Source organism: Panthera leo, chromosome A1, assembly GCF_018350215.1.
Source record: "Panthera leo isolate Ple1 chromosome A1, P.leo_Ple1_pat1.1, whole genome shotgun sequence".
In the NCBI taxonomy this organism is placed as follows: Eukaryota; Metazoa; Chordata; class Mammalia; order Carnivora; family Felidae; genus Panthera; species Panthera leo.
In genome coordinates this window covers 131620698-131764876 of record NC_056679.1, presented here as the reverse complement: position 1 = coordinate 131764876, position 144179 = coordinate 131620698, and the positions used below count along the sequence as shown (strand labels likewise).

The window sequence follows — 144179 nt, the reverse complement described above, 5'->3', positions numbered from 1 at the left end:
GCTAAGGTTTAGATCAATCTATAAGCAATCCGACCAATCAGAACCCAGCACACCTTGATCCTCTGTAACCTTCATACGTGCATCTAGTTATGTTACCAGAATTTGGTGGCTCGACTGTAATAGTATCTATTGTGGAACCAGGCAATGCTCAGAAGGTGAGAATAGTAAATGTTTATGGTTGGTGAGTCATTACAAAATTAAAACATGAAATATGCTGAAGATACGGAGGGAGTAGAAATTCTGAATTGAGTTAGGGAAGGGAAAAAATGCCAAAGAAAGTGACGGGCAAAATGCAGTTCAGTGTGTGTGCCCTGGGTCTGGTTCTCTCTAGTGGCTACTTGAGTCACGGCCAGACCTGGGCTCTAGCACAGTAAGTTCTTCTGTGAGGTACTGGGCATTGTGGTTGATGCTCTTACTATGTAATCTATGTAGTAGATGCCCCTCCCCCCTTATCAGGATGGTGCACCCCTCCCCCAGCCGCTTTCCACGTTAGCTGGTACCTGCTCACAGGTGCACCCTTCTGAGAACTGCCCTCTGCCAACAAGAGCCACTGTGTCTGGAAGTGCTTAGCCTTCCATTTCAAATGGAAGCCTGAACTCCCATTTCAAATTAGGGTAACTCTGTGGTGTTATTCTTGCTCCAGAGTTCCCTGAGAGAACAGGTTAGGGCTAGATTTTGCCTGAACCCCATAGTGCCTGGCTTTTTTCCCTGGCCCCATCCAAGTTTCCTCATTCCCCTACATGTTTCCCTGAGGGCATTCTCTCAATAAAACACCCCCATGGTAATCTCCCTCTCTGTTCTATTTCTAGACAATCCACCTTTATGCCCTCATCTAACCTTTCATCTGACTAAGCAAAGGTGGTCTTCCATTTTGCTACTGTCTGTAGATTTGCTGGCACCTCAGTGGAGGGATAACTATCCTGACTGATCCATTCATAGTCCATTACAGTTTTCCTCTGTGAGGATTCCTCTCCATCACCTCATACCTTTTTACAATTTAGCACCCGGTGCCTGAGTCCTCTTAATGTCTTTGTTTAAGAAAATGCCTTGGTGAGCTGTTTGAGTGTGAAAGGAGAGACCTGGAGGGCATGCATTCAAAGAGGGTGATGAAACAAAAAGATGAATTGATCTGCATAAGAATAAACAAAGATTTTTATGCTGGGGTGAATCTGAAAGGGTAGAGGATCCAGAGGGGATCAGGAGGGAGAGACTTGGCAGTAAAACAGGGGAAGGAAGAAAATTCCCAGTAGTGGAAAAGCCAAGACATTCAAGACCAAGGACATCTAATATTCAGTTATAAGTTGTTTTGCTGTGAACTTCCTAGAACTCTAAATCTTTGGGATAAATGTAATTTGCCAGAACAACCTTGTAGGCTGGCGATGGGGGGGGGGGGGAAATAAAAAATCAGGGCAATGAAAATCCAGTCCTGTAGTCTCATCTTTCCTGACACCTACAGTGTGGGGGCACCATCTTTTCAAAGGGGCGATAGGCCACATGTGTTGGCAACAACTAGCAGGAGAGTGAATGATGGCCTGTGGGGACACTAACAGGCAGACAGAACCAGCTGTGGCATGGTCCTGACTCAGGACAGGTACAAGACAAGACTTCCTTTCCCCCAAATAAACCAGAAGTGACTTAGAAGCAGGGAGAGAAAGGCTAGCATCTGGATTATACACACACACACACACACACACACACACACACACACACACACATATCAATACCTAAGTATTGTAAACTCAGTCTTTAATGAAATTCTGGAAAAGTGAAACACAAAGCATTTGTAACATGGTTACATAACCTTTGTTTGGCTATCTTTCTCTCTCTCTCTCTCTCTCTCTTTTTTTTTTTTCTACCAGAATAGACAATATCAGAGCCTATTAGTGCTGTCCTTGGGAAGATTGAGTGCTTTTAAAAAGAGTACCCTGGAATAAACAAAAGACAAGCACAATCTGGTGACTAAAAATGGTTTCCTAAGAGGATAGCTGTGTACCGTTTCTTTCGTCCTTCCTGCAAGTCCTACTGATTTTTTCACTTTCCATCTCAAATTCCCACCTTCATAAAGTGTCTCCTGACCTGCTCCCAATCAGTTCCGTCCCTCCTTTGAGCCCTCTGTACCTTAGAGTTTGAAGACTTCTTAAGTTTTATTAAATTTTACTATGTTTCAGAGTGTTATATCAAATCTGGGCTCATCTTAGGAGATAAAAATTAAGACAGAGACATTGAACTGTCAACATTTCAAGAGTTTTACTGGCCACGTGGAATTCTTCACATGAAGAAAAACAGTCCATGTGCCAGGCCAAGTCTAACTCAGACAAAGGATTTCATAATGACTTCATAAGCTCCCCAGAATACAAGAACAACAGTGAATGCTTTTCATGTTGACTCATTTCATTTCCATTATGATCCTATGAGATAAGTACTATTCCTATCCTCATTTTACAGATAAGTTAACGGAAGCGCAGAGATGTTCAATAGCTTATCTAAGGGAGTAGCAAGATCAAGATTGAATCCAAGTAGTCTGCCCTTAACTAGTAAGACTCCCTGTCATATAATTTTAAAAATCTTGGTCTATATTCAATTCTTCTCCCAACAAACCAACGTTATGGCTCAGGAGACAAAGCTGAGGAGGGTAGGCAAAAGGTAATAGGATCAGGAAAATGTATTTCTTTCCCTGTACCCTCGGAAGCCTCTGACTTTATAAACTCTCTGCTTTTTAACAAAAAATTATGCATTCACAAATAATAAAGGAGTTTGGGCTTTACATCTTGTTGCTCCACATCAACCTCCTAAGGTCTTCAGTGCATTTCAGATAGGTGCTGGAATGAGTCCCAGATCCAGGAACTGTTTATTAAGGTACTTGTCCTAACTTAATTATGGCAAAGGATAAGGCAGATGTATAGACCCACCCAGTATATAGATATATACCCACTCTCCCGTGATATATACCCAGCTTCTTTAGCAACCAAGTGGGAAAAGAGAAAATTTGGAAGTTGTGTGCCTTCTCCGAGTTTGCCCATCATTCTCTTTTAATATTTTACATCTGCGAGGAATCAAATTGATCCGTATGTTGAATGTATGATTATTTTTATGTCTCCTTGTATACCCCTCCCTAAAGGGCAAGAACGAATCTTTGTATCTCCTGCATTACTTTTGTACAATGCCTTGTACTCTAAAGATTCACTGAATTGGATTGACCAGTACTTTGGGTACATGTTGCATCTGTCAAGGTTGAGCTGGAAATAGGAGAGAAATCAAGCAGAAGAATCAAAAGAGAAATGGAAGAAATATAAAGACAGAAGTATTTGCCAAGGTGCGAGGAAGGTGGTGAACATACAGGGGCTAAAAACAGCAGGAATCTGGCACCTCCCCTGGGTCTGAAGGGACAAGGAGAGGGAGGGGTTGCTGGAATCTGGCCAGAGCTGAAGTTGTAGAAAAAAGGCTGCCTAGCAAGAACTGTGGACTTGGGTGGGGGGAACATGGCCACTGCCATCCTGGGACCTGGCAGAGAGAAAAAGAGAGGGAAAGAGCTGATGGAGCAAATACCTGTCCCTCTTTCTCTCCCATCACCAGATCTCCTAGAAGGGCCTCCCACTGTCTGAGTTAACTGGAAGTCAACAGAGTGGATAAAGTTGGAGAGTGATCTAGGAGGGCACAGGGAGAATATGCAGCAGACACATGGATCAAGGTTCATTCATTCACTCAATTCCCACTGACTACTTTGGTGTGCGAAAAGCACTGCACTCAGTAATGTGAGAGAGACATGTATGAAAACGGCACAATCCCTGTGGGAAGTGGTTATTTACATTTTGGAGATGATCCATCATAGATTGCAGCAAAAAGGCTTTTACTCTTTTAAATGTTCCCACTAGTATATGTGCATGGTTAAAATGGATTTGTCATTCTACGAAAGTGACAGTTGGCTTCTATCTTCCTCACCATCACTCCTTCCTCTTGAAGAAACTTCTTTAATTCTGGTGATAATCTCCATATCTTTAAAAATACACTTCCACTGGACTTTTTGTTGATCCCTTTTACACACTGTGAACTTACTCCAGGAAAACAGCCTCAGAGAAAAGCCCTCTGCTTAACATGAGGCACAGACCCCAAGCCACCCTGGTTACTTCTCCACCTAGTTGCCCAGAGTGAAGGTCCCCAGCCAAGAATTTCCACCCAGGTCTGTAGCACCTCCAGTCAGCTCCACAGCATCTCACACACACTTGAGTTACAACTTCATTTTAATTTTTCCCCCAATGTAATACATGAGTGGGTTTAAAAATCAATGGAGAGTACCAAGCTTGTAGTGAAACAAATAGTCCTTGTCCTATCCTCTTCCATCTCTGTTGTCCTCTCCGCGGAGGCACTATTTCCACCTCCTTTAGCTGTTTCTTCTGCCATTTACTGCTATATTTCTAAATATAAATGGTGTCATTTTGACTTCCATATACAACAAAATTATTCAAAGTGGTTCTCTAGTTCTATTTTGCTTACAAAATCTTTAACCTTTCTTTTTTTTTTTTGTCTTTATTTCATTTGCTTTTTAACTGCAATTTCTCCATACTTCTGAGTGATGTTCCCAAATGAAAATTTAATACCCCAAATATTAACCAAGTGTAATAGAATGTAAAGAATGCATCTTAATGCCCAGAAGCAAATAGGTATACATATTTTTTTATTTGAGTATAGTTGACACAAAACATTACATTAGTTTCAGGTGTATGGTGTAGTGGTTTGACGAGTCTGTGCATTATGGTACCTTCACCACAAGAATAGACACTACTTGTCCCCTTAGCTTCCTATTACAATATCATTGATTGTATTCCTTATGCTCTTTTATTCCCATGACTTACCCATCCCGTTACTGGAGGCCTGTACCTACTACCTCTCCCCTTCTCCCAGTTCACCCGTCCCCCGCCCCCTCCCCTCTGGCAGCCATCAATTAGTTCTCTGTATTTATAGTAATAGATCTATTCTTGAGATATGCATCAACTACATTGACAAATTGATTTTAAGTTTATTTAGGGAGACTTTAATAGACTTAATGCTTAAAGAAAGATCTGTGTATGAGCCCTCTGTCAAAAATTATTTTGTTTTCTGACCATGATTTCCCATTCTGCACCAAGATCATATTCACCCTAAAAATATCCTCATACTCCCATTATGACCTATTAAGACACGAAGATAATTATTTTCTCTGTTTTCTTGTCTTTCATTTTGTGAGGTTTTTCCCTCTTAAGTGAATTACTCAATCTCTGTCTCTATTATCTCATTTGGATCCTGCATTTGTTTCTCCCTGACCCCGAAATATCTATACTAGATCTGTATGCTTTGTTCAACAAATTTGTAAGAAGAATATCATGTTCCGAAGTTGTTTTTCAAAGAACTAATTCAGTTCCATTTTTGAATGCTATCTTTCCCCATCATTATAAAAATCTTTCTGAAAGCATTCTTTCTACTAAATGACTTGGTATGGTGTCTATTTTGAGCATATGAGCAAGCAAAATTATTTCTAAATCAGAGCAGAGTGTTTAAGTTGCAGTTGAAAGTTCCATTCAATTCCATAAGCCCTTATTAGAGCGTGTGCGGATGTCCTCATCACGCAATGAGGTTCTGACTATCCGAGACACAACATCTCCATTCAAGAGGTTTATGATGTTTAGAATGACACATGCATGAAATAAGGAAGATATGAGTTGTATGGAGTTTGAGAGCCCAAATGAGTGACACAGGCAAGCAGTGCTTATAGGTGTCCAAAAAATGGGGATATCAGTGGAGGCTGAGCTAGCTGATGGAAGATGTCATGCAGTTGTTGCAATCAGAGAGCCATGAAAAAGGCAGGAGGTGGAGGGAGACCACGAAGACCACCAGCTTCACCAGTGCTTGTGTTGAGCTGAGCAAAGAGAGCTAGAATCGAGACCCAGAGCTTTCCTTCCACACTGTGGAATATGACATTGGGATGCTTTTGATTGTAAGGATGTCTTACTACAGATGCTCCCAGGGACACATAAGTCTCAACTTATGCAAAATAGATCTTAGGAAAATTGTTGGATACCATCCACCAACGAAGTTTAGCCACGGGAAAGAATTCTGTGTGGTGTGGAGCTACACAGTGGTTTGAGCTGGGGAAGATTATCTCAAAGTGAGCCCAAGGCACGCAAGCTCCAGCAGAGAAAGCGTGGTGCTGTTTCTATGGATTTTCACAGAGGCAGTGCAGTTAGCTTCAGGGTTTTTTTTGTATCATGCCACCTTCCCTTCCTTGTCCCCCACCCTGTTTCCTTCCTTTCCTCTTTTGCATTCTGATTATGCCTGGAAGGATTCTGGAAAGGCACTGTATTTGGAGAGCCACTCGCACCAGTTTTGTGACTAGTCACGCATGCTTCATTAGATTTCATGTTTATGCCAAAATGGTGAAGCTGCAGGTGCTGATATGGAAGCAATATAAATGTCTCAAAGCGTTTACAACTAGCACAAACTTTGAGCTGCTAAGGCAATATGAGTAAAAATAAAATCGTGAGAGTGGGGATACTCTTCATTTCCTTACCAGTAGGCTGAAACAGATCAATTCACTGAACAGCAACTTATCAAACGATAATTTTGCTAAAAATTATTTGCTCTGTACCAGTTTGCCACATTGTGATTTCTGGACTAGGAATTAGTTGATTGAGTAATTCATCAAAAGAGCTATTTGCTGAATTATCAATACACTAAAAGCTTCACTGTATTAACGCCTGCAAGAGAATGGCATATTTACTCATTCTATTCACAAAAGTGCAAAGAAAATGTTATTCATCAACAGTTAATCCAATCTTTCTTATGAGTACTTTTCCCCCTTCCTCATACTCTACTGGGTGGTATGGGCCAGGGGAACTTAAATTAAGCATTTATCATTATATTCTGATTTCAACTGATTGCTTTTCAGTAAATGTTTATTCTTTCACAGTTCTCCCCCTTTCACCCTGTCTCTGACACAGATGGCTTCTGGGGTCATGGTCTTACTGCGTTCTCATGTCATTGGCAGGGGGAGCGGAGGGGGCTCTGATCTGTGAGTGGACCCTTGTGCTTCTGTGGAAGGAATGTTCCCTGATGTTCTTGTCCCTGATCTCCCTTGCTGGCTCCTGTGGCTGAGGTCTGCTAACGTTGCTGGAGAACCTGTGGTCTAATTTCTTGGAATAGTCTACTGTGTTGACTCAGACCCACCTCAGCTGCTGGTGATCCTGTGTATTCTTCCTAAGATCTGGCTGTGAATCCTGTTTGGTCCTTTCACAGGGTTGTGGTCCTGGAGACGTGGCTGTCAGTGTAGAATGACCCCAGCAAGCTTACCAGGGAGCAGAGCCAACTCCTATGTGTTCCAATACATGCCACAGGGGAGCTCCTGGCTAGTTTCCATACACCAGGAGCTGTGAGAGACTCGGCAGTCCCGCAAGATCAGGTAGACCCCTAACCCCTCCAGCTTTACTGAAAAGCAGCTGCCTAGAGTTGCTAAAGAGCCGCTCATGTGGGCGCCTGGGTCGGTTAAGTGTTGACTCTTGATTTGGACTCAGGTCATGATCTCATGGTTCGTGAGTTCCATCCCCATGTTGGTTCTGCGCTGCCAGCACAGAGCCTATTTGGGACTCTTTCCCTCTCTTTCTGCCCCTGTCCTGCTCTCTCTCTCAAAATAAAGAAATAAACTTAAAAACAAAAAAAGCCACTGACATAATTGTGGCCTCTGGCATCGTATGACACATGGGTCTTGAGGTATCTCTGTGAGGTCTGCAGGTTTCTTCTCAGCCTGTCTTCTCTTGTAATAGCCACCCAGAAATCCAAAGCCACACAGCAAACATCTCGAATCTTGCTTTCTCTACTTCTGTCCTCTTCTTAATCTGGAGGCCGACAGGCACCAGATGGCCACTTATTACAACTTCCTTGACATCACATCCTTCTTCCTTAGGGAGCTCTCTCACTCTCTTCCTCCTTTCTTTGGGGTTATAGTGACAGAATGGCTTCCTGCCTGGTAACTTCATTTACTAGGGAGAAGCAAGAAAACTTCCAGTCCTGAGAGACTGACTTTGTTTTTCTGTTCTCAGTGACATGTTAATCTTCACATATCTGTAGTTTCAAGGGTGTGGAAAGATTGGCCATTTGGGTATCACTCACTCAACACTGAGGAAGTGCTTTAGTATCCAGTTTTGCTTTATGTTGTCTAAGTAGAGAGTCTAGTGGAGGAAAGTCTCTCCCACTCATGATATCTTTCCAGTCCTCTACTTGGCTGCACCCTCAAGAAGCTGCCTCAGTACAGAATATTTGGACTAAGCTGAGATTAGATGGGACCAGAGTTGGAAATGATGCCAAAAGGGCTGAGCTGATGAACTGGAGCCAACAAGAGTAACTCCAACGATCATGTCCTACCTAGGAAACAGCAGAAAATATTTCTCCCCCCAACCAAACACAGTGCTGAATTAAACCATCCTAAAGATTCATTGACCACTTTTAAGTACAAGGCAGTGTACTGGGCACCACTTGGCAGAGCTTTCAGAAAACTGTTGGACACGCATCAGTTAACGGGCACACAAGATGATTCAGGGTGCTCATCGCCAACTGTCCTGGTTTGCTTGGGAGTGAGGGCACTCCCAAGAGGTGAGACTTAGTGCTTAGACTGGTGAAGTCCCAGGCAAATCAGGAGGAGCTGGTCACCCTCCTTATCAAACGACCTCATCTCCAAATTCTACAGCTTTAACCCTAAGTTTCTGCTGGATCATAATAACCCCTGCTATTTAAAGTAAATTATGGGAACACTTGGGTGGCTCAATTGGTTATGCAACTGACTTGATTTTGGCTTGGGTTATGATCTTGGTCATGAGATCGAGCCCTGTGTTGGGCTCATGTGCTGAGCGTGAAGCCTGCTTGGGATTCTTTCTCTCCCTTCCTCTCTGCCTCTCTCTCTCTCAAAATAAATAAATAAGTAAACATTAAAAAAATAAATTATGGACCGGTCAAATATACAAGTTTGTATATTGTACAAAATATTTGCTTTTTGCTAAGCAGGGGTGTGCAGGTAAGAGTCCTGGTGTTTAGAAAACTGGTTCTGCTGCTCTGGTAGCTGAGTGACCTTGAATTAGGCATAATTAATCTTTGAAACTCATGATGTGAAATTAAAATAATAATCATACAGGTTTGTTGTGAGGGTTAAGTGAAATCACGTATGTGATTGTGTTTTGCGTATTTCAAAGTACTTTGCACAGTGTGATGTTATTTATTTTCACACATGTTCCTGTAGCAGTAATGGAATAGCAGAAAACAAAAATTTCATGTTTTTCCAGTCTCTCATGATGTTTTCCCCTCAACATGTTTTATAATTTAGCAGAATTAAAAATAGTTGAAGGCACAGCGGAACACAAAGTATAATTGTACTGCCATCTTTGGGACATATTTTGAACTACATTTGTGTAGTTGATGTGAACTGTTTTACAAAAGACATATACTTGTGTTTTAAATGTATGAGCAACAGGGAGTATTGTCACCGGTGTAGAGCTTGAAGGCTTTTTAGATCAATCATAAGGAATTGAGTCCACAATGATGAACACCTGTCACACAGCTCTGACTATGGATGAGGCTGGTGCTCTGGAATGATCAGCTGTTCAAGCTGGAAGGGACATTAGAAGTCAGTCCTTGCAGATGGTTTCCTGTCTGCTGCCCCGAGATTAATTTGGGATTCAGCAACAGGAAGAGTAGTAGATTTCAGCTCTGGACGGTGCCCAGGAAGAGGAGCTAGGCAATCTCTGGCATAAAGGAGAGACAACAGACGTCCGGGTGCTACATGTGTATGTATCATCTGTTTATCTGTATGTGAACAAAAGAAGGAATGAACAAATGAATGAATGAATGAAATTCTTGTGTCAGGCCCTATCCCTTTCTGACCTTGGCTTCTCTGGGTTGAGGGTGGAAATCAGAGAGTTAGCCTTGGAGCCTCTCATCCTGGGAATATGAGTGTTGGCAAGAGGGGAATTTTGTGGGGTGATGGGAATACTATTATGTCTTGATCTAGTAGTGATCACATATGGGTATATAAAATATGCAAAATTATCAGGCAGTATGCATAAGGTTTATACATTTTTACTTCATGTAAATTGTGCCTCAATAAGGTACTGTTCAAATCTCCTTTCCTCACCCTTAACTTTCCACCAATCAGAATTCCATTTGGTTTTACTAGCTCTTCTTTTATAATGTTCCAGTGGGCTGATGGTAGGGGTTAGGTCAGCCTGGCGTGTATTAATTTTAGGAAGCAGGATGGAGATAGCAAATTTCCCAAGACAACTCGCTTCCACTTTGTAACTTGAATCAGGAGTCAAGTGATGGCAGCCAACTGCTTCTGATGTCACAAAAGAATATCTCCACCTACTCCCTGCCTGTACCCAGATGGATGTTGCTAGAGGAGAAATACAGCTGTGCTAACTTAGTGTCACATTATATTTATCACCACAAATCTCAAGTGGACTCTCTGCAAATCCTTGCAATCCTATTATATTTTTTTGAGTAGATTTGCTTTCCTAGTTCCTAAAATTATTTCACATCTTAACCCTCTCTCCAATCCAACGACACTCTCTCAGCTCAGACCTTGTTGTATATATCATTAAGAAAATAGAAGCAATCAAAGAATTGCCTCATCTTTCAACCACCAAAGTTGATTAAATTAGCTGCGTTTGTACTCAATCTGTCTTTGCTGTTTCGGTGCTTCAGTGGTTACCAACAGGGGTTATATGTAGAATTTTTAAATCCCAATGCTGAGATTCTGGATTATTTGATCTGCTGTGGGACATCTTTTTTTCCTTAATTCTCGAGGGATTCTAACATGCACTGGAATTTAGAACCAAGAATTTAGAATGTCGAAAGTCCTATGAGTGGTCCTGTGCTTACAGAGTGGATCTTTCATCTCCTAAAGGCCTTTTTCCTTCCTCCATCTCCCCTCTTTCCTACATGATCAATTTTTCTTTCTGTGTTAGATGAGTCCCATCAGCATCCAAACATGCTCTATTATCTTCTGTCTTATTAACAGCCCCTCTTTGACTCCACCTTTTCCTCTGGCTTCTGCCCTTCAGCAAAATTTCTTCAAATAGTTTGTTGACACTGGCTGTCTCCATTCTATAACCTTCAGTTTTCTCATTAATGTACTTTTGTTTCTATAACTTACGGTTGAAGTCAACATCTTCCATGTCAGCAAGCTCAATGATTTACTCTTCAGGTTTGTCTTATTCCACTTTTCAGCAACATTTAGCATAACTGATTTTTCTTTTTCTTTTTAAAGCTTATTTATTTAGCGAATATGAGTGGGGGAAGGTCAGAGAGAGAGAGAGAGAGAGAATCCCAAGCTCGCAGAGCCTGACTCCACTACGAGATCATGACCTGAGCCAAAATCAAGAGTTGGATGCCTAACTGACTGAGCCACCCAGGTTCTCCCTCAATTGATTTTTCTTGAACACCCTTTTTCCTAGGTGATTTAGCTCTCAGTCTTACATGAGTCCTTGAATACCCATCACTGTAGTCTTCTTCTTTTTTTTTTTTTTTTTTTTTACTGGTGGCTTTTCTTCTTTGCTAGCTCTGCCTCATTTTCCCAAGACTTAAACCTCAGCCAATGCTCTTGGCTCTGTCCCTAACCTTCTCCAGCCACACTGTTCTTCAGGGTAATCTTATCCAGTCAATGTGAGGGTGGCTCACACATATGGCTCTTGAACTCTCATGACTTTCCTAACAGCCAGGTTCATACTCAATTGCTTCCTCAACGTTTCAGTTTGGGCATCGAGTAGACTCACAGATTCTTATTTCTCCACAGCCATCCCCACCTGCAAAAACGTGCAAAAAGCCCATCTTCTACACCTCAGTAAATGACAACAGAGTTACCGAAAACATTTTCCACAGCATCCTCTATTCCTTTTTCCCATACTCCATATCCAATTCATAAACGAATTTAGATGTTTTCTGAGTATTACCACTTCTCCCCAGCTCTCAGTGTCACCAACCTGATGCATGCCACCACTATCCCTTAGCTCAGCTATTTTAATACTCTTGTAACTTGTGTCTCTGCCACTCTTGCTGTATGTACAGTCTGCTCTTGCACAGCAGCCAAAGAAAGAGTCTTTATGGATTTATATCCATGGGCTTATCTCCACATGGATTTATATCTATCCCTCAAAAGGTCATTCTTGTTTCTGCCTGAGAATCATTTCTCCTATTTGTCTCTCTGCCTGGAAATTTCTTCCTACAGACTCTTTGCACATCTGTTTTTTTATGTTGTCCTGAATTCTGTCTCAGTGTCATCTCTTCAAGGAAGCCTTCCCTAATCAACCATCTGAGGATAAAGGGAGAGGATTGATTCATGTTGTTCACCTTAAGCCTGGCAAAGTTGTCTCTTAGTGAATATTTGTTGGGAGGAGTGAATGTTTTATGCTGCCTTTAGTATGAGAGGCTCAGTGTGCCTGTATCAACTGTAGGATATAAGGCACAAGGAGACTATATAGTAGTGGGAAACAGATGGCTGGTTGGAGGAGAGTTTAATAAAAGGATTTGTCAAGTGTGAACAGGGTATAGAAAAACCACAAGAGATAGTGTGGGACCCCAGGGCTAGTAACAGTTGGGATACTATTACAACCCCTGTGGAGCAGAACCTGGAGAGAGACCTGTATGGGAAAGTCCCTCTGTCAGGATTGGAGACATTCAGTCAAGGCACTCAGCCAGGCCATTGGGATTATGAAGGGACAGAGTCAAGGTGATCCATATTCTGATTTTATTCTTTTTCCCTTCTTCCCCACTCCTGCCAGGGCTCCCCTTTGACAACACACATTTGGAAGCCAAAGGCCAAGGGAGCCCATTGATGGAATTCCATGGGTCATCCTCCTGGGGCACAGAGTGGGGAGTGAAAAATGGAGATAGATTTGGAGGGATAAAAAGAGAATATCCAACACTCATGCTTCGAGTTACAAAACAGCTCCCCTCCCCCACCCCAGTAGGCAGGTTGCATCCAACTATTTAAATGCTTGCTTATGGTTGACAGCGTGTTATTCTTCTCAGGGCTTGTCTGCCTCTTGCATGGTGGAAACAGGCAGTGCTCAGTTAGGGGAGCTGTGGACAGAGTATGCGGTGAAGTTATCAAAATGTCCTGTAGAATGGTAACACTTTCCCAAGCTGCTTGATCAAGTTCTCCTATAAGTGGTCTGCTAAAGTTGCATAGAAATTTACACGTTACAGACATTTTATAATAGTACTAGAGATCAGCAGGACAGATGTTATTGTCTCTACAGGGCTGATGGGTGATGGACAGAGGTCAGTGACTTGTCAGAGCTGTGCAGCAGGTGGAACTGAGCTTGAAACCCCCAACTCTTTTTTTTAATTCTTTTTAATGTTTTACTATATATATATATATATATATATATATATAGAGAGAGAGAGAGAGAGAGAGAGAGAGAGAGAGAAAGGGCAGAGAGAGAGAGAGGGAGACAGAATCAGAAGCAGGCTCAAGGCTCTGAGCTGTCAGCACAGAGCCCGTCTCGGGGCTTGAACCCATGAACTATGAGATCATGACCTGAGCCGAAGTTGGACGCTTAACCAACTGAGCCGCCCAGGTGCCCCTGAAACCCAGAACTTTTGACTTACAGTCCCGCGCTCTTTGCTATCACATGCTCCCTCCGTTAGGGGTCATTTTTGTGGCTTACAACAATTTATTTTCAATATTCTATTTTAAAAAACTAATTTAGTGAACGACTGACTGCATGTTAGCCTATTGCCACTTTGTCAATGATACAAGGAAGTGAAAAGGAAAAGTCTCTTAAGGACTTAGAAGTAAAATTGCCCCCTGAGAATTAAACTATGGTATTAGCTCATCAATAAATTATAGCACAGACATCCATTGTCACCTTAAAGAGGCAAAATTGTTCCCAGGTCTGCCAAATTCAATTATGACTCAATTGAAGGTATTACCATTTATGAGGGAGGAGGCATCAGTCACAAGTGAGGTTAATCATCCTTTCACGCTTAGGAAAACAAGAGTCATAGAAGCCATGTGTTAGCAGAGCCCAGCCATGCCTGTCTTGGGGAAAAGATGTCTACACCTCTCAAAAGAAACCTCATACCCATTAGCAGTCACTCCCCATTTCCCTTCCAACCCCCTCACCCGAGGCAACCAGAAAGCTATTCTTTGTCTCTCTAGATTAGCCTGTTCGGGACTTTTCACATAAATGGAGCCATACAATATATAGTCTGTTGTGACTGGGTTCTTTCACTTAGCATGTTTTCAAGGTTTATCTATGTTGTAACATGTGTCAGTACTTCATTCCTTCTGATTGCCACATAGTATTTCATTGTGGATATGCTAAATTGTATTTATCCCTTAAGCAGATGATTGACAGTTTTGTCCTACTTTTTGGCTGTTAGGAATAATGCTGCAATGAATGTTTATATACAGATTTTTGTGTGTGTGGAGGCGTGTTTTCATTTCTTTTGGGCATATAACTGGGAGTGAAATTGTTGGGTCATATGATAACTCTGTGTTTAACCTTTCAAACAACTGCCATACTATTTTCTAAAGCAGCTTGCACCATTTTACATTCCCACCATGTATTAGGGTTCCAGTTTCGTCACATTCTAGCTGACATTTGTTATTTTCTGTTTTGTATTGTTACTTCAGTACACTTTGAATAGGAATGGTGAGAGTATACGTCCTTACCTGTTTCTCTTCTTAGGAGGAGAGCATGTAGTCTTTCACCACTTAGTATAATGTTAGCTGTGGGTTTTTGTAGATGTCCCTTCTGTGGAAGTCTTGTTTAATTCCCAGTTTGCTGAGAGTTAAAAAAATGTCATGAGTAAGTGTTGAATTTTACCACATGCTTCTGCCCCCTGCCCTTCAATTATTGAGATCTTCACATGGTTTTCCTTCTTTGGTTTCTTGATATGGGAAATAACATTGATTGACTGAACCAGTCATATATTCCTAGGACAATCTCCACTTGGTCTAGCTGTATTATCTCTTTTATAGATTGTATTTGATTTGCTAGTGTTGTGTTCAATAACACTTGTGAATTTTTATTTCAGCAGTTGATTGGGATTATTAGCTCTTTTGTCATTGTTCCTTTTTTCCAAATATTCTATGTTTGTTTGATAGAGCTGGAATATCTTTTAGAATTTATTGGAGTATACTAGCCAAATTATGGAAAGAGCCCAAATGTCCATCGACTGATGAATGGATAAAGAAGATGTGGTTTATATATAAAATGGAATGCTACTTGGCAATGGGAAAGAATGCAATCTTGCCATTTGCAACAATGCGGATGGAACTGGAGGGTATTATGCTAAGTGAAATAAGTCAGTCAGAGAAAGACAGATATCATATGTTTCCACTCATATGTGGAACTTGAGAAACTTAACAGAAGACCATGGGGAAAGGGAAGGGGAAGAAGTAGTGTCAAACAGAGAGGGAGGCAAACCATAAGAGACTCTTAAATACAGAGAACAAACTGAGGGTTGATAGGGAGTCCAGGGGAGAGGGGAAAATGGGTGATGGGCATTGAGGAGGGCTCTTCTTGGGACAAGTACTGGGTGTTGTATGTAAGCAATGAATCACGGGAATCTACTCCCAAAGCCAAGAGTGCACTGTATATACTGTATGTTAGCTAACTTAACAATTATATTTAAAAAAAGAACTATCTGTGTTTTCTCCATTGTCAGTGTTTTTGATTTGTTTGTTTGATGACAGTCCTTCTCTTTCAAGTTATAGACTATTCTCAATGTCCAGTGAACCTTGTTTCTCTGTTTGTGGTTAGAATGAGTAGTTAAAGTTGACTGTGGGTGGTAATTGTTGACCATTGGCTTCATTTTAGGGTAAATGTATAAGGAGCACACCACAGGTTGTAGCATTAGAATCTTTTGGCAGGATAGGTTTTGAACAACTCACCTGGTTGCCCTTTATTATCATTATGCCACTTTTTCGTAGAACTGTTCACTTCCATAACTACACTGTCATATATCTATGAAGCAAAGCTACTGTATATTCAGTAAGCATACATTCTTTCTTTGGCTCACCTTTGATATTTTCTAAGCCTTTTAACTTGGATTTGAAGGTGGTTCCCTGCTCTATAATAAGTCATATAACCTTCTCAGCTCAGTGCCAGACTCACCATAGCAATATGTAGCGAAAGTAAAATTTCTATTTGATCAGAATTTGAAGTATGTAATTGTACCAGTGTTCTAGAAACTCATGGGTATATAGAAATCCATTTCAAATCTGTGAGGTAATAAAACACAGAAGTGGCCACTTATTTGAGGGAGGGAAAGCAGAAAAGCTTTAAGTACAGTGGGCTGCTGAAGGACATGGAAGGAGCAGGCCTGGATCAGGTGCCACAGCTGGGGTTCTGAACATTCGGGGCCACATGAATACTGGCCCCACTCTACCCTCACTTGGGGTTTCTACGTATGAATGATGAGTTCTGATATGAATAAGGGGCCATATGAAACCTTCAGAGATAGAAAATGTACTGTTTTAGAAGGTAAAGTTTAGGAGACTCAAGGGGATTTTCAAAAATGGAATTGGATTGGAACAAATTCAACATGGCAAAGTTTTCCTGCACGATGTGGTGAAGTTTGTTTTTTGTCTCTTTCCTCTTAGATACCTAGAGCAATAGATGGTTGTCATGGCTTTTCCTTAGGCATAGTATTCCCCTGTACAGATAGGGTAACTGAGTAACCCAGGATCACATAGAATGAGGAGTAAGTATGCTTCTGTAGTCATGCAAGAGCTGGAATGAAAACCCATATAAAACGCAGGGCCCTCTCTTCCATGCTATAGTTTCCTCAATTGAGTAATATAATGGAGGCTTTAACCTTGTGAAGTTTTGTGGAAGAGTTTCTTCATACAGAAGTTTCTTTGGCAGAGTCAAAAGTAACAGCTGAGACCCAAGCCCTGTAAAATTCTAACTCCATAATGGTATTTTTTGACATCGATATTAATTGATCACTTTCGAATTATTTTCTCCCATTGTGTATTGGTGAGGAGACAGCTTAAAGAACTTCGAAGAAAACGTAGTGAATTCTTTTAGGCAGTGTAAACCTCACTGTTGGTGGAAGGATGTTAGTTGCCAGTTAGTGAGTGAAATATTCTGAGGAAAGCCCAGGGTAGAGATATGATTGTTTTGTTGAGTGAAAAGATACCATGTGTTTGACATATTAGGCAATACAGTTCATGCTGCAGACCCTTTCTCCCCTGCCCCTGACAGCTTAGATTTTACCTGAGACATCCTTGCTCAGCTCTTTCCTCTTTCCTATCCTGCTTCCTTCTTTCCTCACAGATTTTTGTCAAAGAGCATTCCTTCAAAACAAACAAACAAATGAAAACAAAAACAAATGCACACAAATCCTTATCTTAGAGTCTGCTTCTGTGAAACATATCCTAAGACACTGGGTACTAAAGTGGTCTTAGGTAGTTGACTTTAAGGGTAGTAGTATTCAACAGACAGAGGGCAATGAGGTCTCCAGCCCTGACGAGAAGTGGATCACTGAGCCCTGGCACTGAGCAGTGCCATTGCTACAACATTCACCTCTAGTGATTTTGGAGGGGATGTAGGTAGGAGGGGATGTACTGGCTCACATCTGACATCTCTGCATGGGAGAACTAGCAGTTAGGGGGCTGTGGAATTGAGTGGTTATTGATGAGAGAAAATGACAGGCTATTTTTGCAAAATACTTCGCAATTTTAAGCAAAGTATGAGAGTGAGTGGGCCTTTTGGGAAGAATTTAAAGAGGCTGTCATCTCCTGTAGCTGGAGGACAGACATCCCTGAAAACCAGACCCTAGACTTAATTGTAAGAGTGGCAGAATTTCAGAGCAGGCTGAATTCTCCATATCAGAGTTAAGGTCCTGATAGAGATGGAGATCTGGAAAGGGAACTCCCGATTATTTTCAGGTGAGCATCTTAAATCCCCAGATTGTCCCGAGGCCTCTGGGCCTGAAGACATGGCCCACTCTACCTTGTGGAAGATAGAGTCCTTGTTCTTCTTCTTCACCTTCCTCCCCCTCCTCCTCTTCCTCCTCTTCCTCCTCTTCCTCTTCTTCCTCTTTCTTCTTCTTCTTCTTCTTCTTCTTCTTCTTCTTCTTCTTCTTCTTCTTCCTTTAAGACAATGCAGACCCTTCAAATGAGACACGGGCTTTAGGAGACAATGCTAGTTTTCCTCAAGATCTGCCTTCATTTCCTTTCTGGCTGAAAAATCAATAATGAGGATGAGATGTACAGTAGGCAAGTGCTGGGTTTAGGAAGGGAGATGATGGATTACACATCAAAGGTGCTGACTCACAGGTACCAGGAGAAACAAGTAAAGCATGCCCAGGAGTGGGTCTAGAGGGTGCTGGATCAGGCGTGACAGAATACAAAGGATGAATACAAAGACCCTCTTTCATGAGATAGGATTTAACACTTTGGTAAGGGCTCTGGAAGGTGGCTTAAATGTGCTGCTGTTAAGGTACTTGGAAGCTTGAAAAAATGATGAGCCTCATTAAATAAAGTTGAGATAGCAAAACTCTCACGGCACAGTATAGAGGAAGGAGTTTGCTGAGATAGATCCCCTATGAGCCTGGAAAATTCAGCAGCCGACTCTGTTCTTTGGGCGGACCCAGGGACACTATATTTTCCAAGGCAGTAAGGAATGTGCTAATTAGGGGAATAGCAGCATCAATAAGGAGCTCAGTGGTGTCCATCTTTTGTAGGCCTGGCTGATAGTTAGATGCTGTTATTGAACAGGGCTTCTAGTAGCAATGGGGATGATAGAATCCTGGATTGGAAAAGGCTAGGTGAGACCACATAACCATGAGAAGCAAGGTGGGAATAATTGCTGTCATGGGCAGCAAGATCTGAATGGCACAGGAGAGGCTGACCTGCAGGGATCTTTGGAGATGGCTGATAATGGTGATCATGGTATTCCTAGGGGTAAGACAAGTGGGCAGGGTATTATTTAATATATGTATAATTTGAGGAGATCAAGGATAGATGAGCAGAAGACTGACATCCCTTCCCCAAAGGAAAGTGACCATTCTTGCTCAGTTTCCACAGCTGAGACAGCTAAACTCAAACCTGTCTACCAAAGGAGAAGCTGCATCGATATTAAGACAGATCCTGTGAAACTTGCCAGGTTTGTACAGTAGTGATTCCTCCAGGCCTTCCCCAAAGGGTCCTGTAGCCATCACCCAGGTAACCAAACAATGGGAAGAGGAAACATTTAGATCTTTCAAGGCCTTCAGACATAGGTCCTGAGCTGACGTTGCTTCCCAGGGATCTGACATCTGTCAGGGGAAAAACCAATGGAGGTAAGGTCATAAACAGATTCATGATCCCTCTCTGCCTCACCGTGGGTCGGCTGTGCCCATGGACCCATCCGGCAACCTTTTCTCTAATTTCCCAACATATAATATTATGGACATACTTAATAGTTGGCCAATACCATTACACCCAATTTCTTGATACAGAGGAAAAGCTATTGTAAATAGGAAACACTAAGTGCAAGTTCCTGAAAACTTTTTCCATCCTCAGCAAGACAATCAAAAAAAACAAAAAACAAAAAACAAAAAAACATTATCACAAATCCAAGGTGATGGAAAAGATTCAGCAGTGGTGGTTCTTATCACACCCCCCATTTTAATCATCACTTCAGCTTCTTCAAACACTGGATGGGTTATGGCAGATGAACACTGTTATGCCCAGAATTTGTGATCCCCAAAGAACACCAGGGAGCCGAGTCCGATGCAAAAGCAAAAGAAACTTTATTCGAGCTAGCTCGAGCTCAATCCCCTACCTGCACCGCCGCAGCAGTGAGATACAGGAGAGAGAGCGAGTTTCAAAAGCACAAAGGTTTTATAGGGGTCTAGGGCCAGTTGGTGAGGTAATGGCTGCGGCCTCAGCCGATTGGCTGGGGAAGGGTCGTGGCCTCGGCCGATTGGCTGGGGAAAGGTCGGAGTCCTGTTACACAGGTAGCCGGGCGTGTTTTGATCGGGGAAGTTTGAACCGGTGAGCAGAAGGTTACTCTAGGAGAGGAGCCCTGGTCTGAGGTTTCTGCGATTTTCCCGGAAAGGGGGCATGTCGGGGACATAGTCACTCAAGGTGGAGGACACAGAACAAGATGGAGTCGGCCGGCGTAGGTCTGCCCTTTCAAACACCACTGCTGCAAGCTTATCCAAGAAGCCCCAGTAATAGCTGTTGTGCCGAATGTGGTATCTTTACTAGAATAGATTATATGGCTTCAAGAATAATCATGAGACTTTAACCGAGTTCCAAAGATCTCTATTGACTGCACTTTATAGATAGAAAAAGTTATATGAAATCTGAAGAGGATCCAGATAAGAATTTTGAAGAGAATCAAGAATCTCGAGATGCTCTGGGTCCCCCCAAAGAGTTGCTACTTTTATCTTCCCTGCAACAAATGAACTATCCTAAAGTATTCCCAGCAGAGGTTTTACCGGGAGCAGGTGGAGATGAAGTCCCTAAAAGCCCTGGCTGAGTTTTATCAACCAGCAAATGCATACACACTATTAGAAATTATGCCAAATTGTTATGGGCTTTTATCTAACAATGAGAACACAGAAAATGGAGCTCTGTGTACTCATTGTATAATATTATTACTTAGCAGCTGTGTATGTGAGTATAACCCAACTCCATGTTCTCAGATGACCTTTTGGAACCAGTCCTCTCCACCTCTAGTGGATCTCACATGCCTTTTAGCATCCTATGTCCTCACTGCATAATATTTGTTTTCCTCATTCGTGGTTTGGTACCGAGGGTTGAGCATCAGTCTGTGTTCTCAGATGATCTTTGGGAACCAGACTTGTGTATCCCTAGATGACCTCACCAAGGCTCACAACAGTCCGATCCTGTTGATCGGAATATTCTCTTTAGAGAACCTCACATTTGCACACCAAGTCGATGGCATGTTGTTCTCTGGACACAGCAAGTGTGAAATGGCGAGTCCTCTGAATGCCTTGGTAAGCAAGACACACAAACTCCAGAGAATGGGAGATAAACCTTACAGAGATTAAGGGGTCTGCTACATCAGTGAAGCTTTTAGGAGTCAAGGGATCTGAGAGGTGCTGGGGCGTCTCCAAAACAAAAACAAGTTTATGTCCCTTGCATTTCCAACCATGAAGCTAGAAACTTGAAGCTTGAGCAGCCTCCATAGGTTTGGAAGGCAGCGTATCTCACATGTAAGGTAGAGCTCTAGTTTTAATTTGGTCCCAGAGCAAGAAGGGGGTCTTCAGCATGTTTAGGCTTTACCATCAATAGCCCTGTCATTTGTGCCATATCGTCTGGCAGAGGCCACGGTACTAGAGGAATCTGGGTATAAAAGGATGCTGTGGACACTCTGGCAAACTCCAATAAAAGAGTCATAGCACAGACCCTTGGAGTTCAAGAGCAAGGCCATGCTATCTGCAGCAGAGAAAGATAGACCATTCAAAAAGCAGCTCTTGGTAGAGATGGAAACTGTAAATGGGTCCAACAGCACTGGTCTTGCAGCAGACAGAATAATAGTCCCCCAGAGATGTTCACTTCCTAATCCCTGGAACCTATAAATGTGTTACTTGGCAAAAAGGAATTTGCAGCTCTGATTGCATTAAGGATCTTCAAATGGGACAATTATCCTGGATTATGTGGGCAAGCCCAACAAACCAGCACGTTTCCCTCTAAGATGAGGCAGAAGAGTCAGAATAGGAAGGATACCTGAAGATGAAAAAAGGAGTCACATACACACAGAATTGAGGCTATGCTACGTTTTTGCTGATTGGAAGATAGAAAAAGGAGCCACAAGCCAAGGAATGCAGGAAGCCTCCAGAAGCTGGGAAAGAAAAGGAGATAGATCCTCCCCTACAGGCTCCAGAAGGAACACAGATTTGTTGACCTCATGACTTTAAGGCGGTAAAACTGATTTTTGACCTCCAGAAATGTGAATGATAAATGTGGGTTATTTTAAGCCACGAAGTTTGTGGCAGTTTGTTATAGGGGCAGCAATAAGAAACGAATACAAGCTTTTTTCAGCAAAATTTATTTACAGCTTCCTTTCAATGTCCAGCCTCTTGGTAACAGAGATTGACACTGTGCCCTCGATCTAATACCATTCCTTCTGGAGAACAGACTGCCAGCTGGAGACAAATTGAGACTACATCCACCCTGACTGGGATTTACCTGCTTTCTGGATAGTAGTTTGCCAATGTTGTCTGCAGGGCTTCAGCCAGCAACAATATCCACTGACTGACAAAGTGTCTGACCTACCAATGCAGGATCTTACATAACATTGCCTAAGACCAAGGGCCTCACTTCTTAGCAAAGCAGGTGCATCAGTGAAAACACGACTGTGGGATCCACCAAGCAGAAGCTGCCATCGCACTGGAGTGGTGGTTTGGCCTCTTTAAAGAGAGGATGCCTTGTATTATTGGGGTGATGCAACCTATGGGATGCATTATACTCCTTACACCAACCAATGGTCATTAGATGGTTCTAAATTCATGAGTCCAAAAATAAAGGGGTGAGAGTAGGAGTGGCTTCAGGAATCCACTGAGGACTTTGTGCTCTCTCTTTGGGGGTCTAGAATCTCTGTCTCTAGAGGTCCTAGGTCATAGAGTGAAGAAAATAAGAATCCCACTAAGCTTTAAGCTACCACTGCTAAGTGATCAACTTAGGGTCCTACAGGCAGAAAACTAGCAGGCAAGTAAGAGTTACCATACTGACAGAGGTTATCGGCTCTGATCGTCATGAGCAGGGAGAGTTACTGCAGTATGAGGGGTATGTTCATACAGAGGAGTATGTTCGGCATTCACATGACCACTGGGTCACCTCTGGTATGCCCAGGTTTAACTGTAAATGGGCAAGTATAGCAACTAAAGTGTACTAAGGGCAGGGTAACCAGGGTCTCAGATCACTTGGGGGTAAGGGTCTGGGTCATTTTACCAGGAAGCTCAGAAGTGCCTAAGATGGGGGAATTTAGCATGGATTAAGTGAAAGCTGTGGTTTGTCCCACTGTCCCTCTTTTGTATAGTCAACGGTAATAACAGAATCCAGAAGAAGCTATAGCTGGGTGGAGTAGGTCCATGTGAGAAGCAAGGGGATCTGGGCAGTGCCAGGCATGAACTGTAGGAGGCGCTGTGGTACCTGCCGAGGTGTGCGTTACTGAGCCACAGCATCCATCTCTCAGCTGCTGTGAATGTTGGTTGCTAAGGGCAGTATGCACTTGATTTTTTTTTTTTTTTTTAAACACCCAGTTACATAGCCACATCCCAAACCATAGTAAACGGGGTCTTAAATTTAGGTGGCCAGTGTCTTGCTGAAATTTGGGGTCTCTGTTTCTAAAGGGAAAAAGGAGAGAATGGATATCGGAACTGCTAGCCACTGTTGCGCATTGCTTGCGCCCATCGGAGAGTCAGACGATAGCCTGTGTAGTTCAGGCTGTACTTGCACAGCCCTTGATAACCAGCTGGACCTCAAAAGTTTGCCTCTTGAAAAACTTCTTGGGATACACTCCTGGAAGAACTGAATTCCTAGATGTCTCTCCAGACACGTATATGATTCCTTTTATTGGAAAATAAACCTATATGGGGTGCCTGGGTGGCTCAGCCAGTTAAATGTCTGATTTTGGCTCAGGTCATGATCTCACAGCTCATGGGTTCGAGCTCCGCATCGGGCTCTGTGCTGACAGCTTGAAGCCTGGAGCCTGCTTTGGGTTCTGTGTCTCCTGCTCTCTCTGCTCCAACCCCACTCACACTCTGTCTCTGTCTCTCTCTTTCTCAAAAATAAATAAACATTAAAAAAATTTAAGAAAATAAACCTATTCAACTGATTTTTTTTTTTTTTTTTTTTTTTTTTTGGTCATAGTTATCAGGAAAACAGAGTTAAAGAGACTTACTGCTATTGTCAGGGAAAATATTTCCAAAGCCTGCTTTAATCCTTCCTCTATTGACTTCACTTTCACTTAATTCTTTCTTTCCTTCCTTCCTCCATCCCTCCCTCCCTTCCACCCTCTCTCTTTCCTTCCCATCCACCTTTGTCTGGCTCTCTATTTTATCTTCCAAAGTTATGGTGTCCTGGTGTTTCCTTTCCATAACCCCACTGCCCACACTTTGATGACAGGGAATAAGTCCAGGGGGTGGCAGGGAGGGTGAGAGGAAGTGATGAGTCACAAATTCTCACTTTTCATTTTTTTTAAAACTTTTATTATTAGTTTTTATTACACAAGGAATACATATTCATTGTAGAAAAATTAGAAAACACAGAAAAGCAAAAAGAAAAAATAATCACCCATAATCCCACTACCCATAAATAACTACTATTAACATTTTAGTGTATGTCTTTCTAGCTTCTTATGCATATATATACATACATAGATATTTTTATATATAATTTTCTTTTTTACAAATATTGTGTCATACTATACATACTGTTTTATAACATGTGGTTTTCATTTAATATATATTGTGAACATTGTTGTTTATTCCCTGAAAAAATTATACAGATACTACATGCTCATTGTGGAAAAATCAGAAATTACCGATACGCAAAAAGAAAATATAATTGCTCCAAATCTCACCTCCCAGAGATAGATGCTGTTAACCTTTTAGCAAATATCCTTTCAGACACTGTAATGCACACATGTGTATGTATACTCTTAAAATGGGAACACACTGTATTCTTCTATAACTTTCTCTTTTCATTTAACAATATAGCTGTTTATTTCAGTAAATATACATCTAGTGCTTATTCTTAATTGGTGCACAGTAGTATTTCCTTGAAAGGATATACCATATTTAACCAACCCTATATTGTGGGCTTATTTATATTTTTTTCATTCCTCCAATTTTTTCCATGCTCCTATAAGCATCCTTTGTTGCATGTATTTTTTGAATAATGAATGAATGTATCTTGAGTTCATTTTTTCTTAACCTTTTTAAAAGGAGAACTCCCTAAAGTGGAAGTATTTGACATACACAAAAAAATATGTTGCCAAAATATTTTCCAGAAAGATCGGGTCAGTTTACACTCTTGTTTACTCTGTAAGAGAATGTCCGCTTCCATACTTCCTTACTGACCCTAGGAACTATAATTCTTTATATCTTTTGTCTTTCTGATACATAAAAAAAGGAGTGTATTGTAATATTTGCATTTTTGATTACTAGTGTATTTAAATATGTTCATATTTATTATTAGTTCATTACTTTAGTTTATGGTACATTGCCAGTTTGTGTCCTTGGCTCAATTTTCTACTGCAAAGTTTGATTCTTTTTGATCATAAAATGTTATCTATTCATGCATTCATTATTCACTCACACAATAAATATGTTTTCAGTAGTTGCTTTGTGTCTAGCACTGTGTTAAGTATTGAGGATATAAGAGGAAGCAAAACAGACACAGTGGCTGCTTTCTTGAACTTCCAGTTTAGTGGAAATAAACAGACAAACAAGCAATAATTTAAAAAGTGCAGTGAGGAAAGAATGAAATAGGAACATTCTGTTGGGAAGGTTGTAGATCACAGAAACCTCCCATCAGTAATGGGGTTTAAGCTCTTGATATACATTAGAGATCTATACTCTTTGTTGCATATATTTCAAATTTTCTTTTCTCTTAATTTGGTTTATTTTTTACTGTATAGGAGTTCTGCATTTTTAATTGGTCAAATCCATCTATCTTTTTCTTTTTGGTTTCTTCCTTTGGTATCATGCTTAGAAAGGCTTTTCTCCATAGTAAAATTACAGAAATATTTATCAATATTGCCATACTCCTTGTATATGTTTATGTGCTTTAACATGTAAATCTTTACTTCACCTAGAATTTATTTTGATGGAAGTTATGAGGTATAGATCTAGGATTTTCCCCAAAAAATGGCCAACCAGTCATCCCAAATTATTTAGTAATCCCACCTTTTCTCACAGATTTGAAAGGTCATCTCTTTATAATGCACTCAATTATTTTATGTTCTTGGGTTTATTTCTGATCTTTATATTTTATTATAATGATTTATTATGGGCCAATAGCATCACTGCTTTTTCTCATCCTATCTACCGTTACCTGAAACCTGAGCATTTTGCATTTGGTGACGTTCGAGAACACAAAGAAATGATAGGCAATTTTTAGGTACATGTAGGTGGCGTGGGAAGTTAGTCTGGATGATATCCTTAATCCTTTCAGCTCTGAAACTTCCAGAATCTGAATTCCATATGGAATATTGTTAACCTGGTCCATTGTTTGCTGTCTAAAATGAATGAGATGCTTTTATATTCTGCACATTTGTTTTCCCCTCTTACCCTAAAGCTCAGAATTCAGTAGGTGGCAGTATTGCCATACAGTAAGCATCCAACTGTTAGAAGAGCACCCAGGAACAAAATGATCCGGCAGGATTTTAGAATTTCCCTAAAAGCTTTCATTAGAGGAGGCATCCAGGCTGTGCTACTTCTAAAGTCTTCTTTGTACCCTTCAACAGTGGCACAACCAGAAGTTTGCAATCTGTTTCTAGAAGCATGCAAAACATCAGCGGACAGATATTTTAAAGTGATACCTTGGCCGTGTGGGCGTTTGTTCACCTATCTTATCCACAAGTGTCTTTGAACCTAGCCACTGACGATTTAAAGCCTAGAAATGTGGTTTTAAACAATATGATTATGGCGGGATTCAGGTGATTTTTATTTTCTTTATACTCGGTGGTAGGTTTCAGATTGCCCATAAAGAATATATATTGCCTCTGTAATCTGAACACACACACACACACACACGCGTGCGCACACACACACAACAAAAAAAAACAACAACGATGAATCAACACAGGATATTGAAATTATGGTGGTAAAATGGGTGAGGGTGTGCCAGAAAAAGTTGACATCCTTTTCTGTTTTCAGCATGTGAGTACCCATGCAACAGAATGGGTTCAGGGTTCTCTCCTTACCCCTAGAGATCAGCTCAGTGTTATTGCTAATCTGAAAGCGAATTACTAGCAGAAGCCGAGACAGTAGACCTCTATCTCATGGACTACACCTGAGAAAGTCCTTTGGTAGGTGAGAGGAGAGTGGGGTCAGCTCCTAAAGAGGCGCATTGGCATATCTAATGGGAGATGGTGAGCTGTCTATTGCCACTGTGAGCCAGGGTAGGTCATCACGACTTGGAGCACTACATTTAATTTTAGGACCTGCTAGTGAAAGATCTATAAATCTTGGAGTGTGTCCACAGGAACTATAAAACCAATCAAAGTCTGGGAAACAGGCACTATGAATAAAAGATAAGGTGGCTGAATTTATTTACCTTAGATATGGGAAGCCTACCTAGGGAATTAGACAAATTCCCTTCTCCATGAATAGCTACTATAGCCCTCCCAGACCTGGAGGTGAGACCTGAATTTATTAACAGTCTTCAGTTGTACAAAGGACAATGGCATGGAAGGTAAGTGTTCCTTTCATACCGAGACTAAGGCGAGAGTGAGCACAAATTAACCAAGCAGAAGTGATTTAGGTCAAGCATTTAGAGGAACGTGCTGAACACCAAGGTAGGTTTATCAGTTGATAACTTTGCATGAATTAGTAGGAACTAGATTGAAGCAAAGGGTTCAATATAGTGGAAAGGTGGGCGAGGGCTGAGACGGGAGCTGAGAGCATGCCCAGTTGGGCTGTATTATAATTTCTAAAACAATGGACCTTAAGTGAATTAACCACGGGGGATGGAAATGAACCATATTCAAAAACCATAGTAAGCTTTAGTCAAACCTGATTTATGAAATCAGGCTTTACAGACCAGATAAATCTGGGAGTAGTTCCCTGCTTTCCAAGGGGGTATTCATTCTAAGGGTCTTTAAGTAGCATATTCCAATAACTGTTTTACAAATATTTGATTTAGAAAGTTGTGGTTTTCTCATATAAGTTTCAGAGATACCTCTTTATATGGAGTCAGGCATACTTACAACCGTGCATTCATTACCAGGTCATTGGAACACAACTCTGGATTCCAAGATTAAGGCCCCAAGTGAGCTGGTATGATCTAAAGAGACACCTGTGTAGCCTTTTGAGATCTCTTCCAACCTTTTAATCTGTTCGCTTTCAATCACAAATGCTAGAAGACAATTCCAAGTATAATTTTCACAACATCAGATATTTGGTTGAACCATATGAAAATGCTATTTTTATAGGTCAAAACAGTCCAATGCCAGCAATTTCATATGGTTCAACCTAATACGATAATTATTCCACTATTTCATATATACCTATCTTCATCTTCAGTAAAGCTAACAGCTTTAATAAATTTAGTTGTTAGGTCAAAATATTGGTGGACCTATAAATGCCTGTGCACTTAAGTACTGAGAAAGTATAGGGTTGGGATTAAAAATGCATCTTGAATAAACTAATTATAGGCATCTAGCCCATCCTTTTATTGTACTGGACACTGGTTGCTTCTTGTCCTTCTTTAGGGTCATTTAGATTTTGGAAAGCAAGAAAAAAAAGTCCAAAGGTCTGATCTCTCAACCCATGGGAAATACTGTTTGGGAAACGGGCCAAGGAAGAACAGGGGACAATATAACAAAATTTGTACCATGTTACAGGTTTAGTGAGGAAGATCATAACAAAACTGTGAGCAGAAAATCGAAGCGTGTGGCTTCCTCCTTTCTAAAATATAGTATTGCTTAATGTGTCCTGCTTTCAAGATTCTAAGCATAAGACAAGACACCAAGTACACATCGGAAAAGTCATATCTGCATAGTCATCTAATATGAGACAAGCTTAGCTTAACTAAAAAGATTTTATTAACAGAAAATGTTAAATATTTTTACGATCTGAGCTAATTCCGGCATGCCCTATAAGATTTAACACTATGCTGCTGTGCAGACATCATGCTTCAGATTTCAATTAGAACAAAATGTGATAATACTCAATTTTACATTTGAGGGTAATTGTATATGTTACTACACCATTTTCTAACTGGATTACTTCATTCTCCAAGAAGCTGAAAAAGACACCATTGGATCAAAAGGAAATTAGTTGCCCATATGCATTGTACGAAGGTGTTAGGATAATTGTGTATTTACAAAATTTAAATACTTTCCATATATGGTTTTTGTTGCATTATAAATTAAGATGTTTTTATGTAGAAGCTCTTGGATTCCGACAGAATGGAAGACTAGATGTGAATGAGCACAAAGCAATAGGTGAGGTGGTATATGTTTGATTATAATATTATCTCTAATAATATTGATAGATTGGATTTTTGAACACAGTTTTGCAGTTTTAGAGAGATTTCTATGTTTAAAGACTTTCATATATGATAAATTGTTAACATGAGATCAGCAAGAGCTAAAGATATACTATTATACATGAAATAATTTTTCTCTGTATGATACATTTAAAAAAAACCTTTAAATAATTTAAAAACCATAATTCTCGCATCTGTCATGGTATGGTTTGGAGCAGACATGCACAATGTCAGCTTTAAAAATCCTTTTAAAAACAGCCTGCTTTTTGAATCTTTTTTTCACCCCCCCTTGACAGCAGCTGCTTTCACATGTAAAATCATTTAAAAGGGTAGAGGGAGGCGAATAAAAGTAATAAGGAAGCATAGAAAACATAGTCAAAAACCAATAATTGTGGTTCAGCTGTCTGGAGGTCCTCAGGTTCTGTGATATTTTCAGGTCTTCGCATTGGTGGGTTTCCAGGAGGAGTTGCCTAGCTTGAGACAAGACAACACAGCCCAAAGAACCTTCTCTTCCGTCTTCTAACCAGGGGGTAGGGAGTTAGATTTAGAAGGCTGCTGTCATCTGTGATGGGACAGAATGTACAGATGAGTGAATTACAAACAATAACTGGGGTTTTTATGAATTGGCTTTAAAAATCCACCATCTTTTGAATCAAGGTTTCTTGTTCAGCACTGTTGACATTTTAGGCAAGATAATTCTTTGTTGTTGGGGCTGTCGTGAGCACTGTAGGATGCTTAGCTGCATCCCTGGCCTCTCCCTACTCACCGGATGCCAATAACACTGCTCCACCAGCCGTGAAAACCAAAAATGTCCCGTGATAGGGCCAAATGTTCTTTTTTTGGTGGTGGTGGGGAGCTCAGAGCCTACAGTTGCAAACCACTCCTTAGAATTAAATGTAAACTGCTCAAGACATTCTTTCAGTTGGGAGATGCATAGCTTTTTAGAAAGAGCCCGTGCTTTGGAGTAAGGTTGACCTCTTTTCTAAACCTGCCTCCACTATTTACTAGCTCTATGTGAACATGTAACTTGAAGCTTGCTAAGCTTCAGTTTTCCCCTAGTCAAAATAGGGTTTAATAACACTTACCTTAGGTGAAGATTAAATGAAACAATCTATGAAAGACATTAAGCTTGGGTGAGGTCCTCAGTGCCTAGCACAGAGGAAGCACTCAGTAAATACAGCTCTTATTTACTCTTTTCCTTTACGTAGGACCACTGTGTTGCCTCTACTCACCTACTTTATTGCCTCAGGAAGAAGTCTCAACTATTCTGTGTTGAGTCTTTGGCTAGCGATTTCTATAGGTTTCTGTATACAATGGCATTCTGAGAAGATTGCCAGCTGCTGAATTTGTAAGTTTTGGGTTGAAATTTTTAGCATGATGACAAGCAGATGAAGAAATAAACCAGTAAACCAAATTCAGTTTAGTGAGCTGGGTTTTAAAGAAAGAGTCCAGTCCAAAAGAGAGGGTGGGTAGAAATAGCCTGTTGGAGCGGAACTGGCAGTCTGGTCCCAGAGGCTGGAGAAGGACCATGAGGAGATGACCTGGAAATTGCCAATGTGGGAAGCACTAGGACATAATCAGAATGGAGCTAGGGGCCACAAGATGGTTGGTTGGCTCTGGTACTCTTATGTACCTAAGCTTTTCCAGGACTAGTTGCACCACCCTCCCAGAGCAGAGCTAAGGGGCTCTCTCCTTTCTCCATCCTACCTTGGGATATAGGACCTTGGGAAGGAGCCCAGAGTCAGGAGTTAGATGAAGAGATGGGTAAGGGAAAAATGTGCCCCACGTCAATAAAACTGGTTTGTAGACGAGGGTTGCTTTTCCTGATTGCTGAGCCTAGATGCTCAGTAAACTGTCCAGAACAAAAACAAGTGTCGGCTTTCCAGTCCTCTCACATAAATCGTGTCATCCAAGTGCCTGGGCTTATCCTCCCCCTCCCCAAAGGCTGTCATGTGTCACACTTATTTGTAAATTAGCATCACTCACCAAGTTGACAGTGTTCCTTGGAATGGTGCACCATGCTATACATTTAGATAGAACCAGAATGGCAAGTCACAGCCAGGGAAGAAAACAGGTACCCTAGCTGAGCACATCAAATTCATCAAACAGTGTACTCTCCCAGTCTCCACAGGTTAATACTCTCTCTTAAGATTCATATTTTGTGAATGTGGAGAAAAACAGTACTCTCTTTGTCCTTTCCATCGTGAAAAGCAATTTTCTATATTCTGGATGTCAACATTTTGAGACTAAAAATAGGACATCTCTCTTTGATAGTTAAACTTGCCCCAAATAGTTAAGACACTGAAAGCAATGTCAAATACTATATGCGAGCCTGATTTCTCAGGAGAATCTCTCAGAGATGAATCATGGTCTATTTAGAAAAAAAGAAATAATAACTCACTTTCCCATCAGTTTTAGGACTCTTACTTCTTTAACCACCAAATGATCGATAAACAACCTATTCGGGTAAGGCAAAGGTACAGCAGACTGTGAAGAATAAAGAATTTTATCTGTTGGTATCTCTCTGAATACTGATTATGCTTTCTGAAATGCAAGTTCACCAGGAATTTAATATTTCCTTGAACAGAATCACCAAAACTATGAAGACATTTATAGGGAAGAAAAAAATCTTATTTCTATTTAAGACCTGGAAGATCTATTTCCTGAATGCCCATATATCCTTCCGTTTCTCCAAACATTTAAGACATTGGCATAGTGACCTAATGGGTATTTATTTATATATTATAAAATGCAGTGCAGATAGATGTGTATTGTTCCCACTGCATGAGGAAATGCCTGCTACATGTTGTATTTACGAAAAAACTGTACATGTGTATCCTGTGGTGTCATGTTTGCTCCCATGTTCTCTCTCTTTTTTAAAAAAAAATATTTTTTAACGTTTACTCATTTTTGAGGACAGAGAGAGACAGAGCATGAGTGGGGAGGGGCAGGGAGAGAGGGAGACAGAATCCAAAGCAGGCTCCAGGCTCCGAGCTGTCAGCACACAGCCTGACCCGGGGCCTGAACACACGAACCATGAGATCATGACCTGAGCCGAAGTCGGACGCTCAACCGACTGAGCCACGCAGGCACCTCCCACATTCTCTTTTCTATGTATTAAAGCATACAGGTATTGTGCACAGGTATTATGAGATTTATATCAAGACTGACTTTTGTGCATTCGTTACAGCAAATCAAAAAAACCTTTTATGCTATTGAAATTCTCCTCACTCAGCCCTCTTTTTGTCTCTGTCTATCTATGCATAGATAGATATGCACACATACATTCACTTGTGAGTGCTATATATACATGTGCACATACAGAGCACTCATAGGTGAATAGAAGTGTTAGAATTGATGAGAAAGTGCTCAGATGTTAAGCAAAGGACAGGCTGCCTATTAAGGATGACCGCTCGTTTGGGGCATCTTTTTGAGCATTTGTGACACCTTTGCCTAGCCCAGAGCTTATCTGATCATCACCTAGGGCTGAGGTGACACAAAAGCTCAAACAATCTTGGCAGAAATTCAGAGCAGCTTCCTACACCCTGGGAAGCTGACACCGGCAGTAAATGCTGAAATTCAGCAGCAGCAAGTCTGCTTGGAATGGTTTGGAGTGGATTCAGCTCCAAGGAAAGATGTCTTTCCACATTGATTGAAATCCTGTCTCTGAAATTATGGGCTGCCAAAAGAATGTGAAGGAAATGGAATGTTTCCCCACTTGTGCTTCACTTTCTGGGCGAATTCACCTGACCTTGCTGGGAAACCTTTGATTTTTATTGTGAACATTTCAGACTTTTGTAGCATCTTTTCTCCAAAGTGCATATGCTCTGAGAGAACTGTAACCAAGGACAGTTTTAGATGTGAAAATGAAAAGTGGAGAAAGGAAAAGGGAGGGAGGAAAGCAGAGGAGAAAGTGAAAGAGAAGGAGAACAGGTAATTCAGTCATCAGCAAGTTAAAATCTTGGTCATTCAAAGCTTAATTCCTGGATACTACTAAAGCCAGGGACACTGCCGCCACGTAAGGCACTATGATACCACTTCTCTATTGCTCAGATTTCTTTTGCTAATAAAAGATTGCTTATACAGATGATATGTTAATAAACAGAATGACATAAAAATAAGATTGCAAATAATCAGCTGAGCATTTGAGTTTAACCCTTTTTTTAACGTTCATTTATTTTTGAGAGAGAGAGAGAGAGAGAGAGAAGGGGAGGGGCAGAGAGACAGAGAGAGAGGAAGCCACAGAATCCGAAGCAGGATCCAGGCTCTGAGCTGTCAGCACAGAGCCCAAGGCGGGCCTTGAACCCATGAACCGTGAGATCATGACCTGAGCCGAATTCTGTTGCTTAATCGACTGAGCCACCCAGGCTCAGTTTAAAGTTTAAAGCTATGTTCTCAGAATCCAGAGAAGTGCTCATAATGTAACTGTAGTTGCAAATTTCTCCTCTAGAAGAAAAGGAGACCTTCAGCAAACTCAGGGGTTCTCAAACCTTAGCTGCATTAGCAACATCTGAGAGCGTGTTCAAGTACAGCCTCACCTCTAGCATTTCTGAGTCAGTAGGTGTGGGGTGAGGCCAGAGAATTTGGATTGCTTAGAAGTTCCCAGACATGTTGATGTTGTTGGTCCTGAGGCCACACTATGAGAATCCCTGCATTAATCAAAGGCCTGCTAAGTACAGGCTCCATGTTGGGTGTTGAGGGTCCTAACAGAAAGGTGGTTCTTGGTCTCAAGGATGTTCGCTTGAGTAACTATGAAGCTTTATTAGGAATACCATAAGAGAGATATGAATACAATGCTTTGAGAACTCTTAAGGGTGGACTTACTCCCAAGTGGAGGAGAAGGAAGAAGACAATTGTGGGAAATCATGGAGGTCTTGGTGTTCTTTCTGGGCCACAAGAGATGAGGAGAACTTGCAAATTTGGTGAAGGGGAAGATGGGCTTTCTGGATGGAGAAAACAGTGTGAACAAAGTCATAGAGGTCAAAGGCAACTTGAATTTTGTTCCAAGAAACAATCTAGTCTTGAATGAAGGGTGTATGAAGGAGGGAATAGTACAAAACAGAAATACATAGAATTCCTTAAATATGGCCATACCTTCTCTTGGCTCTCTGCCCTTACACACACCATTTCTTAGTCCTCCTTTCTTAGGCAAATGCCAATCCTCCTTCAAGATTAGCTTACAACTTTCTTTGACTGATTTCATAATGTTCTTCTGGTTTTCTTTTCAGTCCCCTCTGTAAACTGCAGTTCTTTCCCCCTTGAAACTTAAATTTTGGTATTCTAGGATCTTCTCTATACCTACACTCTGTGGGGGGGGTCTCGCTTCAATTACCATTACGCTGATGATGCTTCAATATGTATTCCCAGCCTCCCAGCTCACGTCTCACCTCAGCATGATACTTGTATGCCTAGTGTCCACCACTGAGCATTGCTCTGGGAGTTCCTCCATCTCCAAAACTTCAATCATCCTCTATCTCTACCGTTCCTCCTCTGTTCTCTCTGACTTAGTGAATAGACACATCATTCACCTCGTTTTTCAAGTCTGAACCTGGGTTTCATCCTTGATTCTGCCTTCCCTCTTGTGCAGCCCATCAGTTGTTCACATCCTCTTCTCCAACCCCCTGGCCCTAGGTCAGATCTTAAGCATCTCTCACCTGGATTACTTCAACTATCTCCTAACTGAACCCCTCCAATGGCTTCAGGATAAAATCCACCCCCCCCCCTTTTATTTTTGAGAGAGAGAGAGAGAAAGAGAAAGAAAGAGAGCAGGGGCGGGGAGGGGCAGAGGGAGAATCCCAAGCAGGCTCTAAACCCATTGCAGAGCTCCATCTCATGAACCGTGAGATCACGACCCAAGCAGACATCAAGAGTTGGATGCTTAACCTACTGAGCCACCAAGGTGCCCCAAATCCAAACCTCTTAACATAGCTTATAAGGGCCTTAATGATATAGATCCTCCTACCTCTCTAGTCTTTCATGTCTCTTTTCTAACCACTTTACCAACTAATGAAGTGCTTGTAGCTCAACAAAATGCCCTGCTCTTATGTCTCCTCCTATATCTTCACATATCTAGAATCTTCTGCCTCGACTTTTTTTCATCTCTCTTTTTGTTTTTCTTTTTTCCACCTCTTTCTTTAAAAAAATTTTTTTAATGTTTATTTATTTTTGAAGGAGAGAGAGACAGAATGTGAGTGGGGGAAGGGCAGAGAGAGAGGCAGACACAGAATCTGAAGCAGGCTCCAGGCTCTGAGATGTCAGCACAGAGCCCAACGCGGGGCTCGAGCTCACAAACCGAGAGATCACGACCTGAGCCGAAGTCGGACGCTTAACCGACTGAGCCACCCAGGCGCCCCCACCTCTTTCTTTGGCTAACTGATTCATCCTCAGAAATCTCAACTCACTTTCCAAAAAGCAATCCTTGATATCAACAACCCTCTCCCCCATCTCACACCCCAGCCCCTTACAACTCCAATATGGCTAGATGAGAATCCAATATGTCTTTGTAGTGACCTGTAGCTATTATGGCACTGTTGTATTCTAAGCACTAGTTTCTTTGTCTTTCCAATAGTGTGTGTGTGTGTGTGTCTGTGTGTGTGTGTTTGTGTGTTTGCGTGTTAGTTGATTTTAGAATTCACATGCCCTACCTGCAAAACATTATCCCAAACTCTATGAAGGGAAGCATGTCATTTGGGAAGGCTTCCCAGGTAATTCTCACCCAATTTGTTCTGTTGAGAGAGAGAGAGCCTCTAGGGGGAGAGATATCCCCAGCACCTGACACAGAACTTGGCCCATTATAGGATACCATCACATGTTAGATGATGGTGGGGACACCAGATGTTAGGGAAAGAAGTCTGTTCTTCCTTTAGTAGACAATGAGTAGGCATGTAACGTTTGTGAGTAGGGGCTGAACATAGAGTAATGCATTAAGAAACTGATGTGTGATTTAACTGGAGCAGAGAGGGAAGTACATATGTCATACTGAATCCTGGATGAAAGATTGAAGAGATTACAAAGGATATGGGGCTCCTGGAGTAAAACTACCCAGAATAACATTCAGACACTAGACTGAAGCACACAAAGTCTTTATGTGAAGCCCTGGTGAAAGGACCTAAAAGGTCATCTCTAGGCTACCAGGTGGCATAACTGCCCAATGTTCTTTAGCTAGATATCAAACACTTCTGCTGACATGGCTAGGATGGATACAGGGGGTCCAGGTTGGAGTGGATTGAGAGTATGAGTCTGGGGGAACTGTTCCTAGACCCAGTTTAGTCTGGAATAGCACTGTCTCCAGGAGGGGACCCATTCTAGAGCAGATTCAATTCCTGACTGATCCCCTTCAGACGGATTCTCACGTATGGTCTCAACAACCACATTCCAGGCAAGAGTGAATGTACAAACACACCCTACAGCATTCATTAAGTCAGAATTCTGGAAAAGGTGAAACTGTCTTTCAGGCCTAATTTATTTCTGCCACCTTGTTTTGTTTGATTACAACACGCATTTAGAAGATGCTTGTCCTTCACTCTCCAATCTCCTTTTAGCCTTTGTCAGTAACCTTGCAGGCTCCCCACAGGTGGTTCCATTTGTAATCCATTTGACACAGCAAGACTATCATAATTAATGAAGCTCCCTACAGCACTGCCAGTGACCCAGAATGTAGGACAGGAGAGGCGCTGAAGCAGTGGCAAGAACAGTGGGCTGAGAGCCAGGAGACCTGACCGTGGTCAGAAGCCTGCTGTGGAGCCGCGGCAGAAAGAGGACAGCTCACTTTTCTTTTGTGCATCTCTTTGTCTCCAGTCTTAAACGGGAAGGATGGGAAAGAAAAGGCACTGTCTGAAATGAGGGCATAATCGCTACCCATTAAAATTCTTGCTCTTGGCCACCTTCCTTTATTGGCCACTGAAAATCAATTTAAAACAAACTGTTGTTGAGTCAAGTTTTGATTGTGGTAGGAAAGGGGGGAGACACGTTTGAACCCTTAAATGCTGAAATAAACATGGAAGTTTCTGAGTTGAGAACTAGGGTGGAGCCTGGAGAACAGGGGCATCTGAGCGTCTCCGTTGTAGAATCCCCCAGCACCTGCCTGGCAGGATTTTCACATGGTTGGAAAAAAGGGAACCAGTAGTGGTATCTTTTCCCTTTTCTCTCTCTGCTTCAGACCCACATGTAAATGGAATAAAAAGAGAAAGGAAAGAAAGCGCCAGAAAGAAAACAGATGGCTTTCTATAATGGTTTTCATCCAGTTACAAAGATGTTTTGACAATAAGGTCCTCGAGAAAAGAACTGGGATACATTTTTCCACATTTTACCCCACACCATTTCTTGCATGTATTAACCTAGACCTGTATAATAAACAGATCTGTGCAAAAGAATTCCAGGAAGGTCATGGGAAGCCCCTATGGTCTTTCTTGGTTTATGGAACCAGACAGAGGAATCTGACCGATTTGTTCATTAAAATGGTGCCATATGCATCTGCTAAAAAAATGTTCCCAGAGGGACCCAAGAGACCTGCTCTCCTTCCTTCAGGGTTTCTCAGACCCTCTGATTCAGACTCACAACCCCCTTTCTCTACAGTTCAGCTTATAGTGACATCATGCTGTGAGTACCCATGAAACATGTAAAGAACAGAGATGTGGCATCACATGCTGAGGGTCCCATTTCTCCCCCAAGTGAAAAGATCTGAAATTACCTGAATTGAAGCCTTCACCTCAATTTTTTTTTTAATTTCAAAATCTTATTGCTTCATTCCCTCCTGAACAGGTCCTTGAATCTCCTAGCTTTTTCCTTTTTCTGCTCCACACATATTTAAAGTTTAAATCTTGAATATCATTTATTTGGACTATGCCCTTTTCACTCATGGTTTTATTCACAGTACCAATCATTTATTATTATTATATTTGAAAAATATATTTAAAATTCTACTTTTTTCTTTTTATAAAAGTAATACAAAGTTATACAAAATATTTATACTTTTTTGATTATAAAAATGTCCTAGGTAAATAAAATGAAATTTCCGTTTTTTCATTAGTGCACATTTCGGAAACTATTGGATGCATTTCATGAAATGTAGAGCAAATATTTTGGATGGTTTGACTTAAAATAGAGGCTACATGCCGCACATGAAATTCTTTCTGAGGGCTCTGGTACTCATCCTCCTGGGCTCCTGATTGTGAGGTACAGGGAGAGACCTCCATGCTGCTGACAGGGGGAACTTGCCAGACATATAAAGAAACTGAGAATAGCTTCAGACATGGCTCCAACTCCAAAGTCACAGAGACCGATGTTCTGTACTGCAGGCTCAAGATCAATGCGTGGTAGCAGGGGCTGTTCTATTTGATGAGAATGTGGCATTCTCCTGAGCTAGGTTGGGTGGGCCAGCTGGTAAAGAATACCAATACCAACGACAACAATAACAATAAAGCACCCGTCAGCATCTGCTCTCTGAAAGGTCCGTAGCAGACGTTCCACAAGCGGTGCTTCATTTAAACCTCAGGACAACCCTCTGAAGTAAGTAATGCTATCATCTCCTTTTCAGGGCTGAGGAAAATGAAATGGCTGGATGTTAAACAGCTTGTTCCAGGGCACAAAGTTGGTAAGTGGGCAGGGCCAGCATTCAAACCCAAGCATTGCCTTAATCCAAAGTCCCTGGTCCCAACCACCATGCGGATTTCTAGCAACAGTCTTCCATGCTGTGGTCGGGGGTGGGGGGGGGGCTCTCTCATCACTACACTGTGTCTGTAGAGCCCACTTTTAGGCAAACAGGCTTGTGAGGTGGAATGCAGAAAGGGCCCACAGCGACCACCTGGCTGAACACAGGCCCATCTATCAGGTGGCCACCTCAAAATAGCCATAGACCCTACCCCACCAATGGGCTACTTCCCACCAGGCACAGTTATCAAAAAAGGGAACATTCCATATGTCTCCATTCCTCCTCATCTTCCCCCTTTAAAACCAGCCCCCACCCACCGCCTGGTTGCAGACAGCCTCTCCTCTGCTGTTCAGCCCGCGGCTTCCTAGAGGTGTAGGCCATAAACTTCTATCTCCTTTGTTCTGCCTCTGGCGAATCCCTTCATCTCCCAAGCCACTGGCTTCCACCTGATCGTCACCCCGCATTTGGGGGCCCTCATCTGATCTGACAGACACCCCATTTAGACACCACAATGTCTGCTTCCGGAAACCACCGCAAGGCCTCTACAACACTACCCCTGTGGCTCAAGCCCGTTCGTCTGATTCTAGGCCCTTCAGGGGGGCTCCGAGTTAATTGATGCTCCGCACCCCTGCCTCTCATTTCCTCACACCCCGCCTCCCTGCCGTGGAGCTCAGGCCGCGCTACCTGTCGGCCTCTTCATCTGGTGTTCCCACTTGCACCTCTCCACCTTCTGCCACCTTCTGCTGCTCCCTGAGCCAGCAGACTCCCAGCTCTGCTGCCAAATCCTCTCAAAGGCAAGCAGCACCCTGTCCTCCCTCCGCCCAGGCTTTGATCAGGGGGAACCACAGGAGTTTCTTTCTTACTCTAAAAACCCTTTCCCCACCCTCTGGTTATATCTCTCCGAAGCTGGTGCTTGCTTCACTTAACGCCGCTCTGGCCACGTAGGGGAACGTGCTCCTTCAAGTCCTTGGTACGGATCTTCAGACCCTGGGACTGCAAAGTTGGGCACAGATTGAACACACATTTATCGTGTATGCCGGGGGTTTTACTACCAGGTGCCAGGCATCGTTCTGGGTACAGAAGCTACAGTAATAGTTGACAAAAGCATATAGAGGCAGTTCCCTTATGGAAGTTTCACTCCAGTGAAAATACCTTTCCATTTCTGTGTGAAGGTGTATATTTCCATAGGCTAGCTCTGGAGACAGACTGCCTGGGGCCACATCTCAACCATCTATTTACAGTCTGTGTGACCTTCGCAGAGTTAGCTAACCTCTCTTTGCCCCAGTTTCCTGTAAATTGGGAAACAGTCGTTATTTCCCTCAAAGGCGTTATTAGAGTTAAATAAGTTAATACAGTTAATCCATGTAAAGTATTTAGAATAGTGGTTTGTGATATTGTGATTTATAGTAAGAAATATACAGTTGGTCTCCCACCTCAATCCTGGCACAGGGCTCCAAAAAATTCCTGGAATTTCCTAAGTGATGACAGCGTAAAGGGGCCTTTTGTTATGTTAATGAGGTTGCTTTCAAAAACTGCCTAAGGATGGGGGCTGGTTGCTAGGAGAATAACTCTGTGATCAGAGGGGTGGAACTTTCAGTCCCACCCCCAACCTCCGGGGAAGGGAAGGAACTGAAGACATTTCAATCACCAATGGCCAATGATTTATTTAATCAATCATGCCTACATAATGAAGCCTCCATAAAAACCAGCAAGGTTCAGAGGACAGGTTCAGAGGACTTCCAGGTTGGTGAACAGGTGGAGATCTGAGGACCATGGTGCACCTGGGAAGGGATGGAGTCTCCTTGTCCTTTCCCCACACTCTGTACTTGGCATCTGACATCTGGTTGTTCCTGAGGTATATCCTTTTACAATAAACTGGTGATCTACTGAGTAAAATGTTTCTCTGAATTCTGTGAGCCGCTCTAGCAGATTAACTAAACTCATGGAGGGGCCGTTGGAGTTTCTAACCTGTACATCCCAAGTGGTGGGGGAGGGCAGTCATGTGTAGCCCTTAACTTGGGGGATCTGGTGCTGTCTCCCTGTCTTGTCAGAATTCAGATGAATTGCAGAACACCCCGCTGGTGTCTCCTAATTGCTTGGTGGTGTGGAAAACCACCCCCACATATTGGAATTTGGTGTGGAACCACAGTGGCACAATGTGAGGTCTCAGTATATGTTATTATTACTTCTTTTAGATAAGTGAACATCTATATGGCAGAGAGCTTCCTTTGGAAGTTTCTTAAGTGTCCTCCTATAGGCCGTAAACTTCTTAAAGGCAAGGGCCAAGTTTCCAGTTCTTTTGTATTTGCCACTCCTGGTACAGTGCTTTCCACAGCATGGCAATGAATCCATGCCCTTGACTGACAGGGCCAGTAGAGGAGGCCTCTGCTTGAGGGTCAGAGCACAGCTGTGCTCGCCTGAGGGACTATGTTTTCATTATCATATCTTCTTGAAGAGAGAGGACTGTATATTCAATGCCTTCTATTGTTTGTGTAAAACAAACTTGTACTTTCTCAAGAAACAAGTCCCAAGGTTATCGTGTTAACAACATCCTCTGCCTCAAAGAAAAATGACGAGAACTTACCTTGATTTTTCAATGGTAAAGGCATAGTTTCCCTGAGTTTGCTTAAAAGGTTTTTCATTTCTCGCATGTCTCTGTAAAAGTGATAAAAAGAAAAAAATAATCAGCTGTAAATTTTTGAAATGCAATCCCAGTCTGTTCTGTGAGACAATTGACAGACGAGAGTCTGTGCTTAATTGTACAAGCTCTAGTTTCCAGTGGGCAAATATTGAATTTATTTTGTTTTTGTAAGAAAAAATATCTGAGATTGATGGCTCTGGAAGGAACGAGACTACTCTGGCTAACATTGCCACAGGGCATTCTGCTGTGGGAGCCCTCCTCTTGCCTTCAGTGGGACCAGACTCTTCCCTGATAATGAGGACAGTATTGCCGTTGTATAAGAGGGAGGTCAAGGTCATGCAACTTGAGTAACAGAGGTACTCTGGGCAAAGCTGAGGCTGGGTGATGGTGCTCTCAGGCTTTATGGTCAGGAGGCTATTGTGGCTGTACAGGTTCACTTGTTAGTGTCTCATTATGGTGATTGAAAATCAGTGTAACACAGGTGTTAGGGATTTACAGGGCTCAACATTTATTAAATTGGCTTGGAATGTTGGGAGACTGACAAATTGTAAAACCTTCAGAGAAGTGCTCTTCACAATGGTTTGGGATGGGTGGGTGGGTGGTGGGGGTGGAGACAGAGAGAGAGAGAGAGAGAGAGAGAGAGAGAGGCAGGCAGGGAGAGAGAAGCACCTGGGAAAGCTGGACCTTCCTCTTGCCTGTAGGTAAGTCACTCCATACCTCCAACACCTCCCCTCCCTCGTCTTAGAGTGCATATGATCCTAAAACCGCCAAACGTGCAGCAGTAAGCCTGCTCAGGGGGCTTCCAGTCTGGGGTAAGGGTAAGGTGGACGTTTCAAGTCCTTGGGACCATAGTTCCCCACATGTTCAGGTGGTCATCCACTGGACGTAGTGTTCTTGAAAGCACAGGACGTAGTGGTAGATTTCATTTACCAGTGCAAAAATCAGATTCATCTTTTAGTTCATTCCACAATAGGCAAGCAATAGCTGGTACTAAGGATTTAAGGAAGTTTATTTGAGAGTATAATCCTCAAGTTGAGGAAATTCTATCTACTAACTTATTTTTCTTTTGCTCTATGAAGAAAAAGAACCACTATTTAATCTTCGGTATGAAATCCCTCAGTTCTTTTCTTTTTCTTTTTTCTTTTAAGTAGGCTCCACACCCAAAGTGGAGCTTGAACTCACAATTGTGAGATTAAGAGTTACATGCTCTACTGACTGAGCCAACCAGGCACCCCTGCCTCTCAGTTCTTTTCTTGAAACACAACTATTCTCTTGAGTATGGTTGGAGGACCACTGGTCCTAGGGGAGGCCCGAGACCCGATAGTGTCTCTCCTTAAATATTGACTAATATGTAAAAAAGAACTCTTTCTCAGGAATAGCTGATTGGAAAAGGAGAGGAAAGCAGACTTGTGGATCAGGTATAGAAATAACACCTTTAAAAGCATTTAGAATTCTTTCCCATAGGTATGAGGAGATGTTTCTGGGGCAGTGATGCTAATAAGCTGCAAAGGATATTTCTAGAGAGAAAAGGTGAAAGTGGGGGAGGGGAAGAAAGGAAGGCAGGGCCCTACATCCAGAAGTGCAAGGAGCACATTCTGATTTTCTGTAAAATTCTCAAGGGCAGGTGGGATGGGAGGTGGGGAAGCACAGGGTGGGAATGGGCTAGGAATGCTGTATGTGAGACTCAGGCAGAGTCTCCTGGAAAGCGCCAATTCTCAGTCCTGGTGCTGCACTGGAGAATCACTTTATGCTGAGACTGCACCCCCCATGGGAGCGGTTTATGGGGACAGGGCTCAGGAATCAATGTTTTTTGTTTTTTGTTTTTGTTTGTTTGTTTGTTGTTAATGTTTTATTTATTTTTGAGAGAGGGAGAGAGTGGGAGCGAGGGAGGGACAGAAAGAGGGGGGACAGAGGATCTAAAGCAGGGTCTGTGCAGACAGCAGCAAGCCTGATGCACAGCTTGAATTCACAAACTGTGAGATCATGACATGAGCAGAGGCCGCCACTCAACCACCGACTGAGCCATCCAGGCGCCCTAGGAATCAGTGTTTTTAAAAAGCCCCCCTGGGGCATCAGGATGGCTCAGTCGGTTAAGCAGCCAACTTTGGCTCAGATCATGATCCCAGTCCGTGGGTTCGAGACCCACATTGGGCTCTGTGCAACAGCTGAGCCTGAAACCTGCTTCAGGTTCTGTGTCTCCTTCTCTCTCTGCCCCTCCTCCATTCACACTCTGTCCCTCTGTCTTTCTCTCTCTCAAAAATAAATAAACATTAGAAAAAAATTAAAAAAAAAAAAAAAAAAAAGCCCTCCTGGTGATTTTAATATGCCACCCAGGGTGAGATCCACTGATCTCCTAGGGCAGACAGAGGGGGAACCTAGGAAAAGCTGCTCTACCAGGCCAGGTCTCTTGTGCCCACTTGTCTCTGTCATTCCCACCTCCTTTGACCTGAATCTGACTTGAAGACTGAACTTCAAAACCGTGGGCTATACTCTCCTTTTTTTTTTTTTTTTTTATTTGAGGTAAAATTGGCATATAGCATTATTTAAGTTTCAGGTGTACAACATTACAATTTGCCATCTGTATGTACTGTAAGTAAAGTGATCACTAGGAGTCTAGTTATGATCCGTCACCCTATAATTGACCCCCTTCAACCATTTCGCCTACCTCCATCTCCCAACCTTCCCCTTGGTAACCACCAATCTGTTCTCTTGTATGGATGAGTTTATTTTTCTTTTCTTTTGTTTTTTTTTAGATTCCACAAATGAGTGGAATTATATGGTACTTGTCTTTCTTTGTGTGACTTACTTTACCTAGCATAATACCTTCAAGGTGAATTCTGTTGTTGCAAATAGCAAGCTGAATAGTTTTCCATTTTAAAACACACACACACACACACACACACACACCCCAGATCTTCTTTATCCATTCATCCACTGATGAAAATTTAGGTTGTTTCAATTTCTTGGCTATTATAAATACTGCAGCAATGAACATAGGGGTGCATATATCTTTTTGTATCAGGGTTTTCACATTCTTCGGATAAATACCTAGAAGTGGAATGGCTGGATCATATGTTAATCCTATTCTTATTTTTTTTTAGAAACCTCTATACTGTTTTCTATAGTGGCTGCACCAATTTACATTCCCATCAACTGTGTATGAGAGATCCCTTTTTTCCACATCCTTGCTAACACTTGTTATTTCTTGTCTTTTGGGTACTAGCTCTTCTAAGTGGTAGGAGGTGATATCTCATTTTAGCTTTGATTTGTGTTTCTGATGACTAGTGATGTCGAACATATTTCTATGTGTCTGTTGGCCAACTATGTATTCTGTGAAAAAATGTCTATTCAGATCTGACCATTTTTAATTGGACTGTTTCTTTTTTGTTGTTGTATAAGTTCTTTACGTATTTTGGATCTTAATCTTTGTTGGATATATGCTTTGCAAAATCTTTCTCCCATTCAGTAGATCACCTTTTTCTTTTAATGATGATTTCTTTCACTATGCAAAATATTTTCAGTTTGATGTAATCCCATTTGTTTATTTTTGCTTTTGTTTCTCTTGCCTTTGGAATCCTATACATAAAAAAATATCACTGAGACTCATGTTCAGGAGGTTACCGCTTATGTTTTCTTCAGGAATTTTATGGTTTCAGATCTTACATTCAGGTTTTTACTCCATTTTTCAGTTAATTTTTGTGCATCGTATAAGAGAGTGGTCATGTGGCTGTCTATTTTTTCCAGGACCATTTGTTGAAGAGAATGTCCTTTCTCCATTGTATGATCTTGGCTTCCTTGTCATAAATTAATTGTTCATCTATGTGGGGGTTTAATTCTGGGCTCTCCATTCTGTTCTATTGATGTGTGTGTGTTTTTATGCTAATATAAGATGGTTTTGATTACTGTAGTTTTGTTGTATAGCTTGAAATCAGGGAGTGTAATACCTTCACCTGTGTTCTTTATCAACAATAATTTGGCTATTCAACATCTTTTGTGGTGTTATGCAATTTTTAGAATTATTTGTTCCAGTTCTGTGAAAAATTTCACTGGAATTTTGATAAGGATTGCACTGAATCTGTAGATTGCTTTGGATAGTTGTGGACATTCTAACACTATTAATTCTTCCAATCCATAGGCATGGGATACTTTTTTCTGTTTATTTGTTGTCTTCATTTTCTCTTATCAGTGTCTTATGTTTTTCAGTGTGTAGGTCTTTCACAGGTTTTTGATGCAATTTACATGGAATTATTTTTTTAATTTCTCTTTCTGATAGTTTGTGATTAGTGTATACAGCTATCACAGATTTTTGTTTGTTGATTTTGTATCCTGCTACTTTACTGAATTTATTATTATTTTTTGAATTAATTTGTTAATTCTAACAGTGTTTTGTTGGAGTTTTTTTTGGTTTTCTATATATAGTATCATGTCATCTGCACATAGTGACAGTTTTGCTTCTTCATTTAGGATTTGGACACTTTTTATTTCTTTTTCTTGCCTAATTATTGTTTTTAGGATGTTCATTACTATGTTGAATAAAAGTGATTGGCCATTCTTGTCTTATTCCTGATTTTAGAGGAAAAGTGGTCAACTGTTCACCACTGACTGTGATGTCAGCCATGGGTTTATCATATATGGCCTTTATTATATTGCAATATGTTCCCTCTATACCCACTTTGTTGAGTTTTCATAAAATGGTGTTGAATTGTGTCAAATGCTTTTTCTGCAGCTATTGAGATGATCATACAATTTTTATACTTCATTTGTTGATCTGGTGTATCACACTGACTGATTTGCAGATGTTGAACCGTCCTTGTATCCCTGGAATAAATTCCACTTGATCATAGTGTATGGATACAATAATGTATTAATGTCTTTGGTTTGCTAATAATTTGTTGAGAATTTCTGCATCAATGTTCATCAATGACATTGGCCTCTAATTTTCTTTTTTTGTGATGCTTTGTCTGATTTTGGTATCAGGGTTATGCTAGCCTTATAAAATGATTTTGGAAGTGTTTCCACCTCTTACATTTTTTGGAAGAGTTTGAGAAAGATATGTATTAAATCTTTGAATGTTTCATAGCATTCACCTTGAAGCTGCTTGGTCCTGGACTTTTGTTATGTGGGAGATTTTTGATTACTGATTCAATCTCCTTACTAGTAATTGGTCTCTTTATATTTTCTATTTCCTCATGATTCAGTCATGGAAGAGTGTATGTTTCTAGGAATTTATCCATTTCTTCCAGATTGTCCAGTTTGCTAGCATATATTTGTTTGGAGTAGTTTTTATGGTCCTTTGCATTTCTGTGATGTCAGCTGTAACTTCTCTTTGATTTCAGATTTTATTTATGGGAGACTTCTCTCTTGTTTCATGGTTAGTCTAGCTGAAGGTTTTTCAGTTTTGTTTATCTTTTCAAAGAACCAGCTTTTAGTTTCATTGATCTTCTATTGTCCCCCACCTCCACCCCCCGCCTTAGGTCTCTATTTCATTTCTTTTCATTCTGCATTTACTATTTCCTTCTTTCTACTGAATTTGGGCTTTGCTTTTCTTCTGCCTTTGTAGGTTGTAAAGTTAGGTTGATTATTTGATAGTTTTCTTGCCTATGGAGTTAAGTCTGCTATAGTCTTCCCTCTTAGACTACTTTTGCTACATCCTACAAATTTTGGTATGTCATAATTCTGTTTTCATTGGTCTCTTTTTTTTTTAATTTCTTTATTGACATCTTTGATGGCCCATTGGTTGTTTAGTAGCATGTTGTTTCATCTCCACATTTTTGTGGTTTTTCTAGTTTTCTTTTTGTAATTGATTCCTAGTTTCATACCATTGTAGTCAGAGAAGATACTTGATATGATTTCAGTCTTCCTGAATTTACTGAGACTTGTTTTATGGCCTAACATGTGATCTGTATTGGAGAATGTTCCATGTACACTTGAAAAGAATGTGTATTCTGTTGCTTTTGGATGGAATGTCTGTATATATCTACTAAGTGCATCTGCTGTAATGGATCATTTAAGGCCATTGTTTTCTTATTAATTTTGGCTTTGGATGATCTCTACATTGGTGTAAATTGGATGTTAAAGTCCTCTACTATTAGTGTATTGCTGTCAATTTCTTCCTTTAGGTCTGTTAATAATTGGTTTTATATATCTTGGTGTTTCTTTGTTGGATACATATATATTTAAAAGTGTTATGTCTTTTTGTTGGATTGATCCCTTTAGACTATGTAATGCCCTTATTTGTTTATTATTACAGTCTTTGTTTTAAGTAAACTATACCCTCAGTGTGGGGCTTGAACTCATGACTGCAACATCAAGAATCACATGCTCTATCAACTGAGCCAGCCAGGCATCCCCCTATTATCATATAGTCTTTGTTTTAAAGTCTACTTTGTCTGCTATGAATATACCTACACCAGCCTTATTTTCATTTCCATTTGCATGAAATATCTTTCTCCATCCCTTAACTTTCAGTCTGTGTGTGTCCTTACTTCTGAAGTGAGTTTTTGGTAGATGGCATATAGATGGGTCTTATTTTATCCCTTCAGTCACTCTATATTTTCATTGGAGAGTTTAGTCCATTTACATTTAAAGTAACCACTGATAAGTACTTATTACCATTTTGTTAATTGTTTTCTGGCTGTTTTTGTAGTTCCTCTCTGTTCCTTTCTTCTTTCTCTCTTCCCTTGTGGTTTGATGGCTCTTTTTATGTTTTGTTTAGATTCTTTTCTCATTTTCTGTTGTGTATTTATGGTAAGTTTTTGCTCTATGGCTTACCATAAAGTTCACATACAAGTTCCTATGTGTATAATGGTCTGTTTTGAGTTAATAGCAGCATGACAAAACTTTACATTTTTTTCTCTCCCCTTCATTTTATATTTTTGATGTCACATTTTTACATCTTTTTATTTTATGCATCATTTTAATTTTTGTAGTTTTAGTTAACTGTACTATTTTTGTCTTTTCACCTTCATAGTTGGTTTGTCAGTGGTTGATTTACTACTTTTACTACATATTTAACTTTTCCAGTAGGATTTTATATTTATTCCCTTGTTATTATTTGTATCATTTCTTTTCAGTTTAGAGAAGTCACTTTAACATTTATTGTGATACTGGGCTAGTGGGGATGAGCTCCTTTATAGCTTTTGCTTATCTGGAAAACTGTTCATCGCTCTTTTAATTTTGAATAACTTGCCGAGAATTCTTGGTGATTTTTTTTTCCTTTCAGCACTTGAATATGTTATGCCACTCTTCTGACTTGCAAGGTTTCTGTTGAAAAATCTGCTAGCATACTCTCTTGCTGCTTTTAGGATTTTCTCTTATCTTTAACTTTTACCATTTTAGTTATAATGTGTCTTGTGGATTTCTTTGAGTTCATTTTATTTGGGACTCTCTGTGCTTCATAAACCTGGATTGTTTCCTCAGATTAAAAAAGTTTCAACTCTTACTTCTTCAAATAAGTTTTATGGCCTTTTTTCTCTCTCTTCTCTTTCTCAAGCCTCTATAATGTGAACATTATTCTCCACTTAATGTCTCAAAGTTATCTTAAGTTATCTTCATTTTTTAATAATTCTTTTTTCTTTTTGTTGTTTTGCCCAGGTGACTTCTATTCCTTTGTCTTCTGGCTTGTTGATCTGGTTTTTGGCTTCATCTAGCCTGCTGTTGAACTCCTCTTGTGTACTTTTCAGTTCAGTTATTGTAATCTTCAGCTCTGTAACTACTGTATGAAACTTTCTTATATTTTCTGTCTCTTTGTTGAGGATCTCCATGTTCATCCATTCTTCTCCAGCTCAGTGGGCATCTTTACTGACCATTACTGTAAACACTTTATCAGGTAGGTTGCTTACCTGTTTCATTAATATTTTTTTCTGATGTTTTGTTTTGTTTTTTGTTTATTTGTTTGAAACATAATGTTTTGTGGAAACATTCTGTCTTACTCTCTGTGTTGGTTTGTATGTATTAGTCAAATCAACTACACCTTCCAGTCTTGAAGAATGTCCTTGGACAGGAGATGTCATGTGGAGCCCTTCTGACCACCAGAGCTAGGCGCCCAAGTATTGTCCCCTCTATGGGCTGCACACAGCCATCTGCTGTGGCAGGTTTGTATTTGTGGTATCAGGGTGGGTGGAATTGGCACTTGGCCTGGCTATGATGTGTGGTTTTGCTCTGATTGTGGGCATGCTCACCAGGTCTAACAGGTTAGAGGGATAGTTCCACAATGGTGCCTACCAATACTGAACTTAGCAAGGTAGGAAGAGGTCACATATATGGTGGCCACCAATGTCTCTGTCTCTGGATAAAATGCGAACATTTTCCTGCCTCTCTGGCAGGTACTTTAAGTTGAGTAAGTTGTTTTCCTTTACATATGATCTAGGCACTTTTCAAATTGGTGTTTTTGTGCTGGGTCCCAGAGTGAGTAAATCTGAGTCCTTAAGAGTGGGTTCTCCATTTCTTTCAGTTTTACAGTTATCTTAGATGTAATCCTCATTGGTTTTCAAAGTCTGACATTTAGGGGGCTCATACCTCTCATGTAGGATCTAAGGGTTGGGGTGCCTGGTGTGGAGGATAAACCCCTCACTTCTTAGGGAAAAGTACTGTACTTTTGAGATCCCTCCTGATGGTGGATCATGGCACTTAGGGTGGAGTCTTTTTGGCAAAATTTGCTGTTCTTTTTCAAAGGAATTTATTCTATAAATCATTGTGTATTTGTCAGATCCATGAGAGAGAGTGAGTTTACATCTTCTTATGCCATCATCTTCAACCCAACTCCACCCTGTCTTATTTTTATTGCCAGCCATAGCTTGCTTTCTTAAAAGCTCAGAAGGCTTAGATATAGATGCTGTGCTTGGTTTCTGAAAAGGCAAATGTCTTTGCTGATGGATTATGCCCTGATCATGGCCCTCTGGCAGATATTTCTTCCTGAAAATAGAGCAAAGCATTTTCTATTTCATAAATTAAGATAAATCATTCCCTCACCATTTGTCTATAGCTCTATCAGACTGTGCCAAACAGCTTTATTGTTTGAATTGTTAGATTTCCAAGCTTATACAAAATCCAAGTTTTATTAATAGCATATAATTACCACATGCTTCAATTTTCTATAAACACAGAAATTCAGTAATTAGCTTTAGAATTATATTACAATCTGAAAGTAGAACCACAATGGCTATAAATTCCATTGTGTGTTACATTTCTAAAAATAAAAAAAATAAAATGTTCATTATCTTGTCAATGATTCAACTCTACACAAAGCACTCAGTGGAACTGCCCAGTATTCATTCAACTGCTTTGTGCCAGCTCTAGGGACATTAGTAGCAAAGGACATGATATCACTGTGAAGGCCAATAAATAAGGGTCTTGTCCTCCTGCCTCACAGAATGGTATTTTAGCATGTATATGAGCCATGGCACTTATTATTATATTATTATTGCTTCCTTTCCCTAAGTGAAACTGAATTACTCTAGAATCTCTTCTTCCTAAGAAGGAAACTCCCTATCTAGCAGTGATCTGGTGCTTGTTAAGGTAAGTGCATTAACTCGCTTTGGCCACCAAGGGGCCCTCAGCTGCATTCTGGGAAAGCAAGAGAAGGGAGCACTACGAAAAGCTGTCTGTCAATTGGGCAGAATGCTTAGCCGTGGACTGCAACCTAAGCAGGCCATTCCATACACCTGAAATCTAAGAGACTACTGGAGGCATATTTGCATGATTTTGGATTCCTCTCCCTTTAAGCAAATGGAAATTTTAGTACCCAGCCCTGTGGGTGAACTGTGATGGTATATGGATCCAACTTTCTCCCTTCCCATGGGAGCACACTGTTTTCATTTCCATGGAGACACAATGTGTTGGAGTGGGATACAAAGAGCCCTGGGAGCCTATGACTACTGAAAATTCTACCATTCTACTGCAGGGTTTGGACTCCTTACCTTCTGCTAGCTCAGTTTTCTGAAATAAGAATATGAAAGAGAAAATCTCAACTTCTGTAGCCCCTAAGAATATGAACTGGAGGAATACTGGCAGTAACTTCCCACTCACCTTTCAGTGTTGTCAATGTCTGTGGAAACCTGCCAGGAATGTTGCTGAATATCTACAGGGGATGATGAGGAGTCCTCTAGAGCAGGTGTTTCAGTACTCTCCTCAATTTTGCAGTCCAAACTCTTGGTTCCCCCACCAGGCTCCTTTCCTAAAGAGGGGAGAGGGGATGTTGGTAAAGAAAAGGATAAGAAATCAGAAATGCAAGTTCTATAGCTATGATATCATTGCAAAGATTGTCTATGTTTTGAGTCATGGGCTCCATTAACCCTAATAACTTCTGAATATGAAATGCTATACTAATTCATTTATTTCTGAATAATACTGAATATAGGTATCTATCTCTGTTTCTAGCTATATAAATATATGTACGTGTGTGTGTGTGTGTGTGTGTGTGTGTGTGTGTGTGTGTGTGTATGCATAGCATGTTTCACAACATTCTGGGAAACCCTGAAGATCAAGATAAAAGTAAGGGCTCCATCTTTGATGGAATACTGGTGCTCTATAATCCATTCTTAGTGAGATAGATCAGGTCATCTTGAGAGGGGGGTTTCAGCCTGTGAAATCATGCTGCTTTTTGGTTCTTTGATTCAGGAGCAACTATAAGGGCCAGGAGTAGGTGACACTCAGCAGGTTGAATGAGAGCTTCTGCCCTTCTCTCTGACTCTGACACTGGCTCTCTTGGATTCATCTCCCTTAAATAAATGTAAATTTGGGGACCCAGCATGTAGAAAATAGTTGTATCTTAGTATATGGGAAATAACTGAGATTGTGGACTTGTCTTCCATTTCCTTGGCTTTCTAGCCTCCTTCACTTTATCCTTCTTTGAGGAAATAGTTCAACCTCAAGATCCAGCCTTGCTCTGCTGAGACCATAAAGTGCCATAAACTAAAGTTCCATGTACATACTGGGTAGCCATCCACAGCAATGCACTGCCACTCTGCTAAGACTTGTATTTTACCATGACTGATCTCAAGTGAATAAATCAATACTTTCTAGAAACAAATCTTCAAATTGGTTCAGCAATAAATTCATATGAAAATAAATGGGAATTATAGTCTATTGCCCAGATATCATCTGTTAATGTCTTTTATTCTGCTCTGAACATTTGCCATCTGCAAGGGTGTATCCTGGTGTCATGGAAATGGCTTATGAAGCCCGAGAACTGAGTGTTATGAGTTCATTCATTCACTTATTTATTCATTTATAAATATTTCTTGAGTATCAGCTAAGTATCAGGTACTGGGCTTGACGCTAGATTCTTTTTTACTCTTCTATCCAGTTTTATTTGTATTACGTAGATACGGCTCTAGACTAGTTGGTAAGAATTTATTATATCCCATATTGTTGAATATTCATGAGAGAGCAGCCACACCAGGCTACCTCTTAGCTCAGTTTCCCTAGTCCTGATGTGTGTTTTGCATGGTTAAAAAAAAATAAATAAATAAAGCAAACACACTTGTGAATAGGATGGTAAAATCTAATGGGAAGATTTTCCCTTGGATTCCTGACTGAAGGAGACTAGCCAAAATCTCATCCTTGTAATTTCTAACCTATATGGCAGCAACACAAGGAAAAAGAAACAAGCAATTAAGTGGTAATTAACTATACATCATTCATCAACCTAGAGTAGAAATGGACCTCTGAATATTCAGCCAAGGCAAACACACAGTTTACTGATGAGAACTTCTGATCCTTTTGTGTATACTTTATGCACATTGATCCTGGGTGATGGAATTGCTTTTCCAATTTTATGGTATGCTGGGGGTGGGGGGGAGGTGAAATTTAATCAAGCACGTAAGTTAGCATGTTACGATTTCACAGTTGGAGGGCACTGACCTCTTAAAAGTATTTGCATTGTGCTTCCTGGGAAAGTGCAACAACTATAGCCCATCTGCTACCCGCCGCTCAGCAGGGTCAGCCTTAGGATACAGTTCTGCAGTGATAGCTAAGCTCTGAGAGAGAAGCAAAAAGAACCAAACCCTAGCTTTTTGCTTTTCAAAACTCTGAAGGATTGGGCCACACATGGCTCCTGGGGTACTCCTGTGGAGTTGAAATGATTTGGGGAAAGCAGTATGCTTTTTGGGCAGTGAAGAGTAGAGAAAGAAGATACATATGCAGACTTAATTCTCTGCCTATGGGTTTTGCTTGGCTTGGGGCCACAGTAGCCCCTCTCCTGTGGTCAGGACTGTACAGCTCAAAGCTTTCATTCAAATGAGAACAGGGAGGACACGAGGTAGCGTGATGCTCTTTCTTGGAGTCCCCTCTCTCTCTTTAAAAACATTTTTAATGTGAAAAAAAAAACATTTTTAATGTGTATTTATTTTTGAGAGAGAGAGAAAGGGAGAGAGGCACAGAATCTGAAGCAGGCTCCAGGCTCTGAGTTATCAGTACAGAGCCTGACATGGGGCTTGAACTCACGAACCGTGAGATCATGACCTGAAGTTGGATGCTTAACTGACTGAGCCACCCAGGTGCCCCTGGAGTCCTCTCTTTACCTCCCTCATGTATATACTTTTTACAGGCAAAGGCATAAAGAGAACCCAATCTACAATCAGTTTTACACTTAACTGCGTGTAATAATTCTACTACTTATATAAGACACACATCATTCTATGACCTTTTCAAAGTAAAATAACTGTTCATATAACTGAAACACACCGGTGAGCTTGTCATCTCACCAGGTCATCTCCTCCTTTTCCTCATTTTCAGTGACTAGTTCTAACTCTGCTAATGCAGATGAACAAAAATAAAAGCCTTGAACATTGGGCTTGCAGTTGAGTGCTTTCTATCAGCTCACAAAATCTCTGCAGAATTTTGATCATATTGCATCTTCTCTGGCTGAAACATCTTCAAAGACAGCAGGTATCAGTATGCATTTAAGGGGTTCTCAATTGCAGAATATTTATGGGGTCAAGTTTACTCTGCAAGTAGATATTAATTGCTTTCACTTACTGATAGCACTGACTTCATGTTGGGCATCCCTTTCCGGTACAGTATCTGCTTATTGCCTTTATAGTACTTATCTCTTTTAGAAATTATCTTGCATATGTATTTTTTTTATGTTTATTTTTGAGAGGAGGGAGGGGCAGAGAGAGAGGGAGACACAGAATCTGAAGCAGGCTCCAGGCTCCGAGCTGTCAGCACAGAGCCTGACGTGGGGCTCAAACTCATGAGATGGGAGATCATGACCTGAGCCAAAGTCAGACGCTTAACCCACTGAGCCACCCAGGCGCCCCTTACGTATTTGTTAACTAAATACATTTTTAATAGTACATAAATTTGAATATGTTTTTTCTTGTAACTGTTTCATATCTCTACTGCTATGTACGTATGGCTCCTGCTTTCTTTGTATACCACATTTCTTGGGTCCCACATCTTCAGCTTTCTTGGATGCAGTTTCCATTTTGTTGCAGCATATCCTTGACTAATTACTTCAGAGAGTATCTGTGGAAAATACATTTTCTTCTCTTTTCTCTTTCTTTGCACTCACACTTAAATTTTAATTGACTAGATATGGAAATCTGTCTTCACAGTAACTTTCTCTCAAAACTTGGATGCCACTGTTTCCTTATCTTACATCCATATCCAAAATGACTTGTGTGTAGCCTGTTTACAGCTCTCTGAAAACTTTTTAGGGTATTATCTTCACATTTTTTGATTTATGAAATGGGTCCTAAATATGTATAGGAATAGTTTCTTTTTATGTTAATCTTTTTTTGGCATTTGATTGGCATTTGTAATTTATTACCTCCTATTTTTTTATTTTGAAAATTTGCAAACCTATGGCAAACCTGTAAAAATATAACGGACACCCAAATATTCCAGTTTCACAAACTGTTAACATTTAGTTATATTTTATTTCTCTCCATCTCTCTATGTGTATGTATATGTGTACAGATTTCATATACACATACTGTATTGATTGTATACAATTTTTATATTTAAAGTCACATATACATACAAATATAACTTTTTATGACCCATTTAAGAGTAAGTTGCAGACATTAATGGCACTTTACTCTAACTACTTCAGCATATATCTCCTAAAGAACAGGATCTTTTCCCTACATAACCTCAAAACAATGATTGGGCCAAAAAATTATTTAGCTTGGATTAAATATGATTCAATACAATTTGATACAATACTAATATTTAATATGCAGTCTGTATTCATGTTTCCCCAATTGTTCCAATAATGTTTTTCTAACCGTTTTTTTTAAGTTCCATAAACTTAAAAGGAAGTTTCCATAAAAGGACTATGCACTGCATTTAGTTGTCATTTTTCTTTTAGAACTGCACCCTTGTCTTTTTTTGACTTTCATGTCATTAGCATTTTTCTTAAGTTTTTTAGTTTTATTATTTTTATTTTGAGAGAGAGAGCAAACGGGATGGGCACAGAGGGAAAGAGAGAGAATCCCAAGCAGACTCCACGCTGTCAGCATGGAGCCCAATGTGAGGCTTGAACTCATGAACTGAGAATTCATGATCTGAGCTGAAATCAAGAGTCAGACACTCCACCTACTGAGCCACCCAGGTGCCCCCATGTTATTAATGTTTTTGAATGAAGAGGTCAGGCTAGTTGTTTTATAGAAAGTCTTTCCATTTGGATTTTCTTATTGTTTCTGCATGTGTGGATTCAGAGTAAACATTTTTTGGTGTGGGTATTATAGAAGTGCTATTGTGACTGGCTTAGTGCAGTGCATTAGAAAGCATATGAGTCAGTTTGTCCCATTATTGTTAGTTAAGTATTATTAGTGGCTTGGTTTCTGTCCAAAGCTTTCATTCCAATGGAAAAAGGGGATCTACCATTATAGATGTACCCTTTTCCCTTAATAGTTTCTAAGTACTCTATGGAGTGATTCATTGAGATGTTACAGCATTTTCAATTTAACTATTTCTTTTAGGTTTGGGAAAAGTTTTTCTCTTTTTCTTGATTATCTCCTTCTCTCTATTCTCTCCATTCTTTCAGAATTCCTATTTCTTATTGGAGTCTCTGGATCCATCCTATATGTTTCTTAACTATCCTCCATATTCCACGTTTATTTTGGGGGCTGAATTCTGGGAGAATACCTTGACTTGATCTTATAGTTCACTATTTTAGGGTCTCAGTATATTCATTATAACAATTGTTAAGAACTGTGAAGGGTCTGAGATTTTATTATACCTGTTGGTGAGCCTGCCACAGTTTGATGGATACTGGAAGAAGCCTGGAGACTTCTGGGTCAGAGACAAAACCAGTTGATTACTCACAGAATAGTAGTGGCCATCCTAATAAGCATTTGTGTTGTTTTCTTGAATCCTAATTCCCACAGGGAGACACAAAAAGGGTCAGATCACTACCTGTCCAACAAGGGGCTGTGTGACAAAAGAGGAACCCTGAGCTTAGGAAATGTGCCTTTTATAAGCATGTCTGCCCTTTGCCCAAGAGGGAAACATTTTCATTATACTGAATAGTCAGGATGCCTTACTCTGGAAAGCGCTGCTATCTCTATTTTCCAAGGCATCTGCTAAGTAAATACCCTTGAAAAGATAGTATAAAACAAAAGGGCAGTCAGTGCCTCCATTGGCAAGATGTACAGAAATGCAAGAAGCTGGAGAGTTGCCTCCTAACACTAAATAACCCAGCTATTTAGTTTTTATTTGGTTGATAACATTTTTATCTCCAACAAATTTGGCTGCTTCCTTTTTGTTACTGACAGTTATTCTTTTATGGGTATGATAGACTCAAATGTCTCTGAGAATATCAACTACATATATCTTAAATTCTTTGTTTCTACTTTACAATTTGTTCTTCAAGTATTAGCTGTTTGTTTATTTCAGTTGGCATCGCCTTTTTGGGGTGTTGGGTTTTTTTTTTCATTAGAGACAGGGAGCAAGCGAGTGAGGGCGGAGAGAGAGAGGGAGGAAGAGAGAATCCCATGAGGGGCAGAGAGAGAGAGAGAGAGAGAGAGAGAAGTGGGGCTCATCCAAAGTCGATTTTTTTTTAATTTGTCATTCCTGGATATCTATCCAGATTTATCTTTGAGGATCTCTGTTTGCCTATTGTTCTGATTACAGTGCCCTCCTTCTGATTATTTTGGTGAAGGGACAGGATGTGTGGCTGCAAAATGGGCGCTTAAAGCTTATCTTCTGGGTGCTTCTCATCTCCAGTAACAAGTTACCTGGGCACTTGCCTGTTTTTTGGGCCTCCTGTCTACTCAGAGTTTCCTGTTTAAAACTCCTACTCCAACTATAGATGCTGGAGAGGATGTGGAGAAATGGGAACCCTCTTGTGCTGTTGGTGGGAATGCAAACTGGTATAGCCACTCTGGAAAACAGTGTGGAGGTTCCTCAAAAAATTAAAAACAGACCTGCCCTATGACCCAGCAGTAGCACTGCTAGGAATTTACCCAAGGGATAGAGGAGTACTGACACATAGGGGCACTTGTACCCCAATGTTTATAGCAGCACTCTCAACAATAGCCAAATTGTGGAAAGAGCCTAAATGTCCATCAACTGATGAATGGATAAAGAAATTGTGGTTTATATACACAATGGAGTGGTACGTGGCAATGAGAAAGAATGAAATATGGCCCTTTGTAGCAACGTGGATGGAACTGGAGAGTGTGATGCTAAGTGAAATAAGTCACACCGAGAAAGACAGATGCCATATGTTTTCACTCTTATGTGGATCCTGAGAAACTTAACAGAAACCCATGGGGGAGGGGAAGGAAAAAAAAAAAAGAGGTTAGAGTGGGAGAGAGCCAAAGCGTAAGAGATTCTAAAAAACTGAGAACAAACTGAGGATTGATGGGGGGTGGGAGGGAGGGGAGGGGAGATGATGGGTATTGAAGAGGGCATCTTTTGGGATGAGCACTGGGTGTTGTATGGAAACCAATATGACAATAAATTTCATATATTAAAAAATAAAAATAAAAATAAAACTCCTACTCCAGTGAGATATACTGAACAATTTAGCCTGTGAAAAAACACTGGAGTAATGTGTTCACTTTCTTTTTCTTCTACAGCTGTCTTTATGGAGGCTCAGAGTTATTTCACACTCTGCTCTGCTTTGCTGCCCAGTCCGGACAATCACACCAGATGTCCTCCTGGGGCGAGCAGTGATGGTCTCATTGCTCAGTGTGGGGCAGCCCAGTTTTTTCTGAATGCCATTTCAAACATTAATTTCCCTGACAATAGTCCCAGAAACCCTTCCTGTGATTTGCATTTGTTGATTCCAAGTTCAAAGTATTTCTGGAATTGATTTTATTTTTGCAGTAATTTTCTCCTGCTTGAATTTCTTTTGTTTCTTTTTGAGTATCTTATCAGCTGTGGTTTCCTCTGTTCATTTATATCTACCAATCCAATCGCAATAACTTTGGAGCTTTGAGAAATTCTTTCAAATTTCTGGTTTGTTGAAGACGTCCTTCCTTGTTTTTCAGGGGCATAGAAGACTGTTCTTTGTTTGCCAACCTCTGTTTCCTTTTCCTCTTACAAGTGGGGGTGGGGGGCGGGGGTGGCATGTGGGAGAGCTACGGCCAGTGGATTGTAAGTAGGAGTGATGTATTCCTCTTCCAAATTCACTCCGAAAAATCCTCCCATGTGATTCTCCTTGCTGTCTTTTCTCCTCCTGACCATTGGATGGACGTGGAGAATGGAAGGAGCAAAACTGCTCACCCTCTCAGTTCTCGCATTGGACCCTGTCATGGATAATGAATTCTAACTGTTTTAATCCATCAAGATTTGGTGTTGTTTCATGAAGCAGTACTCTATCCTGACAAATATAAGAACTAATATGAATTTATTTATTTTTTCATGATATCTTTTTTCTGTTATTTCAATGGAGTTTCCGAAGGAGGGAAAATATATGTATGAGTTCAGTCTAACATGTCTGGACAAGATTTTCCACCAATTATACTCCCTCTCTTTTGACAATAAATGCAAAATGAAAGCAGTACATTCATCCATTCACTAGTTATTCATGGAAATTTTGCTCTAGGCACTATGCTAAATTCTGGGGATACAACGGTGAATACACTCAAGGTGATCAAGTCTAGAGAGGACAACAGACAGGAAAACAGGCAACTACCTACACCTCAATGTAAAGGTGCTAAAATCCGTGCCATGGAAATGCTTGGGGATGTACGCCCAGGGAAAGCTTCCTATAGGAAGTCCCATCTAAATTATGACCCAGAAAGTAGGCCAGATGAAAGGAATGGGCGTGGGATGGGGGAGGATGGGTAATAAGTTCCAAGCAAAAGGAGGAACTGCAAAGAACGTGCAAGTTCAAGTACCTACAGATACTATACCTACAGATAGTTCAAGATGCCTGGAGAGTGGCAGGACAAGGTATGGGGGGCAGGTGAGGTGAGGACTGTTAGTGAAAGATGAAGCTGAAAAATTAGGTTCAGTTCATAGATGTTCTTATGACCACATTAATGAGTCAGCAGAGGTCTGGTCTACACACCTGGACAGTGGCTAGTTTGAATTCCTTATCCCTAGCTTCCCTGTTTGACCAGGTGTCCTTAGATTGGAGTACCAGTTCTCTAACATCAGGTGGGCTCTCAGGAAAGGGGTCAACCAGCTTACAAATGGTAACTTCAAGTCAACGTTTTACTGTACCCAAGAGAGTGAATATGCATTCAAAATCATTTCTGATTATGAAATGAAAAACCCTGTCCCCTGAAAAATCAATTTCAGGCCTCAGTGAACAAATATTTGCTCAGGGAGGGGATAGACGTAGGGGAGAGAGTCCATAGAGTACCTTGAAATCACACTAAGCTGGCTTCATCACTGTTAAGAACTAGACATCAGAAAGTTGGCTACATTCCTCAGGGCCTTGCAAAGCTTTTTGCCTTCAGCTCCCTTGGGGTTTCTATGTATTTTTAGTTTGTTTATGGATAATATAATAGGCGTGTTTGAGGAAAAGTTAAGAGAAACCACCCATGAAGCACATACCAGTTTGGAAAGTTGGTTATTCTTATATTCGTGAGAAATGGTCAGTTGTTTAGGAGAAATAAAAACACATCTGATTCTGGGGCAGCCTCAAGAGTTCCAGAGAGTACCCTCCACCTCAGAAATCCTAGGCACGGGCCCTGGCAGATGGTGCTGGGGTCCTTCATTGCCAGTGCGAGCTTCTTTATCACACTCGACTTGACTTTCCTTCTCCTGATTTCTTATTTTTCCTACCCTCTTTCTTCTCTATCCATGCTTTCCTTTACTGCTTTTCCCTTTCTCCCTCCCACTCCTTCTTGCTTTCCTGCCAGTGACATTGGGAATTACTGCTATAGACAGTGTCTCTTTGGAGGCCCCTGGTGTCTAGCAATGTCCATTTCATCCATTTGCATACATTTCCCTAGGAATCAAAACCAATCTTCTCTGAGCTAATATGACACCACTGCACTCTCATCTCCTTGATGATTGGGGCAAATTGCCTGTGTTCTTGGTACTCCCAACACGTTGTCTGCTCTGCACAGACAAGGCTTTCACAAAAGTTTTCATCCTGACTGGGAGCAAAACGAACACGGTTTACATGAGATGCATGTATGGAACCTTATCTAGGTAGTTGTTCTCGCTCTCAAGTGTTTCCATAACCGGTAGGTGCTTTTTACCTCTCTGCACTATGAAAAAAAAACAAACAAACTGAGGAAATGTAGGCTGCTTGTGAAGTAATCCAACTTTACTCTCGAGTTTCTAAAAAGTATGTAGTTTGAGAAGAGGTAAGTTATTTTAATTCAGTTAGCTGTTTACCTATATTAGAAAGTAGTTTCAAAGGCTTTTCTACGCCGTGGTAAGAAGATATTCACAGTGCCATGAAACACATAGTGGAAAATAAAAATGATAACATAAACAGAGCTCTATTCTTATCCATACACTGGAAAATAAACATCTGCCAATTTGGGAGAGATACGGAACTATCCTCCTTTCCCCACGGTCCTCTGTGCTCCTTATGGTACTGTAGTCCTGTCACTGCCCCCACAGTAGCAGCCATCTTGGCAGCTGCACGTAGCTATGTGAGGAAGCAGAGGCCCAAGGGTCCCCCAGCAGCACTGGAGAAGAGCAGATAAAGAGATGCATTTGAAGAAGGTCCCTATGCAGTTTTTACTGCTTCATTTCTGGCCCCTAAAGTAGAGCAGAACAATATATAAGGTATATTTACTGTATAATTAATTAATTCCAATTTTCCCACAGGAGTATGATGGCTGAATTATCCTTCCTTTGGATCACACAAATGTTACATTTTATTTAATTTTAATTTTAATTTAATTTAATTTTACTAAATATACTCATTTCTTTGTCAGAATTCTTCCCACCCAAAGTAAAATATTTTATAAATAGATCATTATGATAAATACATCTATAATAAATATATCTATAAATAGATCATTGAATGATCTATGGAGTTAAGTTTGCTTCCCATCTTAAAACTAACTCTCCAACTTAATGTTATTTTGGTAGGAAATTAAATACAAAATAGATTTTAGCCATTAAACACGGTATTTTGAAATATGTACACTAATCTTTAAAAAGTCAAATCTGTGGATAAAATTCAACCAATCATACTAGTACTTTTTATTTCTCCCTTTGGTATGTTCTCTTGCCCTTCTCCAGTGGAGCTTAGTGGGAAAGGGTCTGGTGTGTTGGAACAATCAGGAACTTTGCAGTGGGCTTAATGTGCTATGGGACGTTGGGCAAGTTATCTCTTTCAGCTTCGGGTTCTTCATCTGTCCGATGGAGGAAATAACAGTGAGGAAAAAACCAGATAGTATGTATAAAGCAGCTGCTAGTAGAAAGTACACAGTAAGTGGAAGCTATTGTTACTGCTATCATCCTAGTCCTCAACTGACTCAACTTTGGCACAAGGTGATGAATATGTTGTCCTACTCACTGTTTGGCATATGAAGACAGGGAGAGAGAGAGAGTAATAAATGGTGCTAGATAACCCTTGCAATAGATTCCAGAAGGTGGTTATAATTATATTCTGCAAACAGTGCAAATTCATTCTAGTCTTGGATTGTTTGCATCAGACACCAATGTTTATGAGGTTGTTTCCATCTTGTCATTCAAATCTTAGATTAAATGCTGTCTCCTCACAGAGCTTTGACCTTCCCTTTTAGGGTAGCCACCCAGTTACTTTCTATTATATCATCTATCCTATTTTAATTACTGACATTGCACTTATTAGTATTGGGGATTTTTAGAACATTTGAATTTTTTTCTTCTTTCCTCTCCTCTTTTCTTTTTTCTTTTTTTTCCCTATTTTTCTGCTCTAGAGTATATACTTGACAATAAAAGGTATGTCTTCAGCGTTGATCCCTGAAGTCCCCTAGCACCTGTTCTAGGTGCTATCATATCCTTAGATATGATAGGTGCTCAATAAATATTTGTTCAAAGAATGAACGCATGTTTCCACTCAGAATTTGAATCATAGTCTAAGATCTATTCTGCTTCATTTCTTCTAACCTGCTGTTCTATTTTAGTATCAATTGCTTCATTACATTGGAAAATAAAGTCTTGTGGCTATATTCTATTTCTGTTTTTATGTTGCTTGTTTCTTTTATTGGTGTGGGTCATTTTCTTTACATTTCTTAATAGGAGGCTTGAATACATTGGAGTCTTTACTGCTCATATTCTATTCTTTGTCTTGAGTTCATCCTGTATTTTGCTGGATGGCAGGCAGTTCATTAATTTCTCATAATAGCATCTTGAGCTCTCAGCTCCCACTAGATTTTGAATTAAGATTTTTTCAACTTTCAACATTTCTCTCTCCTTTCCCTTTGTGATTACATTATACTGTCAGAGGACTTGGGGACAATTTGGCTGTAAGCTGTGGCCCAGAGGTAGAGCAGAGTCAGAGGGGACCACTGCCCCCTCACTGTCAGAGCCAGGTGAGGCAAAAACACAGATGGAAAGAGCAAGTTCACATGTGAAGGGGAGCTGCGCTGGAATGTTCTGTTGTCTCTGCTCCTTTCAATAGCACTGTTGCCCAAACTGATTCAATGGGGAGAGAACGCGAGAGAGAGGAAAACCATGGTCAAAACAGTAGGATCATTCAATTCCCTTAGGAACCTGGCCCCACTTTCTGCCAACAGAGCAAATGAGACCTACAGCCTCATTTCATCTGGTGGCAGGAAACAGGCACTGATGGTCAGTGCGATACATGGACTCAGCTATGGGAAAAGATTTCCTATTAACTAAGTGTGAAGAAGAGAGAGCAACTATTTTGCAGTATAAACAAAGAAATTACACTTTGTCAAGCAATGGTCCAATCTACAACTTTAAGTGTTAGAATATGAAACTACAGAATGACTAAAATTATTCCCATCTGTCATCTTCTTGAAATAAACAATTCTCCAAACCACAAGCTACATGGTACAACCCAATGCCTTTATTAAATATGGATTTTACCTCACATTACTGTAATTGACTTTAATTTTGTTGGCCGTGAAAAAAGAAAAACATTTCATTACTATTTTTCTTCTTATTCTTCTCCTCCTTCTCCTCCTCTATCTCTACCTCTTCCTCCTTCTCCTTCTTCTTTTTGGCAGTAGCATGGTCTTGTAAATTTTAAAAGATTTCCAAGTAGATTGTACCAGGGAGATGTATGAGACAGCAAAAATTCAGAAGCATGGTGCATGGAAAAAGCATGAAGATCCACAGAAGATTATGTTAAGGACTAAGGATACTTAGAATTTGCTTAATTGGGAGAAGAAGACAATCTTCAGTACTAAATCCAAGCTCCCTACAGGAGCTTTAAAATGATTTGAGCCTTATTTTTCCCAGAAGGAAACCATACTCTTTGCTCCTGCCGTAACTTTGTGCACTCTTTTTCTCCAAAGAGTAAGCTTATGACTCCTCAATACAATAGCAAAACTAAACATGATACAGAGTACTTGCTGAACTTCTGGTGGTAGCCACGGGGTAACTAGAAATAAAAATGAGTTACAAGTACATGTAATTGTGAAACAATCTGGCTTCAATATCTAATCTCAACAACAACAACAAATTGACCAAAGACCCTCCTATAGAGCCAAACTTGATTCAGTTACAATTCCTTCCTTTTCTCTGATGGAAAAGAAATAGTGAAGAAGAGGGGGAATGGCCAACCAGTAACACTCATGCAGAGGGATAAGAAATTAGCTAACCTAAAAGTTATCCAAACACCAACTTTTACCACACATTAGAAGAAACATACCAGAAAGAAATTCTAAGTAAAAAGATATTTGAAGTGTCACAGACTAGAATGGGAGTCACTATTCCCAAGATTCCAAGGACTACTGATTTCCTGGATAAAGGGACTTAGTGAGATTTTCTAGACAGGCCACTTCCCTAGCCCAAGGCCACACCAGAGATACTACTGCCTTTGGATAAAGAATATGTTATCTGGCATCTTTAATCTTGGCAGACAGATTTGTATAGATCCTGGGGAAAGGGGACTTAGTAAGTCACATTGGCAGAGCCTTCTTCCCCATCCCTTCCCCATTTCTTGTTCTCATGCAGTAAGGCCGCTTAGGCTTGCTGACTCCCCTCTGTCTACTTTTATGAGAAGGGGCTGTATGTTTCCAGGACAAGATGCATGTTACATCTCTTAATTTGCCCCACTCTTACTTGAGTAAGAGTACTCCTGTGCTGTGGTCTGTGGACATATTTCTTCCTTTTGTTTTTAAGATTTTAAGTAATCCCTACACCCAATTTGGGGCTTGAATTTTCAACCCCAAGATGGAGAGCTGCATGCTCTATGGGCTGAGTCAATGAGGCTCCCCTAGACATATTTCTTCCAGTCATTTCTGGCAGTCCATGGTCACTGGAGTCAAGTATTTCTATTCTCTTTCATCATGGCCTTCCAGATTGTTAGCAGCACATTTCATATACTTATTGTTTACTAGCTGGAGGCTCTTGGACACAGGTTACTCTCCAGTTTCCAATAATACCAAAGAAAGAAAGAAGAAAAACTAATGACATGAACTGACATTTTCTATGCCATTCTGATGGTGGGAATATAAATTAGTGAACAGAAAGAAGCCAGGAGTCGAAAGCAATCATTATAGGGTTAATCTCCTAGATGTAATGAGGAAATTAACGGAGAGAATAAAGAAATAGAGAAGTGTAATACAAATATAGGGCTAGAAAAATTAGGAATAATTTCTTTAATGGAACCATCCCTTTTCTAAGAGCTAGTATTTTATTTGGCACTCCAGAAATTTTCAGGATATTTGTCAAGTATGTATTTGCATACATGTTTTCTAGTGCTTTATTTTCTCTGGTTTAATGATATTTTCCTTGGTGCCTATTTCTAGTTACTTATTTCAATTTTCCACGTAGTTTTTCAAGTTTATTAATTATTTTTTTAAGGTTTACTTATTTTTGAGAGATAGAGTGAGAACATGCACAGGCAGGGAGGTGAGGGGTGATAGGGTGGGGTGAGAGTGGTGGGGGGGAGGGGCAGAGAGAGGGGAACAGAGGATCTGAAGGGGGCTCAGTGTTGGCAGCAGTGAGCCCAATGCGGAGCTCCAACTCACCAACCTGAGATCATGACCCGAGTCAAAGTCAGACAGTTAACTTGACTGAGCCACTCAGGTGCCCCAGGTTTTTTTTTTTTTTTTTTTTTAACTTTAAATAAGATAGTTTTCTTTACTCCTAGTTTAAAGCTTTCTCACTAAGAAAATCTCTTTGTCTTCATTGCCTTACCTCTACTGGTGCTTAGACAGAGGTAACAGTACATGAGACAATTAGCTCTTGGACGTGTTTCCTGGAAACACAGGAGGCTTGCCAGGGGTAGAAGGATGGTTTGCTGATTCCAGACGGTGATTACAGAAGGTTACAGAAGGCTACAAATAGATTCAGTTGGAGAGATGTCTCGATGAATTGTTCTTTTAATTTTCTTCAAGCAGGAAGAAAGTAAATTTTGGGTAGCTTTCGATACCATAGATCTAGGTTCGGGCCCAAGAATTTGCGTTTCTAACGAGTGATGCTGGTACTCCTAGTGTGGAGACTACACTTTGAACACCACAGCTTGATTTCAATGGTCGTGTCAAGGGCTTGCGGAGACAGCACGAGCCATCACACACAGCCCTTGCTCATCAGAGGTACCTACTGCTTTCGTATTTGGTTTTCATCAGCATGGATGATAAAGAAGAAAGCATAGAACAAAGTTGAAAGCATATACTTAGGTGGATAGAGAATGGCAAGGTAAGGATCTGGAAGGTTTAGTTTTTACTCATATAGTGGGGTGATTTCCTTTTGTTTCAAAGGGTAGAGTGACACCTTCCAATCTTCACGGTGTTTCGGAATCACCTGGAGGGCCCCCAGAGATTTGATGCAGTAGGTCTGGGGTAGGATCCATGAGCCTGCAAGGTTAGTCGGCATCCTGGATAATTTTGAAGCAGTTTGTCTAAGGATTTACACTTTAAAGAATAATGATTTTAGAGGAATAAAATAGATGTCCAAGTGGAGTCTTAATCCTATATGTGGGAGAAATCAAAGACCCTATCAGGCAGATTCTTTTTAGTGTTGTACATGGAAGGCTAAGTGTGAGAGCAGGGGGTTATTATTTTTAGAATAAGAAGCAGGGAAGGGAGCAGGTCAGAGACTGACAATGAAGACAGGAGGCACTGAAGACCAAATGAACTGATCAGCTAAGAGGCCGTGTGTTTTTACTTGTGTGCTCAAGACAATACAGTATTTCCAAATACAATAAAGAAACAACCTGGATGAGGGAGTCCCTTTTACTTTTAAACAGAGAGCTAGCTGAGAAGAGCCTTTCTTTCAAAAGCAGGTTGTGAAAAGACAGAGTAGGAGTGGATGGCAGGAGACCAGGTGGCACACAGGAGTTAGAGCGAGAGTGGGGTTGGAGGTCACTGAGTGTTCAGGACATGTCATCAACCAGGGAGACTGCAGTGGCAACACGCTCATGACATAAAATACTGCAAGAGTAGCCAATGCAGAGCCAGAAAAAAGCTACCCATACCTGTTCTGTTCAACCACGCTTCAAAAGAATGAAAATGCTACTCTGCATGTGAGTTCATGTAAGAATGCATGCATGTGCACGCATGAGTGCACACACGTGTGCGTGCATGCATGTGTGTGTGTGTGCGAAAGAGACAGCATGAGCGAGTGAGCGAGTAGACAGGATGAGTGAAGACATTGGGCCAGTGACAACTTGTTTGAATGTCGTCAGTGTGTGTGAGTGTTCAGTTTTCTGATCAGGTATCAGGAGTGTCTAGGAGTGTCTAGGAGCTAATCTCTCCAAACATGTTCAGTTGCATTAATAACAGAAGTAGTGAAGGAAATTGTTGAAAGGTCAGCTTTTAGAAGGAGAAAGGGGAAAAAAAAGTAATATTCATGTTTCAAAAAAATGTTCTCCCTTCTCTGGAGCAGTGTAGAATAATCCTATTTTTAGTTCTGCCCTGTGCATACGTAGCACGTATGCAAGATTTGATTTTTACAAGGACTTTGTTATGCCATTTAGTTCCCCCCAAACTGCACGCTCATTTGATGTCAAGTCTCTATGTGAACTGCAAGGTCCTTCTTTTTCCTTCTCTACTTGAACCCTATCTTCACAGCCCAGCTCAATCCCCATCCTTCTTATAAAATTTTCCCTGAAATTACAGGGTTTACTCTCTCTGAATTTAAATCACAGACAAGGATTGCCTTCTTCACATCATCCTGTTCTTTTGAGCTCAAGCATAAAGTGTTTGCCTTTAAGAGATTTCTAATAAATTATTTGTTCACTGAATGAGTAAAGAAAATATAGCTGGAATCCTCCTAATTAGCAACTAATAGAAACTTTTGATTTCCTCCCCAGGAATGGGCCTTGATTGCCAAATCAATCTGTATAAAACCATTCCTCTGGCCACAGTGATTGGTTCAGTTATAGACCCATGGGCCAATCTGACCCAATCAGAAAGAAGCTCAGGACATTTTCTAGTCTATAGTGGGGGAAAAGTCTCTTTATGGATCCTTTAGTATGCAGGTGTGATGACTGGACCCATTGGAATCAGTTCGCTGATGTCAGGGAAAGCAGTGTGAGGGTAAAGCCAACCCCCAGGAGAAGGCAGAGAGGATCATTCAGAATGTGAGTCAAAAGTCTGATCAAACCACGCTCAAGTCATGGGCACCTCTGGAAGTTTCAGGCCTTTTAGCCAATATATTCCTTTATGATTTAAGTCCAGGAATGAGATTTTTCTGTTACTCATCTGCCTCCCTATTGTTGGTTGAGTTCCCCCTATTTTTAAATCTTTGAGACATAATATGTAATTTGTCTTCTTGCAGCCAAATTCATTTAGGGAAATAGCAGCAGTCTTGGATGGCATTTACCCCTAGTAAGATTGTTATATATTTTTATTCCCCACGCTGATTGTAACCAAAGTCATGTTCACAAGTGGTAAAATGATACATTTGAGAACAGTTTCTACCACAATTTCTGTTCAAGATGATCAGTGTTCTTATGCACTTAGTATTGGTCTAGAGTTCTTTTATTAATTTATGTCAAACATTCCCTGAACATTTACATCCATTCTAATTGTGTGTAGATAGCCATGGGGTGCATTTAGGGCTTTGGGAAAGATTAGCTTTTGTTTAACATTCCTCAGTGTTTATGGCAATACACTAAATGCAGATACCTTTTCGATGAAACTGAAGAGACCCCAGCAGACATATGGATTTGAGCATCTCTGTTGTGTACATTTCTAAGCAACACTGCAGCTGGATATAAAGCCGACAGATTTCTGGATGGATCTCACCATCTTCCGGGCTGTAACAGAATGAAGGAGAAAAGCTGTGAGCATTTCTCAAGATTTCACTCATCAGCCATTTGTCTCAGCTCGGGGGGGGGGGGGGGGGGGGGGAGGGATGCTCAATAAAGATTCCTTAAAGCCTTGAGTCTAAAATATAGGACTTCCTGCTTTCAAAGCAATGACCAATGTCACAGTTCTTACATAAGCGTCTTTCTGACTAACAGCTCTTAATTTTTTTTCCCCTTCAGCAGCAGATTTCTGCTGGGAGCTTAAAATCATAAATGTTTTAAGTAATTGAAAATATCAGACATTTTTGATTTAACTGTTGAAACAGATTTCCAAAATATATTTAAATCATAAGACTCTTCTAGCCTGCAAGAAGAGATTAAAAACTCTTATTTTTAGAGAGACTAACGGAGAGCTATTCAATTGCCAATTATGAGAGCTCTTTAATATTAAGGCTCTAGAATAATATGATTAGAGAGCCAAGATATCAGTTATTTTTATCAAGGTCTTTTGTCTCAGTCTGAAGAATATTCCTTTATTGTTTGCTATGGTTAATTTACAAAAGGCCAACTGATTTTAGTGAAAACAGAAACATTTTATGAAAAGGAAAAGTAATACAATTCTAATATATGCTTAACAATCTAAAGCTAAATAATTACTGAACTTATGCTCTAAAATTTATTCTAAAGTCCTTGAACCTTTCTTTGTTGCCTATGATAAAATGTATAAATGGGAATATGATAAAACATGGAGGGATCACTTTTATTTTTTTATTTAGGGAACAGTACATTGTCAGAAAAACCCTTTATATGCTGTTACAATTGCATGTGTTGAATAAAGCAATCTAAATAAAAGGGATAAAGTTTAGAGATACATTAGAAATGGAAGGAGCCTAGACATGAGCTCTGTCACATGTCCTAAAGTGTCACCTTCTATCCCCGTTCATTTAAAACGCAGTGAAATCTGATTAAATAATCCAGCATTTGGATTTGATTCCTTTATAAAGTGGTCACTGGCAAAATGTTAGGGGCAATTATCGGAAAAAGAATGATGGCTTGATTTTTTATTTAAGTTCTGGACTCACAGTAAAAAGAGTTTGCATTTACACAGCACTTGACAAGGATAATCACTTTTCATTTTCAGTACTTATTTAGTAGATGAACCAGCGTTTATCTAACTATATGGCTTATGTAACATGGGGAAATGCACCAGGGTTTTGCCTCAGTAGTACTGAGGCCGGCAAAGTTATTCTGCCTTTCCTACGCCACAGCCAAGTGCCTCAGAAGAGCTCACATGCAAAATTCGGCTTTCTCCAGAAAATAAAGGACTTTGCTGGTTTCTCATTTGTGTCTCATGGGTCTAGCCCCAGGCTGACACTGGAAACAAGTGTATCTTTTGTGAAAGTCCCAGATTTTCTTCCGGAGCTTTCACCCTTCAGCTGCCCCGGGCTACCTGGGGTTCTTCCCCACTACCCCTCTTCCTGCCCCCAACCACACGTTATATCGTCTGCAGCCTTTCACACTGTCTCTGTGTTCCATCCCTTCATGGTTCTACTAGATTCTGGAGGAATAATGGGCATTAATGGTTCATAGAGTAAAAAACGATTCTGGTGTATTACCCTAAGATGTTGATTTTGACAGAAAAATCTGAAGGTAGTGTCTTATCCCTAAGGCACCCTAGAGGAAAAATATGTGAAGGCAGGCAGGTCTTTTCTGTGCTCCTTCATCATCCCAAAATAGCTACCTGTTTTCACCTGTGCATAGCGTTGGCCCTCGTGGCACATATGCAGATTAAAACAAAAGGAACTTATAATAAATCTGTAGTATTTATCGCACATTTGATGTGTGGGACAGTCACTGTAACATCATTTCAAGCCATGGAGTATCCTTATTTTCAGAAGTACAAAACATGTGCCTAGTACTTAGTTCCAAAAATACACAAACTCATATATAGGTGACATTTGATGTAACTTAAACAAAGGATTATCATATTAACATATCTTAACCAGTATGTTTTAATGTTTTTTAAATGTTTTATTATTAATTTTTGAGAGAGAGGCAGAGCATAAGTGGTGGAGGGACAGAGAGAGAGGGAGACACAGAATTCAAAGCAGGTTCCAGGCTCTGAGCTGTCAGCCCAGAGCCCAACGCGGGGCTCAAACTCATGAACCGGGAGATCATGACCTGAGCCGAAGTGGGACACTTAACCAACTCAGCCGCCCCAAGAACCAGTATGTTTTATTATCTTACAGGTAGATGGTGAGCAATAAAGTAGTATATTTAGTGCTCCTGAAAAAGGCAAGTCAGGACAGAGATTAAAATGCCTAATTCATAACGTTTCTGCAGATGCCATCTCCCTAAAGCCTCTGTAACCAATGGGGATTCTTAAAACTGTGGAACCATTTTGCCCATCCTAGATGGTGCAGGGAAGAACTGAATGGGTGCCACCAGAAATATAATGTGCCTAACAATGATTAATTGATGCTAAGGTTGCACTATAAATTTTCTGGTTCAAAAATTCATACATATACTTGCAGAGTATCCTTTAATATCTTGGAAAATTATAGTGAAAGAAAGAAAGGAACTAGTTAAAGAGAAGTGGAAAAGTTACTATATTGTTTATGTTAGTGTTTAATGAGATGCCTTGACCAGTTCCATTAGCTTCAGGATTTGTACAATTTGTTCTTCCTGCTTCAGGGCTCTAAGCTGCATTACTGCTGCTGATGATTAAAAGTTCATTAAAGACAAAATGTCAAATGAGTTATAATATGTCTAATGTTATAAGCAGTGGACTGAAATACATTTTGATAAGCATTAAGATCATGTAGGTGGGAGCGGCTGGGTGGCTCAGTCGGTTAAGCGTCCGACTTCGGCTCAGGTCATGATCTCATGGCTTGTGAGTTCGAGCCCCGCATCGGGCTCTGTGCTGACAGCTCAGAGCCTGGAGCCTCTTCAGATTCTGTGTCTTTCTCTCTCTCTCTCTGCCCCTCCCCTGCTCACACTCTGTCTCTGTCTCTCAAAAATAAACATTAAAAAAAAAAGATCATGTAGGTTATTTTCATAATAAATGAACAACGAAGTTATAACAGAGAAAATGCAGGAAAAGCCAAGAAAACAGCAATGTGAAAGCTTGAAACTTTCTAAGGATAAATTAGAAGACCGAAGGAATAACTTACATTAAGACAGAATTAGGCCTATGACTTTTCCTCCAGCAACTGGAAGCATCTTAACGTGGAAGTAACTTTACCACGTATTATTACTTAAGCTTAGTCTACATGGATTCACTCTTATTAATATCAAGTTTAAGTCTAAGAGAGTCACCTTTGTGGTGGTGCCCATTTAATTTAGTCAAAGAAATTTTACAGGTTTGTGACTAGGCTGTGCTTATTTATTTATTTTTCTATTGAGCATAAATCAAGAGCCAACCTGATAATTTTGATTAATAGAAAGTCTTAGTTTTAATGGGCGAACATCCTAAAAACCAACTTCAATGATAGTCAGTGACTTGGAGCTCCAATTGAAGTTAAATAATGAATCTTTCCATCAACTCCCGAAGGATGAGAATCAAGATTTAATGTCATAATCATATGACTTAAGAAGCCTGAACTGGTATAGTAATAGGGGGATTTAGATACAGATTTTGCCTGAGATGCCCCTTGATAATGGAAGTGTGGATATACTCTGTGAATATTCTTATTTGATAACTAAAAAAGTAATATGATACACACCCACCTGAATGGCTAAAATTAAAAAAGCCTGAAAATGCCGAACGTTGCTGATCATGTGAAGCAACAGGGACTCTCCAGACATTGTTGGTGTGAGTTAAAACAGTGCAATTTCTTCAAAAAGAGTTAAGGAAGTTTCTTATGAAACTAAACATATACCTACTTGTGACCTGGCAATCCATTTCTAGGTATTTAACAAAAGAAATGAAAACATATTCACAAAAAGATCTCTATAAGACTGTTCATAGTAATTTTATTTAGGATACCTAAAAACTGCAAATAACCCATGTGTCTGTCAAGAGGACAGTGAATAAAGAAACTAGTTATATTCTTACAGTAGAGTGATGCTCAACAATTCAAAGGAGTAAACTCTTGATACACAAAGCAACATGAATGAATCACAAACACATGAACACATTTATATGAAGTTCTAGAAGAGATAAAACTGTCAGTGATAAATAGTAGAATAATGGTGAGGAGGGGATTTGGGAAGGAGCATGCAGAGAAGGAGCTTTCTGGGGCGAGGGTAGTATTCCATATCTAGACAGAGGTTTGAGTTACATGGGTGTATACATTTGGCAAAACTTACCGAATGGTACGCTTAATATCTGTATATTTGATTATATGCAAGTTTTACTTAAAAAATAAGAGCCATCAGCAATTATTGATAATTAATGATATGCATGCTGAATTACTTAGGTATAAAATTTACTGATATCTGCAGCTTCAGAAAAATAATATGGATTGCTGGTTGGCTAGAGGGATGGACAGACAGACAAAGCAAGTATACTAGAATGTTAATTGTAGAATCTAGGTGATGGGCATTTACTTGGTGTCCAAGGATTTATGGTTCCCCAAATAATTACATGGTCTAAATTGAACAAATCAACTGAGAAGCTTAACGACTAGTAAGGTCAAGTTCAGGAGTGAACACACTAGGGATTTTAGTTATGAAATGCTCTGGCCCTGCATCGGTCTGCTCTTTTATCGAGGTTGCCAGACTTTTGGTGTTCTATGCAACTGCTAAGAGCTTTTTAAAAACCAGCAAAATACCTGTTGTTTTGAAAGTTTGTCCCTCATGTAATGGTTTACATATTTAGTTGAAGGCAGCAAGACATTAAAAAAGGAGAATGGGTCTAGAGTCAGAAAACTCAGCTCTAAATGTAGACATTGCTGCTTAGAACAGTAATCCCTGGAAAATCATGTTAACTTCTCTGAGACTCAGTTTCCTCTGCTGTGAAACAGGGATAACAACTATTGGTGATTAAAGTAATATCTCAAGGTTGTTGCAAGGATCAAATGAGATCATGTGTGGGAAACCCAGTAAAAACGGTGAAGGATTGTTGGAAGTTGGCTGCAATCCATCTTAACACATCAAAGTTGTGTTTACTTAGCTTTATGCTTGAGTGTGGTCTTCAGTTTTAAAAATTATCTGCTCTTCTGCAACATTGTTTATTTGCTTCGAGTTCCCCAGTATGGGTTTTGGTTAAATAAACACGCCATTAGGCTGAGAAAAGGAGGTGTGACCCCATTGACAGCCCCCCCTCAGCATTTCACGGACTTGGGTGAGGCAGAACACTTGGGGTTTGTCAGCTCCCGGAGACAGAAACCAGAACTTCTGCTGCAGCAGATACAGCCAAGTTTCTCCTTTCAGAATCAATTCTGTTGTCGGCTATTAGGCGAAATGGCAAGACAAGACTCAGGAAGCCAAAGGGCATGTAGAAAGGGAATGATATCCTCTCTTTATTTTTCAGAGCAAATAGCTAGGGAGGAAGAGGATTCACTCACTGACTTGACCCAAGGATAGTGAGCTCCAAACGTCTGTCAGTAACCACCCGCCCCCCGCTTTCCCCCAGTGATTTCCTCTCAGATGGATGCCACTCACAACAGTATACCCCAGTTCTGTGTCAAATGCAGGGACAGCTTCAGAGTCCTGCCTTCATATATTTTCCATGAACGAGAGGTCTCACGGTGGCTTCATAGTTTAAGTAATCAATGGATAATTACAGGGCAGAGAAGGAAAGTGTGTGTGTGTGTGTGTGTGTGTGTGTGTGTGTGCGCGCGCGCGCACGTGTGTATGCATGTGTGTCTCAGTTATTCTAGGTTTCAAATTCTTTTTATCATTTTTTAATGGTTATTATTAACTATTTTTGAGACAGAGAGACAGAGTGTGAACAGGGGAGGAGCAAAGACAGAGGGAGACGGAATACAAAGTAGGCTCCAGGCTCTGAGCTGTCAGCACAGAGCCGGATACGGGGATCGAACTCACAAACTGTGGAGGTCATGACCTGAGCTGAAGTTGGGCAATCCAGGGGGCTCCATACATTTCAAATTCTTAAAAAAAATTGTTTTAAATGTTTTTATTTATCTTTGAAGGAGAGAGAGAGCATGAGCAGGGGAAGAGCAGAGAGAGAGGGAGACACAGAATCCAAAGCAGGCTCCAGGCTCTGAGCTGTCAGCACAGAGCTTGATGCAGGGCTCTAACTCATGAATTGTAGATCATGACCTGAGCCGAAGTCAGATGCTCAACCAACTGAGCCACCCAGGTGCCCCAGGTTTAAAATTCTTAAACATAATTACAGGCTCTAGCCAAGTTCAAAAACATGGAATTGATGCTAGATACCTACTAAGTGACTACACTCCTTGAAAAAAAAATTTTTTTAATGTTTATTTTTGAGAGACAGAGAATGTGAGCAGGGGAGGGGTAAAGAGAGAGGGAGGCACAGGAGCCGAAGCAGGCTCCAGGCTCTGAGCTGTCAGCACAGAGCCCGATGTGGGGCTCCAACACACAAACCATGAAGTTGGATGCTTAACCTATTTAGCCACCCAGGTGCCCCATGACTATACTGTTTTATACCAAAATAAGCACTGCAATTAAAAGAGAAGACCAGTGGGGCGCCTGGGTGGCTTGGTCGGTTGAGCGTCTGACTTCAGCTCAGGTCATGATCTCACACTCCGTGTGTTCGAGCCCCGAGTCAGGCTCTGTGCTGACAGCTCAGAGCCTGGAGCCTGTTTCAGATTCTGTGCCTCCCTCTCTCTCTGCCCCTCCCCTGTTCATGCTCTGTCTCTCTCCATCTCAAAAATAAATAAACGTTAAAAAAAGAATTTTAAAAAAATAAATAAAAGAGAAGACCAGTTAATCAGGAGAACAGAAACCAGACATTTTTTCAAGGTATCTATCTATATAATAGTTGACTCTCCCTATAGTCTCCATTTTTCTCATAATCTTTCTTTAGTGGGTTTTCATGAAACTTGTGTTTTTGGTGGCAACCTCTTCTATGTTCTTCATAGAGAGTCATGACAAGTTTGGTTCCTCCAGGAACCTCTGAAGAAGTAATTGCAGTAACTCCCCTCACTTGCCAGCACGTCCTTGCATGGGAACATAGAGTTCCGTGACTTCCTCGAGGGTCCCTGAACAAGAGCTGGGATCAGACTCTGCCCTGAAGCCATTCAGGTTCAGTCAGAAATGAAACCTGACTTTAACAAAGGAGTGAAACTGGAAACACACCTGAATTATCTGTGGGTGGCTTCTTCAGGTGTCTTTATGCAAAGCATCGGGGCCCAGAGGGGCCAGCACCTTTCATGATCTAGGGCCACATTCTGGTCTTCATCTCCCTGTGGCTTTTGGTTTGCCCTCTGGCAGGACCTTTGACATTTCCCCATGCAGCAGAAGGGAGCTTGGATAAATAATGGGTAGCATTACTGAAGCATCTTATTCACTTTTTTCCCATTTAAAGAGTAAAAAACCATATTTAAACATTTAAACAATATCCATCAGCTTCCTGACATTATGATACTGATACTGAAGACTAAAAATATTACTATTGAATTATGAACAATCTTTTATTTATTTTAAATGTTACTGTTTAAGGCATTACTGGGGAGGTTGGGAAGAGGTGATGACTTTTGTGGCGATTCTGAAGGGACTTTGTGGGCATTTCTCCGGACATTAGAGGATGAAGGAGTTAATGGGGTGCACATTATGATTTCCTTTGCTTGATACTTGAGACTTATGTTTATTGATACAGGGAAAGCTAATATTTATAAAGCAATATTTCTTCACTCTCCAAAATGAAGTATCTTTCTTATTCTGTCTTGGTCTGCTTCCCCACCCTTTCTCCTTTCTGGCTTGAGAATCTCTTGGAATTTCCTTTTTTTTTTTTTTTTTCCCTGATTCTCTCAATGTTTTCTCTTTATGGTCTCTGGTTGGGAGACATGGGGTCTGAAAACAGCTCTTTAGGTCCTGGTCTATTGGAGCTTGTGATTCTTTTTTTGTTTTTTAAGTTTTTGAGAGAGAGTGAGAGAGAGAGAACGGGGGAGGGGCAGAGAGAGAGGGAGGGAGAGAGAGAAACTTAAGCAGGCTCCACATCCAACTTGGAGCCCAAAGCAGGGCTGGATCTCATGACCCTGAGATCATGACTTGAGCCAAAATCAAGAGTCAGATGCTTAATTGATTGAGCCACCCAAGTGCCGTCTTGTCGTTCTTACAGCTAGCAGAGAGAGGTCTGTGGCTGTTAGAGTCTGAGTCCTGGATTCCTGAATCTCTGCTGGGATGGCAATCAGCACCATGGACATTATTACAACATAGCCCTATCCCACCGACTATAGCCAGGATCTGTTTATTTGTAAATATATATGCATATATATGTGTATATATTTATATTTAAATAAGTGTATTACTTTTTTACATTGCATTTGGAAAATATTTTCTGCATTGAAAATCAAGATTTTTATGGTCTAATGTTTATTGTTTTTATCTGATACCAATGATCTTCAAAGGTCGATTATCATGTGTTACACTAGAAAGAATTCAGCTCATTAATTTTCATTATATTCAAAGTCTGGGTCATTAATTGCAGCTTGCAGTTAACTCCTGCTTTTATCTGCTGGAGTTTTAGGGCTTAGCATATTAAACTCTTGGTTTATCTAATGGTATTTAGCCCTTCATTCTTAATCATGTCATTAATTTATGTGATGTCATATTTCTCTTTAGCTAAAGTCATAGGCTTCATCAATATTGCCGAAATAATAACGCAGTTTTAAAACAACCTCCAATAACTGAGCTGACCAAATTTAACTCCTTCAGTTTATCCAAAAGAGAGTTTTTGATTTTAAAAAAAGGCCTCATCTCATTTATCTGTAACAGCACAAGATGGTGATCAATACTTGAATAATGAATGACGACATATCAGTTGTATAGTTATAGGGTAACGATCAAATCCATTGTGGTTGTCAGTGCCAATGGTTTCCTCTGACATGTGAGGAGCTGTTTATCTAGGGCGAGGGTCTGAAGGGTGACAGAAGACCATGAGAGTCCAATATGGTCTGCATGAGGCCTGAATTATTTTTTTTAGCCTCATAAAAGGATTAAGCCAGTAAGGCTATTTGGAGAGGGTTGAGGCAGAGGGTAGAGAGTTGGCATTTCTGGCATCTATTTATCATATTAATAACAACAGCATTCTGCTCTGTGCTAGCACTTTGGGTTAGCCCTCTAGTTCATTCCCTCGTTTACAGGAAGGATTTTGAGAAGCGTTGGGATTATTATAATTTTTTTTTTTAGCATTTTGCAGTTTACTTTTTCAGCTTCAGACTCCTACCCAACACTAGAGGTTCTTTAAATATTATGTTTAAGAGGATTCTGTGGGGTTATTCTGTGTTTCTATTGGCATGCAATGATAATTTATGGGTTTTTTTTTGCATAGCTCTCAAAAGAAGACACTTCATGTCAACATGGCATTGTGCATTTCTAGACGGGTGTAATAGCTACTTTGTACAAAAACAGGCGAAAGCTTTATGCAAACAGAAGACACCAGTATCAGTATAAACGGAAAATATCATATCCCACCGTTTTTCCAAAATTGTCAAAGTTTATGTTATTTATCTCTATAACTTCCAACACTGAACAGATTGTCTGATATCTAGCAGGTTCTCAATTAAACAGTTCCCCAAAGTGGCTTTGAACAATAGTGCCTCTATGATGTAAAGAGTCAGAAGGCTGGGGTAATGGTGTTGGTTCAGCCTTTGTCATTAGAGATCAGTTTCCGAAGAGTTTCTTTTCTTGTAGCCCTTGTTTTTTTTCTTTAAGCTCTTCTATAAAAGTAACACATGCTAGCAGACATTTTATGCAGATAAGAAAAAAGAGGAAAAGAGAACTTAAACCAATGCCAGAGTTGTCCATTATTATCATTTTGGTCTATTTCCTTCCAGACTGATACCTCAGGAGCAAGAAGTTTATCCATTATTGCTGGTTCTCAAGCCCGTAGCAGAGTGCCTGGTTCGTTGAGGGCTCTCAGTTCATGTTTTTTGAAATGAATCAAACTGAACGTTTAAGGCTGACCCAATGTATGAGTCCATGTGACAGATCTAGCGGTCTCAGAGGGGCAAGGCTAGTAACCTTGGAGTATTCAAGTCAGTGAGGCAAAGCAGTGGTAATGTGAGCACAGGAGGAAGGGATCCACTTTGCTGCAGTAATTCACATTTTCTCAAAGAAGGAAAAAAGATGAACTAAAGGCCCCTTCCCATCCTCCACATGAGGCCATAAGTGGGTTGGGGTTTATATCTTGATTTCATTACTTACAACTGTGTGAACTTGAGCAGTGTCTCAAATTCTTACTACCTGAAATTCTGAATTAGGACAGTAAGACCTACTTCATACATTATTGAAAATATTGAAGTCAAGTCATATATGGGAATTATGTGGTTGTAACAAGCCCAAATGAATGGGCGAAGAAGTGTTCCCGGGAAGCAATTCTGCACATTGTGCCTAGACATCCTCACACCTTTGTCACAGGCTTTCTTCTTACTTAACCATTAGTTCAAATAATATTTGTTCATTTCCCATTATTCACAAAGGGTGATTCTGGGGGAAAAAGGAAAGTACTGTGTTACTTTTTCTGGAGTCATTTTTTTCAGAGTTCATAGAAACTTCCGTTATTATCCTAGGGTCTCTTTATTTGATGATAACATGCTATAAAGTCTCCTCAGAGACAAATTAATTTTTCCAAACAGTGATAGAAAACTTGTACCCTTTTATTCCTTCCTTGATGTGGTATCATTTTACTGCCATCTAGTTTTCAACTAAATGGCTCCAGCGTGGAGATCTACATATAATTTTCCCCTTCTTTCTTAATGATGAAGTATAATGTTCCATTAGGTGAGACAGAATGAAAAGAACTCTGCCCCTCTGCCAGTAGTTGTAGCTCAAGAACAGAAATAACTCTTCCAGACAGACAGACATATGGGCGGGAGGAGATAGTGATTAACAAATGTTTAGGTCAGTCTCTTCAATAAAGGCATTGCTTTTGATTTTCAGAAAAGCATAGATTACGTAAGATCATTGGCCTTAGCTAGGGAAAAAAGAGTGCGTGAACTTCACTCAGAAAGGGCTTGAGGGCAGGAATACGCTTTGTGAATTTTTGGCATTTGGTTCAGCATTAGCGACGTATGACTTAACTAACCTTTCCCGGGAGTTTACCATGTGTCAGATACCATGCTGAGCAGCTACATCTCACTTAATTCTCACAGTAAGTTTATGAAGTACTTACTACCCTTATCTTTGATTTACAGAGTAAAGGAAATGAGGCTTAACAGAGGCTATGGGACTTCCTCGAGGTCACACCGATAATAAGGACGGTGGTAAGACTCAAACCTGTATTTTTGCTTTTAAGCTGCTATGTAATTTTACTAGAACACCGTGCTCAGGAACCGAACTGTATGTATGTTTGTTCATTCACCTCATGCACAGTTATGGAGAGTACACTTTATGCAAACACTATGCTAGGAATGAAATAATCATTTTTTTCTTTTCCTTTGTTGAGCTCCTAAATTATTGTGGCTTGAAAGTCCGCCGTACTCCTAGTTCCTCCATTTTTTCCATTTATAGCAAGTGCACACTGGTATTCTCTGGGGAGCTCAGGAATACATAAGACAAAGGGAGCATAAGTGTGCAACACAGGAGGCACACCAGGCTCGTGCAAGCTGGTATTTGTTGGGGAGTGAGGAAAACTGCCAACGAGAACAGAGTGCCCCCCAGGCCGCAGGGACTCCTCCATCTAAGCAGAGTAATGGGAGTGGGAAAAGGGCATGGCGAGGACTGGGCATAGATTCCTCTTTCTAGCTCTTTGTGCTTTTTCTGCATGCACATTGGATGTGGGAAAGCACCATTGATGCTGTTCATGGGCCATCATTATTCTCTATGTTGTTCAAAGAGAGGCAAAAAGAATCCAGGATGCAACAGAGAGGTCTCTTTTTTATCACTTTACTGGGAATGTGAGACTTCTCTGTACAACAGGAGAAATGAATGCTATAAATTATTTGCAAAGCATTTTAGAACAAAGGAGATAAATATATGAACACGAATGCATGACATGATTGCTGGCTAATAGCTCAGCTGGAGTTAAAGCATAAGCGTTTTTGAATGTTATACAAGTGGTCTTCAAACTTTGTGTATCATGCATCTGTATCAATAACAAAATTAAACATGAACTCCTAGTTAGTACACAACATGCATGTGTTGATAAATTATACATAAACAATAACACATATTAGGTATATACAGTGCACAAAAGTTGACATTAGAAATGGAGACTATGAAGTATAAAGTTACAATATTTCCTTTCACATCATCTGCACATGTCACTTTGACATCCACAGGCTTTAGTAGGAGGCTCTCAAATTTTAATGAGCATTGGAATCACCTGAAAGTCTTGTTAAACCACAGAACCCTGGGCTCTGTCCCTCGAGTTTCCAGTTCAGTGGGTCTGGTCTGGGGTCTGGTTATTCGATTTCTAATAAGTTCCCAGCTGATTCAGGAACCACACTTTGTGAAGCAATGGGGTAGCTTGTTACAGCCATACCCTTTAGGGAAGGCATCCAGCATCCAAGAAAAGAAGTAATAATGCCAGCATTCCAGTGGTAAGGCTGATATTTAAAGCAGGTGACCCTATGGAGCATCCCCAAATCATTTGCACAGCCGCAAATCTGACTCTGTTATGCAAAAGAGTAGCTTCAGGAAAAGTCCCAGTACATTCCAGGCACTTGGAAAGAAAAATGTTTTTAGATAACATCCAGGATACACGTTAGGGAAATCTTAGCAAGTAGCTCCAAATATGCACACCTTAGCTCAAACTTCAGCAGATGGAAGACCATGGGAGGTTCTAGGACCACAGTGATATGGCATCCCGCAGCACAAGCGCCCCTGGGAAGTCAAGCATTGCTTGGCAATTCTTCTGAGAGGCCTCCTGAAGGGTGTGCATTCAAGTTGCAAATCCTATTTCGTTGGCGCTCCAGGTTTTACTGGGCAAGGTTTTATCCTAATTTTAAAAACATCTTGTTTTATCAATTTTACTTCGTTGTGGCCTTCTTTCATTTCCTGTCCTATAACTCATGTCACAACACCCTTAGAATGAACTGACACCTTACTGCAAATCAAAGGAAAAGCAGCAACACCCACTTTACAAATTTGTACATGAGTTAACAAAGAGCCCCGCAAAGTGAGTCCACTGGAAAGTGGCACTGTTCCAGGCAAGGGCAAGGGCAAGGGCAAGAACAATAAACTGAGAGGCTCTCTGACTCCTGTTCTGAACAAGTCACTTACAGGGGTGCTCATTTCGAAGCAAGTGGGAAAGAGAGAGAATGCACAAAGTCATATTCTAGCCCACGCTACTAAAATTCCAGACATCCATAACAGATACCCGGTGTGCCTACAGCTAACAAAAATCACTTGGAGGATGTGAGGCTGCAACATCATCTAGAGACTGCAGTCTCAATGAGCAGGTATAAAGACGGCTCCTGTCTGTCTTTGTTAAAGGTAAAAATCCTTGTTCTCTTCGGACCTGCTGTAAAGAGCACCTGTACCGGGGGTGGGAAACGTCGTTCAGCAGAGTGTAAACAGGGAAATTGGGAAAGATGATCTAGGCAGGAAATGAAAGAATAATAGAAAAGAGCCTGGTTGACAGTAAAACAGAGGGAAAGGACCAATAGGGGACAAATCTGCGTGGGTACGTGTGGGAACTTAATTGCGTTTCACTAGTGGAAGGTTCCACATGCTGGATGCCAAAACTGCCATGAAACGTGCTAGGGAATACAGCCCGTTTTTCCCAAGGATTGAAGTTGGGCAGGAATTAATTTCTATTCGGTTTTTACACTATCATTTCTCTTTGTCTTGTTTCTGTTTTTGTTTCTAAACACTGCAGTTTCACTTCTTTAAAGAATGTCATTTCTTTTCCAAGTTGACTACTTGGACTACTGTGTGCTTAAGTTAACTTCCAAAACATGAATATGTGAGGTCTCCAAACAATATACACAAATTCATTTCCTTCTACTTGAGTTATGGAAGGCAGTTTCCTTTGCAATTTAAACATGTAGTCTAATTAAAGATACAAATCTTGAAATGTTGTTTTTCTCTCTCCGCTCTGTCCTTGCTTTTATACACACACGCATACATTCACACAGACACAGACAGGCACACACATACACACAAACACAGACAATTTTTTTTTTTAGGTCAAGCACACAGTGTTCTACCAGAAAGGAATAATGTCAAATAAAAATAATAGCAGGGATAAAGAAAAATAATCACTCTGTCTACGTGGAGCTAAGAGGAAGACTTAGAAAACAAAGAATAAAAGCTTGTCCTTTTTTTTTTTTAACTTATCACTATATCATAAACATTTTCCCATTTTAAATAATTTCAACATGGTAATGTGGAGGAAAAAAATAGCAACTCACAGAAGAGGAAATATGAAAGGCTAATAAATACGTGAAAAAAATACTTGACCTAATTAGTAATCAGGAAAATGCAAATTTTTTAAATCAGCGAGATATATTATTTCATTCCATTAGATTAGAAAAATAGGTCTGAAAATGCCAAGTGTTTAAGAGGACACTGGGTAACATATCAATGCAAAGATCAACCGCTAAAAGCATTGGAGAACAACTTGAAATGTCAAGTACTATGAGAGTTGTGCATCTTTAAGATCTATTGCTCCTGTGTCTATCCTCCAGACTCCAGTTCAGTAGCATTTCCTGTGCTAATGGAAATATTCTGTGCTGAAAGGTATGATAGCTCCTAGTTTCATGTGGCTATTGAGCGCTTGAAATCGGCTACTGTGACTAAGGAACTGTGGTTTTTATTTTAATTATGTAAGTTTAAATTTCTGTGTCTCTAGAAATATATACGTAGGCCAATTTTAACATAGAATTACCAGAACAGGCTGTATTCATTTTTTTGACATTTTGCTAATTTACAGTGCGTACAATTCTATATTCCCATGTGTTTTTTTCAACCACGAGCAGAGTTGACTATTTTCCCTCATGTTTGCTTCTGCCAACTGTCCGTCCGTACCCATCGCCTATTTTCAGCTAAAGTCTCTGCTCTAAATCCCAGGTAATATTTATCTTTTTTCTTCTGGTGCTGCTTCCTAGCAATTTTATACACTCCTTGATTTCTTTTAGTTTGTATCCTCTAAAACTTCAGAACAATTTTTTCCCATTGTATTTTTCAAAATGCATGAAAATTTGTCTGCATTTTTACTTCCAGCTTTTTGTTTGAAGGTTAAAACAACTTTAGGTGAGACCAACGGGCGCAACTAGATAAAAACCACACTACTATTAAAACAAAAGAAACATGCAAACACTGCATTGCATTGAGTAGCACAGACAAATATGTTTGTAAAATACAAATTGCTCATTCAGGTCATAAGGGAACAGTCCACTGAGAGGTGTAGCAAGATTTATCGCCCATTTACTGAGTGCCTCTTTTATTTTTAATGATTATATGTTTTTCCTTTCTGAAAATTTTTTGAATTCTTCTCCAGGCGTGCTTGGTCTTTTTACATACTCTATTTGTTCTCATGTTTTCAAGTCTTCTGTGTCTTTGATAATTTAAGACACCCTTCCTCTAAGTCATTATCAGGCAATGCTTTAAAAAAAATTTTTTTTAATGTTTATTTATTTTTGAGACAGGGAGAGACAGAGTGTGAGCATGGGAAGGGCAGAGAGAGAGGGAGACACAGAATCTGAAGCAGGCTCCAGGCTCTGAGTGATTAGCACAGAGCCTGATGTGGGGCTTGAACTCATGAATCGCTAGATCACAACCTGAGCCAAAGTCGGACACTTACCTGACTGAGCCACCCAGGCGCCTCAGGCAATGCTATTAACTAAGGCTCTTGGAGAATTCAGTCCTACTATTTTCCATGTCTCTTGCACCTTTGCAAGATTCTTTCCTTGTGTGTTTCACAATTTAAGCTTGTGACCTCATATTCAGCAGGACTTTCTCTGTAGATATCTGAGATGTGTTGCTCTTGAGCTACAATGGCAGGGTAAAGCATGGTTCTAATTTCTTAGAAGGCCAAATCAAGCAAGTGATCTCTTTGTGCTGGTTGTACATTTCCCCTGGATTCCCTTTTCACTAAACATGTGGCCCTTTGAAATTCTTGGTTTGTATCAGAAACTCAACCAGAAAACCAGTGGATGGTTTGAGGAGTATTTCTTTACATATTCCTTATTACAAAGGTATGAAGAGCAAATGGGAGTCACAGCAACCTGAAGCTGGTCACATGGTGCTGTCACCACTCTGAGGAACTAGGGCAGAGAGATGTTCCTGGGACCCAAGGGGAGAGAGTTGTATATGTCGGACACCCATGGGACATAACCACTTCAAAGGGATTGCACAGGGAGGGAAACAGGAAAATAAATATGCTGACCTCACTCTTCTCCTTCCTTCCCAACTCCTTCCTTATTGGCTAAGTCCAGCTGGAAGCCAGAGGAGAAGGGAGCCCAGTGATACAAGGTGGAGGTGGGTGAAAAGTCGATCTGGAGGGGCAAGGAACAGACAGCCAGCACATGACTTCATGGGAGTATCTCACCTCTAATTCCTATCCCTACATGGCCTTCCGACTGGAAGCTCACCAGTAATGGAGCCAGCAAATTCCTTCAGGGAAGCCATTGGATCAGTCCATGCTGCCTACCACTTGGCTTTTTATTCCCTCTTCAGTAAAATTTTTTTTTAAATATTTATTTATTTGAGAGAGAGAGAGAGAGAGAGAGAGAGAGAGAGAGAGAGAGAAAGAGAAAGGGAAATGGAGTGCCAGAGGGGGAGGGGACAGAAAGAGAGGAAGACACAGAATCTGAAGCAGGCTCCAGGCTTTGAGCTGTCAGCACAGAGCCCAACGCAGGGCTCAAACCCACAAACTGTGAGATCATGACCGGAGCCGAAGTCAGACACTTAACCGATGAGCCACCCAGGTGCCCCTATTCCCCCTTCATGTTTGACTTTAGGGACTTCTCTTTCCTACAAGATGAGTTACACATTTAAAAGGGTGTTTGCTTGTTGTAGCTTACACAACTTAGTTGTCTTGTATGCCCTTAGAGTTTTCTAACCAAGTGTATGGCCAGAAGTGAAACACACAAATTATCCTGCCCAATCTGACACAGACTCTCTGATGTAGATATCCTTGATATTTTAAAGATGGAGAAAGATGAGGATGGATTACTTTCACATGGATCACAGAACTATTAAGCTGGGACTGGAATACTGTCTCCAAAGTCCAGGCTTTTAATACTGACTACACTAAACACTGAATGCAGGCATGCTGTGTGCCTGCTGTTTTGGGGGGCGGGGAATAAAGTAAAGAAGGAAGGAAGGAAGGAAGGAAGGAAGGAAAGAAGGAAAGGAGGGAGGGAGGGAGAGAGGGAGGAAGGAAGGAAGGAAGGAAGGAAGGAAACAGTAACAAATTCAAGCAATATTAGGTCATCTGTGAGATTAACAATGAAGCTCCAAAAAGAAAAGAAAAGATAAATAGGCTAAAACACAAAAACACCAGAAATTCCTTAATAAAAGGACTGGCATTAAAGTATTACAGATTGCAGGTGTGAATCCGATATGGTTTATTCCACAGAAACTATCATTAAGAGAGGAAAAAAAGTTAAATCTTGATCATTTATTTTCTTTTGGATCATACAACTCCATGAAATAAAAAATTCTGATTTCAGATTATCTGAGCATTTACAACTGTACCATGACCATGTTGTTTCAAAACAGAATCAAAAGCCTCTGAGTAAATGAAATGGTCCATGCACGTCAATGAAAGAAGAAAGCAACATTTAAAAGTCCAGAAAACCCTCAATTTAAATTCAGAAGCAGGTGTTAGGAGTCGACGTGGAGCACAAAGAAGAAATTCTATTTCCAGATTATGTCAAATCAGGTCAAATAATTGCTTCCCATGTAGAAGAAATTAAAAGTGAATATATGTTAGGTATATTGGGTCATTTTTATTCCAAAACTTTTGTTTTACAAAAACAAAAAATTCTGCTTTGTTGAGAAATTAGCAAAGACAAAGGAGAAAAAAAAAGGATATGCAGTAACACATATCCTCCTTGAAAGGCTAAATAATCAAGAAAATGTCGGAGGTAGCAAATATAGTCTAAAAACTGGATGATTTTGGAAAGATGTTCAGATAATATTACTGCCTTTGAAAGAAATAATCACAATTAATAGAAAAAAGGGAGTTAAAAAAAGAAAAAATTGGAATTTTTCTTAATGTGTACATTTTAACATATCATTTTGGAAACTTTTTTTAAAAAAAAAATTTTTTTTAATGTTTATTTATTTTTGAGACAGAGAGAGACAGAGCATGAGCGGGGAAGGAGCAGAGAGAGAGGGAGACACAGAATCGGAAGCAGGCCCCAGGCTCTGAGCCATCAGCCCAGAGCCCGACGCGGGGCTTGAACTCACCAACCGTGAGATCGTGACCTGAGCTGAAGTCGGACGCTCAACCGACTGAGCCATCCAGGCGCCCCATTTTGGAAACTTTTTTATTGGGTAAGTGTATCTGGATTGCTTACATTAGACCACATTATCAACAGTTTTTGATCACGTTGAAGCACATTTTATTGAATGTTGGGGTAATTTGTTTTAGAATATACCTTGAAAGTAAGGAAACTGAATTTTGTAGATAAGAGATAAAGGGATGCTTTAATTTTTCAAAACTATTTGAAAAAAGGTTCATACCCAGATTCTAATTAACGAGGAAGGGTCAAGTTTGTAAGGTATCAAACATGGAGTTGGGTACTGTTTGGGGTTCACTGATAAGCTTAATCTAAGGATGTCAGGTTAGCAAATACATTTCTAAAAGAAAGTACATTTGAACTAGATGATACCTAATTGGAATACTAGAAAAAGTGTCTTAAAATTTAAAAAGTAAAAGATTTTAATGTTTTTTTTTTCATGTTTATGTATTTATTTTGAGAGAGAGAGAGAAAGAGCACAAGCAGGAGAGAGGCAGAGAGAGAGCAGGAGAGAGAGAATCCCAAGCAGGCTCTGCACTGTCAGGGTGGAGCCCAAAGTGGGGCTCAATCCCACAAACTGAGAGATCATGACCTGAGCTGGAATGAAGAGTTGGATGCTCAACTGACTGAGCCACCCAGGCACCCCCAAAGTGAAAGATTTTAGGTTAACAGTAAACAACAGTATACTAACATGTAATGGGCTAATTAATTCAATATTAATAACTGCTTAACATAATGAGAAGAAATCAAGATGCAATATTTCAACAAAGTACAGAAGAAACATAATGTATTATGATGACTTAAAAAAAAGATCAGGAGTTGCATGAAAAAATTCCTTTGTTCTTATTAGCCAAGTGCTGATCTGAAATACTTTTTCTGAATACTTGATGTCTAAAAATGAATTGAAGCACATTCTATGGTTCTGATATAGCATGACTTCCATAAAAATCCTTGAGACACAGTGTGTTTCTGTAGAGAGTAATCTTTTTCTATTTTAATACTGTGTTGGCAGAAGGGGGCACATTCTTGAATGAAGGTGACACATAAATAGAAAGCCCAATACAGAGACTAGGTGGTAACGACTGGGGTTTCAACAAAATAAAATATCAGCTCAGTGAGCACTCAATTTGGGAAATTGCTGCTATGATTTTATTCTGGTTTAATGGCTTTAGAAAATACTATTTTATAGGTTTAGGCCATTTCATTTCATAAAAAAATTTTTTTAGTGTTTATTCATTTATTTTTGAGAGAGAGAGTGCGAGTGGGGGAGGGATAGATAGAGACACAGGATATGAAGCAGGCTTCAGGCTCTGAGTTGTCAGCACAGAGTGTGACACATGGCTCGAACCCACAAACCACAAGATCATGACCTGACCCAAAGTCAGATACTCAACCAACTGAGATACTCAACCAACCAGGTGCCCCTAGTTTATTTCATTTCTAATATATCTAAAAATGCATTTGCTTTACAAAATGAGGAACGTTCTATATTATGGACTAGATGTGTCCCCTCAAAATTGATATGTTGAAGCCCCAATATTCAGTGTGATGGTATTTGAAGATATGGCTTTTGGGAGGTTAGTCAAATTAGATGAGGTCCTGAGGGCAGTGTCTTCCTTGGTCTACATTTGTGCCCTGAATTGAAAAGCCAGCAGAGAGCCTATTCTCTCTTCCTCTCTGCCATGTAAGGACACAGTGAGAAGGGAGCCATTTATTAGCCAGGAAAAGGGCCCTCACCAGAACCCAACCATTGTGGGATTTTGATCTTGGACTTCCACCCTCCAGAGCTGTGAGAATCAATTTCTTGTCTCAGAACCCTTCTATGACACCTTTTTATGGCAGTCACAGCAGACTAAGAGTTCTGTTAAAAAGGGAGGGCTGGGGGCACCTGGGTGGCTCAATCAGTTGGGCGGCCGACTTCGGCTCAGGTCATGATCTCGCAGTCTGTGAGTTCGAGCCCTGCGTCGGGCTCTGTGCTGACCGCTCAGAGCCTGGAGCCTGTTTCAGATTCTGTGTCTCCCTCTCTCTGACCCTCCCCCGTTCATGCTCTGTCTCTCTCTGTCTCAAAAATAAATAAATGTTAAAAAAAAAAATTAAAAAAAAAAGGGAGGGCTGCTTTTTTTCAAAAATGTGTAAAAGATTAAAAAAAAAATTCTATAGAAATAGCCCAGATTAATAGAAGCTAAAGAGTCATAACATGGGGTACCTGGGTGGCTCAGTTGGTGAGCATCCTACTCTTGATTTTGGTTCAGGGTATGATCTCGTGGTTGTGAGATCGAGCCCCATATCAGGCTCTGCACTGACAGCGGAGCCTTCTTGGGACAGTCTCTTTCCTTCTCTCTCTGCCCCTGAGCCCCTCAGAATAAATAAATAAACATTAAAAAAATAGTTATAACACCTAAGTGCAATACCTGACCTAAATTAAAGCCTGTACTGAAAATGTGAGGCAAAAATGCTATAAACAACAGTTACTAAGGTCAACTGACAAATACGGAATATGGATAGATTACATGATTATTATTTCCATGTACATTTATGATGTTGATATCTGTACTATGGTTATGTAATACACCATCCCTATTCTTAGGAAATGTCCACTTAAATATTTAGGTGTCAAGAGCCATGATGGATTCAACTTACCCTTGAATGATTTAGAAAAATAATCATATCTTTAATTATATATATGGCAAGTGATAAAGCAAATAGGGTTAAAATATTTGTAATAAGTGAATAAAATATTTACAGTAGGTAGGTAGGTATTTTCACAAGCTTTATTTCTGCACCCTTTTTGTAAGTCTGAAATTATTTCTAAAGAAAAAATTTAGTAAAAATTATTTTATTTATGAAATTCACTTAAAAAGCAGAATTTAGGTTTGATTCAGGGTGGTATTCAGTAAATAGTATCAATCCCTGAGGACAACAAATCAGGCACGATTGGCTTCGTTAGCATGATGTACCTCACCGCTGTTTGGAAAACCATTCCTGAGGGTCTGTGGAAAAGCCTGGAGCCCTGGTACCCCACTCCCACCACTTCCCTCGGACTGAGGGAAAAGAGTCATTTCATTTCTGTGATCTTCTCTTTGCTTAATTATAAAAGGAAGAGATCAGATTTATTTCAAGTGCCTTCATAGGGTTTAGTATAGATAACATGTGGGAAAGTACCTCATATTTCCTGATAGATTTAAGTCGGACAGAAATACAGCAGAGGCTACAATCAGGTTGGTCCTGAGCACTTTTCTGTGTGGCAAAAGGAAGTAGGAAAAAAAAATCTCAAAAGACTAGCAAAGCTCCAAATGGACTGCTTTCTTTTGAAGGTAACATCCCTCCCCCCCTTAATAGGGAATGAATACATGCTCATAGAATATTTGGAAAGTAATTTTAGAATAGAGAAGACAAAAAAGTTACCTATAATCCCACATAGTAATAATTGACGTTCGTTGTATTTTTCAGGTGTTTTCTTAAGTAAATATATAATGTATAAACCTCGCAAGTTTAGAATGAGTGAGATCATGTCATAAATAGTATTTTGTAACCCGCTTTTAGAATAATGGTACATCGTGAACTTCTCCATGTTAGTACACCTACAGAATTCCACTGTATGGAAAACTTATATTCTTAAGTCCTTGCAAAATGCACAGTTATTTTCTTAGGATAAATTACTACAACTGAGATTTCCCCTGCAAGGGTAGGAATATTTTTAAGAAGCTTTATTGAGGTATAATTGATAAAAACTGTTTTTATTTAAGGTGTACAATGTGATGTTTTGATATATATATACATTTATGAAATGATGACCACAATCAATTCAAGCTAGTTTACATATCCATCACCTTGCATAGTTACCATTTGTGTGTGTGTGTGTGTGTGTGTGTGTGTGTGTGTGTGTGTGTGTGTGTGATGGGAAGATCTACTCTCTTAGCAAATTTCAAGTATATAAAACAGTATTATTAATGGTAGTCACCATGCTGTACATTTGTTCTTCTGAATTCATTCATCCTGCATAAATGAAACGTCATACCCTTTGACCCATCTCCCCATTTCCCCTACCTCAACCCCTGGCAACCACCATTCTATTCTCTCCTTTTATGAATTTGACTTTTTTAGCTTCCAAATGTAAATGAGATCATGCAGTATTTGTCTTTCTGTGTGTGGCTTATTTTACTTAGCATAATGTTCTCTAGATTCACCCATGTCATTGCACATGACAAGATTTTCTTCATGTTAATGCTGGATAATATTCCATTTTGTATGTATACCATATTTTCTTTATCCATTCACCCATCCAAGGACACTTAGGTTGTTTCCACATCTCAGCTATTAGGAGTAATGCTGCAATGAATGGAGCGCAGATATTTCTTTGAGATACCAGTATCTCAAAGTCCCCCCCATAAGGGGGACTTCTGGATCATATGGTAGCTCTGTTTTTTAGTTTTTTGAAGAATCTCCATACTATTTTCCATAATGAAGCACAAATTTATATTCCCACTAACAATGCAGAGGGTTTTCCTTCTCCACATCCTCATCAGCACTTGTTACCTTCTGTCTTTTTGGGGCTTTTTATCTTTTATTTTATTAAAATTTTTTTTTAAAGTTTACTTATTTTTGAGAGAGAGAGAGAGAGAGAGAGAGAGGGAGGAGTAGAGCGAGAGAGAGACACAGAATCCAAAGCAGGGTCCAGGGTCTGAGCTGTCAGCACAGAGCCCAACGCGGGGCTTGAACCCAGGAACAGTGAGATCATGACCTGAGCGGAAGTCAGACACTTAACCAACCAAGCCACCCAGGTGCCCCTTGTCTTTTTGTTAATAGGCATCCTAACAGGTGTGAGATAATACCTTATTGTGGCTTGGGTTTGCATTTCCCTGCTGACTAACATTTCTTTTTTATTTAAAATTTTTTTTAAACGTTTATTTATTATTGAGAGACAGAGAGAGAGTCCCTAATGACTAACATTTCTTAAAAGAGGACATACACATGACCAATAGGTACTTGAAAGGGAGGAATAAATTTAAGGCTTTTGATAAATGTTGCTAAGTAGTCGCCCATCAAGCTTAAACTAATTTATGTCTTGTACCAGCCATTTCTGACAATATATATATTTCCCAATTTTTTTCAATCTTTGGCTCTAATTTGCATTTCTTTGCTTACTTCAAACTAGGAAAAATTTCCATAACCTTTCTGATCATTTTATTTCTTCTTTCATGATTTGGGATTTCATGTCCTCAGTTTTCTTTTCTTTTCTTTTTTTCCCTCAAGTGTTTTTGTTGTACCAATTTGTAAAAGTAAATTATTAACTTATTTCTAAAACACTTGTTGAAATATTTTTCATAGTATGTTTGTCCTTCAATTGCTAAATAAATAGCTACAGAAATTAATTGATAAATACATTAATTATGTAATTATTTAATACAGAAAACATATTTTTAAAAATAATTTTTTAATGTTTAATTTTTGAGAGAGAGAGAGTGCAAGTGGGAGAGGAGCAGAGAAAGGGAGACACAGAATCTGAAATGGGCTCCAGGCTCTGAGCTGTCAGCACAGAGCCTGACGCAGGGCTCAAACTCATGAATCATGAGATCATGACCTGAGCCAAAGTCAGGCGCTTAACTGACTGAGCCACCCAGGCGCCTCAGAGTATTCAAATTTTCAAATTTTCTCAAAAGTCCCTAAAATCTTTTTCAATTTTTCTAAACCAAAAGTCAGTGAAAGCTCATACAAGGTGTTAGGTCGCCTTTGTCTCTTCTTACTCTAGAACAGTCTCTTACCTTTTTTCCCCAAGACATTAGCTTTTTTGGAAGAGATTGGGTCAGCTGTCCAGTAAGATATTTCACATTCTGAATTTATCTGTTTCTATGTGGCTATTTCACTTGCAGATAGAAATGTAAAATTTTCACATAGCAAATGTATACAACATTTTATTGATGGTCACTGGCTTCGGTTCATTTTTAGAAAGCCTTTCCCAACTTAATTATGTAAATGTGTATCTCTATTATTTTCCAATACTTTTATCCCTTCAGTTTAAACCTAAATCTGTAGGGGCACCTGGGTGGCTCAGTTGGTTAAGCGTCCGACTTCGGCTCAGGTCATGATCTCGCGGTTCGTGAGTTCAAGCCCCGCGTCGGGCTCTGTGCTGACAGCTCAGAGCCTGGAGCCTGTTTCAGATTCTGTGTCTCCCTCTCTCTCTCTGACCCTCCCCCGTTCATGCTCTGTCTCTCTCTGTCTCAAAAATAAAAATAAACGTTAAAAAAAATAAATAAATAAACCTAAATCTGTATTCCATCTTATTATGGCAAATGTGTGAACAGATTTTATAGTAGATTTACCATGGTACATGTAAGAAAGAAAGGATTAGGTGATGGTGTTGACAACCAATTTTGTGTGTCATATTAACACAAAGAAATATTTATTTAATGCAACAAGAAATTGTGAGGATAACTCGATTGCAGTGTCATATATTTACTTTGTCAAGTTTCAGATATTCAGATATCAAACAAAAACTGCATGAAAGAGAGAGAAAGATTGGGAGTCAAATACAAAATAATCAGTATTTAATTGTAAGTGGGCAGTTATTCTATTTCATTATTTTCCCTCCAAAGACTTGCTAGTGTCTTTCAAAACTGTAGTTTATAATTCTGATCATAGTGAATGATGATTTCAAATATAGTTCATTAAAATAAAAATGAGAAGTGGAAACAGAACCATCATCTCCAAACTCACTGCTTATATAGAATGCAAATTGCAATGGATATATCAGTGAAGAATTTCCATCACCATTTAAGTGACTCGATTCTTACTAGTACATTTAGATGATAATACTTCCTATATCTTCATAATTTGCAGTGAGACTCTTTCTGACAGGATTGTCCTAATCATTATATTAAATTTAGCTCACTTTATTTATTTATTTTTTAAATTTAGCTCACTTTAAAGGAGAATTAAATTATCTCTTTATCATGAAACATCTTGAATTATGTTTACCTGTTTTTAATATTGGATTTGGTTTACTGAAGGGTAATAGCCAATGACGGAAAGTGCTTTTTAAGGTAGAAAGCTTTGAAATTTCTATGTGTGCCAACACTGAGAAGCTGTGGTCTATTATCTCAGAAAACCTGATTTTCAAAATGTCTGCTTACTGGAAAGCTAAAATGAAAAAGAGAAATAATATCAAGCTTTGGTGAGAAGAATTTCTACACATTGATTTGAGGAGGGTAATAGGTATTGTCCCTTTACAAAAACTGTGGCTACAAAAACTCACGCTAAACATGTACCTATCCTATGATCCAGCATTTTACTCCTAGGCATTTACCCAAGAGAATTAAAAGCCTATATTCACCTTTATATCTGTCAGTATTTGCCTTATGTACTTAGATGCTCCAGTGTTGGGCACATAGATATTTATAATTGTTATATCTTCTTGGTGGATTGATCTCTTTGTCATTATGTATTACTCTTCTTTTTCTTCTGTTACAGTCTTTGTTTTAAAGTCTATTTTGTGTGATAAGTGTTGCTAACCTGGCTTTTTTGTTTTAACTTCCATTTACATGGAATATCTTTTCCCATTCCTACACTTTCAGTCTGTGTGTGTCTTTTGGTCTGAAGTGGGTCTCTTTTTGGCAGCATATAGAAAACATCAATAAAACAGGAAGCTGGTTCTTTGAAAAGATAAAAAAAATTGAGAAACTTTTAGCTAGGCTCATCAAGAAAGAGGACTTAAATAAAATCAGAAGCAAAAAAGGAGAAGTAACAATTGACACTATAGAAATACAAAGGATTATGAGAGACTACTACAAAAATTGTATGCCAACAAATTGGACAACCTAGAAGAAATGGATAAAGTCCTAGGAAAATACAGTTTGCCAAATCTGAATCGTGAAGAAATAGAAAATATGAATGTACCAATTACTAGTAATGAAATTCATTTGGTAACCAAAAAACTAAGGAAGCAAAACCCAGGAGCAGATGTATTCACAGGTGAATCCTACAAAACATTAAACGAAGAGTTAATACCTGTTTTCCTCTATTAAAAAAAATAGAAGAGGATGGAAAGCTTCCAAATATATTCTATGAGGCCAGCATTACCCTGATGTCCAAACCAGACAAAGCCACCACAAAAAAGAAAACTACAGGCCAGTATTCCTGATGAACATAGAGGCAGAAATTCTTAATAAGATATTAGCAAACTGCATTCAACAGCACATTTAAAAGATCATTCACCACGATCAAGTGGGATTTATTCTGGAGATGCAAGAATATTTCAGTGTCTGCAAACCAATATATACATAATACATGATATATCACATTAACAGAATGAAGGATAAAAATCATATGGTCATCTCAAAAGATGCAGAGAAGGCATGTGACAAAATTCAACATCCATTCATGATAAAATTTCTAAACAAAGTGGGTTTAGAGGGAACATATCTCACCATAATAAAGGCCAGATGTAACAAGCCTATAGCTAATATCATGGTTAATGGTGACCAATTAAGAGCTTTTCCCCTAAGATCAGAAATAAGACCATGATGTCCACTCTCCCTACTTTTATTCAACATTAGTAGTGGAAATCCTAGCCATAGCATTTAGGCAATAAAAAAATAAAAGGAATCCAAATTGGTAGGGAAAAAATTAAACTGTCACTATTTGCAGGTAACACGATACTATAAATAGGAAATTGTAAGACTCTACCAAGAAACTATAGGAAGTAATAAATGAATTCAGTGAAGTTTCAGGGTATAAAGTTAATATAAAAAAATCAATTGCATTTCCATACACTAATAATGAAGTAGCAGAAGGAGAAATCAAGAAAACAATTCCCTTAACAATTGCCAAGAATAAACCTACTCAAGGAGGTGAAAGATCTGTACTCTAAAAACTATAAAGCAATGATGAAAGAAATTGAAGATGACACAAAGAAAAGGAAAGACATTCCATGCTCATGGATTGGAAGAATTAATATTGTTAAAATACCCATACTATCCAAAGCAATCTATGCGTTTAATGCAGTCACTATCAAAATACCAATAGTATTGTTCACAGGATTAGAATAAATAATGCTAAATTTTTTATGGAAACACAAAAGACCCCAAATAACCAAAGCAATCTTGAGAAAGAAGTACAAAGCTGTAGGTATCACAACCCTAGATTTCAAAGTACACTACAAAGCTACAGAAATCAAAACCGTATGGTACTGGCTCAGAAACAGACACATAGATCAATAGAACAGAATAGAAAGTCCAGAAACAAACCCATGCTTATATGGTCTATTATTCTAGGACAAAAGTGGCAAGAATATACAATGGGGAAAAGACAATCTTTTTGATAAACGGTTTTAAGAAAACTGGACAGTTACATGGAAAATAATGGAATTGGATCACTTGCTCACACCATACACAAAAATAAGCTCAAAACGGATTAAAGATCTAAATGTGAGACTTGAAGTTATAGAAATTCTAGTAGAAAACATAAGTAGTAATCTCTGACATTGGCCTTAGCAATATTTTTCCAAATATGCCTCCTAAGGCAAGGGAAACAAAAGCAAAAATAAACTATTGGGATACAGCAAAAGCAAAAAGCTTTTGCACAGCCAAGGAAACCATCAACAAGATGAAAAGGCAACCTACTGAACAGAAGATATTTGCAAAGGATATATCTGATATGGGGTTAATATCCAAAATATAAAAAGAACATATACAACTCAACAGTAATTAATCAAATAATCCAATTAAAAATGTGCATAGAAACTGAGTATACCTTTTTGCAGAGGAGACATACAGATGGCCAACAGACACATGAAAGGATGCACAACATCACTAGTCATCAGGGAAATGCAAATCAAAACCACAAAGAGATATCATCTCACACTTTTCAGAATGGCTATTATCAAAAAAGACAAGAAATAACAAGTGTTGGCGAGGATGTGGAGAAAAAGAAACCCTTGTGCACTGTCGGTGGGAATGCAAACTGGTGCAGCCACTGTGGAAAACAGTATGGAATTCTTCAAAAAGTTAAAAATAGACATCATACAATCTAGTGATTCCACCATTGGATATTTCCCCCCAAAAACCTGTAAACATGAATTCAAAAAGATATATGCACCCCTACATTTATTGCAGCATTAGTTACAATAGCCAAGATATGGAAGCAACCTAAGTGTCCTGGATAAAGAAGATCTAGTATACATCATAGATTGTGTGTGTGTGTGTGTGTGTGTGTGTGTGTGTGTGTGTGTGTGTAACTTAGCCATAAAAATAATGAGATCTTGCCATTTGTGACAACATGGATGGGGCTAGAGGACATTATGCTAGTGAAATAAGTCAGAGAAAGACAAATACCATATGATTTCACTTGTGTGGAATTTAAAAGACAAGACAAATGGACAGACAAAGCAGAAACTGACTCATAAGGAGAGAACAAACTGGTGGTTCCCAAAGGTGAGGGGATGGGCAGAATGGGTGAAGCTGAGTGCGAGATCCAGGCTTCCATTTATGGAATCAGTAAGATCCGGGGATGAAAGCTACAGCATCGGGAATATAGTCATTGGTATTGTAATGGCATTGTATAGTGACAGATGGTGGCTGTACTTCTGGTGAGCACTGCATAACATAGAGATTGGTCAGATCACCATGTTGTACACCTGAAACTAATGGAATGTATATCAACTATATACTTCAATTAAAAAATCAGAGGAAGAGAATTAGCTGTACATGTGGTTTAGGAAATAATGCATACGTATTAGGTTTATCAACTTTTAAAATTCAGAAATCCACAAGAAATGTTAAAGCAGAAGGAAAAAAGAGCTTTGTAATTAATTGGTTGGGACAGTTATGTCTAGAACTATGATTTCTCTCCTCTTCTCTTTTCTACTCTTCCCACGGATGCCTTCAGGAGTTTCACACTAAGTGAAGTTTATCATGTGATTCTTCATGCACCAGGCTTTGAACGGTGTATTAGAAAGCTTAGATACCAGTTTGACAAACCAGACAGAGATATTCTTCCTATGATCATTTCTTTTATGGGTCCTCCATAAAATTCAAGAGTCTAACACTTAAATCATATTTCTGTGAAGGAATTCCCGTCATAATCTAGAGGAAATGGTTTGCAATGTAACTTTTTTTGGGATCTGACCTAATCCAGGGATAGAAGTTAGAGAAACTCATGGCTAACATATTTCTAGGTTATTTCTCTTGAATATAAATGATTTTAGCTAAGCTTCTAGTGAGAAATAAACTCAGAAAATCCAAAGTGTACATCCCCACAGGTACAGTAAAACTTACCCAATGAGTGGCAATTGAGTGGTTAATAGGTTTCCTATAACTCTGTATCTTAAACTGTTATTTTAAGCTGACACATAATTGCATATTCCCCCACCAGTCTTCTGGTGAAAGGCTAGGACCTTCTCTTTAACTGTGGAGCTCTCCATCTGGCAAAAACCACACTCGCAATATGGCATCTCCAATTCCCCGTTTCAGTTTCTCTAAAGTGCATCAGAACTTAAAGACACTTGTGATGTCTAGACTCTTCCTAGAATTTCATGATTATTGTTCATAGCCTTTTATAGTTATCTTGTCCATACCTAATCCGATAATAAGTTTTTTCTTATCCGCTCACTGTTACGGTCACTTTGTGAAGTTATTCAATGACTTAGTTTTTATACTAACAGCTCTCTTTTTTGCCCCTCCTATCCCATCATATTACCTAATCAAAATGACAGCATAAACATAGACAAGTTTTGAAACCAATATAACCTGGCTCTTAATAAGCATACAATTCGACTGGTGGGGCAGAAGTCCAAGGCAAGTACTAGAAGATGCTTGTTGACATGAGCATTAATCAGTAGGTCTGACAGAGCGAATGGGGAACTTCCCTTAATCCAGTGACTCAAGCAAGTGAGAGTCAATTAAAGTAATACTTATAGTCTGGAAATGTAGACATTCTGTGTTGATTGACAGACTACACGCATACTTTATGTACATTCTGTTTTGAAAAGTAAAGTGTGTGGTATGTATCCCTTGCCTTGATGAGAAACGCACCGCCCCCCCCCCCCCCCCCCCCCCCCCCCCGCACAAAGATGAGTTACAGGAATACGTGCAAGTAGGATTAAGATTTTCATCCTACTAGTTACTACTATTGCTGCTGCTGCTGCCACCGCGGCCATGACCAGTGCACGTATTTGGTTTCTTTTATTGTGAGTGTCCATGGCAATCCACACCGGAAGGAACACAATCACCCCGGTGATAACACATTCTCTTTTGCACCACGCTGTCCCTGATGCACACTGGATACCTCACATGGTTTCTCTCAGAGTTTTCTATATTCCTAATCTCTTCACTATGACCACCACCCCTTACTCCTAACTGAGGTTTGCCCATGGAAATCGGAACCGTCTTCCTTTTACTGCTCTGGCTACGAGCTTCTCTGTCTTCAAACTTGGCCCTCCTCCAAGATTATGGACCACTCTTTTTCTCTTCCTTTATGTCTACTGAAGACATTACTTTTCCAAAGAGACTGGTGGACTCCAGCTTGGAAAGCCTTGCTATGCAGAGCAAGACTATGTTGACTTTGAAAGTTATAAACTATCTTTTTTTTTCTTTTTTGCAACATAGAGACTTAAATTGGCACCACTAATAGTAATTTATGTCAGTCATGACTGTATCCCCAGGGCTTGTCTGCATGGACACCCCAGACAACTAAGTCTCTTTGAATCTTTTTTTTTTTTTTTTGATGTGTGTTATGTGCATTTTGATTTCCAGAGTTTCTTTTCCAGAAGGCTAGATTTTTGCTTTTTTAAAAAAAAACTGATGGGGCACCTGGGTGGCTCAGTCGCTTAAGCGTCTGACTTCATTCAGCTCAGGTCATGATCTCGCGGTTCATGAGTTCAAGCCCTGCGTCAGGTTCTGTGCTGACAGTTGAGAACCTGGAGCCTGCTTCGGATTCTGTCTCCTTCTCTCTCTGCCCATCCCCCACTTGCACTCTGTCTCTCTCTGTCTCTCAAAAATAAATAAAACCTTCAAAAAAAAATTAAAAAAAACTGATACTAAGCTGTTCCACTGACAGTAACTGTTGACACAAATGCAACTACTTCTTGAGGCCACGACCTAAAAAGTGCCACAAGGACCATTTAATCTCCATAAAGGAGGATATACAGCTTCCTATCTGCTGTGGAAAGAAGGTGAAAACCTACCTCACCTAAAAGCCATATGAATTTATTTAAGTTTGTTTTTTTTCAATATATGAAATTTATTGTCAAATTGGTTTCAATACAACACCCACTGCTCATCCCAGAAGGTGCCCTCCTCAATACCCATCACCCACCCTCCCCTCCCTCCCACCCCCCATCAACCCTCAGTTTGTTCTCAGTGTTTAAGATTATTTAAGTTTTAAGTGAAAAGGAATAGGAATGTGAAGAAGTCTTATTTCAGGAGATTTAGGGTTGAAGCTAGATTAGCCTTTTCTGTCATTTAATAAGCAACTTTCATAGACAGCTTTTTTAAGCTGACCATATATCTTGCTCTTTGATTATGATGGTTAACTGGAGAGGGGGGGCGGTGTAGGTAGCATTTTTCCAGAAGGAAAATGCCTGGGGTAAGTAAGAGCAGAATCAATCCTCCCCCAAACATTCATCCATGTTTCTTGCAGCCATTATTCCAACCAGGGGATCCACTGCATATATAGCATGCCAACTGGGGGTGGGCAACTAACGCGCCCACTTTTGTCCTGACAAGAGAAGTGTGCACATTTGTCATGTGTCTTTCCACTCAGTGCTGTAAGTCAGGACCTGGATAATAAGCACGTGCTTCCAGGCACCACAAGACTTGTAGGTACACACGTGAGTGGCCACTACCACCACCTTCTCACCCACCATAGTTTCTTCACCCCTCACGCCTGCACTTCCGTCCCCTTTGCCTCCCTGGCTGCTCATGTCAAAGTCACTTATTAGACATTTCTGACCTTTCAGTAGCCTTTGGCACAATGATCATACTCTCCGCCTTGAGACGCTTTTGCTTTTGACTTTCAGGGTCCAATTACCCTAAATTCCTGGCCCCTCCTCAGCCTCCTTCACTGGATCTTTCTTTTCTTCCCAAAAGGTGAAGAGTAAGTCAGTGCTCAGTATTTAGCTCTCTTCTGTTTTCTGTCTCCATTGTCTCCGTAAGCAAACTCATCCAGTCCCAAAGTTTTAAATACCACTTCCATGTCAGTGACCTTCAGATTTAGATGTATAGCCCTGACCTTTCCTCTGAGCTCTAGACTTGTCCTAATAGACACTGGCTTCTGATGGATATTAATGAATGTCAGAAGGAATCTCAAAGTTATTATGTCCAAAGAAAGCCTTTGATTTTTGTCCTCTCATCTCCCAAATGTTCCTCACCGAGACCTCCCTGTTTCATGACATGGCACTAACATCCAGTCAGTTGCTCAGGCCAAAAGTGGAGCACTCATTTTGGAGTTTTCCCTTTTCCTCATCCCTCCCCACCCCACCCCCTCCACCCCTCAATCCATCTGGAAGTCCTTCTGGCCTAATCTCTGAAACAATACAATAAGCCACTATCACCGAAGCAACTGATTTCTCTCTTGCCCTCCATAATCATTCCCCACACATTTAAAAAACACAAATATCTTCCTCGAGTGGCTTCTTACTGCATTTTGAATCACATCCACTCTTCCCTGTGACTTAACAAGCCTGGGTAGCTTCTAACTCCCTTCTTGACCTTGTCTTGTCCTTCTCTCCCACCCTGTCCCCACACTCCAGTCTGTCAGAATCTGGAACTCGCCAAGTTTGTTCCTGCCTCAGGGTCTTGGCACTCAACCCTCCTTCTGCCTGGAATGTTCTGCCCCCGATCTTCACATGGCTGGTTCTTTACCATTCAGGTTTCATCTCAAATGTCACTCCCTCAGAGAGGACTTACCTGGCCACCTAAATCAGCTGCTGTTTCCCTGTTCCTGGAGGTGACCCACTTACTGTCACGTTATATTTTTATATTATATTTGTCCATATACCACTTATGTAATAATCTTATTTGTTTTCTTATTTATTGTATGTGTCCTCTAGCAGATATCAATTCCTTAAGGGTGTATCATGTCTGCTTTATTTCGGGGTTACTCTCGGCACCTGGTAAACAGTAGGTGCTCCATTAATCTTTGTTGTAAGAGTAATGTACCTCAGACATGAGGGGAAAAAAAGTTGGAGTAACCACTGCCCTTTACTTGTAACAGAGTTTTACTTCAATGTGTATAATTATAAAAAGACACGAGGCTTTGGAAGGGTATGAAATTGTTCTTAAAATCAGGTTCTTCAAATCTAGGCACTTAAGTTACTCTAGGGAAGAAAAAATATCAGGTGATGATATTTATGTTGAATTCCTCACCTTGACACTTTTGAGGGCAGTGATTCTCAACTTTGGTTGATCTTTGGAATCACCTGAGTACCTTGGGTCCCCCTCCAAGGGTGCTGATGTATTTGATGTGGATTGTGGCCTGGGCATGAGGGGTTGTAAAAGTTTTCTGGGTAATTCCATATTAATCCAAAATTGAGAACACCTGTCTTAGAGGATATTTTTGGATCTCAAGAAATACACTTCTGCAAAGCCCATCAAATCGGGAAAGTAGAGCCATTTGTCCTAGAACCTAGTATTAGAGGCTTTCACAGTTTTTTATTCATTAATACAACCAGGGTTGGCCTGAAAATGCCTGCCTTATTGTGGCTGAGTTTTGGTATCACCAACCACGTCAATCCCTCTAAAGCTGAAAAGGCAACACAAAAGCTAAGACATTTCAGGAGCAATGGTAAGAGAATTGAATGCAGGTGGAGAATGATGTTTCACTCAGGAGGAAAGAAACCAAGGGGCTACCTGACTTCTTACTGGAGAAACTGGGATGGTTCTCACCTGAGCCATATTAAGATACAGAAGAATTCTCAAGGATGGCACCCAGGGGATGCTTGGGCAGGGGAAGAGATTAATTTGTAACAGCCGCTCCCTATTAGCGTTGCCATGGGAAATGATGGCCAAGAGTGGTAATCCACATTCCCACCCATGTGTGTATGGGATGAAGTTGTGAGGAAAGAGCAATACCAAGTGGGGGTAATCTGGTAACATTGGTGATGCATGCTGGAGCGTGGGCTGACTCAGCAGCGAATGCAGGACAAGCCCCCTGCTCCCCAAATGCACCAGAGAAAAATGGCCTTGCCAGGGATTGCCAGGAGCGTGCGGAGCTCTGGACTCCCTGAAGAATGCGGAGAGCCACTAAAGGTAAAAGTAGTCCCTCATGGACTGAAGAATTTAGAGAAATTTTGTTTTATTATTTATAGAGGTATTTGAGCAGCTGATGCTTTTTCTTTCTCTGTGAAGTGGGAGACTAGATCATCACCATCTTTACTTAATGTTTTTAAATGGAAATGGCCTTCCAAATACCTAGAAAAGCAAACATAGATGCTCTAACAGTCAACTTACAGAAATAAAAGGTTATTATTTTGACACTTGAAAGCGTATTTACACAATTTCTCCAAAGAGAAAATGCTCTTTTATAAAGCCCATTCTGCCTCTCTGTGTTTTGCAGATTAAGCGTCATTGTTCTAGGGACCTCTTTCTGTTGGGGTTTATGAAAACAGACACTGAGTTGATACAACCCAGGTACAGCTTCAGGAAAGAAAGGATATTACAACAAATTGTGGTGCTGCTTGCCCTGTTTCAAAAAAGGGTTAGACAATGGTAACATGAAGTCCTTGTTCAGCTCTTCCCGTGTATGTCTCTAGCTCTGTTTTTATCGCTTAAATTAGCCTGACTGTAAGCATAAACCTGTCTTTGGTGAGCTCCTTCCTTTTTATTTTTCTGAAAGACAGCATGCTGAACAGATTTATGGAACAAAATCTTTCAAGACCTAAGATTCTCTCTAAAAATAGCACTTAGCAATAAGGAATTTTTATTTTTTAGTTGAGTATGTATGCACATAGCCAAAAGGGGAAAATCTGGCAGGTGGGAAGCCAGAGCATACAGCAGGAGGTGAATTTCCAAGATGATACATTTTAATAAGGTCTAAACATTTTAGTCTCTCTGTTACTCCTGTAGCAGATTACCTAAATCTCCCATGTGGTTTGAAAAATCAGATTATCACTAATTCTTGCATCGCAATTTACACAAACTCAAATTCGTACCTACAGAGACAGGCCCACCACACCGATGCACAAGCAAGATGTTTTTCCAGAATCTGTGAGTGTTGATCTTTGTATTCCTAGTACCAGGTACTGAAAACCTCAATGCCCGGCACGCAGAGAAGTACATAATAAATGTAGGCTGAACGAATGAATGAACAAGCAGTGTGTTCGCAGATTCTGGCTCACAGTAGATGTAACCTGTTGTATGGGGCTACTTTTTTCACGGACCAGAGCTGGGTTGTTGGAAAGCTGAGGAGAGTGAAACCCCACAGACCTCCTAACACACTCCCTAGGGACAGTTTTGTTTTCTAACTGTGCAGCTTGAATAATGTCACCAGTGGCTTTGAGTTATTAACCACAGATTTTTTTTTACAAGGAAAAAAAATGAGTAAGAATGAATACTCTTTTTATAGTAGCTTCCAATTTTCCTTAGAAACTTCTCTTAATGTTTTTCTAATGTTGCAGGAAAATAGAAAAACAGATAATCTTTTAAATCAGTGTTGTCCTGCAGGAGATAGTTGTCATTTCTTTGACCATCCCAACATCCGACCCTTCCTTCTGTTGGGAGATTCTCGATTACCTGTGGTGTTGAGGGGTACCAATGGCCTGCTTCCCACTGTGGAAGCCGAAAGGAAGAGGGCCTCTCTCTCTGCACCTGTAGCCAGGGTACTGCACCTGACACACTGGGCATTCTGACCAAGGCTTTGAAGCTGTGGTATGTGACCTAAGAGGAAGGGATGGTTAGGACTTTATCTGGGGCAGCAGCGTCCATCATTGGCATTGGCTAGAGCAACATCTTGGCCAGCCGGTTTCTGTTATGTAATCTGTGCAGTCTCCTTGGTTTGTGTCCCTTTTTGATTGTGTGATTTCTCACCCCCCTCCCCAAACTCCATAACCTCCCAATAAATCCTCCTCCTCAAGGTATTTGGAAGAAGCTGTTCTTTCTTGCAAAAAATCCTAATTGATATATCTCCTCAATTACTGATCAGTGACAGAGCTAAGCCTATTCCTGGCAGTTAGAAAGAAAATGAAGGGGAAAGCAAAAAGTTAGAAATTATCTAATAAATTTGAGTCTTAGTTAGCCATACTTGCATTCTTGTAGTCATGGCATAGTGGAAAGTCCAGTGGCCTTTGAATTGAGAGGTCATGAGTTTGAGTATTGACTCTATTTATTGATTATGTGACCTTGGACAAGACACTTGATCTGTATAAGCCTCCATTTCCTCAACAGTAGCACAAGAATAAAAATATCACACAGGTATATTCTAAGGACAAGATGAGATTATTTTTATCATGAAAGCACTTTTAAAACTTAAAGCTATTTTCATCATTCCAGGCCAACAAAAAATTTTTTTTTCTATATAATTTGATTTTGTACATAATTCACATCTGTTACATATTTCCTAGTTTCTTTTTTGGAGATAGCCTGGGCCTTCAAATTTTAGTTTAAAAAGTACCTTATATCATTACTTCAGATGTAAGCAGTGAAGCTTAAATTATGTTACAAAGATGAGTAGATGACTTCCTTGTTTCTCAGGTCAAAAGCTAAGTTTCCATTTGACACAACTTAGCTCATTCCTTGACAGACAGACAGACAGACAGACCCATGTAGAGCAGAGCTCAGACCAGGGGGTATTTGCCTATTGATTACCAGATCCTTCAAAGCTACTATCTGAACTTTGGCGTCTACCTAAAATGAGTGATTGAAACATGTCTCATTTTATTGATACCATCGAATTCAGAATTAAAATCCTGCCCATGGAAGCTCTTATGTGGATGTCAATGAAAGTTTTCTGGTTATGTGACACAGCTAAAGGGCCTCAGAGCTGAGACGGAGATGTCGAGAAATGGAGGTGGCATCTTGTTGTCACAGCATGAATTACAGTCTGAAATCTGATCATTGGACTTGGATGATGTATCCCACATTATTTCTGGGCAGTTGATGTACCTTTTCCAGCACAGGGCAGGGAAAAACGGGGAACACAGAGAGGGCCCCAAGTGGGGGCTGCTCGCCGTTGCCACACCCTGGGAACTTCCCCCCTGAGGAAAGAAGAAGGGAGACACCTGGGGGCCATTTGCTCAGATGGATCCTTTGTCTAGGGTAGTGGTTCTCAAACTTAGTCATGCATCAGAATCACCTGAAGACAATACATTCTGGAGCCCAGGGCATGCCCCCCATCAGGTAAATCAGAACCCCTGAGGATAAGCCCCTGGCACTTGGATTTTTTGAAGCTCCCCAGGTGACCAATAGTATCACAAGTTTGGGAACCACTGGTCTATGTTCTCATACTCGATTTATTCCGGTAAAGCTTGTTAATTGAAACCATCAATGTCAAAGTTCCTTTTTCCCTGTTCCTCTACCAAGTCCTGGTCCTCTTGAACCCTGAGCCTGACAACAAAAGTCATTAGGCATTCATTATATTATATGCATATACCGTGTTTTGAAAACATTTAGAAAGGCACAATCACTTTTATAACACAAAAACACTTGCCTTACACCCAAAGTCATTTTGTAGTGTAATAACCTTTATCAGTGGCTCATCATTTCTCTTAGGCATTCTTTCTGAAATGAAATATTCTATTCTTGGTGTTAAACCACAGAGGGATTATTCTTGAGCACTTGAAATAATAATCTTTTTTTTTTTAGTACTGAAATGATGAAAAAAAAAGTACATTTTTCTAATCAAAACATAATCTTCCAAACTATTTTTATCATTCTCATTCCAAACTGTTAGAGCTATGTAACTTGTACAATTCTTTCTCTGGATTACAGTGAAAATCTTAGTAATACTGAAAGGTGTTTTTGGTTAAGGAATGCTGGACTAAGTTGTAATAATAATAATAATAATAGCTGGCATGTATTGAATGCTTATTGTGTGTTCAGTGTTTTGCTAAGTGCTTTACCTACATCACGTGAGTTAATTCTCAGAGCAGCCCAGGAACGTTGGTGCTATTATTTTCCTTACTTTTTTAGGGATAGAAACAGACCTGAAGGAGATGGGGTTGCTCTGAGGTCACACATGTGATAAGTAGTTAAGTTATTCCCTTCACAGAAACATGTGTGAATGAATGGGAATGTTGAGTAGTTGTGTGGCTAAAGGTGTGCTCAGTCCTTGGACTGATGGTTTCATTTTATCTTCATAACCACCAACACACCAGGCAAAAAATATGACAGAATGTTCTAGAAAAGAAAAACAGATCAAAAGCCTTCTCTCCTGGCTCTCCAGCCTCCTGCCTTTTTCACTCCTGCTTCCTCTCTAATTATTCTCTCCAAGGAAATGGGGGCAGCCCCGCCAGGGCTCAGAACAAATACTGTAGGAGAAATGTTTTCTCTCATTTTTTTCTTCTGGATCTTTAGTTCCAAATAAAGAAGATGAACAAATTTAAGGCTAGTACCTTTCTTTTTTTGTAATTTTAGAGACAGAATGCGAGTGTGTGCAGGGGAGAGGGACAGAGGGAGAGAATCTTAAGCAGGCCCCACACTCAGCGCAGAGCCTGACATGGGGCTTGGTCCCATGACCTTGGGATCATGACCTGAGCAAAAATCAAGAGTCAGACACTGAAATGACTGAGCCACCCAGGCACCCCAAGGCTAGTACCGTTCTTTTTTTTAATTTTTAAAAATGTTTTATTTATTTTTAAGAGAGAGATAGAGAGCAAGTGGGGGAGGGGCAGAGAGAGAGGGAGACACAGAATCCGAAGCAGGCTCCAGGCTCTGAGCTGTCAGCACAGAGCCCAATGTGGGGCTCGAACTCATAAACTGCGAGATTGTGACCTGAGCTGAAATCCGATGTTCAACCTGAGCCACCCAGGTGCCCCAAGGCTAGTACCTTTTTATAAGTAAGTTAGAAGACAAATAAAACATCAGAGTTTTGCATTTTCCTACCTAATAAGTATAAAAGCTCGAACTCTACCTATATAAATAAATTATTTTTGATATTTTCCTGCTTGCATTCAAGACTGATACTCATGGCTTGACATGTGTGTGTAGATTTTGCCCCTAAACATCTAATACAAAATATTTAGAAAACAGAGATATGTAAGGAAGTCATTTATCTAAAAAGGAACACTTGTAAAGATTTTGGTGTATATCCTTGGAATTAGATCTACTTATATAATTTTCATTTTGTTTGAAAAACAGGGTCATTATGCAAAACTGTTTTATAATATGATTTTTTTCACTAAATGTCATTTTAAATGTTTGCACAGTATTTTAGCACCTGGGCCTATTATTTAATCAATCCTCTATTGGATACTTAGATCATTCCTCCTTTTTTGCTGTCACAAGCCATGCTGTAATGTACACACACATTTGTGCAGCTTCAAGGAAGTGTAGGCATGGTAAGTGCAGCCCACAGTAGTCAAGGGGATTGATCAAAGTAACCCAGCTGAAAGCATGGTGATAACTCTAAATAGGGTCTGTTAATCATTTCAGTCCTCCTTCCTCTCAACTTCTCAGTGGTTCTTAAACCCTGCTGTAGGCTTGTAAAATACTTGTAGAGTTTTGTATAAATATCGTGTCCAGGCCTCATCCCCAGACATTCTGATTTAATTGATCTGGGGTGGAGCCCCGGTAAGAGCATCTTAAAAAATTCCTCTGGGTACTAGGATGTTCAGCAGGGTTAGGATCACTGCTTAGGCCATGAGGCTTCTGGAAGCAAGAGCGCACAGAAACATCCTACAATTACTCTTTCTTGAGCACACCAGCACCCGAGTATATTACTTGGGTGACTTCTTAGTTAATTTTCATGGGGTCTTTGTCTTGGAAGTGGAAAGAGGAATGTGTGTTTTTGCAATGATGCAGGTTTTAGAGAGTTTGAATGTCTGCTTCAGGGCTGGTGCAGCGGAAGGGCAGGAGGGCAGCGAGGGGCTGCAGCTTGAGGGCAACTACCATCTGCGCCCACAGCTACAAAGCCAGTTAGCATTAGCCCTCACTTCTCCATAGCTTCTAGCCCCTACCTGCTGGGTGGCAGCCAGCCTCCCCTCAGGCGTCTCCAAGAACCCTGGGGTGATTTCTGTAAAATATCGGTAGGTGTCTAAACAAGTTGCTTGTTGCTCATGGCCACAGTCAGCTAAACTGATCCTCTGTAGCCTCAGGCCACAACTGTCCCACAGAGGTGCCAAGAGGACTAGAACCGTCTGTCACTGCCATTGCCCCTTCCTGGCTACAGTAAAGCTGGGAGTTGATTGTATACCCTGAGGCTGAGCCAAGTGGAGCTTACCCACCACTCCTCCAGGGCAGAGACTACAAGTTAGAAGACTGCCTGCTATGTCTAACGTTTATTTGAAGAAGAATTTGGGAGCAAAGTTAATTGGACTGCAAAGCTCTAGCATTTAGCGATTCAGCTTTCAGTGCAAAACCACAGATTCCATCCCAGGGCCTGGGCTGGAAAGAGTTTAGGGGCCCTGCTATCCCCAGAACACCACTCTGCGAGTAATTACACCAGTAAGATGCCTGCTTCCTTGGGGTGGATTTGCTCCTGAGGACTCGCTGCTGGCCCTCCAATGACCGGGGTTTTCCGGCTCTGCATAACTTACCAGAACACATAATGAAGGTAAATGAGGGATCATAAATAGAGGGAACGTGTGTCCATTTACAAGAGATAGAGGAATCCATGTGATCTCAGCTCCTGTTATCCAGAAATTACTTTAAGACAAATAATGACTTGATGGGAGGGTGGTACCTATGGGACAGTGGCCAGGGCTCGTAGCTGGAAGTCCCGAGACCGGGTTTCCTATTCCAACTCTGTCACTCCTATGCTGTGTGGCCAGAGGCAGGCCACCTCACCTCTCAGAGCTCTTCAGTTTGCATGTATGTAGAATAGAATCGTCCACAGCTCCAAGAGGAGAAAGGGTTAACAGACATCGTATTTGGAGAAGCACTTTGCATCCTGCACAGCACTAGAAATCCATAGTGACAGTGGGTTGTACTTCATCAGTAAAGGGAAAGTGCACCTCTCGGGGGCCTTTAAGGCTGAAAGCAGTCAAGGGATTGTACGCAGCACCTACTTCAGCTCTAAAGTTGTGAGCTCAAAGAACCCTGCGATGGCAGGGGATGGGAAGGGTCTTTGTGAAATCACCTAGGAAGGAATATGAGCTTCAGTAGCTCTTCCAGTTATTCCCTTGACCTTTTTAGACTACCAAACTGGGCTAGAGATGTCCTCATGTCGTGAACACCTTTCCTTATCTCTTTTGTACCTTCTGCCCCCATCCCCACATCCATCACCAGTATTTGCATCTGCGGATATGCGCGGGGGCACGTGTTGTATGTATCCGTGGGGGAGAGAGGAAGTAGATTTGAGTAGGAAATAGACCCAAAGGGGAGGAAGAGGACTGCGGTGGGTTGCATGGTATCTGCTTACCACCTGGGTGTGAGAATAAATTTAGACCTCTGTGATGAGCTGGAGGAGAAGCAGAAGCATTAATAGATACCCCAGAGCTGATGGACAGAGTTTCTTCAGCCCCAGATGATCAGGTAATGCACAGAGTTGGAGAGGAGGCCATTTCCCCACCTCAGTGTGGAACCCAGCACCCCTCTGCCACTCTCTGGACTGGGAGCTCTCAGAGCACCTCCACACAGCCCCTCAGTCGGATTCCTCACGGTGCTCAGAGGCTTTGGGGGCAGAGGGAGCGGGGTTGAAAGAACGTGGTGCCTGTGATGACAGACTGATGAGTGGGCTCATGTGTGCTATCCCTTTGGGGAGTAGTAAAATAATAACCAATAATAACATTTTTTAAGGCACTTTGAAAGCTCAGAAATGGGGGACCTTACTGACCTTAGGCCCCCAGAAGGTATTATGGTATCAGCAATATAACACTGATGTTTGAAATGCTGATGTCGAATCATAGATACAGATGCTGTGTCTATAACTAGAACAAATTATCAAGAAAAAATTAAGTTACTATGGAATCCCGGGATCTTAGAGTTTTCGTGAACTTAAAGGTTAGTCATTTGACCCAGCTTTTCTCCAGATGCTTAAGTTTCTTCTCCAAACTTCTGTCCCTCTCAGGGTGCCACCTATGCCGTTCTAGCCCCCACCCCCCGCCCCTCCACCTTATCCTTAGTTCACCTATATACCGATAGTCCCTGGCACATGATGGTCTGATTTCGGAGTTTTCAACCTCGCGATGGTCAGAAAGGAAGACACATTCAGTAGAAACTGCTTTCAGTTTCAAATTTTGACCTTTTCCCAGACTAGCAATGTGTAGAATGATCCTCTCTTGTGATGCCCATACCAACAGCGAGCCGATGCTCCCAGTCAGCCATGCGAGCTCCGGGATAAAAGCCCATATGCTGGCAACCGCTCTGTTTCTCACTGTCAGTATGGTATTCAGTGTTGGAAGAGTCCATGTCATCTACCGAATGCAACACTTTATTATAAAACGAGCTTCATGTTAGATGATTTTGCCCAACTGTAGGCTAAGAACTACTGTTCTGAGCACCTTTAAGGCCAGGCTAAACTATGATATTCAGTAGATTAGGTGTACTAAATGCATTTCCCACCTAGAATATTTTCAACCTACAGTGGGTTTATCAGCACGTAACCCCATTGTGGGCTGAGGAAATCTGTGGGTGATCGAGGGAAGGAGTGTGGGTAAGCAGGGAGAAGAGCAAGAGAAGAATGGATAGTCCACTGGGCTACATTAAATCTTGAATCTGAGAAAAGGGACACATTGAATATTGAAAGGTTTAATGTAGGTTCCACAATTGTAAGCAGAAATAAGTCCTAGAAGGAACACTTTCTGCTGCGAATTCAGAAACAGCTATTGAGAAATGGTTATGACTCTGGGGCAAATGGACATTTGTCAGTACTTGGTATACAGTATCTTCTTTCAGTGAAATACTATCCGCTGCCAGATCATATAAATAACGAGAAACCCGGGTGATCCTTGCCCCCCCCCCCCCCCTTAGGATTTTGTTTAGTTAAAAAAAATACCCTCTACTCAGCATTCATGTGGCCCTCAGACTCTGTTACATATCTGACAGGCTATTTGTCTTGATTTAATCATAATAAGATCAATGGCTCCCGTTTGATATGAGAAAAGTAATGTGTCAGCTGTATGATAATTTAAATAATTGTCATCTTATCAAAGGAAAAAGGGTCTTTCAAGCAATTTGACTTGAGGGCAAATGTACAAATACTCTATTTTCTCTCCTTAGGTTCAATTCCAGAAATGTTTTACATGTTCCTAATGCTAATTAAGTGTTTTGGGCCTTAATTACCTAATTCAAGGCTAAAATACTTTTCTATATTTGGTTACTTTTTTAATGAGGTGACAGGTAATAACAAATTTTAGCATCGACATTGTGCCATTCCGAAAGCAACAAAGAAATTAAGAAGGTAATACAGGTCACAGTTACTAAAGCCAAACCCAAATGGTAAGACATCCTTGTATTTCTCTTATTGTTCACATCCAACAGCCTGCAAATATTCTCAGCTGGAAGCAGGCGATAAGTAACAGAGATAGACACTGATAGCTGAGGGCCACTTGTAGTCAGCAGAATCTTTCTGTGGGCCAATATTTTAAAATTGATATTTGACACATAAACATGAATTCCTGGAGCTTCTTAAGAAACAAACAGGTTGCAAGTACAGCACATTTGGCCCACTCTTCCACAGGGAACCGGCAGTCAGTGAAGCCTGTTTCAGACATGCAGGCACATGCTTTCTTTCTCACACTGCCTTCTGGGCCTGTGATGGACTTGAGTTTGGAAAGCTTGAATGTCCTCTGACCCCTAACCCTGTGATTGCATAGTTGCCTTTATTTTCTCTTCACTTCATTCCTTTATCTCTTGTCAATACCAACTCTTGAATCGGCATGGTTCCCAAAGAACAAATTTCTTCTAACTCACTTTCTCTCCGGCTACATCGTTGCCCTTTCCTACATCTTTCCCCCTCATGGCCCACAGAGTTTCCTTGCCTGAAGTTGGAGAATGCCCTGAGAATACTGAAGCATGAAGCAAGACTGTCCCAGAATGAACCGTGATGACATTTCTTTTGCAAAGATTATACCTAAATAGGTACCTGAACTCCCTTCACATTGTCATGTCAGAGCTACAGTGGTGCCCTGTATAATAACCTAATACTGAAATTTAGAGAAGAATTTAAAGGCACTCTAGTCTGAACAGACTTGGTAACTTGAAACATATTTCATCCTCAGAAAACAAAAGATTGAATCTATGAATATAAAAACAGTTGATAAGGCTTGTTTTTATGGAGAGAACATTTGCCGAGTGATTTTGCATTATGGTACATGGTGTGGCCTAAAATAATCTGAGCAGTTTCCTCATTATTCAGTGATGGTACAGTACTAAAACAGATGCAGCCATTTGAGCTCAAAATTCAGAGAGTAAGAAAACATGACTTATGGTGAAAAATGTTCATGGGAGTCACCCAGTCGGGAAGATCCAGCAATCTCCTTCAGAACCTACCGTTGACCACGTAGTTCCTCCCTGGTGAGGGGTGAATGATGTTCTGATGCTTGACCATATGCTGACTGGTAGGGGCTTCCTCAAGTATCTCCCCTTACTGCCCGTACAGAAGGCTTCCCAAATGTCCACAGGTGATCTCCCCACAGCTACACTCTGAGAATTAGGAGTTGTGGGGCTTTTAGCCATCTGCTATGATCAAGGGAACTGGCTCAGTGTGATGGTTAATTTGATGTTTTAACTTGTTTGAGCCATAGAATACCCAGATATTTGGTTGCGTATTGTTTCTCTGTGTGTCTGTGAGGGTCATTCTGGAAGACATTAGTGTTGGAATTGGTAGAGTAAAGCAGATGGCCCTCCTAATGTGGGTAGCCATCCCCCAATCCATTGAGGGCCTGAAAAGAACGAGAGGGTTAAGAAAGTTTGAATTCTCTATTCCTGGCTACTGAGTTGGGATATCAACCTCTTCTCCACATCAATTCTCCACTTTATACGTGCGCGCGCGCACACACACACACACACACACACACACACCATATATCCTATTGGTTCTCTTTGTCTGAAAAACCCTAACATACCCAGTTTAGAAGCTTGCTGCCACTCACCTCTCAGGCTATTTCTGTGTTCCATGGAGGGGACAGCTGTACTTACCCAAACTACACATTCCCAAATCATATCCACAGAAAAGGTCTGATCCTTTATAGTTAGTTGTCTTACCTAGCTCATTTGGGGGTGGAAAATTCTGTAGTGGTCCTCAAAGGGAAGGTCTTTGTACACCAGCCACTATTTTGGGATAAGGATTATTATGAAATCAAAATGAATAGATTTTTATGGAAGTTAAGAAAGTGCTAGTAAGAACAGTAGTCTTAAGATTAAGATTTATCCTTGACTTTCCCATTACTCATTTCTTACCCCACCTGCTGCTTTTGGACTAGAGTAAGGACAGACAGGAGTGGAACAACTGAAAAAAATCCTTTTGAACAAAAATAATGACACAAACCCCAAAATGTTTGAGATGTATAATTCAAGAAACTATACACCCACAACAATTTTAGGAACTCTATTTCTGCCTAATAAATTTCCATCTCAGAAGCATATATCAGAAATGTTTTGGTGCAGGTGAGGGGGAGTGGTTTATTCTTTAATTCTAAGATAGATAAGAATTTCAAGAGTGACACAGTGATAGGAATGATAGCAAAAGATGAAAAATCAGAAATGATCTGTTTATGGATCACGAATATCTGCAAAAGATAAAAAAAATCGGCATCACCCAATTCCTCAGTTCAGGGAATAGATAGCAAGAATGGAAATAGAAATTCCAAGTCAAATTGAAATGCTTCAAAAGGAGACCCACTAAGAGAATAAAACAGTCCAATCAGAGTCTGAAGCTCTAACAAGCCATCATTCTGGCTAAAAACTGGCATTCTGACAAGGGGGAGCAAGGTGGGTAATGACTGGTGACTTTAAACTCCCTTTGCTAGGGAGACTGGAGCTCTTGTGCATTCACTGATAAGGGATTTGGGTATTTTAAGAAGTGGTGTTTTGAGATTGGTCTATAATCTCTTCCCATTCTTGTTCCTTTTGAGTTCTTCCCTTCCTTTCTTTTTTTTATTAAAAAAAAATTTTTTTAACGTTTATTTACTTTTGAGACAGAGAGAGACAGAGGATGAATGGGGGAGGGACAGAGAGAGAGGGAGACACAGAATCTGAAATAGGCTCCAGCCTCTGAGCTGTCAGCACAGAGCCCGACGCGGGGCTCGAACTCACGAGCCGTGAGATCATGACCTGAGCCGAAGCCGGACGCTTAACCGACTGAGCCACCCAGGCGCCCCGCTTTTTTTTTTTTTTAATGTTTATTTATTTTTGAGAGAGAGACAGAGACAGAGAGAGCACGAGCAGGGGAGGGGCAGAGAGAGAGGGAGACACAGAATCCAAAGCAGGCTCCAGGCTCTGAGCTGTCCGCACAGAGTCCAATATGGAGCTCAAACTCACGAAACCATGAGATCATGACCTGAGCTGAAGTCAGACGCTTAACCCACTGAGCCTCCCAGGCCGCCCCTTCCCATCTTTTTATCCAGTGTCACTGTTACTCTCTTGCATGTATCTGTCACCACAGTGGGAAGTTGGCTCTCCTTTGAGCCCTGGCACATTTGGTACCATTTCTCACTTCCATTTCTCTTGAACCCCTTGTATGCACTGATGTTTTGGAGTGGAGCTATGTGGCCAATGTCACTGTGGTAATGGGGTGTCCCACTCCTACTCACATGTCCTCTGCTGGGAAAGAAGCAGATTGGTTCTTGAAACCCAGAATTCAGCCTACCCAACTTGGGAAAAAGTCTGATTCTACGTCCTCATTCTTATGATTTGTGTGGACAAACAGACAGGAAAGAAGGTGTCCAAGGATGGAGCGATCTGAGTACACATAACATGGAGGAAGAAAGTCTGAAAAAGTTGGGGCTCAGGGAGAAGTGCTGAGGCCTCCAGAATGCAGAGCCCAAATCCATTCACATTCCACTGGAAGCTTCAGAGAGACCATCATTGTGTTATTTTTCTTGCTTGCTTGTTTTCCTCTTCTTACTAGCTGAGGAAACCTTAAAAGCCTTCAAATCAGCTGTGTGCCAGCTGAAGAGGTCCTTGTCCTGAAGTGTGTCCAGGGGAGGAGAGAGACTTTGAGTGGAAATAATATTTGGTGGCAGTGAAAGGGAAGGAAAGCAAGTAGGCCAATTCTGGGACTGCTCCAAGAAAGAAGGGGGCTGTCTGGGGAACCACCTGGCATAGTGTCAAGAATAAAGATTCTGCTACCAGAGAGACCAGTGTTCAAACCCCAGTCCCACCAATTAACCAAATGTCTCAACTTCCTCAACCTAAATTTACTACAAAATGAAAATTTTAAAAATATCTGGTATTCTTCGGGCTCCTGGGTGGCTCAGTCGGTTAAGGGTCTGACTTCAGCTCGGGTCATGATCTCAGAGTTCGTGAGTTCGAACCTCGCGTCCAGCTCTGCGCTGACAGATCAGAGCCTGGAGCCTGCTTCGGATTCTGTGTCTCCCTGTCTCTTTGCCCCTCCACCCCCCCCCCCCCTCTCTCTCTCTCTCTCTCTCTCTCTCTGTCTCTTTGTCTCTCTGTCTCTCTCTCAGAATTAAACATTAAAAAAAAAATCTGGTATTCAGGGTGCTCCAGAAAGCCTCCAGGTGTACCTTATCTAGATTCAGGAGGGAGCTATGAAGCCTCGGTTGGTCTGGATGAATCCACTATCGTGGAAGCATAAAGGAAAAGTCCAAAGAATCCCAAAGACTATAGTCCTGGCAGGACCACTGCCAAGGTAATCTCGCCTCCCACCTTTCTACATATTGGCTCTATGATGAGGCCCCTGTGGTCTAATTTCTGCGACTTTTAGGTAAATGGATTTCTTAGCCAAAATATCAGGCTTTAAAACATGTCACTGGGGGTGCCTGAGTGGCTCAGTTCATGAACTTATTATGGTTTGTGAGTTCAAGCCCCGTTCAAGCTCACTACTATCAGCAAAGAGCCTGCTCCAGATCCTCTGTTCCCCTCTCTCTGTTTCCCCCCAGCTCATGTGCACTCTCTCAAAAATAAATAAACATTGAGAAACATCTCACTGGGTTCTAAGTAAATATTCAGATGAACTCATGTACTCATGAAGTGATATGTGCAAAGGGTACAGCACATTGACATTGCTATTTCTATTGTCCTTCGGTTCAAGACAGGAGCATTTACTCATTTACTCATTACTTGTTCTTCGAAGTTTGGTCTAAGTGCTACCATCCCTTTATGAAGTTTTATTTCTTGGCTACTCCCACTCAAGCAGAGATAATAGCTGTGTCCTTTCTGCCTCTCCTGTATCATCTGCATATTTCTATCACAGCATCGATGACCCTGTTCTGCAATAATTTGTTTACATGTCTGTCTGTACAGATGCTAGCCCGTAAGTTCCACAAGGGCAGAGGCTGTGTTTTATTTATTTTGACATTTCCAGAATCTAGCACAGTGCCTGGTTCAAGTAGGTAATGCAGAGTTCGATGAACACCTCAATAAAAAAATGGGCAGAAAGGAGTGGGTAGACGTTCAGGGATCTCCACCTACTTCTTTTTCCCCACTGTAGCTCTTTCCCCACGTCTCATGTCCAAGCTCCCTACCCTTCCCCAGTTTTGCTAAAGATCCTGTCCTGGGCCTCAGGAAGCATCACTTTGGCTTACAGATTGGGAAACTTTTGTCCTCACTGGATAGTTAGTATGGCGAGAGATGTATGCAAATGAAATCATGAAACTTGTGGTTGGGAGATCCACGTGACATGATCTTGGACAAAATTATGTTCATAGAAGTTGCTGTATGAGGCTTCTGAAAGGGATGCACTTAATTGTCCCATGTCTTTGCCTTTTCTTCCCTGCTGGGAACACAGACACAGCTTCTAGAGCTAAGCAGGATTCTTGGGACCTTGAGGAAAAGGCCTGAAGTATTCCAGAAAAGCTCATATCTCATATCTGATATCTTTGGATCATGAACCAAAGCTTCCTATCCCCTACCCCTGAGTTTTTAATTATGAGAGAAAATAAACTCTTCTCTGTTTAAGCCACTGAAATCTGGTCTCTGTTACTTGCAGCTGAAGACAATTCCAAACTGGTAATCTAGTTTTCTTTTTTTTCCCCTCAGACATGACAATGTCACTTTGTCTTTGAACCTTTACACTTGCTCTTGCCTCTGGCTAAAGTGCTTTTCTCACAGATCATCACATGACTGGCCCCTTCTCAAGATCAGATACCAAGTTAGCATGTCACATTCCAGAGGGGCCTTTCTGAAAACCCTATCTGAAAATAACTCCCTACCTTGCATCATCATTCTTTAATTGTATCACTCTATTTTCTTCATTGCATTTGTCACTCTCTCAGTTGTACTTTCTTTTTCCTGTTTTGTTTTTTCTCAATACATTCAGGCTGCTATAACAAAACACCATTAACTGGGTGGCTTACAACAACAGAAATGTATTGCTCATTGGTCTGGAGGGTAGGCTGTCTAAGACCAAGGTGCCAGCATCGTCATGTTTGGGCTCTCTTCCTGGGCTCTCTTCTTGGTTCCTGGCTGGTGCTTTCTTATTGTGTCCTCACATGGTAGAAGGGGCTAGGGATCTTTTTGGAGCCCCTTTTATAAAGGCACTAATCCCATTCATGAAGGCTTCAACCTCATAACTGAAGCTCCACCCAAAGGCCCTACCTACTGGTACCATAACTTTGGACATTCAGATTTCAACATAGGAGTGGTGCAGAGTCACAAACATTCAGACCCACAGCATTTCTTGATCATCCTTACCATGAAGGCGGGAACCTTCTTTATTTTGTTCAGAACTGCTGTATCTCCAGCACCTAGAAAAGCACGTGGCATATGGTGGATGCTCTATAAATAGTGGTCCAGAAAGGGAGGATACTTCCAGAGTTACAAATGAATATATTTCCCCAAAGAATATGCCATCATATGTTGCATAGGTTTATAATTTTGGAAGTTATGGGTTAAATGCATTTTATGACCTAACTGCTGTATAACATGGTTTATATGACATGATTTTCAAGTTCAATTTTTCTTAATGACTTTATAATAATCTAGATCATAGGTCATTTTACAGCTTATCCCTATATCCAGAAAATGCTGCCTCTCTACCTTTTATTCTTAATAGTTCATCAGATTTTAACTCCTTGATGAAATTCTTTCTTTGATTTATTAAAGGAAATTGTTCCAAAAAGAGAATCACTCAATCTCAGGTAGATGTATTCTAAATGATTTCTTTTTAAATTAATTAATTAATTAATTTATTTATCATTTATTTTGAAAGAATAAGAGCAAGTGAGACCATGACCTGAGGCGAAGTTGGATGCTTAATCGACTGAGCCACCCAGGTTTTCTTGAGCCATTGCCTACACTCCTTGTAGACTCTGTCTCATTTCACTTCCTGTCTGGTGGAAACTATACTCAAACTATACTCCTGTCTTATGAAAACTATACTCAAACGTACCTTGCTTAACTTCCAGCTTTCCCAAGAGGTTCCTACACCTCTTATCTTTTCCATGGGTCTATTTAAAAGTGGCCAAATCTTGTTAATCCCTTTGGGACTCTTCTGTCTGTTGTGGATTTCTGTGTGAGGAGCATGTAGGCTGTAATGAGACTGCACGTAAGACCTCGACATTCAGGAGGCTAAACGATTTTTTTTTTAATGGTTAAAAGGTAGGCTTTTATAGAGAGAACCCATAGATGTGGACTAATAGGAGAGGACCATCCTTTACACACTGTTAGGGAATAAGAAGTAGATCAGTTTGAGTAAGTAAAGAGTCAGATAGTAAAAGAAGAGTCCAGGAGTACAGCTTGGGTGCTATGACTGAGATGGTTAGTTGTTGGCCATTATCCATTCTCTTCCTTTCCCTTCTAGTTAACGTGTCAGAGAAGAATACACTTTCTAGTCTCCTCTGTAGTTAGGTATGACTACGTGATGCAGTTCTAGAAGTTTTGTTTGGGTTTACTTAGAAAGAGCTGACCCCACTGGGAAGCATAGCCTTTCCCCCGTTCATCATCTATTCTGGACTGATGGCTGGAGCTCCTGTCATAATCTTGCATCATCAAGTCAGGTTGAGGGTGGAAGCCATATGCTAAGAATGGGCAACAGAACAGTGATTCCATGTTCTAAATTCCATTCTAGGGCTCCTTTTCTGTGTGAGAATAAACCCTGGTATCTTTAAACAACTACTTCTTTGAATTTTTTGTTAAATGTAGCCAAACGTAAGCCATTTTGATACATATGCTCACTTGGGGAGCTTTAAAAAATATCCGAATGCCCAGGCTGCATCCCAGATAGTTTAAATCAAAAACTCTAGGGATGAAATTCAAGCACCAGCAATTTTTTGAAGCTTCCCAGGTGATTCCAGTGTGCAGGCCAAGTTGAGAATCACTGCTTCAGGCCGACAGGCCTCGTATTTGGCATGTTCAAGAATCTCTTGGGAGATGGGGTGGTGCTTGTTAAAAATTTGAATTTCCACGTCTTGCTCCCCAGACATTTTGGTTCTTTGGGTCTGAAGGCAAGCCAGATGATTCTGAGACTGGGAATCCAGAGATCACATCTGAAGAAACACTGCTTTAGGAAATGGGTATTGGCTTGAAGTTTTAAATCAAAGAAGTGGCGAGATCAGAGGAAAATTATAGGCAGATTAGCCTAGAACCAGTGAGTAAATTGCAAAGAAGAGGTGAGAGACTGATAGTGAGGGGATCAACTGAGAGATAGTGTGGTGATTGATGGCCTGGGGGTACCAACTGTGAACTAAGAGGATAACCTCAGAAATGGGGAGGAAGAGAGAGAGAGAGAGAATTGGTGCTGAAAATAAGGGTGAGGGGGGCTTATTATGAACTGACTTAATTGGGGACTGAAGAATACACTAGGGGTTTGACTTCTGGGTTAGTATGTATTTGACCCTTTTGCTCAAACTCCTTTAAATCCATATAGACGAGGAGTTTACTTATAGCTGCACATACTGATTTTTGTTAACCGGAATCAGCTCTTTTGTTTAAAGCCTCAGACACTTTACGCTAACAAGAGTCTACTTTACAAATTTTAGTATTTGTTTATATATAAATACACGTATACATATAGACCAGCAATATACATAGGTGTATATATGTATAGAGACAAGCAATTAAGTGTTACTCATGTGGTTTTTCCTTTTTTTAAAGTCATGTCTTGTAGAGCAGAGGAAATAAATGAATATAGTTATTGCTCTTGAGCTGTGCTTTATGTAGACAGCTTTTTAGAGGAGTTGTAACTAACCCTTCAAGGGCTAAAAATATCAAGAGTGATATTTAAAGGTGATCTTAATGGAAAATCATTATTTAACTATTCAGTATCCAAGCAGACAGACGTCAGGGCAATATTTTATCAAACAACTTTCATTAAACATAATTACTTGGAGCAGTTCTAAAATACACAATGCCTGCTGACCTGCTGTAATAATGAACACCTATACCTCAGAAATCAGTCGTCAGTGTGCTTTATTTTAAAGTCTTCTGTTGTTTAAAAACAACATACTGGTTTCACAGTTAGAAAAAAAAATAATGGTCCAAAGTAATAGATAAGTCATACAAAATCAGCTAATCGGACTGATCAATTCTTAACCTCTTTGTCAGAATAGATTTTACAATGCCGCGTAAAGTCAATGAACAAACAAAACAGACGTATCCTCACTGACCTGTCCCCCAGGGTGCAAGCATGCATGAAACACGGCTGTGCTCTCTTGCACCTCCCCATATAAATAATAAAGTGACAACAAATTTTCCTCAAGTTCATTTTAGATTTCGTTTTCTCTCTAATCGGCACATCTGTTAAGAAGGCTCTAACAGGGTGAAGGTCATTAGGCTGCTATCTTTTCCAAGCATAAAAAGGCTAACTTCAACAGGCCACGGGAGAGCCCTTGTCTAGATTCCATGCCACCTGTCATCTTGTCACTGATAATAGCATGGTTCTTTAAGTTGATGTGAGTCATTACTATGTCACTTGTTTCCAGAGTAGGCCTCCGGTCCTTAAGCAATAGTGTTAGTACCGCTGAGGGAACAGTGCCTGGCCAGTTCTAGCCATGAAGACCAGAGAGGGTGAACACTTTGTATGTGGACTGTCACGTGCTTCCTCTATCCCCACCCAAATACCCTCTCCTGCGGTTGGATTTTTGTACCACCTTTGTGTGTTCCATGTTGACACATTAGTAGTTAAATTAGTCACTGCCAAGTGCTAACCACACCAGGGATTCAGGACCTTTGTGACCACATCCATTTCATATAGAAAGCATTCTTCTCCATGGTCACCAGCCCCACCCCTGATATAAGCTAAGGTCTAATGATAAAGCACTGGGCACGGGGAGGTCTGTGGTGGGGAAGTGTTGAGGGAATGTACCAAGTGCTGGGCAAAACTCTACCTCCATTCCCACTGGGCCCAATAACCCAAAGTGTGAAGAGAATTCCTACAGATGGGTCAAGGGAATCTGCTGGGTTAATTTATGCCTCCTCAGCCCCAAATTCTTCTGTTGAAATCCTAATTCTCACTACTTCAGAATGAGATCTTATTTGGAAATAGATCATTGCAAATAGAATTAGTTACATTAGCATGAGGCCGTGCTGAGTAGGGTAGGCCCCTAATCCAGGGTGACTGGTTTCCTTATAAAAAGACAAAATGTGGACACAGGCACACACAGGGAGAAGGACACTGAAGACGAAGACAGATGCTTCAACACACCAAGGAACAACCAGCATTGCCAGCAAATCACCAGAAACTGGAAGAGAGGAACAGATTCTAACTCCCAGTCCTCAGAAGGAGCCAGTCCTCTCTGTACCTTGATCTTGGATATCTAGCCTCCAAATCTGAGGTTTAATCTACCCAGTGTGTGGCATTTTGTTACTATAGCCCTAGCACAGACTAATTCAGAATTGTTCTCCCTTCCTTCCCTTTGATGGCTGGCGTATTCTTTTGGGGCACACATAATCCCCTTTCATGATTTGACCAGTGAGGGTTAAAATTTTGAAAGCAAAAACACCTGTAGTAGAAAGGGAACATACAGGGCAGAGTGGGTGGCTTGGAATGGCTGCCAACCAGGCCTCTTGTACTAATAAGACCTCCTCCATCATGTGGATTAAGAAAGCTGTGAGGGCTGCCTCCATGCATTTCCATACTCTCCCACCCCACGTACTGGCTGCTGTCTCAGCCCCAGTGTGGGAGCAAAGCGTTACTGATGGAGCTGTGAATCTGTATTCTCCCTCTCCCCGCCCTCCCAACTTCCTAGCAAACGGAACAGAGAACAGACAAGAACCAGCTCAAAGGGGGGACTGGGAAAAATGGAGCAGAAAAGTCAAATGGTCACACAAAACGAAAACAGACTAAAAAAAGGGAAAAAAGAACATGAGGAGAGATGAGAGGAGAAAAGGAGAGAAAACTAGGGAGCAGGAAACTAATTGCTGGAGGGAGAAATCTGAAATCTAGGTACAAATCTCTAGGACAGTGATTATATCATTCTCAGAAGCCATTAGGAAACTAAGATTCTTCTTGTGATCATATGTTCACATCTCAATAAATTATCTCTCGAATTCAATCATCAAACTTCATGCATGATGCTTTTGTTTTTTGTTTTTTGTTTTATAGCTTAGTTCTATAAACAAAGTCTGTGATTCTGAGTGAATTAACGCAGAACACTGGAATGATGAAACCAGGACTCAGAAGTCATTCAATGCAGCCCTCTCATTGAGGTGTACAGAGAATTTAACAGACTTGTCCAATGTCTCACAGCCTTTACCAGAGCTAGGCCAAAAGATTTTGTAAATATTACATCATTTATGAGGAATACAGTTTGATTCATACAAAGAAAATATTGAAAAAAAATTTTTTTGTTTGTTTTTGAGGGGGAGAGAGAGAGAGGGAGGGAAGGAGAGAGAGAATGAGCAGGGGAGGAACAGAGAGAGAAGGAGACACAGAATCCAAAGCAGGCTCCAGGCTCTGAGCCCCCGATGTGGGAGCTAACTCACAAAACCATGAGATCATGACCTGAGCTGAAGTCGGAGCTTAACCGATTGAGCCATCGAGGTTACCCCCTACAAAGAAAATATTTCTAAACTTAAGTGCTTTTAAACCCTCACCTATCCGTATTGTTGTTAAGGTATTAAAGAAGAAGGCTTTTGATAGCATTCTGGGAAGCCTCAACCTGGAAAATTCCCCCAAACATGATGAAAGGAACTAAGGGCAACAAAAATGTATGTCAACCAAAATAATGATTTGAAAAATATTTGATGAATAAATTTATTTTTCATGTGAGTGTATCATGATAACCTGAATTTTGAATGTCTTACTAATAATTAGACTCACACGAATCTGAATTTCATAATAGCATTACTACATGCTACTCAGCCTTGTGAGTGCTTGATGTATGTTCACTTACTCAGTCCTTAGGGTGTCATCTGATTCAGTCCCATTAGTTATAAACCCATTTTGCTGATGAGGAAACTGAGGCAGAGAAGGACAGTTTATCTACCTTCATCAGGTAGTTACACTATCTGTAAAAGGCAGGGCTGAGATTTGAACACAGGCCGTGGAGCTCCAAAGTCTGTGTAGTGACACCGGCGTGCCACCCTGACAACTACCACCCTGGGAGGCAATTTGCATATCTATCCGCACACATTACTTGTAAGTGCTAAAGCTAGGACTTTATCCCAGTCTAATCTGATGTCGAGTCAAAGCTCTTTGCCATCACACGATACTGCCTCGCACATTTTCCTACTTAAACCTCACTTTCACTCTGTCAGCAGCCACTAACAGAAGGTAGTGGTGAGAAGGGGATAAGTGAGACACAGGTGCCGTAAAAACAGTGCCGGAAAAGGATTCCCAACCCTCAGCCCACCAGCCACAGCATTATCTCTTAGGGTCTCCTGGAGACCGTCGGCTCCTCCGGGTTCTTTATAGCCTGCGTGCTGTGCTCCTTTCATTCTCGAGATGTGGTGTGTTTGATAGAATAGACACCAGACTAGGGAGCCATAGCCATGGTTTCCAGGCTTAGAGCAGCCTTGGACTGACACAGCGTCCTCTACAGGCTGGGGAGTCACATCCTTGGCCCCCCCCCAATCCTCTCAACTACCGCACGGTGAGCATCACAGCTAGTTTACAGAGAAGGGCATTGAGATTCAGACAGTGAAGTAATGCCATCCAGGTTACAGAAGATGGTACTCCATCCTGGTCTGCCTGAATGCTAACTCTCCTCGCATACTCAACCAGGTTGCCTGTAAAGTCGCTTGAAATCCTCTAAATCTTAAAAGACAAAACGAGGAAATTGTGCTGAATCAGTATGTTCTGTGCCATGAAGCCCTAGGGATTCTTTAGCCGTATCTCAGAAGTCATTTTGGGAAGGAAGTCCAAGGACACCTGGCTCGACAGACACCTGCCCCTGATGTGTGAACTGCGCGCGCACACACACACACACACACACACACACACACACACACAAATACCAAGCAGGGCACAGCAATGCCACTTTTGACCTGCCTTACAAATCTGACTTTCCACATTCAGACTGAAGGAAGATTCTGCTGCTAAAACAGATTGGGGGACCACGGCAGCAAAGTCATCTTTGAGGCCCCCTTAGCTTTAATACCAAGGAGAAAATCAGCACCCTAAAGGGACAGCAACTGTCATAAGTCAGTGCAGGCAGAGGAGACCCAGGACTCACCTGGCTGGCTCTGTCCAGAAGACCCCAGTTGCTGTGCCGCAACTTTTGCTGATCTAGACACAATGTGAGAAAATGTTTTGACTGTGTCTGTGAACATGGCCTTCTTACCCAGGGCCAGCTAGTGAGAAATACAGTGGGAGTTTTCTCAGTCAGGGATGAAAGGGGTTTTTATTTTCTTCTTCTTTTATCTTGCTTCATCCTCTTTTTACCTTGTCTACCTCCAACCCGGTCTCCCTCCTCTGGCCCCAAAGCCAGGGTATAAACAGGAAAGGAGTGGTCTTTGCTGGTTAAGGAGTGAGTGAATTGGGGGCACCTGGGTGGCTCAGTTGGTTAAGCATTGGACTTCAGCTCGGGTCATGATCTCACGGTGCATGAGTTTGAGCCTTGTGTCGGGCTCTGTGCTGACAGCTTAGAGCCTGGAGCCTGCTTCAGATTCTGTGACCCCCCCCCCCTTTTCTGCCCCTCCCTGGCTTGTGCTCTGTCTCTTAAAAATAGAACATTGAATATTGAAAAAAAATTTTTTAACGGGCACTTGGGTGGCTCAGTTAGTTAAGCCTCTGACTTCGGCTCAGGTCGTGATCTCACAGTTGATGAGTTGGAGCCTTGTGTGGGGCTCTGTGCTGACAGCTCAGAGCCTGGAGCCTGCTTCAGATTCTGGGTCTCCCTCTCTCTGCCCCTCCCCTGCTCATTCTCTTCCCCCACCCCCTTCCTCAAAAATAAACATTAAAAAAGAGAGAAATGAGTGGATTCACTTACTCCTTCAAGTCCTGCCTTTGCAGCACCTGTGTTCCTACTCAGAGCAAAGCTTTGGTGCTTGGGTGAGAGCTATGAGGCAGGCATCTTGACACATGCGTGGAGAGCCAAGTTTTCTGTTTCCCTGTCCGTTCAGTTCATACCCCTTTTGCTAAAAGCCAGGTATGTAGAAAAGAATGAGGGCAGTCAAAGGCAAATGATATTCATAGTGATGGTGATCATACCTTTTTAAAAAGCACTTATCTAGCTCTATTTTACACAGCATAAACTTCACTCATTTTAAGTGCGCAATTGAATGACTTTTAGTAAATACATAGCTGTACAGTCATCACCGAATTCAATTTGGGAGCATTTTGATCACCCCACAAAGTTACCTTAAACTCAAATGCAGAAACTCCCTGTGGCCACTCCCAGTTCTAGGCAACCACTGATCTACTTGCTGATGCTTATAGATGTGCTTTTTCTGAGCATTTCATATGAAAGGAATCAAGGACCTGTGGCATTTTGTGACCGGTGTCTTTGATTTAGCATACTCTTTTTGTGGCTCATCCATATGTTAGCGTGTTTTAGTATTTCACTCCTTTTCACATAATACCTTTTTAATGTGTGTGTGTGTGTTTTTTTAAATTTACTTTTGAGAGAGAGAGAGAGCGCGAGTCAGCAAACATGAGAGGGGGTGGGGCAAAGGAAGAGGGAGACACAGAATCTGAAGCAGGCTCCAGGCTCTGAGCTGTCAGCGCAGAGCCCGCTGTTGGACTCGAACTCACAAACTGTCAAAGGCAAGTCCACATGACCTGAGCTGAAGTCGGACGCTTAACCAACGGAGCCATCCAGGCACACCTTACGTAATACCTTTTAAAATGGCAGCAATATGTAGAGGCAGGATGATGGATTTCAGAAGCAAGCAACCTGGGGCCGAATCAAAGTCATACCACTTCTTAGTGGTGTGGATTCGGGCAAGCTCCTTAACCTTTCTGAGACTCATTTGCAAAATAAGGATATTAATCCCTCCCTCAGAGGATTATTCTATGAATTAACTGGATTGTCCTGGAAAATGATGGGTACTCAAGAAATCCAGTCTTGGCCTTTACAGTCCCTGGGAACCTTTGCTTTTCTTAACCCTGCTTCAGATTTTAAAGTGAATGCTACAGTCTGGCTACCAGCTTTCACATCAAGTTTGATATGAGAGCCCACATACCTACCAATATCAAGAATGGAATACCACCAAGGGGAATCATATCCTTCATTAATGAAACCCAAATGGTGAGAAGCTAAAGGGATTTCCTTCAGTTATATTTCTGTCATGTTTTAGAAAAAGGTTAAATTGTATTTATTATTTTAAGGAGGAAAATGTTTCAAATTGAATCTGAGAACATTCTACAGAGTTGGCCTTACCTCTTCAAGGCTCTAAGAACACCATATTTTCCCACTAAGTCTTAAAAAAAAAAACAACAAAAAAACTGCTCTCAATAACATCAACCCTCAGATAGATAAAAGTAAGTAGCAAAGGGCTATCAACTTCTGAGTATGTAAAATCCATCTCACATCTTTCAAACTCAACTTTGAGTCAGGAATTTCAGACTCCTTTCCTGAAACTTTGGAAGAGTCTGAACTTCATGTGTTTAGTAAAACAGACAAAACTGAACTCCTTGTTTGTTTCTCCCCATTTGGATTGCAACTTAAAGAGGTCATGAATATAATCCCATTGGATACTCTTGGACACACAGTTTACAAAGATGCTACTCTTTAGCTCTGAGCATAAAATTTCCTGTTCTAAACCCGTTCGCCCTTCTGAATCATGGTTTCTCTACAGTTTTTATTCCACCACTATTCCCCTTTGTGTTTCTGATTGTTTTTCCTCCTTTCATCTCTGGGATTTGTCACACCCGCATTTCTTCCCCCAATTCCTTAAACACTGAATTCCCTTCCATCTCCTTTATGGAATCCCAGATTCACTTCCTGTTACTCATCGTATAACAGTTAAACAGAAAAGGCTAAGGCTTCTCAGTATTTCTACTAAATAAAATAGATTTGTGGCATACTTTATCTCTCACTTCAAGGACATTAGATAGTGTATCTTTCTTCATGATAGAAATGCCACTTGTTAAATGTAATTATTAAGAAAGGCAACGTATGGTTTTCTAATCTGTATATACCAATAATAGTCACTCTACATATTATGGGTATTATACATAATATTTACATTAAAGATGGCAAAGAATGATTCTTTCAAATAAGTAAATTAGATACAATTCCTACATGTGATCAATGTGCAACATTATCAGGTTAGTCTGACTTAAACTTTGAGTGTGATAGACATACACAGATAAACAGATAAAGGCTATAGCCAGATGAAATCAAGCACTTAAATTAATGTATTAGTGTAAGGATTTCTGTGTTTCCATGCTCTGCGCTCTTATTTGAAAATAGTAACTGTTGACAAAAACCCATGACTAACTTCTTTCCTGATACTGAGAGATCAGGAAGAAGTAAATGGCGTCTCAGAAGAGAAGCTTACACTCTATTACCACCTAAAGTAGGCTTGGGAATCTGTAAGTGTGATAAAAATAAAAATAATGGGGAGGGGCCTATAAAAAACCTAGGTTTAGGTAGATTTCTGAATATCCCCAATTTTTAAAATAATTTTCTTATGTTAAAACTTCCTTTTCATACACTACAGTGAGGAGAGTACTTTATATCCAAGACTTTATTTTAGAGATTTTATTTTAAATGGTATCATAGGAGTTCATCTGATGGTATAAATAGTTGCATAAATATAGGATTTAGCAAAGATTTCCTCTCTACTGTATAGGCCTTTTGTGCAGTAGATGTTTAGCAGCAGATGACAAGTAATCTTGAGGCATGATGACTTAACTTCATTTTGATAGCCAAACTTTCGGCAAAAAAACTTAAGCCCCAAGTTCCAATATGTGGACAGCATATTGAAAGTTAATTTTTTTAAAAAAATCACTTAATACCCAAATCTTTCAATATATGTCCATACAAGGATCACAAACCTTCAGATTGTAATTTGGCATATAGCTTGCCTGTAGCTCTCAAAATAATTCTGATCTCAGAGTGATTTGGTTAAACCCCCACATTTGCAAAGATCACCTCTGAGGTCTTGGCCACCGTAAATTACTGTCAGCATCCATGCATCATGTATATGAGTTACCAAATAATGCCAAGAGTCTCCTACCCTGAGATGGCAGCAAGTTTTTGGTGTGCCTGGCGGGCCATTTCACAGCCTTTGGTTCTGGTCTTGTGCATTTCCGCCCGGAGTGAGGGGCAGCTGACAGAGACATCCCCGATAGAAATGACCATCTCTCGGTACAGGGCCACTTGAGTGTTGAACTCTTGGACAAGCTGGAAAAGAATTGAATTTCTTTCACGAAACATCATTAGAATGTTTCCTATTGCGGTGTATACAAAGGTGGGCTTTCAGTGACCCCCTCAGCCAACTCCACAAGTTGCCAGCTAAGGAGCCTCCAAATTGTTTAAAGATCAAAGCACTAAGATGGTAAGTTTCTCTTTGTCCAAGGCACGTGTTTATTTTTCATGGGTAAGTCTGGTCGTGGAAGCTCTATTTCAGGACCTACTCACCCCCACCCATTCAGACTCAGTTTCTGAAGAGCAAGAACATATGCCACTCCCAGGTCACTAGAGTTTGATGCTGGGAACTCTTACATAGAATGCTCCCCTTTACTACAGCAAAGATAAGGATGTGTACTTGCGAAGGGATAAAGGCCAAAGGTAGGCTGCCATAGGCAAACCTTCACCTCTGGCCAGGCCACTGAACCACACTGGCTCAGGAGCCTGAAGAGAAGACCGGCCACAGCCTGGGCGCTGGAACCTTCGTCCCCTCTGCAGCGCCCCGTGTGCTGTGTTTGGGTTTATTTGCTGCTGTCTCCCCACAAAGCAGCACCCCCAGCTTCCCAACCCCTCCCTCCCTGGTAAGCAAGCCAGTTCACCGAGTCTTTCGCATCCACCATTCTCTGAGGAGGTAGAGGCATGACTTACAGCCGGTGACCCTAAGTCCCTTGCCGCGGCACTTCTTTGTGGGGGCATTACGACCCGGCTGTCACCCTGAATCTGGGGACTGCAGATTTAAAAATAGTGCATGTGCACGTGATCGGCATGGAGGAGCTGAGGGTGGGGGAGTGGCTGGCAGTCAAGCAAACGATTAACATACAAGACTACCCCCACCTCCTCTCCAAAAAAAAAAAAAAAAAAAAAGAGGCGCAGTTTTCACCTACCATCTTGCAGTCGTCCAGGGCTCGTTGGGTTTTGTGGGCGCTCTCGGAGCTGCTGCCCCTGCGCTCCCACTCCCCGCTCTGCAGCGGGGGCTTGCTGATCTGGAAGATCGAGGAGCGGGTGGACCGGCTGGGGCGCTTTTTGCGCCCATTCGGTGCAGAACTCATGCATACACATCCACCAAGCCGAAGCCGCTGGTGCAGTGCGCCCCGGCGCGGGCGGCCCGGTCGTTGCCCTGCGTGCCGCCAAGCAGCCGGAGCCGGGAACCGAGGCGCGGCGCTCACAGGGCTGGGGCTGGCTGCGCGGGTGGGTAACCTTCAGCTTGAAGGAGAGCCTGGGAAGCGCTGGCTGTGCCGTGCAGCATCGCTTCCACTAGCAGCGAGGAAGGGGCTCGGTCAAGTTCTGCTCAGCAGCATTGCCGGCCCTGTCCCGGGAGCTGGGCGCTGGCGCGGGCTCGCACTACCTGCCCCTCGGCATGGATCGCAACGCTGGGCGAGAAGGAACGCGCCGCCCGGCGGTTCTGAGTTTCCATTCAGATGGGGGAGCAGCTTTCAAAGCCTGCGCTGTAAGGTGGGGGGGGGGGGGGGATGAGTGTCGCTCTGGCTTCAGTGTCTTCCCGCAGCGGCGCTCCGTCGTCTTTCCCCTCCCTCCCGCGTTGCCAGGCCTGGAAGGGCTGGCAGTCCCCGAAGCAGGCAATTGGCTCTAATAGGCCGCCTTGATCCCCCGTCTCTACGGGCTCATCTGTTTGAGGATCCCAAATGAATCTGTGGCGGGACTGGCAGACGCAGGGAATCTGTCCGCCTGACGTTGTGCGCTGCCCCGCACATTGATAGGACGGGAATACTAATGTGATCTGTCCATGGAGCACCCCCCCTTCTTCCTCCACAGTTTATGCACTTAACCAATCAAATCCCCGGGAACGTCAGTTGCAATATTACTTCATCTGCGCTATTATTAGAAACGAAAAGTGTCATCAGAGTGGAGCACATTGCCACATGCTGGGACCTAAACATGGATTTCTAACCAACCTGTGTGCGTTTACGGCCCTCACCATCTGAGACCATCTGGGGCCACACAGATCATCAAACCCCAAACAGAGGAGCGTGAGAGATGATTGATTGAAAAGGTTGATCTCTTGATGACCTAAAAGGAAAGCTGTATTTCCCTGAGTCGGTTGTTGCTCTAGTTGTGTGTATTTGTCTGTGTGTGTGTGTGTGTGTGTGTGTGTGTGTGTCTGTGTGTGTGTGTGTGAAGTATGCAGGGAAGGGAACTGGCAGCCAGGGGGGCAAAACGCACAGAGGGCGTCAGCCAAATTGGTCCTCATCCCATTTTAACCAGTGAAGTTCCTGTTCTTGTGTTCCAGAGTGTCCAGATGGGCTCTGAGGGGTTCCCATTAGAGACTTAACAAGAAGAGCCAACAGTCCTACTTCAGGCTTTCGAAATGACCACTTCTCCTTTATGAGACATCAGTGAGCCAGAGGCCAGTGGAGGTGGTCCAGGGAAGTGCAGGGCATGCCTACAAGAAGCAGGGTGGGAGTGAGTTCTTCGGCCATTGGAGTCCACTGTTACCATAACACCCTACAGAGGTGGGGTTGGTATTCTGCTCCCGTGATCTGAGAATGCTTGTTCCCCTGAAGGATTTATTTGCAGGGGACAGATAAACAGGTCTACCACCTCTGGTCAGTCTCTTAAGGGGATATGGAAAGAACCCAGAGAGGCAGAGCCAGAAATGGGAAGACTAACACCTTAAGGTGTGCGTCTCTAGGATTTTTTTACAAGACAGGTAAGCATAATGGAGTGGTATAATAAGAATGATATTTTGGTCTTTGTCCCCAGTACTGGTCACAGAGCTCCTAGTTTCCTGAGTAACAGGGCTGACAGGAGTGTTTTGTCACCAGAAAGATTAAGAATCAGTTAGAGATTTGGAACTTTAAACCCCACAACCAACTTCCCTGAAGAGAAAGGCTCGAGATCGGCTTAATCGCGAATAACCATTAACTTTACCGATCATATCAATATCATGAAACCACCATAAAAGCCACTACACAATAGGGTTCAGGAAGCTTCCAGGTTGTTGAAGATGTGGAGGCGCTGGAAAGGTGGCAAACCCCTCCCATACCTTGCCCTGTTCATCCCTTCCTGCCTCATATGCTTTATAGTCAACTGGCGGGTTAAGCCCTGTCCCAAGTTCTATGAGTTGCTCTTACAAGTTACCCAATCTGAGGGGGTTTTGTGGGAACCCCTGACTTGGTGTCCGGTGTGACAGAAGTGTGGGTAACCTGGGCACTCGGTACTTGTGATTGGTCTCTGGAGTGTGGGTGGTCTTGTGGGACTGAGCCCTTAAGCCAGTGGAGCGTGATGCTAAGTCCCAGGAGTTAGTGTCAGAATGGAGATGACTCATAGAACCCCCAGCTGGTGTTGGAGAGATGAAGAAGTATTGTTGAAGGACACGCCATGTATTTGGAGGAGGAAAAGACCCTAACAGGTGGACATCGGAATGGATGTTCAGTTGTATTTGCACAGTTTTTTCCAAAAGATTGAGAATCAGTTTTCCCTAACAGAGAGTGAGAAGGGGGAGGCATCAGCCCCCACTCTGACCTTGGTTGCTACTCTCTCTCTCCAGGGGTTTAGATGGCTTGGAGACCAGGGCGGGGGGCTCTTCTGCTGGCAGAGTCTCCCCCGATATAGGAAGATTAAAGAGGTTAACTCTTTGCCAACTCTCTGATTGTCCCTCCTTCCTCAGTCCCAATTTTCTCTGTACTTCATGTGTGTAGGGAGAAAAGGTTGAGAAACACATCAGGTGATTCAGAGAGATTTGCTAGGATTTGGTGAGTGATGGGGAAGCTGAGGAGGAAGATTCAGGCAGGCTAAGGGGCCTTAAGGAAGAATGGATAATACTCACCTGTAGACTGTTTGAGCCCTGTGATATAAACCCCTTTCATGACAAGTAACTAACACCCTCCCCTCCAAGGTTTAACCCAAGTTGGGCAGTGCTTTGGAGAGTTAAAGGAAAGGAGATTTTATTTTACACGTGTGTGAATGTAGAAGACAGAAAATAGGATTGTAGTGGCCAGCCTTCTGGAAATCTTTTGCCACGGCTCTGTTATTTCCTCCCTTTGCCTGCAGAGAAATAGTGACCGCCACCAGATTGGAATGTCTCAAAGCTCCTCAGTAGTAGGGCTTCTACTCCAACTACAACCATCTGGTTTCTACTCCCCCCTTCTCCTGCCTCAGAGACAATTTCAACAAATTAAAAGAAAAAAGGCAACACAGTTGTGTTGCCCCGTTTCTAGCCATATTTTTTGGAGGAGGTGGGGGAGAAGGAAAAAAAAAATGGTTCAAACTCAATGCCATGTCTGAAGGACTACAGATTTGGAAACCTGCTGGGGGATTCAGCAGAGATTGTCACATGTTGGTGCCCCTTGGCCTTCGCGGACACACAGCCCAAGCCATGTTCCTGAGACGGGAGAAAAATAGCATCGATGCCAGTGCTGTCTCTCCCAGGGACAAATGCTACAGTCAGAATAGCAGCAGGCAGGCTGAGTTCCCTCACCTTCCCCCACATTCGAAACAGCATGAATTTACATTCCTGGGGCTGTCTGACTGCCAAATAGAAGAGTAAAGTGCAGTTGGAAATCCCAATAACAAGGGTGCATTTTCTGGTTGTCCAGACCCAATTTTGGCACAAATCTAGTAGTGGGTCCTTCATAGGTTTATTTGCTTTGACCCAACTCACATCCTAGATTGACTCCAATATCACATCATATTTTATTAAAAAAATTTTTTTAAATGTTTTTATTGATTTTTTAGAGAGAAACAGGGACAGAGAGACAGAGCGTGAGGTGGGGAGGGACAGAGAGAGAGGGAGACACAGAATCTGAAGCAGTCCTCAGGCTCTGAGTTAGCACAGAGCCCGACGCGGGGCTCAAATTTGTGAACCGGGTTATCATGACCTGAGCTGGTCAGACGTTTAACTGAGCCACCCAGGCACCCCTTGATTTGCAATTTTAGAAAATAAATACTAGAGTGAATCTGAGCATCTGTTCAGTTTCTTCAAGTTGTTGCTGTATGGAACCACAGTGAGACCCAGGGACGCAGCTTTCAGACTGGTCTGGCCTCTTATGAACAGAGATACCAGGAGGCAGGGAGTAAAGTTCAAGGTGGGGCAAAAATGAAAAAGGACCTTCTCTGTGTTGATCTGTGACACAGGCAAAGAAACATACACTAAGATGCTAAGTTCTGAGAAGTTGGGGACATCTGAAGGGAATGATCAGGTTATTTCCTTTTAGTGCCAAAAGGGATTGAGTTGTTGAGAATTTAGTAAATTAACCACCTGCTATATGGTTTATTTCACTAAAAGCAGGAGGAAGTACACTATACTGGGAATACTTGTGTATTAGTTTTACAAGTACGTTCGAGTATTTTTATGAGTTGCACTGTCAGGTTTGTTGTTCCTAAAGCTTACATAATTGAGAGGGCCCCTTTTAAAGAATTCTGCCACGTTGTTTTGTATTTGAAATAAAGCGTGTTTTGTACTTGTTAAGTACCGTTGTGCAGATGAGAAATCTCTATGTGGAATCTGTGCTTGGGTGAGAATGCAAATGAAACTCATTTGTCAGAAAAAAAATAAAAAGAATTGGAAAATGAAAATATGAGGTCAGATATATGGTTTTGGAAAAAGCCTGTGCAGGTGAGTTTCTCTGAAGTGAGTCTTCATTACCTTCATGGTAAATTTACACATTTTGTGTCTATTTTATGCACAGTGGGCATCTGATGTTTTTCCTTCTCTGTTTTTATTCCTCTTTTTCTGATAAAACACTTTAAATTTTCTTGGAGGAGTCAGTTTTCCCTCATTTTTTGTGACATGGCCCACAAGGGGGCGTATGTCTCAGACCTGGCCAGAAAGAGTCCTCTGTTCTAGTGGCCACAGTGATTGGATTAATAGTAGGCATGAAATAGTCCATGAACTTTATGCCTTGGGGCATAGATTTTCTGGAACTAATAGGTTGAAACATATGAAATTACCAGTGCTCAACCATTTTCGACCTACATAAATGGCAACTTCATATGTTTCAACCTAATATTTTTTGTTTCTGTTAGGTTTCTAGGGTGATAAGATATAAGCCTGGAGTCTGTGGTGGCACCTTTTGTTATTCAAGGTCATGAGACTGCCTGAGAGCCACCTCAGGAGAAATCAGAATGGAGAGTTGGAGAAAGATTCTTTTTTTTTTTTTTTTTTTTGAGGTATAATTAACATACAACATTATATTAGTTTCAAGTGTATAACACAGTGATTCCACATTTGTATAAACAGTCGACCCTTGAGCAACACAAGTTTGTGCTGTATGGGCCCACTTATACATGGATTTTTGGATAAATACAGGATAGTACTGTAAATGTATTTTCTCTTCCTTGTGATTTTCTTAATATTTTTTCTTTAGCTCACTTTAGGAATACAGTATATGATATAACTTACAGAATATGTATTAAATGACTGTTTATATTATTGGTAAAGTTTCTGGTCAACAGTAGGTTATCATTAGTTGTTCTGGGGTGTTCAAAAGTTATACATGGATATTTGCCTGTGGGTAGGCACCCCTAATCTCCAAATTGTTCAAGGGTCAACGTATTGCAAAATAATCACCACAGTAAGTATGGTTAACATTGTCAGCATACGTAGTTGCAGAATTATTTTTCTTGTGGTTAGAACTTGTGAGATTTACTATTAGCAACTTTCCAACATACAATATAATATTAACTATATTTGCCATGCTGGACACAACCTCACCATAACTTATTTATTTTATAATTGGAGCTTTGCACCTTGTGACTCCCATTACCCATGTGATCCAACCCCACCTCCTGCTTCTGGCAACCACCAATCTCTTCTGTGTATCTATGAGTTTGGTTTTTTCTTTATCATTTTTTGGATTCCATATGTAAGTGAGATCACATAATATTTGTCTTTCTGTCCCTGAGCTACTTCATTTAGCATAATGCCCTCTAGATCCATCCATGTTATGGCAAATGGCGAGAATTCCTTTTTTATGGCCAAATAATATTCCTGTGTGTGTGTGTGTGTGTGTGTGTGTGTATGTGTGTGTGTGTGTGAATGTGTATCACATTTTCTTTATTAATTCATCTACCAACGGACACTTAGATTGTTTGCATATCTTTGCTATTATAAATAATGCTGTGGTGAATATGTGGGTGCATATATTTTTTAAAAATATAATTATTTAATTTTTTGAAAGTATGCTCCACATCAATGTGGGGCTTGAACTCATCACCCTGGGATGAGAATTGCATGCTCTACTGACTGAGCCAGCTAAGCACCCTGGAGCATATATCTTTTTGAATCAGTGTTTTCATTTTCTTCAGATAAATGCCCAGAATGGAATTGCTGGATCATATAGTAGTTCTATTTTTAAGTTTTTGAGGAGTCTTCCCACTATGTTCGGCAGTGGCTGCACCAATTTACATTCCTACCAATCATGCATGAGGGTTTACTTTTCTCCACATGTTCACCACACTTGTTATTTCTTATTTTTTGAAAAATAGCCATTGTAAGAGGTGTGAGGTGATATCTCTTTGTGGTTTTGATTTGCATTTCCCTGATGATTAGTGATGTTGAGCGCCTTTTTATGTACCTGTTGACCATCTGTCTGTCTTCTTTGGAAAAATGTCTATTCACATCCTTTGCCCATTTTTTAATCTGATTTTTTTTTTTTTTTTGCTATTGTGTTGTAGAGTTCTTTAAACATATATTGGATATTAACCTCTTATCGTACAGATGATTTGCAAATATTTTCTCCCATTCACTAGGTTGCCTTTTCATTTTGTTGATGGTTTCCTTTGGTGTGCAGATTCTTTTTAATTTGACGTAATCCCACTTGTTTGTTTTCACTTTGGTTGCCTTTGCTTGTGGTGTCAAATCTAAAAGATCACTGCCAAGACCAATATCAAGGAGTTTGTTGCCTATGTTTTCTTTACGAAGTGTTGTGGTATTAGGCCTTACATTCCAATTTTTAATCCATTTTGAGTTGGTTTTTATGTACGGTGCAAGATAAGGGTCTGGTTTCTGTTTTGCGTGTGGTTGTCCATTTTTCTTTACACCATTTATTGAAGTGACTATGCTTTCCACATCGTATACTCTCGGCTCCTTTGTTGTAAATGAATTGTTCATATGAGCATACACTTATTTCTGGGTTCTCTCCTGTGTTCCATTGATCTCTAAGCCTATTTTTATGCCAATACCATACTGTTCTGATGATATCTGTGTAATACAGTTTGAAATCAGTGTATGTGATGCTTCCAGCTTTGTTCTTCTTTCTCCAGGTTTCTTTGGCTATTAGGAGTCTCTTGTGGTTCTATACCAATTTTAGGATTATTTGTTCTATATCTGTGAAAAATGCCTTTGGAATTTTGATAGAAGTTGCATTGAATCTGTAGATTGCTTTGGGGACTATGGACATTATAACAGTATTTTTTCTTGTAATCAATGAGCACAAATATCTTAAAGTTTTCAGTGTACAGGTCTTTCACTTCCTTGGTTAAATTTATTCCTAGGTGGGTTTTTAAATGTCATTATAGAAAGATTGATTTTTAATATTATTTGAGCATGTGGATCTAGCTTTGCCTTAAATCAATTTACACCTACAATTTCAGGTAGGTGAACTAAATTCCTTTTAAACTAAGTTGTTTTGATTGGGGTTGCCACAATGTATAACCAGAAGAGTTCTGATTAATATGATATGTAAAGGATAATTTTTCTATCACAGTACTTACTCATTGTTTCCTGTGAACTGCAGAGAATATAGTATAAAATCAAAGATATGATTCTTCCTTCCCAGGTACTTACACTGGGGAGATGAGTACATGCACACATGAAATAGGGAAGAACGGTAAAATCTCTATTAGTGTTATTTTCTGATGTATATGAATACTGCAAGAATTTAGGGAGGGACCAACCTCTGTAGACCGAAGTTACTAGCAAAGGCTGCGTGATAGAGGTGCAGCCTGATGGAGGTATGTGTGGGAGCTGGTTAGAGAAAGGAGAGGGGAGAGCTTTTCAGGAGCTGGCTAATAGCAGGAGCAGAGGCACAAGAGCAGAGTGCATGAAGAGCCTGACCTGAATTGAAGAGAAGGAAAACAGGCTGGTGTGAAAATCGTACGGCTCAGGTCCTGGAGGCAGGGTCAGTGGATGCGTTCCTTTGGTTCATGAAAGGAGGGGAGATAAGAGGTGAGAAGGAGAGAAAACAATTTTCTTTGAATGACAGTCATGTGCATGATCTTTGGCCACATTAAGGGGAAAAAATACTAAGGGACTAGTCTGGAGCTCTCCCATTGGCTTTGTAGACTTTCTAAAGAGTGGAATTGGGGCGGCTCTTCTCCAGTGTAATGAGGAAGTGATGATGTGGGTTATGAGCGGAGAGGGAGTTAGTGGTAGCTAAGCATGGTGTGGTTCGCATTCCTCAGACGTTTAGAGCAAAAAAGAGGAGTTTGATCCTGATGCTGGGCAAAAGAGAATTCCTGCTATGTCTTGATTAATTGAATTAATAAGAGGCAAGTGATACTTTAAGAAAATTAATTTGGTAGTGATTCCTTGTGATGAAGAGAGAGTGAAGCCATTTGTTAGGCTCTTATAATAATCCAAGTGGACCAGGAATCTGTTCCGCTAAGAATTGGGGAGAAACGTAAGATGTTTTTAGGGTTAGAGCATTACCTCACAACAGAACTGATAAGAAATCAGTGTGACCTATCTAAGGTAAAAAGCAACAGGTATTTCAGTCTTCCACAGAAATAACAAAACTCACTGACGATTATCCCTGAAATGTGCATCTAACTTGGACTCTATAGAGCTGTTTCTGCCTTCCCTGTACACAGGACATGTGCCCATTGGCCAAACTTCAGCGTGCCTTGTCTGTGGATCCTTCTGGAACCTCCTGCCCATCGACTACACCTCTTTTTAGCCAACGATGGCTGGGGTCTAAACCTGATCTGCACCACGTCATCCCAAATCACTCATCAGCCACTGCTTTGCTGGCACCACCGACCCTGTCTGCAGTGGCCACTCCTTCCAACACAACGTGGTTCCTTTAAGGACACTTCTGGGCCTGCCAACTGTGCTGAAGCACTTGTTGGAGGAACACTGCAGTGGACAGGCTGTGTCTGCAGAACCAGCGCCTTAACTGTCCTTTGACCCATCTGTGCCCTGGCTCATTTCTGGCTATTTAGTTTCCTACCTTTGCTTCCTTCCCTGGTTCCCCTTTGCTCTTGCTCATTCTCGCTTTCTGTCTTGCTCTCCCTCTCTGTTTCCCTCTTTATTTGTCCCTCTAATAATTGCATAATTAATACAAATAAAACTTTTCCTTATTCTTTTTTTTAATTTTTTTTAATGTTTATTTATTTTTGAGACAGAGAGAGACAGAGCATGAACGGGGGAGGGGCAGAGAGAGAGGGAGACACAGAATCTGAAACAGGCTCCAGGCTCTGAGCTGTCAGCACAGAGCCCGACGCGGGGCTCGAACTCACGGACCGTGAGATCATGACCTGAGCCGAAGTCAGACGCTTAACCGAGTGAGCCACCCAGGTGCCCCTAACTTTTCCTTATTCTAAAAAATTAAATCACAGATAAGGATCAAGTCCTCTTTGGCACTCTCCCAGTCTCAGTCCTTTCCTGTTTCCCCAGAATTCATCCTTCTCATCAGTTTACTGGGTAGATCTTCTGTGACACAGTTGTGTGCTTCACATCTCCCTGAAGGGAAAGCAGTGTTGGAATGTTGTTTATGTGTGTGTATGTTTTTATAGAGATGATACATTGTATGTGTTGTTCTGCAACATAGCTTTCTTCTTCACTCAACACAATGTCTTTGGGAAAGGTTCTATATTACTACATTACCTACCTAGGTCTTGAACTTTCAGATAGTATTCCAGAGTAATAGATACCCCACAGTTTCCTAAACCATTCCCCAGTTGTGATGTTTAGATCATTTTCTAATACTTTAACATTAACAACATTGCAAGAAAATTCTTAGCAAGCCCTTTTCTTCATATGAGGGTATATATTTCATAAGACTATATACAAGTGAGTGAAATTGCTGGGTCATAGAGTATATGCATTTACATTTGTCAGAGGCACTCTGAAGTTGTTTTCCCAAGTAGCTGGATCAAATTACATGCATGCTGGCTTTTTGTGAAAGTACCTGTTTCCCATCATACCAGTTTGATTATCAATAAACTTTTAAATGTATGTTTAAATATGATCTCAGTGTTAGAGTTTCTCTTCTTAGGCTTCTACTTAGCCCTTCTTAGCAAAGAACCTTTGTAGTCTGTTACTGTCTAGATTAGCAATGATCCCCTACAGGACCCCCCCCCCCCCCCCCCCCCGCCAACACATGCATAACCTTCCCATTCAACATAGTTCCAGAACGAACTCCTGCTCACGTGACTATCCTTGAGTGGGTGCGGCCCACCTTGTTCTAGTGGGCTTCCAGGTTGCTGACCATTAAGGAAAATAGGCAGGGCAGGAGTGAGAGAAAAGAGTAAAAGATGAATTCAAATTTCTTAGTCTTAGAAGTTATAACATGGAACTCTCCCTGTTAGGGTTGGAGATGTAAATTAATTAATTAATTAATTTTTAGTGTTTTATTTTATTTTTGAGACAGAGACAGAGCACGAGCAGGGGGAGGGGCAGAGAGAGAGGGAGACACAGAATCCGAAGCAGGCTCCAGGCTCTGAGCTGTCAGCCCAGAGCCCGGTGAGGGGCTTGAACCCACGAACTGTGAGATCATGACCTGAGCCGAAGTTGGACGCCCAACCGACTCAGCCACCCAGGCATCCCTGGAGATGTAAATTTAGAAGTCAGAAGCAAAAAGTGGCCAGTGAAGCCTTGACAATGGCTGTGTTTCCAGGAATGAGTAAGTGTACAAAGGAAAGAGGGCAGAGGATGAGTAAGTCCGAGGCATGTCAACAGGTAAGTGGTGCGATGAGACAAAGAGCCAGCAGAGGGATAGAGAAGGGACTGCCAGAGAAACAAGAAGAATCATTGAATGCAGTGTCACAAAGCACAAGGCCGGGTCCCTTTTGAGGAGTGAGCTCTATGTTGCCCCGGAGGTATCAAGGAGGAAAGGGACATAGAAAAATACACTTTGGTAAGAAGAGGTCATTGTGGAAAGTTGTATATATCTAATAGGCAGAAGGAGCAGAATCCAAATTGTAAGTCAGCAATGAGGATAAAGAGTAGAAGTGGGCAGGGACAATGAGTATAAGGGCAAGGACAGAGATAGGACAGTTGTTACAGAAGCGGAGATTCTGGTGTTTGCCTTTTAAAGCACATTTTTGAAAAAGAAGGAAAGAACCAGTGGATAAACAAAGATAAATGTTGCTTTGATAAAAATACCTAATTATAGAAAAAAGGCATCAGAGAAGAGAAGAAAGAATGTGGTCCAATGTGCAAATGAATGGAAAGCTACTGATGTTTTTGGAAATGAGAAGAGTGTGGACAATATTTCCAAGAGTTCTTAATAGGAATTCAGTGTTGTTGATCTCAGTTCAGTACTAAAAAAAAAATCCAGATTTAAAATATCTAGATCCTTAGAATATGCTGATAAAATAACCTTTTGAATAAATAAAAGGCCACGAAATAACATCATTAGCTGGATTTGGGGATTCAGGCATTTGAACTCTTTTGTAAAAAAAGTTTATTTATTTATTTACACTTGATCTTAGCCAAAAGGCCGAGAAGCGATTTATTTATTTATTTAGAAAGAGAGAGAGAGAACACAAGTGGTGGAGGGACACAGAGAGAGAGAGAGAGAGACAGAAAGGCAGAGAGACAGAAACAGAGAGAGAATCCCAAGCAGGCTCCACACTGTCAGTGCAGAGCTTGACGCGGGGTTTGAACTCACAAACCATGAGATCGTGACCTAAGCCAAAACTAAGAGTCCGATGCTTCACTGACTGAACCACCCAGGTGCCCCCAGCATTTGAACTCTTGAGTGTGCCATCTAATTCCTGAAATTCAGAAGCATCAGAGGGTGGTGAATGACATTCTGCGTCTTCCACTCGGGAGGCCAGCTGGGAACCTGGCTTGTGTTTTCACTCCAAGGTTGGTTCTGGAAGAAGATGTTAAAATTCCTCTCAAGAACTTGCTCTAGATCTAACAAACTTTGGATTCGGGACATAGTTCTTTATGTATGTTCTGATTATCTCCCTGAGGCGATTTAATTCCATTTCCTTAGTGAATAGTGAAATAAATAGCATTTGTTGCCAGACTTGAAATAAGATGGATGAGTTAAAATAAAAACTGGCTTTTCAAAATGATGGTGTAGCCGAGCCTTTTAAACTCTGGCAGAAACAGGGAGAGAATGGAAGTTGGGAGAGTGTCTCTTAACTCCTAGGGGTTTTCCTCCATGAAGGGATCAGGGAACATGAGGGCCCTTCCTGGGCAGTGAGAGATGGGTTGAACATCAGACTAGGATGGACTCCAGCCCCTGCTGTCTGGCTCATTCTGTCCTCTCTCCATTTCTCTGGAAGTTGGAAGGACTTATCTGATGTCTCTGTTCTGGTAGTCTGGCAGGAGGACAGTGTGTCTGACTTC

General features: G+C 40.8%; 1 protein-coding gene across 2 annotated transcripts; it reads right to left on the bottom strand.

The window, feature by feature from the left end:
* Positions 1–29388: 29388 nt before the first annotated feature.
* Positions 29389–132102, bottom strand: LOC122200665 (regulator of G protein signaling 7 binding protein). 2 transcript variants are annotated; one of them, XM_042906386.1, is made up of 6 exons: positions 131581–132102; positions 130524–130690; positions 69123–69253; positions 51523–51670; positions 41440–41510; positions 29389–29768 (listed from the first exon to the last, which is right to left on the bottom strand). In XM_042906386.1, exons 1-6 carry the CDS (start codon positions 131743–131745, stop codon positions 29677–29679), a joined length of 774 nt encoding a protein of 257 aa, XP_042762320.1. In that variant the 5' UTR covers positions 131746–132102; the 3' UTR covers positions 29389–29676. The 2 variants fall into 2 exon arrangements, with proteins under 2 accessions (XP_042762320.1, XP_042762328.1); XM_042906394.1 differs by lacking the exon at positions 29389–29768 and having other exon boundaries at positions 41436–41508.
* Positions 132103–144179: the final 12077 nt, after the last annotated feature.

Coding starts and splice junctions, on each gene's coding strand:
- LOC122200665 (XM_042906386.1), bottom strand. CDS start 131,745: ATGAGTTCTGCACCGAATGGGCGCAAAAAGCGCCCCAGCCGGTCCACC. Junction 51,671..69,122: donor TCTTCAGTTTCATCGAAAAG/GTATCTGCATTT, acceptor TCCCCTCTTTAG/GAAAGGAGCCTGGTGGGGGA. Junction 41,511..51,522: donor GACATTGACAACACTGAAAG/GTGAGTGGGAAG, acceptor TCACTTTTACAG/AGACATGCGAGAAATGAAAA.